Source organism: Gallinula chloropus (genome assembly GCF_964237585.1).
Source record: "Gallinula chloropus genome assembly, chromosome: 5".
In the NCBI taxonomy this organism is placed as follows: Eukaryota; Metazoa; Chordata; class Aves; order Gruiformes; family Rallidae; genus Gallinula; species Gallinula chloropus.
In genome coordinates this window covers 76,819,793-76,941,688 of record NC_140090.1, presented here as the reverse complement: position 1 = coordinate 76,941,688, position 121,896 = coordinate 76,819,793, and the positions used below count along the sequence as shown (strand labels likewise).

General features: G+C 42.0%; 2 protein-coding genes across 3 annotated transcripts; both read left to right on the top strand.

The window, feature by feature from the left end:
• The first annotated feature begins 399 nt into the window (after positions 1-399).
• NSMCE4A (NSE4 homolog A, SMC5-SMC6 complex component) lies at positions 400-9,610 on the top strand. Its single transcript, XM_084265371.1, has 11 exons — positions 400-693; positions 2,048-2,128; positions 2,646-2,776; positions 3,474-3,619; positions 4,915-5,014; positions 6,264-6,354; positions 6,799-6,893; positions 7,568-7,616; positions 8,242-8,333; positions 8,921-9,012; positions 9,523-9,610. The coding sequence occupies exons 1-10, from the start codon at positions 447-449 to the stop codon at positions 9,002-9,004; spliced, it is 1,116 nt and encodes a 371-aa protein (XP_084121497.1). The 5' UTR covers positions 400-446; the 3' UTR covers positions 9,005-9,012; positions 9,523-9,610.
• A 2,286-nt stretch (positions 9,611-11,896) lies between these two features.
• Positions 11,897-82,297, top strand: ATE1 (arginyltransferase 1). 2 transcript variants are annotated; one of them, XM_084265583.1, is made up of 11 exons: positions 11,897-11,981; positions 12,372-12,434; positions 13,122-13,225; positions 14,592-14,864; positions 20,125-20,357; positions 23,190-23,318; positions 33,318-33,350; positions 39,648-39,829; positions 43,629-43,728; positions 65,745-65,865; positions 81,304-82,297. In XM_084265583.1, the coding sequence occupies exons 1-11, from the start codon at positions 11,920-11,922 to the stop codon at positions 81,480-81,482; spliced, it is 1,479 nt and encodes a 492-aa protein (XP_084121709.1). In that variant the 5' UTR covers positions 11,897-11,919; the 3' UTR covers positions 81,483-82,297. The 2 variants fall into 2 exon arrangements, with proteins under 2 accessions (XP_084121709.1, XP_084121708.1); XM_084265582.1 differs by lacking the exon at positions 23,190-23,318 and adding an exon at positions 22,068-22,196.
• Positions 82,298-121,896: the final 39,599 nt, after the last annotated feature.

Sequence of the window (121,896 nt, the reverse complement as noted above, 5' to 3'; positions counted from 1 at the left end):
GAGGCGCGGATCAGTGTGGAGCGAGGGCAGGGCAGCCCCGCCACACCGCCCCGGGGGGCTCCGCCCGCCCGTCACCTCAGAGCGGGGCGTCCCGCGGGCAGGAGCGGCTGCTTCCCCCCGCAACCCCACGCGGCCCCGCCTGCTTATGAACTTCGCTCGTCTCCCACCCCGCAGCCACTTCCCCGGAAGGCCGGGCGCAGGGAGGGAGCCATCCCGCCCCGCCAGCGACCTCACGGGGGCGGTGGCGGTAACAGCGCCCGGCCTGCACCCGCCTCGCCTCGCGGCTCCGCCCCTTCCCTGCGGGTTTGGCCCTCTCGGGCCGCCGTCGCGACCGGCGACGGCGTCTCCGCGGGGTTAGTGCGTTCCGCCGGGCCGGGCTGCCCGGGGCGGCGGCTTCCCGCGCTTCTTCCGCGGCCGTCCCTGAAGGGCCGGGGCGCTGACCAGCCATGTCGAGAACGAGCGGGAGCGGCGACCTGTCCTCCTCATGGAGCTCGGACGGGGAGCTGCCGTCCACCTCTCGCAACGGCGCCGTGCCCCAGCACAAGCAGCCGCGGCGCTCGGGCCTCTCGCCGGCTTCCGAGGACGAGGAGGAGCTGGAGGACGAGAGGCTCAGCCAGCCGGAGGGCGCCGGCAACGAGCAGCGGAGGAGGCTCATCCGAAACCAGTACCGGGAGCTCATCAACAACGTACAGCGTAAGCCCGGCGTGCGGTTCCTCTCCCGGGGGAGGGGGTGGGGGCGGCCTGAGCGCAGCCCCGGGGCCGGCATGGCGTTCCTCTGGCGGGGATGCCGCTTGGTGCTGGGGAAATGGAGGCTGCGAGCAGGTTCCGGGCGGGCAGCTCGCCCTTAGTGCCTGAGGAGCCCTTGAAGCTTTCGTAGGAACTCCCCAGCTCCTTGGACCGCTGTCTGTTTCGGCGCGGAGGTGGAGGGAAATGTGCCTCCCGGGGAGCCTTTGCGTGCCGGGGGAACGGGAGGATGCGAGGGATGTGCCTGCACATAACGCGCCTGAGCGCATTGCTGCGGGACAGCCGGCAGCTGCAGTCCCGGGGATGCACTTGAAAACCGGTAATCCTCGCTTTAAACTGCAGATACCGGCATCATAGGGGGTTGGAAGGGACCTGGAGAGATCATCGGGTCCAACCCCCTGCCAAAGCAGGGTCCCAAGGACAGGTAGCACAGGTCGGTGTCCAGACGGGGCTGGAGTCTCTCCAGAGAAGGAGACTCCACACCCCCTGGGCAGCCTGTCCCAGGGCTCCCTCACCCTCACTGTGTACCAGAGCGTTGTTCTGAGGCTTTCCAGAAAGTGCTGTGGGGTTTTTAGCATGGCTCTCCATGGGTACTTCTCTCTCCCCTGCCTGGAGCAGACTGCTTTCCTCAGAAAATCGCAGAGATGGGTGTTTGACTGTCCCACTGCCTGGTTCAGTAGCGCACAGCAACATGCTGTTGGGTGTTTTCTGCCTGTTGGCTAATTTTTCTAGAGTATTTTTACAAAAGAACATCATGTGGTTTATAGATGTTCTTGTGCTTGTGACAGTGCATGAGGACGGTGTCCTTAAAGCAGTGCTGTGAGTACCTGTTCAGAACTGGACACTCCAGAGCCTTGTTAAATCGTATCGATGCTGTTACATACAAGTAACTGTGTTTGACAGGGTGATCTTCAGGAAATCATGCATTTTGGGGGGTGGTTCTTTTCCTTTCATGAAGGCCCTTCATGATTTATGGGTGAGATGAATAACAGTTTTCTGTATGTTATCTACTCTCTGCTTTGGCACAGACATAGGTATTTGGAACCAAGAGCAATATGGGATCTGCTAATATAAATGCAGCCAGGTAAATCTTATTCCACTGAAGTAAATGGAAAATTGCTACTTCAAATGGAGTTAATACAAAAGCATTAATAAAAATGGAGCCTACATAATCTTGCCATTAACATACTCTAACTGTACTCTATATTTTTATGTTTGCTGGGCTGTGAACCATATTTATGGTTTGTATTTATTTCTCTATTTTTAAGTAATTTAGGGTTTCATTTGTGTTCGTTTTCCCCAGAAAACCGTGAGGATATGCTGAATTCAAAAAGCAGCAAACTGACAGAAGCCTTGGAAGAAGCCAATAAACTCTTCAGTGGAGGTAAAACAAATTCTGTGGTTCTTATTAGAGATGTTTACTTGTCGGTTAGTTGGACAAGTGTGAGGTGATGATGCCTTAAAAAAGAAAAAGGGCAAGAGAATGATGGTGAGGTCTGAGTAGCTTATCCTAATTACTAAAGTATAACTTGAAATGTTTAGTTGAAGAGGAATAGTTTGATTGATATGAGAAAATAAGTGCCATTAGTGTGTATTAGCACTTAAAAATACTGCTTGCTTTATCCCGACTCTGCAGAACAATATGTGTAAGTAGTACGTGCAACAGATATTAGCATAGGGGGGTTCATTTCACTTGGAGAGATGGAAAACATGTCAGTGAAAAATGCATTTTATTCTTTAAGATAATGCATATATATAATTATAAGGACTGTGTGAGGAAGTGTGTTAGAGGTCATCACAGTAAAATGATTTACAAAGCTCCATACATACACAGGATATGCCAAATTTTACTGTGTTTTCGACAACTTCATGTTATTAACGTAAAACATTTTCTGTAACAGTTTCCTGTGCACGAGAGGCCGTGCTGGATGCCCAGTTTCTTGTCTTAGCATCGAGTCTAGGGAAGGAGAAGGCCAGTGAGTTGCACTCTGACATGACAGCATTTGATTCGCTGGCGTTTGCAGAAGACTTGGTAAGTCCTGGACTCTGAATCTGCCACCCGTTTTGCTAGAGGTTTGCCCTGTTTGTTACAGAATCATAGAATGAAAGCCTCAGATTTTCAGGCAGTACGTGACAGTTCTGATGGAATTCAACCCTCTTCTTCTGGATTTCTTAACTTTCAGGTGAATGTTAGTTGTTTTAAGGTATGCATTAGGATTTTCCAGTACACCTAGGAGAAAATCTAACTTGAAATGCTGACAACTCCCCCCGATTGTTGCATTGCTTTGACTTATCACAGCTCAGTTGGTTCATCCTCTTAATGCAGCCTGGTGCAGTTTTTCTAAAGTTTCCCAGTAGTTAAGTAGTTTCTTTACCCTGTCCACTCCTTTATGTGCTTTGGATGGAGTTCTCAGGGCCTCATGTCACTAATGTGACATTGGATTATTTGCATGGTTTTAGACTTGACATGTTTCTCTCTCCATACTGTGACTGGGTGGAAAAATCAGCTCCAAATAGCATCTTCCCAGCCCCATGAAAGTTTTCTCTTGTGTTACAGCAAATTAATAAGGAGTTTGGTTACAGGGTTTGGCCAAAAGTCAAAGGTTCTTCTGCAGTGATACTAAATATTAACCTAGCAGGACAAACACTGTAATACAGCATTTAACCACTGATGTATCTGCTGATCTTCTCTAAGTGAATTTTCATTGCAGCTTTTTTCTCTCTTGTAGCTAACCTTCATGGGTATAAATCGCATAGAAGAGAATGACAGTGATTCTGAGGGCGCGTCAGGTGGCTATTTACCTAGTAATGCCTGGGATAAACTGGGAGAAGAAACAGAGAAGTACTTCAGAAGAGCACCTACTTTTCACTATATGTAAGTTTATACACTGCAGCATAAGCTAACAGCTTTATGTGATTCTTGCCTTTAGGGCCCTAGGCTTGAATAGAGTTTAATCTCAGGTCACAGAGCTTCAACAAGAACTCCTGTGTGGTCTCTGCTGATATGGCACAGTGAACACCTCTACAAAATAGTTTCTCCCTTTGATTTTGATGTGGCTTGGCTACAAAGTAAGATATTTTGTATCTAATAGAGATAGCAAGGTATTCTTGATTTACCTGTTTCGGACCAAAGTCAGTAGAAGTGATTCTCTTTCCTTTAAAAGTTGACTCACTTACCACTCTCCCTGCTACAAGCTGAAGCCAAATCATGGAGGAACCTTTTTTTTCTTTATCTTTTTTTCTTTTTTTTTCTTTTTTCTTTTTTAGTTTTGACATCTGAAAGTAAGGATGGGCTTCTTTTGATGGAGGATGTGTGAATACTTGCAAAGTTTTGATTTTAATTAATAAAATGCAGCTCTCAGTTTAGGAAAAAAAATGATTATTTCTGACTCTATCTATTCTTACCTGAAACTTGAGTTTGGGTTTTTTTTTTTATTGCAGTCAGTCCATGACTTCTGAAATTGAGCAGCCATGACTCACCCAAGCTAGGGAAAAAAGTGTACTGCAGAATTTTATGGTACCTGCTGAACTAACTTGAATTGAGTCTCAATTCACACTCTCTCCTTTAGGCATCTAACTTGGAGATTCAAGGCAACCAAAGTTAGGAGCTTAAGTTCCTTATACAGTCAATGGAGAGAGGTAAACACTTTAAGAAAGTGCCTAAATCTAGCATGTATATTATACTCATGTTGATTAATGAGAAACTTTTGATTTCCTCTTAGTGTACTGAAAGTCCTATTGGTTGATTGTATTTTACAAAAATAGTGTTGGGGTTTTCTTAAACAATAGATGAAAAAAGAAATATTGTATGGAGAGAGTTTTCAGGCAGGAAAGTTTGTAATAAATTCAAAGGGAGATACTGGAGGATATGAACTATATACTCTGCTTCACTTAACTAGTTTTAAGAAAAGTAGATTTAAGGTTTTCAGTGGGGGAAAAAAAAAATAATTGCATCAAATATTATACATTGGTTGATAATTGTGGTATGAGGCTGCCAACATAGGGGAAGCAGTTTTTGAGGATGGTGGTTTACAGACATCTCTAAATGTAACAAGACTTTATTTTTAGATACTGGTCATTACTTTGCACTCATCAGGAGATCGATTGTGCATTAAATAAATTGCTTAGCATACAGTTTCAAAGATATTTCCATATATATATTTCGTTTAGGTTGGGATCTTTCAAGTCAGATCCTCCTGTTCCGAGGCAACGAATTGAGAGGCAGAAGAAGGCTACAGAAGTACAGCAAAACCAGGCGATGCCCGCTCAGGTTTGTCAAGTATTATCTTTGTCATCAGTTTGATATGGTGCAGTTATTACAAGTGATTCTTAAATCTTGCTGTTCATGTTGGTTTGGGTTTACAGGATTCAGACTTCACTATTAGGCTGCTTGATTTGTCTTGTGTGGACTGCAGTGTTTTGCTGAGTGGAAGGAAATAGGATTTACAGACTAATTTTGGGGTTTTTTAAGTTCAAATTATCTTATTTGCTCTGGTGCTCATTGCTTTGAAAAGAAACAAAAAAACCCCACCTCATTTATTTAAGAAGTATCTAACAGTATGTGGCATTTGCACAGCAACGTGGGTAACAGCAGCAAACTAAATTAGCTCACTTATCCACTGTTTTCCCAGGTTTCTGTTTCCCTATTATTTCTGTCTGGCAAAAGTCTGAGATTGCTTATTGAGAAGTTTATATTTGAAACTGAAAAAATAAACCACGTTGTTATGGGGATTATCTGGCTGATAAGGCCATTACAGAGAGGGAAAATGTTGAGTCTGTCTTTTTAAATACAGCCTATGCCACGCTAATCCAAACAGTGATAGAAATAACTCTGATACAGTTTGTGCTGGGAAGAACTGGAGCTGGAGGGTTTGGGAGAGTTGCTTCGAGAAGTGAGTGGCTGCTCTTTGTGGTTTGTTTAGGCAAATGCTGCTGCTGATAATACACGTTAATCTGTGGTAGATACGTGCTTACGTGTGAAAGTTGCTGTAGCTCGGTTTGCTGCAAGGAGGACAAAGGGAAAACAGGGGTTAACAGCAACAGCAAACAGGTCACTGAAGGCTTTACCTGAAAAATGAATTTGGTACTTTGTGGATGGAATGATGATTTGGATAACCTGGTTTGCAGATAATGAACAGATGACAAGAATTGTGTCCTTTGACGTGTCAGCCTTCATGCCGTGAAGTTTCTTATGTGAAAACTTAGGTGCCTTTTCTGAAAGAAAAAAAAAAAAGGCAAAAACCTCTGAATTAACTACCCATCTGCACTTATAAATGAACTTCTTCAGTAAACTCTCAGACTCTGTGCTACTGGGGGTAACTCAGTTCCACAGAACTATCAGAAACTGACCATAGAACTGTAAATAGGCTCAAAATACACAAACTATGGCCTTCCAGTGTGATACTGTAAAATGGGAATTAACTCCCCTGAGTTGTCCCATGTTTGCCCAAGTGTGTCTGTACCTTGTCTTACAACAGTGATTGTTTGAGGTGAAACCATGGGGTGTTTTTTTTTTCCAGTTAAAAAAAATGGAAGAGTCTCATCAGGAAGCCACAGAGAAAGAAGTAGAGAGGATCTTGGGAATATTACAAACTCATTATAAAAATGATCGTAAGTATGATTCAACTAAGCTTTTAAAGCACTAATTTGAGAAAATGAATACTCTTCATCTTCTACCATTATGAGTGGTTAAACTATAGAAACAAAATTAGGTAGAAATCTTTACCTTGAAGGATATATACTGAAAATATGGTTTTTTATCACCACTAAGCAGTTGCTGTTTGATTACAAAGTCAATGTAGATCCTACCCTCTGTGTCTTACTAGACCATGCCAGTTCATTAGAAGGCAATCAAGTAGCCATTGAGTGTGTGTGTGTGTAGGGGGGAAAGATGGGAAGGAAAGAATATTCTGTGGAAACTGTTTCTTTTTGCAGGCAACTGTGAGTTCAGCACTTTAAATAGGAGAGTACTGAGTAACTTAACGTTTGTTATGTATATTAGCTCTGTGTATGCCACCTGTTTGTTGGTTTTTTAACCCATTTTTGCATCTCTAGCTGACACACCGATTTCGTTCTTTGATCTTGTGGTTGATCCAAACTCTTTTGCACGAACTGTGGAAAACATCTTTCATGTGTCCTTCATTATAAGGGTGAGCAAAATGTCCTTGACTTTTTATTTCTAGAGAGTTCCAATACCTAAAATATTCATCTGTTGGTTTTATGGCTGTAATATTGACAGAGTAGGATTTGAATATTAGGAATTGTAAGTTGTTTTTTACAATCAGTCTATGATATTTTCATAATTGACAGACTTTTTTTTTACTAGATTTTTCTACTGCAGTCAGTTTACCACCAAAAAAAGTGAATTTGCTGTTAATAAACTTTTCAAAAGGGGATTCCAGGTCATGTTATTTTAGATTATAGAAGAGTAGTCGTAGAGCATGGAAGAGGTACTGATGATGTAGGAAAGTATGGCAGTGCAGTGTTTTCCAATCTGTAGATTTGCACTTCAGGCTATACTTTGTCTAATAAATAAAAGGAATTTAGGGAAAGGTAAAAACATTTTGGCTAAGTTCAGGTTTATAGTGATGTGATTATGAAGGGTTAACTCAGATATGGTTAATGAATAATAATGATTTCTAATAAATGACATTTTTTATAATCCAACACTTACCAACTGTCCTATAATTGTATGTTTAAATAATTTTTATTTGGTTTGCCAATTAAGATTATTCATACATGTATCTACTATATTAATTAAAAACATGAAATCTCAGTGCATTGTCCTACTTCGATCTAAACTTTAAATCCTACTGTCTTTTAGGATGGCTTGGCAAGATTAAAGCTGGATGACGATAAATTGCCAATAATAGGTAAAATCTAGCTTTTAAAGACTAATTGGTTTTTATTATAGCATTGAAAACTAGGCACATCTTTTGTGTTTGCAAAGTTTTGGGTATATTTTTAGCTACATTGAGAGAGATTTGGGTATAGGCAGTGAATGTAATTGAAGACATAAAGTTTTATTGAAAGGATCGAGTCTCTTTAAATATCAAAATAGGGAAAAAGGCTGTTGTGCTGATCTGTGCAAGTTAATTACAGTAATAGAAGTAAAAGGTCCTTACCTTTCCTTTTAAGTGATATTTATGCCTCCTTTGACGTGGTTAGTGCAACTTCCCAACAGTTGCAAAAGAAATGCTGTCTTAAGCACAAGGTCTCTGGTTTTCATTCCCACAGGGTATGGATGGGATTAAGACTTCTGTGGGATTTCATAAAGGATTAAGTACTTCAGCCCTTCCAGGACTTTGAGAAAAGTTAGTCCCTAGATTTTTAGGGGGTAAAACTGAAGAAATTTCTTGAAGTGTATGTTCTAGGCTATCGATAGACTAGCTTAGAGGAGTATGGCTATTCCACTTACTTTTTGTGAAGCTTTTGTGTTCCTGGAGGAAACTTGACTGTGCAAGTGTAAAGACTGTGAAAACACTCTCTTTGGAACAGAGCCTTCAAAAGATACTGAAGTAAGGAAGGATGACCATAGTGCTGGAGCACGGAACCAGGTTGTCCTATCTCTGAATCGTCAAGAATGGAAGGTACAATAGATAGCACTTGCTGCTTTGATTAAATTGTTGTTATTTTAAGTGTAAGAATGCATCTGAGAGCTGTGCTGTTACATTGAGCCTAGGTGTTGCTGTATATGTTTTTGCTACATCTAATTTTATAGATTCTAGAGCAATCACAAATCTAATTAATGCTTTTAACTGCAAGAAGACTGAGAATTAGGATAGCAATTTTATCTTTGATCATTGAGGCCTGGTCAGTTAAATGCTTTTAAGTTGTGCAGTGATTTGCTTCCACTTTTACACAAGGGTTGGATAAGGATATAAGGGAGGAAACAGACTCCATGTGATACTTGCTTCTAAGGGGAAAGTTCTCCATACAGTTTCCTCAGTGTTTGCAATAAACCTTAAGACAAAAAGTAGTTTTCAGCACATACAACTTTCCTCTTTTGTGCCTTACTCAGAATGTGCAGAAGAAACGTAGTAATTTGAAATAGTGCTGTGGTGTGAGAAAATACGCTGTATGTGAGGAAATAGGCTGTAGTTACCTGGTAGTAACTGCACTTAAATTGATATAGTACCGCTCTTGTAACTTACGTACTCTTGCCATCTCTAACCAGGAGATTGTAGAAGCATATGAGATAACAGAGCCCATGATTAGCCCTCCTTGTGATAGAGATGAAGATGGAATGGAGAACACTTAATTCTTCAAGTAAGTTCTTTTAGTAATTCAAAGTAAATAAGGGTACAGTGTGTGAGTTTCTTATGCACATGGAACCACTTAAAGGCAGAAAAAATGTAAGCAGGGTAACTCCATAGCATCTGCAACATTTCTATATTCTTGGTCTCTTCATGGAACAAAATGACATCTAGTCTGAGAAATAGTTAATTTAAATAACCCCTTTGTTTTTACATGTGATAGTCAAGTGATAGACTTGTTATTTTTTGAACTTCATACTTGTACATGGAATGCAATGTTGTGAAGAGTTGTAGCTTAGTTTTGAAGTTTGGGTTTTTTTTTTAAACCTACTGATAGCTTATGAGGTAACAAAGCAGTCCTGAAAGGATTTAGGGAAATGGGGTAAGGGAAGACAAGACAGTCTGTTTTCATCTTATCCTTTAAATGACAGGATTGAATTATTTTATTGCTACTGTTATAAGTTCCAAATCTTAATGAATATTGTCTTACTGTCTTCTGTATTTTTTTCTTTTTTTTTCCCAGGTGCCTTTAAAGATTGTATTTTGTTTCCTTCAGAAAACACTTTATATGTATATATTGTAAGATTAAATTTATTTTTATTGGAACATCATGACATTTTATATCAGCTGTCTTGTTTACACTTATCAGGGGGGTTATTACCACATGCTTCCTGTTTATTATGGCTACGTTTACTGCTTTTATATATAAAGCTTACTGACACTTGCAAACTTCCCTTGAAAGGGAAATGCTGTCCCCTTCTTTCACCCTGGTCTGTTGCTAATAGCAGCCTGCAAGTGGAATTTACACAGTTACCACCTCAGAACCTTAGCTAGAGGATCTGGGGCGCTGCAGGAGACATTTAGTGGTGTCTATTCTGTTGTTGTTGTTCTGAAAATCAAGGTTTGGCTTTGGAAACTCGGTCTCCATTACAGACACGAATTCCTCCTTTCCTCCCGAGCCCGCCCTGTGCATTTGGCTTTGTAACCTGGGCCCGACGCCTCTCTTGGGTCGTGGGATTATTCTCCTCCCAACAAATAAAACCCGGTCCGCCTCTCCAGAGAACCCCCCCTTCCCAGGCCCGCTGTCTGTGGCGTGCTTGGGCTTTCTGCCTCCCTTTCCCCCTCGGGCAGGGCTTCTGAGCGCGCAGCGGGGGTGCCAGCACCCCTCCCGCAGCTCGGGCAGGCAGTAGCGCCGTTTAACCGTCCCCGCTCGCCCGTTTCGAGCCGCGGGTCGCGGAGCGGCGGCTTAACGGGGCAGGGCGGGCACGGCCCGCGCCGCCGCTTCGGCCGGGCGGGGCGCTGCGGGGGTAGGGCCGCTGCGGCCATCAGGGCCGCCGGCAGCCATGCCTGCCGCCGTGGTGGAGTACAAGGGCCGGAAGGAGGGCTACCGCTGCGGCTACTGCGCCTCGGAGCGGGGGAAGGTCTCGGCCGGTAAGCGAGAGGGGTTGGGATGGGGCTGCCCAGGCTCTCGTGGTGGGAGCCGCGCCTGGGGGCGGGGGGAGCGCTGCTGCCCTCACTAAAGATGGAGGGACTTGCCCGCGGTAGATATGGCGGGGCCGTCGTTTCCTGTGAGCGCTGCCTTTGCCCTGCCCGTAGCCAAGATGGCGGCGGCGGCTGTTTCCGGGCGGCCGGGAGTGCCGTGTGGGGCGGCGGGCGGGGAGCTGCCCTGAGCCGGGCGGCGGGGCGATGGCGGCGGCGGCAGGCAGCTCTCCGAGCATCGTCGAGTACTTCGGCGGAGAGGATGGCTACCGCTGCGGCTACTGCAAGAACGAGAGCGGCAACCTCTCCCATGGTGCGGCCCGGGGGTAGGGCGGGCCGCGAGGGGGGGGCTGTGAGCCGGCCGGGCCGCGCCGGTGCCGCCGGAGAAGGGGGCGGCTGGGGGCCGCGGGACCCCTGCTGCGGGCAGCCAGTGAAGGCGGCGGTTTGGCAGCCGCCTCCGCCCTTCCTGCGTGTGCCCTGCCGGGAGCGGGCAGCTGTCCTTCCCTCCGCGAGTCCCGGCACCCTGTTGCGGCGGGTTCCCGCGGCAGCTTGTGAGGAGACCCCAGCCGCGCCGCCCCCCGCGGGCCGGCCCGGGTGTCACCGCCCTGGCGAAGCGGCCGCTTAATGCAAGACGGGTTCGATGTGGGGCTGGGGCCGCCGGAGGCTGCGGGACCGCCGGGAAACCTTGTCTGGTGGCCCGGCCTTGCTGGGACCGTGTCCCCAATCTGGGGGCGGACAGCAGGAAAACTTTGTTAAAGGGCAGAACGCTTGAATTGCCGCGCTGGTAATATCCCTACCCTAAGGGTGTGGTTGGGGTCAGGCCCGCAGCGTTCCCTCGGGGCAGTTGTACCTCTCAGGTGTGACTGCCCAGCCCGACCCTCCGGCTCCACGGTAGATGAGAGCATGGCAGCCTGAAGCCTGTGGCTACACGATTTTGGCTTAGGCCAGCTCAGGGGTGTGTGTGGGGGACTGTGTGCTCTCGTCCCCTGGGAAGAGGTGCCTGACCCTGAGCCCCGCTCAGCTTGGTGGTGGCAGTCGCTGTCCACAGGCTCCCTGGGAACAGTCTCTGTTGGCTTTGCACCTCTGTGAAGAGTTCTGGTGGCCCCCTGTGTCCCCATCTGCTTAACAAAACTAAGGAGCAATGTGATGTTACTTTGTTTGTACCTCTGGGATAGGTAACAAGTGGAGAGGTAAGTGTTTTAACTTGTGCAGTCAAAGCAGTATAGCTGATTGCATCCCAAGGCTTGTGTTAGTTTTGGTGTTGTTACTCTTAATGTGGGTATTGAAATTGATAGTTTATGAGGTTTATGGATATGTCAAATCCTTGAAAATTACCTATTCAGAAGTCACTGCTAGCTGCTCAAATTGACAGTAAAACCTCTGTAGAACTTGCTGTATTTTGATGTTTTAAAGCATAACTGTGATCTTATTCATTTCAGGTATGTGGGCACACTCCATGACAGTTCAAGATTACCAGGATCTCATAGATAGAGGATGGCGCAGGTAACTGAGGAACCACAAAGCCATGTTGTCAGTTTAGATTCAATGTAGAATCCTGATGTAAAATTTAGATTGTGAAAACAGTTGCCAAGTTTCCTTAAGTAATTGAAATAGGAAGTGTTTGTCCAGTGCTCTGTGACTTTTTGTAGCATGATGCTGTTTAACAGGAAAATATTTGGTTATTTTAGAAGGATAAGATTTTTTTGGTAGGGCAGCAAAAAGCTGAAGAACTTGCTTGCCTTCTGTTACTTTTCATATATTTTTATGTTATTTTAAATATTTATACTATTTTAAATATTGTAAGTATTTGTATTATTTTTTAAAAGCATGATCTTCCATTAATTTTATACCAGAAGCAACAGAAGGCCAATACATGTTTATCATTATTTTTAGGAGTGGAAAATACGTCTACAAGCCTATCATGAATCAAACGTGCTGCCCTCAATACACAATAAGGTAAGAAGCTCAAAAACATACCAGTAGAAGTTGTCTGCTTCAAATACGCTCAGCCATTTGTCTTTACTGCCTTAAATACAGCATCCTTGGAGAGTTTTATCTCCTTTTTATGATACTTTGCATACTGAATGTGTGTTGTTGCGTTTGTGCACAGGCCCATCAGCAGCTCTGTGATGTGACTGATCTCTGAAGTGTGTACCCATGACTTTTGCTTCTGGGTTGCAGTCCAAAGGAAGAGTCCCAGGATTGTTCCCTTGCTTGCTGGTTGCACCCCACAAACACTGCTGTAGTAGCCCAAAGAAGAAAAGCTGTAGTTGAATAGATGTGAATTATTGCAGATACTAACTATTAAGACCAGAAAAGTGTATCAGTATTGTATTTGTAAGATGGATAAGTGAGAAACTCCAGTGTATTATAGGAAAGCTATTTTATGCAGTGCTTTGGGTCATGTTGCCATGCTTTAGTGATTATAGTGATACAAGCATAAAACATACCATGAAGAGTGATACTGTGCACCACAAGGCAATGTACTTTTACTAACTCAAAAGTGTTAATAAAATAGTTGACCACTTAATGTAAGGAAACTTAAGTAATTAGAAAGTGTTTGTGTGTGTGTATATATATGTATATATACACAGTGAAACTAATCTTTCACAAAATAAATGGTCTTTTTTTTCTCTCTTAAAGGTGCCAGGCTTTGCGTTTTCAGACCTCCAAATCTCACAAGAAGGTTCTGAAGAAAATGTTGAAGTTTATTTCCAAAGGAGATGTCTCGAAAGTAGCAGGTGAAGGTAAGAAATTTAGTCTTTGAAAACCAATTCTGAAGATTGAGAGGAGGATCAAGTACCTTCTGGAGTGATTGGTACCCTGGTTTCAGCTGGGGTAGAGTTAATTTTCTTCCTAGCAGCTTATACGGTGCTGGGTTTTGGATTTAGGATGAGGACAGTGTTGATGACATACTGATGGTTTGGGTGTTACTGGGTAATGTTTAGGGTTTTTCAGCTTCTCATCCTGCCCTGCCAGACAGGAGGCTGGGGATGCCCAAGGACCTGGGAGGGGGCACAGCCAGGACAGCTGACCCAGACAGCCCAAAGGGATATCCCATACCATAGGGATATTCCATATCAAGTGGCCATATAACTGGGGGGAAGCTGGCTGGGGATTGGGGACTGGAGCTCAGGAGCTGGTTTTGGATATCAGTGGTCTTTGGGGGGTGGGCAGTTGTGCTGTGCATCACTTGTTTTGTGTGCTCTGTTACTACTAATATTACTCTCTTCCTTTTCTGTCCTGTTAAACTGCTTTTATCTCAACCCACAAGTTTCAACTCTTTTTTTTCTTTCTTCTCTTTGATTTTCTCCCCCATCCCACGGGGGTTGGGAGGGGAGCGAGCGGCTGTGTGGCTGTTCTAGCTGCCTGCTGGCTTAAACCATGACAATGGCTCATACACTGATTTTGGCATATAGAGCCCTTTGTAAAGGTCTGGCTAGGATGTTTCTTTCCAGTTGGTTTTGAATGAAGATCCCAGTGACTGAACCCCATGGCTGACTTGCTCTATTAAAGAATATGTTTCTTTATTTGTGCATAGACTAGCTTATTTTCTTTTTCATCTGCTGGCTTTTTAGCTGGGTGCTGAAGAGAATTAGACCTCTGTTTTTACCTCTGTTGGGAAAGTGATAGTCTGGAGAGGACTAAGCAGGACAGTGGGTGGCAGAGGAAAGGAAGAGCAAGAGGTGAAAGGAGGAATTTCCCTTCCAGGTGATTGAACAGTCACACCCCACTTACCCAACACCAGAACCAGCTGTGGTGGAACCTTTTGTGGTTCTGAATGGTTATAATTTGCCTTGTGAGTGCATGTGTGTTATGTGTGTTAGATTTTTGTTGTTGTTGGTTGGTTTTTGAAGTTATGGCATGAGATCAGTCGATGGCCCTACTTTAGTGGAGAAAATAAAGCTGTGTTCACAAATGAGTTGGTGCCAGTAATTACACATGAGTTGGTGCAAGTGATTCAGGGTGATAAGGGAAAATGTCTGTCTTCTGACTATTGAAAACTTTATCTGTTGGGAAGCACTTGTGAAATTGGTAATGAGTTCATTTAATTGTGCAAAGTGTGAGCTGCAGTTAAGAAAAATCACTCCTGCAGTTTGTGTTGGTTTACAGAAGAGCCCATGGATTCCCACATAGACGATGTGGTGACGTGTGACTTCGCGTACAGAAGTGAATCTCATGTCAGTCAGTCTGAACTGACCCCCTTAAGTGTGGATCAGACAGAGAGGCTGGAAACTGAAGATAAGGACACAAGAGAAGCAAAAGAAGAGGTGAGCCTGCAGAAGGGGGGATCGAGTTCTCTTCAGACGCCTGCAGATGAAGCCACACCAGTCCCTGGGGAGCCATCACAGCCGCCTAGAAGCGTTCATGCACCACCCAAGCCAGGTAGTCATTGGAATGCACTGTCATTATCTCATGTGGTGTTGAAGTCTTTCATTTTATCTTGCCTAGTAAATAAAAGAATTGCTGCTTCTTACTGTGCTTTTCCCAATTTATGAAATTACAGTATGTACACTGAGAGGTGCTGTGTGCTACTTGGTGGTTTAGTTTTTTCCCTGAAAGTTGCATTTATTTTCTTCTATTTTTTTGGTTTGGTTTTGGTTGGTTTTTTTGCTTAGTTATTGCAGATATGTATCTACAGCTGACAGTTTTGTGTAAGGTGCTTAGATGGCAGTCAGTCAGGTAGGTCAAGGTGATCAAATCTCATCAGACACTGGGGCCAGTTTCCAGTTTGGGATACTTTTTGTGTGCAGAATAAATTGTACATCCAGCTCTCCCTTTCTGCTGTGGGATACAGTGACTCAGGCTTTATGTACTGTGAGCTATGGTTCACAGAGACATGATGTATCTCAAGTTGGGACTGTCGAGCTTAGCCCCCTGGCTGTGCAAGGCTAAGAGCCAGGCACAGCTCTGGCTGGTGCTGCAGGAGTGTTAGTTCCTGAGTTAGGCTAAGGCTTAACCTCTCCTGTGCAGCAGTGGGAAACCAGGTTAAGACCCAAGGAAACATCCCTAGGTATTACCTCTACATTTCTTTGTTTCTCAGGTTGGGTTGCTTACGTGCTCTAAGCACACCCCTGTGAACAACTTGTTTAAGGCTGTATTTCTTAAGCTTTCACAGCCTATTTGCTCACAGATGTAGCTGGCATTGGAAATACATTTCTTTATTACAGTAGGTTTTATTTTGTAGGCTGAAAGGCAATGATCTAGCTTTCTGCTGATTTAAAAAGAAACACCTACAGAGACTTCTTGTCCTCTATAAAGAATAATATTTTCTAGGTGAGCTTTTTCATCTGTTTAGGAGCTTTCCTAATTTTCAATTTTTGGCCAGCTTTAGATTGGAAAAGCAGTGTTGCTGAAGGATGTGACACTGTAGTAATTTCTCCTTTTTTTCCCTTTCTTGCTGTGAGCTTAATGTTACATTTCTGTCAGGAAGTGCAGTGAGTATGTACAAGAAGTGAGGTGATCACTCCCTCAATTTATTTCTGATGCATTTATACAATCCTACAGCTCTTGTGCAAAAAACTGAAGGTAAATGTTTATTCACATCTAGAATTTTGTGTGAAAATACATGGAGTATTGTTGGCATTTTTTAATATAGTATTAATAATTTTTAGTATAATACTAACTTTAATAGGGTGGTCACTTTCTTTAATGCTGAAGTTGCTGCTCAGGCTTTTTTATCATAAGTATAAAGATCTCTGAAATGCTGGCTTTGGACTGAATTCAAGCATGAAATCTTTAAGCTAAAAAAGGATATTTTCATTGTCAGGCCTGTGACTGTGATTTTCTCTGTGGGGTAGCTGTTGGGTGACTGCTGCAGCACAAGCACCTGGAATTGACACCTGCTTGCTATGCTTTTCACATAGCTTGTTGTGAGGGAAGACCTTATGTCACTGCTGGTGGGTGATCCTCTCTGTGTGGTGTCATCCAATCTATTGCACATGCAGAGGAGTCCTGGACTGTCCCTAAAGTGGGGGGAAAGTAGTGCTGGAAACCCCAGGACAATGCCTGTGAAGTGCTGTGGGTTGCCTCTTCAATAAAGGCTTTGCTTTGTGCTGATTATGTTGTGGGACATGGGTGATTTCTGGAAGGAAGAAGGTAAGGTGTGGATGGATTATGGCCAGAATAATTAATTTCACCACCAGCTTGCACTGGAAAACAAGGTAGAATTGCTGACAGACTCTGTGGCCTGGAGGTTGCAGATGAGGTATGGTGTTTCCAGTTTTGCACAGCCTCCCCAGTGGCCTGGCCAGAAAACTAATGGGTGTCTCCTCAATCTCAGTTAGCCAATACATAGCGAGTTAAATAAGTGGTTAATTATAATCTTAGTGGAGCCTGGATGCTTTGCAGTTTCTGCCTGTGATGGGGTGTCACAGTAATTCCTCATTTCCCTCACATTTTACACGTTGTGCAAGTATTTGAGAACTCTAAAATACCTTTTCCTGCAGAAAGATTTTTGTCTCCTCCTATAGGGTGGCTGATTTCAGGTAATGGGTTTTTTTTACTTAATAAACAGTCATTGCAATAGCATCAGGTTTTCACTAGCTTAAAAGCCATTTTTCATCTAACCAAAAAGGAAAGCTTTATCTGGCATGCTGTCTCAGAAAACCAGTTGTGCTGCATAGAAGCAGTACTGTTACCATTCCTGGAAAACTATTCCACAATTTTCAAGGCTGTATTTTATATCTTGATTTTATAAAATGCAGTCAGATCTTTTATAGCCTTTATATATTTTATAGTTTTTTATAGTATAAATTTTATTTGTTGTGCAAACTTCCAAAATCTTCTTGCTTTTATAATAATTGATGGCAAACTTTGGGTTCTTTAAATTTAGCAAGCCAAGTGAGTGTTGACAGCAGGTGGCAGTCTTGGGTAAATTATTGGTGTAAACCTGCCATTGTTTTGAAAAAGGTGAGGTACAGCCTTTCAGGGTAACATTGGGTAAAACTTGAAACACTGGAGATGCAGATAAAGAAACCCTGAAACATTGTTCATACTCTGTTTCAGAAAACAGGGATTTACTTTTATAGAGGATAAATATGCATTAGCATGCTTCTTTGTTTCTAAAGGTTTAAAATTAAATGTAAAAGTGAGCAATAAATGCATCAGGAAGCTTATTTAATGTGTCCTTCCTTTTTTTTTCTTAAGGCTAGGTGGTGTCACAGGTCAAATTCAGTTTAAAATTTTCCAGCTAGAAAGATGTTTGGTTTTCATCTTGGAAAATGTAGACTTATTCTGTAATAAGATTGTTTAATTGCACTTTTATTCTGTTATAAGCAAAACAGGTGATTGTCCTGTAGGAATAATGGGCTGTTTCTGCACAGTTTCAGATGGAAGGGTTGCTTATGTCTGTGTTCACATGGGTTGTTTTAAGAAGTTTTTCTTGCTAACTTACAGCTTATAGAAGATATGAGACATGAAACAGATCCCAGTGCAGGTGAAGTACTCATTCATCAAAAGTATCATGACTGTTTTAAATAAACTCTTCCACTGATTTGTTTGCCCACGGACAGGTCACATAGTATCTGATTTCCTCCTAATATTTTTCCTTTTCTGGTGAATAATTGTAGCTGTAGGGATGAAACACTCCAAAACCTTAGCTGAGAGGTTAAGAACACTTGATCACAAAACCTGCTAGTGCAACTGTAGGGTGTCTGAATAGTGCCAGCGTGGCATTAGGTCCTCTTCTCACTCCCTGAGGTGCTCTCAACATTCAGCTGTCTTGGAGTCTACGTGGCACAGCCAGGCTGGGATGTTTCTGGGTGAGCTGTGAAGAGCTTGCTCCAGACTTAAACAAGCTCTGTAAATTCAGTATGCTACACATGTTGAAAGGAAGAGTTTACAGCTTTACTGATACTTGAAAGCTTTTCCCTACAGAAAGCATTTTGCCAATTTCTGTCATGTATCTATTGGTAAAGAAAGATGTGGGCAGTGGCTCTGAGGGCTGTGATCCTTTGCAGGTGAAGAAACACATCAGTGAGCCCTTAAATTATCAGTGCTGCTCTTGTTTCCAGCTTGCACTGTTCTCATTTCCATGGGAAGGCTTAAAGTGTGGGGAGGACAAGAACAGTGTCGGTTTTGGCAAACAAGTTACTGGTGAGGAGCAGGAAAGAAAGCTCTAGCTATGTTTTCATAGGAGTTCTGGCAAGAATAACTTATGTGTAATTTCTAGGCCTTCAAGAGAGTAAAGTGGGATAAGCCATAGTTAAGTCTGGGTTTGGATTCTTCTTCACCTCTTATAAATATTACTAGAGTTGGAAATATGTCTTCTTCCTAATGCTTTAATGAAAGTACCTCACCATTCAGGGTACTTTCCTGTTTGAAAAGGTAAGTCTTTCAAAAGTTGCCAGTGGCTCTTTTGCAAACACATGGATTTCAGGAGGAAGGTAATGGCATAAAAGACTTGACTTCTGCAGTTTGTCATAAAACTTGTTACAGTTGTGGTTTGGTGCAAGATAGATGACAGTTTCCCTACATGGGAGTAGCTTTTTCCACTCTTCCTCTCTTTGAAATTTTTAGTATTATGTCTCTCTTTTGGCCTCCAACTCACCTACCACTCTGCTAAAAAGTAACAACAAATACAGAATTAGAGGTACTTTGTATTAGGTTTGCTGGCTGGTGATGCAGTTTCCAGTGCAGCTTTCCCTCTGTATGGAACTTGCAGCAGCTGCTACCCTGAGAGAGAGATTCCTTGAACATTGATTATTTCTTCCACCACTGTTCACAGAATGTTAGGGGTTGGAAGGGACCTCAAAAGATCATCTAGTTCCCAGCAGTGCAGCAGATTCATACATCTCTTGTGTGGCTTCTGGAGTGAGGGATAGCTTCCAGCTGCTTGTGTGTGCTACCTGGAATGTCTGCAAAATATATCTATCTTTTTCTGCAATTTTTACAAATTTGAATGTATGGATTTACAGTCAGTATCTATTGAAATCATGTTGTCTTGTTGGTGTTTCCAGGAAATAACTATTTGTGTTGTTGATGCTACTTGTAAGTAGATTCTGAATATAATTCTGAGCAAAGATGTAAGCTTATGTGGCTTTTCACCTTTTTTATGTGACACCAGTGGCATTGGTGGCATTTCTATATACTGCATAAGGTTTCTGGGTGACAGAAATGTTCTTATTTTGTAGCCACCATGGTTTCTACTGTGGCAGAACAATTCTCTGTGAATTTGGCTGTGAGGTTTTGTAGTTTCAGTGTTTTGGGTTTTTTCCCTTTCAGGATTTCAGGGTGATCCCATAGCTGCCTGGATACATACCACATCCTCATACATACATTAAATAGGAACTTTGTTTCTGAGAGGGGGATGTGGTATAGTGATTTATGGATGGACTTTTCAGACTCTTCTTTTTTTCCCAGCCAGGAAGTCTTTTTAACTTAACTATAACCTTGGCTCTGGGCTGGAATCGTGGTCAAGGTGTTTCCATACTGAAGTGCTGCATTAAACAGCTGTAGAGGAGAAAAATTGCAACTTAGCTCAGCATAGGGTGTTGGTGGTAGTCGTACACATGAAAGACCATGTCATGTTTGGACCACAGTCTGTAAGTAAAGATGATTTTAACCATTTCTTTTCAGGGATTATATAATAACTACTTGTTTGTTGCCATTTGTGGTATTTAACTCTTTGCCTGTGCTGTTGTAGGGAAAGGGGCTGACCTGAGCAAGCCACCGTGTCGGAAAGCAAAGGACATCAGGAAAGAAAGAAAGCTGCAGAAACTCCTTCAGAACCAGATGTGCACACTTGAAGGCTCTCAACTTCAAGCTGGAGATCAGGTTTTCCTCTTGCAAAACTCGAAATCTAAAGCAAACCAACCTAAAACCATTGAAGACTTTGTTTTTGTCTCTTTACCTGATGATGCACAACACAAATTAGAGGTAATATCTCGCTTTTGTTGGAGGTAAATTGAAGGAACAGTCTGGTTAAGGAGTTTTTGAAATGTTCAGGGGTTGAGTGTCTCTGACTCTGGAATAGTTATGGTTTAGAACTTGGAGCATGTGTGGTAATGCATGATGTGTATTTACACACACACCTACACAGGGTACAGCTGAGCTCTGTGTAGCCACAAGAGGGTACTCGTGCACTCGCAGTCAGTAGTAGCAGAGCCCTGTGCAGTTACCAAATGAACTTGTAAATTGATTTCCTACAGAGTGACTTGAAAAGGAAAGGCTTGGAATTAACTCAGTGGTGAACGATCAGAGAGATCCGATGTTCAGTTCTGTGGTGTACAGATACCTAAACTACTTTATGCTAATGAATCTTGACAGGAAAGCAGTGGCTGCTCATTAATTAAACAGATAAGAATTAAACAGATGATAAGCAGCTCTTTATAAATGTCATTGTTACATGTTGATGTCTTTTAGAAGCTGTAGAAGTGATAGTAGAACGTTTTGCTTTGTGTACTGGTTGCTGTTAGATCTATTAGTAAGTTGGAGACAGTTACCTGGAAGACTTTTGGACTTTTCCACCAATGAAATAATTTATTTTTCCTTTTTTTGTGGAAACTGGAAAACTCTCTGAATAGTGATAACTTCCAGGAGTTATTGTTATAAGTGATGATATTGGAAATTAACTTCTCAATGGTTATTTTGGTTATGAGTCAGAGAGGTAGCGATGGTGACTTCAAAGACTTGCTCTGAATAACTGACAAGAAGTCATGGAATTGATCCTTCTCACTAACTCCTCCAGGTTTTCTCATGAGCTTAATAACAGAGATGCAGGAGGATTAAAAGGAGGATGGTTCCAGCTGTATTTTCCCAGATTGTCTTTGCTCCTTACAGTGGCTGTCAAGTGTGGGACTTGGGGGCCTCCTTATGTAGTTCAGAACCGATTGTCTTTCAGAACACAGAAAATCTTCAGTGTAATTCTGGCTTATGAAATGAGCATGTCCTTAAGTACACTGGAAAAGAAATGCAGTGTCACTCATGTTGTAGCATCCTTTTGAACAGGGAGCAATTGTCTTTGCAAAGAACAATTTGTACAGAGTTTTTTGAAGAATGATTATTTTAATTTTGTATTACTAAGGGTGATGATGGGGAAGATGGATAACTTCCTATTATGATTCATTCATAATTTGATACAGAAACTGTTTTTTTTCTTTCTCTCTCAATTTGTAAAATATTAAGAAATCCCCTAGGGATCCTTGCAAAAAAACAACAGAAAAAAACTTTTTCTAAAGAGCACAGATGTGAGTCTTCCAAATATATGGGTCCTTCAAGTATTTTTCAGGGTAGTGTGGTAACTGCAAGAGAAGATTTAAAAACTTAGGGAAAATCTCTATAAAATGTCAATCTGCATACTGTCTTGTTGGTGTTATTTCCTGTAAACTATTTGTGTAGTTCTTCAGTAGGCATTTGAGTCACCTTTATTTGCAGTTTGAAAACCTTGTGTGTTATTCAGTGTAAATATAATAGTATTCAGTAGACTAAATTGAGCTGAAGAATTGGAAGGCTGTTGGCTAATAACTGAATTGTTAGAGCCCTTGTGCAGGGATTCCAAACTTCTCTCTGTTGTGATGTTTGTGCATGTACAAATTTACAGTTGTTGCATGATACTGTAATAATGAATGTGTTTAACTTCTTCTGAAGGTGAAGGTGGTGAGATCATCTCCACCAAGTTCACAGTTCAAAGCCACATTTCAGGAGTCTTACCAGGTCTATAAACGTTACCAGATGGTTATTCACAAGGACCCACCTGATAAGCCAACTATACATCAGGTCAGAAAGCCAAATGAATTTTATCACAGCTCAGCTTCTCCATTTCATGTGTCTTGTTTCTAGGAGAAACAAATGTGGATTTTACATCCATTGTGTACACAGGAGCATGTAGAATACTGTATGGAATAAAATCAACATCCTGAAAGTGCAAACTCTGATAGCTCTTTGAGAGTGCCACAGATATTTGGTCTTAATTGCAGGCAAAAAAGTTAATGAAGTCATGAGGGCATGCTTTGGGTAAGAGGTGGAGAGGATGAGGCTTTTGGAAATAAATATTGTGGGCCTTATGAATACAAATCACAGAAGAACTAAACCAAACTGGACACTTTACCCTGATAACTAGTCTCACTGGGTTTGGTTTGAATAGCTCCATAAGAAGGGACAAGCATGATCAGGGCCAACGTGCCAGTGAAAAATTTATCACACACAGATTGTTGGTTTAATGTTCACAGAAGTTTTATAAACATCTTGATTTTCAGTTTAGCCCTTTCAAGTAGTAATCAGTGCACTCCATCTAAATTACACATCGTTACCGCTTGTAACAATCAGGCGGTGTGCAGTAGTTAACTGTCAGGTGTATTACCTTTCTAACACTATAAAGAAAAGCTTTGGAGAAAAATTATATAATAATAAATAAAATAATATAATTTAAAAGTCCTTGAGACTGTACAATGAATATAAAACATTAATGATTTGTTAGATAACTTGGTAAAAAAAAAATAGTAGGCGGAACAAATTCATGCTGTGAAGTGTTCTAGTGTTACACAATTATTATTCCTTAGTGAAAGTACCATCAGTCAGCTTAGGCTTAGTACTAGTCCTCAGACTTCTCCCTGTAGGAGGATTTTCTTGCTCCTGTGTTTAAAGGAGAAAACTGACTTCGGAGGCTTTGAAGTGGATAGGAGGAGATCTTTCACTAGCCTTACCTTCAGAAGCATATTACCTGATTATATGCACTCAAAATAGTATCCTTGTATCTTCCTTGCTCTGAAGGTGAGGTTAGTACCTGTCTCCTTTGAGGACCCCCAGTTCAAATCATCCTTCAACCAGTCAGCCACTTTATTTGCCAAGTATCAGATGGCTATACACAAGGATACACCTTCTGACTGTGGCGAGACCGAGGTACAGTGCACTGCATGCGCCTTTCTGGAAACACGGGGTTGTGATGCACAGGGAAATGATGGGAAATGGTGTCTCTTTGAGGGATTGTAAACATGAAATACCAGAGTTTTCATTTGGGGAGGGGAAGTCTGGTGGTTTTTAGCAAGCTTCTGTTGCAGGCTTTAGCCCAGGGGAAACAGAGTTGAACAGAGAGGGGTTGTACAGCACCGTAACTAAACAACTAATGTTAGTAATGGGTTAAGTAGAGCTGCTGTTTGTATGTGGCTTGTAAAGAGGCCTGGGACTGAGATTTCAACTCCAAATGGGATAATGGTGTGGAAATGCTTTTTAAATGGCAAAAGCATCTTCTGCTTTAAAGCTGTTTAGTGTTTTTTTTCCGCATTTCTCCTTAACTTTTTGTTCTCTCACTTAACTGGTGAAGGTTTAAAAAAATCTCAGTTTTATTCACAGTTCATTGCTAAGCATACCTCTCAACTAGAAGAAGATGTTTATAAAATGCTAATCCTAATCTAAGAAGCAAATAAATTAAAAAAAAAAAGTACTGGTACAGTTCTAAACAAGCAGCAATTCTCCTTTTCTCTGGCAGGTGGCACAACATTTTCATTCAGAGAATTATTAAAACTTCTACCTCGATTCTGTCACTCCTATCTACTGTAAATATAAGACTTCAGTATTGATCAGCTATCGGGTCAGACTTTTCTTTTCTTGAGAGTGATGCTTGTGGAAGTGGTACCTAGCAAGCCATGGCTGCTTTCCAGGTAGAATAATCCAACCACGTAATCATTTCTGGCTTTAGCTCAAGAGAGCGTAAGAAGAGCTTTTTTGTGAGATCTCTGTAATGCTACTGTGGAAAGCCATAAAATGGGATTTCTCTTTGCTTTGTAAAAATAATAGGATTCATAACAATAAGTAGTAGTTTCTGCCCTTTTTACTGTTAGGGACATAAATTGGGTTAATTCTAATAAGGTGGAAAATTGGAAACATGCCAAGAAAGATTGATCTGTTTACTGGTTTGATACCAGGCATGACCTGGCCTGATGAGCAACTTCATTTGTCTGCTGCAATGAATGTATTGAAGCCTGAATTCTTAGGTACAGACTATATGCCACCATGCCTTTGCTCCAGAAATCTTGTTGCTGCAGAGAGGGTGGCAGGAACTTTGTAGACTGACCTATTTCTTTGTTGAAGATTATGGATTGTTTTAATTAGAGGCGTTTAATCATGAGGAGGCAAGTGCAAAATCACAATGGCCACTTGCAGTGTGGTTCTGAATAGCATTTAGCTTGCAGTTCAGCTAAGCTCTGTCTAGGCTTGGGTTTGCTGCCTGTCATCACCTGTGGGACTTCATTTTTTAACTGAGGGAGTCAAGGGGAGCAAAGTTTGTAAAGGTGCATTTAGGACAGTTCCAGTTTCCACCACCTCAAGGTGAGAAGCCTTTGGTAGGAGTTGCTGTGACATAGGAAGGGGATGGATTTCTGTTCACACTGCTAATCTTATCCTCCTCTCTTTCCTTGTTACTTGCCATAGGTGCTTCCCTGCTTGGCCTTTATCTTCTCTCTCTCACATTATGTTTGGTCAGGCTTAGTACAGTATTTCAGAGGGGACATAAGATCTTCTCTGAAGCTTCTGGTAAATGTTAAAACCCAGCCCATACTGATGGCTTTCAATTTAGGTCCTTCCTTAGCACTAGCAAATGATCTGGTGTGTTCATGTGACTATCTGGTCTTTCTATTCACAGTTATTAGGCAGTAAAGCTCTGTCACTTCAGTCAAAAGCTTTTTGTATTTGATCCCTGCAGGAAGCAAACCAAAGAATACTTTACACAAAATGTATTTTGATGTAGATTAGAACCTTTTTCTCTCTCTTTTTTTTTTTTTTTTTCCTTTTTAAATACTGAATTTGTGTGGGAGGAGAATTGTCTGAGTAATTTCTAAGAACAGAAGATACCAAGTAGGGTAAAGCTGATCTAAGTTATTGAGAGGAAGGATGAAAAATGCTGTTTGAAAGACCTCAAACTTTTTTCTTCTTCCTCTTTTTCAGACTTTTAATATCTCAAGCAGACATTATGGAGCCAAACAGTTCTAAGTAAGGGTAGAATGAAATTCTGAGCTACATGCAGGGCTTTTTATCAGGGTAGTAAGAAGTCTGCTTTGGGCTTTCAACTGGCAAACATCCAGGAATTTTTTTGCATGTAAAGATTAAATTTAGTTTTTAATCTGTGCAAGTGAATACAACTGTGTATGGTAGGTGAACCTCCCTTTCAGGGAGAGTTCTGCACACTTTCTGTTTGGAAAGTTTCTAGTTTAGGAAAAGTATTTAATTTTATACTTGGCTGAACACTTCATGTTCAGAAAACCTGCCTATATTTAAATTCAGAATCCAACAAATTGTTATGGGACATATTAACAACTTCTTTTTTGGAAGATATTCTTAGATTGTTTGCATTACAATATACTGACTGCCAGTATTAGCTGCTAGACTAGTTTAATATTAACCTTATTACATTAAAAGTCAATTTTAGAAATAGATTTAGAATTTTGGTGATTATTTGAAAATAACACCAATGTGGAAAGTTATTAAACAGTTCACAAGATTAACAAAAGGCATGTGAACCGTGAAGCTGATTATTACTGCAGAGGAAGGCCCAGTCATTGCACCTATGCAATGTCTGTACATCTTTTCATCAAGATTTTATGTGAGAAAGGGGAATAGGTAATTTCCAGGACACAGAATCCATTGAGTACTTGATACCAAAGATTGCTTTGAACTTCTGGGTCCTCTGGTTAGCACCAGTTTGAGACCAGTGATAACCAGTGTTTCAGTGCCCTTCAGGACAGTGGGTCTTGTTGAATTATGCATTTTCCTCCTTACTTTCTCCTCTCCTCCTGCATTTCTGACTGAGACTGCAGTAGTACTAATGGTAGTTGGTGCTCATGGAAAAGAACTTACTTGGAGATTCCGCTGGAGAAAAGTCTTGCGATACGTTTTGATGATGCAGCACTGATTCCTGATTGAGACAGTGACTTCTGCTTATCCTAATAAAGAACAAGATAGGAGATTCATAGTGGAATTAACATTTTTCAAGTTCTAAATCACCTTTTCTAAGGAAGCATCATTGTAATCTTCAGTGCCGCCCTCATTGGCAAGTAGAGGGTTTGGTAAGGTAGAAGTAGTATCTTCTTACTCCTGAAATTAAAACCCATGTAGGTTGCAAGTGAAACTTTTTCTAATCACTTCCTATCTTGACATAAAAGCTACAACTCTTTTTCTTCATAGGATCTTAAACTATTGATTATCCCCTTTTTGTCTGAGCTTTATCGAAATTGACCTTCCCTTGGAAATCTCCTCAACCCTCTCAAAAACCTTTGGTCAGTTGCTGTGGGATTTCAGGTTCAAAACTGACCCCCTTGGCAATAACTGATGTTATTACAAAGATGTTGGCACCTAAAAATACTCATGTCAGCAGGTTTTTTATTGAATTGAATTGGTGTCTAGGGGAAAAACAGTAAACTTTTCTAATTCAAGGTCACTTCATAATACTGGCTCTTAAACAGTACTGTGGAAGAACTGATTTTTAGTTTGTCTCTGTGGGGACATAAAACCTTACTATGGTGCTGTGTAAATGGTATAGTCATCCACTTTTTTAGTAATATATGTACCCTGATCTGAAAAAGAATTGTTGGAAAAAAATCAGAAGATTTAGGGGGAACCTCAACAGGCTGTTGTTACGTGGTAAAGTACCAGTGGCTTCTGAATGAGGTAAGGTGCAGTGATGGGAAATAGGTGTATCACTGCCTGTTGGACAAGTCTGTCCAAGGCTGCACCTGAATTAGCCAAGTCCCTGAACTACTCATTTATTTAAAGCTGTGAAAATGCATGAGGGAAGGATCTCTTCTAGTGTTTGTCACATTCTATATATTTCTTCTGGCCCTTACTGTCTGTATCTAGAGCTTTTTCCCAGGTCCAAGGCAGCAGTTTCCCTGTGTCTTTATATACATATAATTATCCTTTTTTTTGTTAAAGCAGCTAGGACTATAATTCTGTTTAGTATGTGGATCTGTGTCTGTAACACAAGAAGCCACTGGATGTAATCAGTGGCAAGGATTTATTTATGTGTCTACAACTTGTTGGGGTTTTTCCCTGCTTGGATGGTGGTTATATTTATTTTATGAAATGAATTGAGCTATAATGAAAGAACCCCAAAACTTTGAAAGGCTGGAGGAAGAACAGGGAAAGGGAGACTTTTGTAATGAACAGAGAGGAGATAGGCAGAGTATCCTTTCACTGAGCAAGCATCGTTTCCTTGCATTATCAGTTGAAGCACAAGTTATATACAAAACTACCATTAATTATGTCAACAGGTTGTATGGATGGCACTTTGTCCACCTTTTCCTCTTCATTGGTCATAAGCAATATAATAAATAACATCATTTTATCACAATAATTCACACACTTAATAAGGAACACACATGGTTTTAGAGTCTGTATTTTATTTTATTTTTTAAATAGTAAACTTTAATAGCATTTGGTTAAATTTCTGGGGCAAAATGTGTAGATGTAGGTATAGATTACTGATCAGAGAATTAGATAGAAGGGGAACTTGTGTCCTGTATAATCCCAAGCAGCAGAAATCCCATGATTAATCATGGAATCCAGTGCAGGTGCCACGCAGTGCCAGGAGAGGTGGCTTTTGCTACGGACATACTGCCAACTGTTACCCAGGTTTTACTTCAAGGAGCAGAGAAGAACATGAGTAATGACCAGGTAGCACTTCATGCTTAGTAGAATTAGGGTGCACAAACCTGAAAACAAGGTAGAAAACAGGATGGAAGCAGTAATGGGGTCTGGGGGCATAGGCTGGCTCTTCAGATGAGAACATTGGAGTGAAGGAAGCTTGATCTGCCTTGTCTTCTGCTTTGCTGAGAGCAATCCGTAGCTGCAGATGCTTTAACTCTTGTTCAACAGCAAAAGTAACTGTGTTTGTGTGTAAGAAATGTAGGGAGGATTTATCAAGATAAAAAATAATCTGGAAAATCAAACTCTACCCCAGCTGCAGAGTGATTAACAAAGGGTGTGGAATTATACAGGTAAAAGTTGGGGAGCATTTTGCCACCTGTGTGTCTTTTGTGTTTAATGTGAAACGGCAAAATATATTCCTTGGTATTTAAATGATAGGTACAGATATGGAAATTAATGCTGTGAAAACATTTCTTCCTGGCCCTTTCATCCCAAGAAGGAAGTCTTTTGATCCCAGTGATGTAATCAGGGGCTAATTTGGGTAGAATCAGGGATATCTCTAGCAGTTCTAGGTCACGAAGTATCATCTCACCAGAGGCATTGCTTTTCTGACCCAATGTTGTCTGTTTTAAAATGCTTTTTGAAGTCAGTTATGGAAGCTGTCAGCATATCACATACAGATATATCTAAAACTTCTCATCTTTATGCAGTTCTTGTGCTAAAATATCAGTGCCTGTCATTCCAAACTGAGTTTTACTTCTGTTGTCATGTAAAAGTTTAACCATCTTTTCTTCCTGCTTCTTCTCTGGTGAACTTAATGATTGATCTGGGCAGCTTAAAACACTGATACAACCCACCTGGCCTGTTAATGTGGTTTTTAGGCTTTATGTCTTTTTACACTACTCTTTGTCTTTAAGAAACACAACTGAAATGTAACAGAAACAAGTTCTGTGGCAGCTACACAAGTTAGAAAACATTTCCATAAAAGATCATAAAAATTCTACAGTAGTTTCCAGAAAGAGTGAGAGTGAACAGTTTATTGCTGTTTAGACCTTCTGAAGCAAATGTTTTATTTAACTTTTCATGAGTGTTTTATAATGACAAACTTGTAGAAAAACAGTGTGAGTGTGTGTCTGTTCCCTCTGCAAAGCGAGCTGGACCCTTGCTTTGCTTTGTGCTTAACTAAATATTTGTCTTGGAAGAAAAGAATTTCACAAAACACAAAAGATAGGCTGTTTGAAAAGGTGCAAAAAATTACCAGAATGGGTAGAGTGGTTTTGGGTGGGCAATTTTTTTTTTTTTTTAACTTTCCCAGCTTTTTTTTTTTTTAATTGCCTCCCAGAAATCTCCTCAAACTAACATAGAAAACTGAGTGAGTAGCCTGGGAAATGCCAAGGAGCACGTTTTGATCCATTGGAGAGCTGGTATCGGCAGCCAGCTGCAAACTTTGAGGTCTCTCTCTCTAACCCAGTTTCCTCTTTCTTTTTATTTTCTAGTGAGAGAACACTTAAAATCAATAGCCTTTGTGGTTATTTTTAACCTTGGGAGCTTACATTGTTCTTCCTGATTTTGATGCTGAGTTTTCAATGTAAATCCATATAAACTTTACTTTTAAGACTGTCAAATCTCCCTTATTTTGAGAGTTTCTTTTGAGCAGACAAAGCCCCAGTGACTTTTATCACTTCATAAGGGAATTGAAATTGTAATTCTGAAAGGTATGTGCTGTCCCATCAGCAGTTACTTCTGTTCCATTCCATTTGTGTGTACTGAACACTACATTTCAGGCATGCATTTAAAATTTAAATCCCCTTTCATTGTGCACTGTATATTGGAGCCTCTTTTCTTCACTTTCAGATCTCTGAATTATCTCTGAAACTGTGTTTTTTGTGAGCCACTGTTGAAAATGCTAAATTTTCAGCCAGGAATGAGTCTGATTCCTCTGCTAGCTTAGCTCTAGCACTTTGCCTGCTTTGAGGAGAGCAGGATCGCTTGGCACCATCTTTACTTGCAAACATGCCACAGTTTGTCCCATCTTCCTGATTTTTACAGAAATTTGTTCATTTTCCAGCTTAATTTCAAACTCTTTTCCTAGATAACTTATTTTTATTGGTTTTTTTCTTTTTTTTTTCCTCATTGAACTAATGCTTCTAGCCCTGCTGAAAGTATGACTCTTGAACTCTGATTTATTTTTTACTTTTCTAGCTGCACAACTGAGGGAGCTGGGGCCCTCTAGAAAGCATACCAGCTTTTTGTGGCTTGCAGGCTTGCTTGATAAACATTAAAGGTGTAAACTACAGCTCCAGTGCATAACTTGTATTCTGTATGGAAACCCTGTGTCCACTCCTCACCCCTCCTTTACTCACAGGAAAGGGGCAAATACTCAAGTTTCCTTGTGAATTACAAATGATGAGTAAACTCTAGTGTTGTTGGAAGGAAAATAAGTGAATGCCTTTGCACTGAAGGTCTTGGATAATTCCAGTTACCAGCAATGATGGGTCATAGCTGTTTTCTCCTGAGAAGGCTATGATGTCATTGTGTGACATCAGTAATCCTCACTTTCAGAAGGTTACTGAGCTCCTGCATCAAACCCATTCTGGTTTAGCATCCAAAGCATCCGAATATCTTCCTTCACTTGTGAAAGGAAGCTGGTGTGAGCACTCCAGTTTTAGCACAGCTTTAAAAAGCTTTTACTCCAGGGAGTAGCTTTGTGTAAAACCAAACTTTCCTTTTATCTTTTTCTCCCCCCCTCTTCTCCTGCCCTCTCTTTCTGCCCTCTCTTCTTTCCCCTCTTTGATTTAATTCTGAGATGCGTTCCTCTCTTAAGTTTAAACATAATTAATAAAACTATTTCCCATTGTTGTATTGGTGCCTCCTGGCAATTGCAATGGCTTTGCACCTACAAACATTTTGGATTTCATATATACTACACCTTTTTAAAAAGATTGCAGTCTGAGTAATTCAGTTTGAAATTAAAATTAGGAAAGAATGACTTTGTGAAAGGAATGTTAATTGTGCTTGTGTGGTGGGTTGAGTTGTTTTACATGCCACACCAGCTTTTGGCTGTGTTTTCATGGTCTGTTGAATCATTTTTGAGCTGTATTCATAATAATATTGCAGTACTACATGAGTCTGTTAATTTTGAAATTGAATCATATGTTTACTTCGGATTACATAAATGTTTCAAGTAGGTGTAGTCCTGGGTTATGATGAAAAGTGCTGTGGATTTGAGGGTGGGATGGAGGAGTGAGGGTTGAGAAGATAACAATGGAGGTCAGCAGACCCAAAATATTTATTAAAGTCTCCAGCTCTGTGTGCCAGTTAAATGCTTCCTTAATAAAAACCCCAACAAACCCACCACCAAAAAAAAGATGTCTTTTTGGGTAATTGTTTCTTAAGTGACTGATAGAACAGATTCAGTCTCCTGAAGTTTTCTAGGATTTAAGAAAATTGTCCAACTGGAGAACTTAAGCAAGTGAAACAATGTGTAACATGGGGTTTTATTCCCTGTAAGATTCTGATACAAACCCAAGTGCAGTTAAGAGGGGTTTTTTTTCTAGCCAGCAGCACAGTAACAGTATATACTCCTGAGCAAGCAGCAGTTCTGCTGGGATAGAGCAAGAAGTCCCCCCCTCACCCCCGGAGCCAAGGGATCCTACGGCAGAGCCTGGAGACTGGATAAAACTATTTGAAAAGTGTCCTTGGCTCAGTTTTCTCACCCGTAGGGTTTAACTTGCTCTATAAAGCTAAAGTTACAGATTAAGAACTACTGGGGGTCTTCTGACATGAAAATGAATAACACATGGTTTATTTTTTCTGCAGCACATACCCAAATCCCTGGCTGCAAGGACCAGTGCACTTGCAGTGTTGGAATTTGTAACTCTGTTCTTCTTTTTTATTCCATGGGAACAAATCTCAATAATTCAAATTTTGAATTTTTTTTTCCCTTTTTAAGTATTACCTGGTGGGTTCCCTCCCCTCACCCCTCCCAGTTCCTCTCTATATCCACCAAATAAAAATATTTTAGAGTTTAATTAAGATACACCAGTCATTTGCTTTTCCAAACCCTCCCAGTTCCTCTCCCTATCTACCAAATAAAAAAATATTCTAGGATTTAATTAAATACCCCAGTCATTTGCTTTTCTAAAGCCTAAGTACTGTAGAGTGGTGGTGACCAGCTCCAATACAGTGAATTATAGGAAATACACAATCCACTGTCTTCACCAGCACCTTATGGAAGTGACTGACAAGTAATCATCCTATTTTTTGTATTTCTCTTTAAAGAGAATAATCTTCTTTAATTAAAGCTCAGTAGTTCCAAGAATTCTTGACCAAAAAAATCTTGACAACAATCAGGTTTTTTGTAGATGTCTATATATTCTTTTTATTAACCTTCTATTTAGAAGTTCCTATTTACTTTGCAGCGTGTGAAGTGCTGACTTACTAAATCACCCAGCTGGTATGGGAGGGGGCATTAAACTCTGTAAGCTTTTTAACAAAGGAATGTTTTGGGGGGTAGATACGTACCAGAACTTTGTAATGTGTTTAATGTGGAGTCCACCATGAAGGAAGCATTTGTATCAAATAAATAGGTGATGGTAAATAAATAGCTGTTAGATTTTATTGCTCTCAACCTTGAACAAGCTCCACATCATTAACACCTTGCCTTTTTGATTGATTATCTGGAGCACATCGGTTTGTATCCAGTAAAGAACTGAGTTTTGAAAATGCTTGCACTTTCAGGAAGTTGATTTTTAGGGTCTTCTATCCCTTCTTCAGACTTAAACCAGGCTTGCTTATGATTCTGACTGTAAATAGACTCAATTTATGTTAAGAGATCTGGGGTCCTAACCCCTTTGCTTTAGTGATGGGGTGGGTACCCATGGAACAGAGAAGGGTGGTGTGTGATGTAGAATTGAAGACACCAGAAACAGACTTATATTGCACATTATTATTAATTCATAATTCTCTTGTGTCAGGCTTTTGAGAAGTTGTCTTCTATTTTGTAGAAAGGAAGTACTTTGGATGGGTAATTATTGTATCTGTTTGTACTTCTAAGCAAAGTAGACTGTGGGAAGATGGTTTATGGAAATATGGTTTTAACCCTCAAAATCTGAGGGTGTTTTTCAAATAGATGATTTTGTAAGAGTGTGATTGTCTAATTAATGTATCCTGAGCTATTGCTAATATTTCTCTTGTTTTTTGCTTTGTGTATTTGGACTGGCTTCCTGGGCACACCTTTCCAATGACCGTTCCTCGACGCAGTTCACACGGTTCCTCTGTGATTCCCCTCTGGAGGTACGTATTCCTTTGAGATGCAGAGTTTGAGATAGGTGTATTCTTGCCTCCTCACTCTCTGTAGACAGCAAACCATTAAGGTGTAGGTGGTATAGTTGAGTGTTGCAATATTTGTATTGGGAGGGTAGAAGTGTGATTTCCAAGGAGCCTGAGGACTCCGTGACCTGGTAATAAGCTCCCACTGAATTTTGTATTGGAAAGAAACAGAAGCAGAAAGTGCTGTGTCTCTTCTGCTCTTGAAGACAAAAACATATTACTGAATAACATTCTGAATTGATACTTGATTACAATCTGAGTTGAAAGTTAAGGAGAGATGCCATTGCTTCATTTAAAGCAAGGAAAACACCGATTTCTCTCTCTGCCTGTCTTGTTAGTCTTAAAGAGTTAAGTACTGCGTGACTGTAATGAAATTGTCAGGTTATAGTAATTACACCAGTAATTTGATATGTCGCAGTTTGAATGAATCCATGTGTGGAGAGTTTGTTGCTTTTCTGTGCTGAGTCCACTGGCCTTTACATTCCTGAAAGCTGAAGAGTAATAGAGCTCATTAGACTTTATAGGAAAAGGGCTTTTATCACCTCGTCAACTCAGGCAGCAGACTGCCATTATATTCTTAATTTTGTATGGCTGTGTAGATGTTGATGCACACTTCCCCGCCAGGTTTATACCAGTATTGTTTCTTACAGACACTTTTTATTGACATTTCGAAGCTTGAATTAAATTTTGTGTGGCACCACTGCAGATGTCTTCAATTAGATGAAGTTAAATAAAAGAGGTTGTATATCAGAGGCCAAGGGATTCTTCAAATTCCATATTCCACAACGGTTGCCACAAGAAAATCTAGTAGTATGTAGTCTGTTTGTTCTTTTGAACAAAAATAATTTAAAATCAGATTTAAACCTTACATGAGCTCAATTTGTAATTTTTGGGGGGTTTTAATATTGTTATTAGCTGTGAGTAGTATGAACACCCAAACTCTTCCTCCCTTTTGTTTTTTGTTTCCTCGTTTCATTATTCTGTTTTGTTTCAGTTTTGGCTATGGGCTCTGGCACCAAAAATGAATAGTTTAAAAAAATGCTATGGGCTGTAGTAGCAGATAAGTAGGCAGTTTCCTAGCAGTAAACAGGATAATATAGAGAGAACCATTTGTGTGGGGGTTAATTCATCCTATCATGTTAGAAGCTGCGTGTAACCGTTTGCCACTTCACCGCTTCCCGTGTGTGGATGCTGCTTGGTCAGGATAGGTGTGGTTATAGTCGCCTACTCAGTGCAGGAGAGCTGCATGGAGGAGTCTCACCCAAAGGCTAGTGTGCCCTGGTACCACCTTGCTGCTCAGTGTTTGTGGCAGGAGGTCCAGGGAAAATGGGAACCGCTTGGGATGGAGTCCTGGGCTTGGTGAGCTGGGGGTTGTTCTGGGTTGGTGTTGTTAATAGTCATCTTGGTGTTTGTCCTGCCTGAGTTAGAATCATTGAATATGGAATCACAGAATATCCTGAGTTGGAAGGGACCTGTAAAGGATCATTGAGTTATTCCGTGTTGTCTTGATACAGCAGTTAGGGAGCCTCAGTACTTGGAGGCACCATGGCATTATGCAGTCAAATGATGGCTGTTTCTGGGTGTTTTTTGTTTTGTTTTCAAATCCTTGTCCAATTGCTCTTTAGTCGTTTTCCATTCTGACTGCTGCTAAGCATGAAGTCAATGATTTCATCAAATTGCTCTCAAAAGCATCTTAATTGTGAATTTATACCCATTGTTTTAGATGTGTAAATAGCAACATTTTTTCCCCTTGGGCATTTATGAACATTTGATATTTCCTCTGCCTTCTTAATCACACAGTATTATGAGATCTTTCTGTAGTTTACAGTCAGCTCTTGTTTAACCATCCTGAATACTTTTAAATTATCAGCTCAGTGTGCTGCAACATTGTTTGGTCTTCAGTGATGCACATACCAGTATGGAGAATAGATCCAGCACGATGGAAAGTGAGCTGCTTTCCATTATGGAAATGATCATTTGTTCTCAATTTGTTTGCTTTTATCTGCATACTTCTGAATCCTAAAGAACTGAAAGGCATTTGTGAATTTAGATCTTTGCTCTTTGAAAAGCACATCAGCTTCTGCTTCACTTGGTTCTGTTTGTTGATACGTGTTGGTTTGTAGGAGATGTAATAGTGAATGGTGTGGTTGCAGGTCTGCAGTTCCCAGTACCACCTTCTGTAGGTGGTCACACTTTAGCCACATGCAGTGCACTGCTCAGGACTAAATCAAAATTCAATTCATTTGGAGATCTTGGAAAATAGCTTTTTTTTTTTCCTTACAGTGGTGTAGACATCACTGTCGTGTCTACATGGCAATACTCAAAGTCTCTTGCTATCAAGTCCATTGTACCTTCACAGCTTCACTGATCTCTAGCATTTTAAGCTTACTATCACTGTCCTGATGGGATAGTTGGCAGTGTAGCTCAAATACCATACTCTTCAGTACGGTACAGAAGTTAGCTCTGCACACAGTGCCCTACGCTTTGAGTTCATTTACTTCATCCTGATGCAGAACCACAGACTTGTTCAGGTTGGAAGGGTTCTCTTGAGATCACCCAGTCCAACCCCCCTGCTCAAGCACGGATGGCTGGAGCAGATTGTCCAGGACTGTGGGTTTTGAATATCTCCAAGGATGGAGACTCTAGAGGCTCTTTGGGCTGCATGTGCTATTTTTTGACCACCTTCTCACTTAAAACCCATTTCCTTCTGTTCAGAATGAATTTCCTGTGTTCTGGTCTGTCCACAATGCCTCTTGTCCCATTGCTGTCAGCTACGAAGAAGCTGGCTCCCTTACCTTCCTTCCCTGGTAAAACCTTCCCCCTGTGTCCTCTGTTCTCAAGGCTGAAGAGTCCCAGCTTTCTCAAGCTCTCCTTATACCTCAGAGACACCTTATACCTCACTCAGATATACCTTATACCTCTGCCTGGTGCAGCCCAGCATCTCTTTGGTCTCTTTCTTGCTGCTCATTGCTGCCTTTGTAAAGGGAAACATGCAGTGCTACCTCTCTTCTGCCACAGCCTGTGTTTGTAAGCTGCTTTCACAGCATCTCCACTAATCCCTATTGAAAGGAGAAGGTAGTAGTGAAAAGGAAATATGTTGCTAACTGAGAGATAGAAATCTGCCATATGGTAGGTTGTGTGTTTGTGTGCCTTTGGGAGAGGAACTGCTGGAATTAATCACTTCACTTATTTGGCAAATAATTTCCAGTGGCGTGTAGAAGTCAAGGGTTTCCTGGCTTTTGGTGTTGGGGTTTTTTTCTTTGGCTTTTGTGTAAAGGATAGCATGGATTTTTATATCTTCTTCCTCCCTCTGTCCGCAGCAGACTTCGAAATGAGAGATTTCTTGAAGCCTTCCAGAGACAAACATTTGTGCAGTTAGTATGGTCAGGACCCGATTTTGGAAGTGCCTTGCAGTTGCACACTGGTCTGCACTGGTGGGTTAACCAGTGCATTCTCCATCATAATAATAATGATGGTGATGTAGTAAAACATCTCCTAAAAGCAAAGTGAAAGTGCGTTGAAGCCCAATTACAAGCAGTCATTACACTGATGTGTGCTAATTGGGGCAACATGTAATATCCCCTGCTATTAAATATTTAAATTTTAATAATGTATTGTAAAATGTGAGCAATTGGATGTGGTCACACATTCCTGAGCAGTGTATGAAGACAGGTAGAATTAATGTGGTGGAATATATTGTCTTTTTCTCTATATTATAACTTAAACAATGGAGAGAGAATGACTTGTTTCTCACTTTTTTTATCTCCTGCATTCAGTTCTTATTTTTTGATTGTTTCAATATATTGTATTAGAATGATTCATTGTACCAAAGTTTGAATATAAATTGTTCATTTTAACTAAGTTGGTCCCTTTGGATTGATTCCAGGGGTAGTGTGTATTATTTTGGGTAGATAAGGTAAAGCCTCTCTGGTGGGACTTGCTCACCTGATGTCATGGGTATATTTTACATCACCTTTGACAAACACGGTCCCAGGTGGACATGGGAATAGTGTGAAATGGTATAAGCTGCTTCAGGAAAACGTTTCATATTCTAGACCTGTTTCATGTCAAATTGCCTGGATGGTGCATGAGAGAGCAAGTTAAAGGAGCCAAGTGTTCATTGAGAAATTGGAGAAAACATAATACTTAGGAGCATTACAAAGGATTACATTGTATGAAGAGTTTTTAAGGAGGAGGAAAACGTTGCTCTCCTTAAAAATATTATTTGCTTAATGTAATGGAGACCTCTGAACGTTGTGCCTGAAATTGGTTTGTTACAGAACACAGACTCTTTTGTGCTTGTGACTTTTCATTGTAATTGCATTAGAGAAATAACTAGTTAGTACTTTACTAGAAGTTCTTAACTGATGCTAATGGTTTGGTTTGTAGAGGTCTGGTGACTGAACCTGTGCAAAGCCACTTGAAGTTTTGGGGTGTCACATGGACACAGCATTTATTTAACTTCAGAAGACTTTGCTTTGAGGGAAGGCCTTTTGTGTGTTGGCTTGGACTATCTTTTATAGTGTTCATTAAATCCTATATGATGAGCTTTTGACAAAGAGAGAAAATCTGTTTTACCTGAAGCCTAACCAAGTCTGTATTATATTACAGGTCATCTTTCATCTTTTGGCTTGTAGGGGATGTTTCACTTGTAGTGTCACCAACTGCACTTTGGTAGCTGGGAGAAGAACTTTACCTGTGCTTAGAAATCCTTTAAGGAAAAAAAAAAAATCTTAGTTGACTGTGTCCCAGCTTAAAAGTTTTACTCCTGGCCATGTGATTTCATTCGGCTCTACTGAAAAGTTCAGGATATTGTATGAAACTGTAACTGCTGAATAAGTAGGCTTTATCTGAACGAGAGGAAAGCCAGTTTAATACACTAGTACCCGAGTCTAATATCCTTGGATACTGTAAAAGTGAAGCAATCAAACATTCAAGAGCTCAGTCTGCTGTATCTGTAGCTCCATAGCTAGTTTTATGCTATTTAACCATATAAAAATGCAAACATTTTAGTACATGGCCTTTATTTTGGGACTTGCCGGTTGGATAAGTCAGTTGAAATGGTTTTCACTCACGTGGTTGTTTTTCCTTTGACACATGTGGTACCTATTAGAATAACTTCTACTGCCCATCATCTCTTTGGTCTGCGCTACTGTATCAAAATACTTGATTAAACCCACCTTCTGTTGTTGTAATGCAAACCAGTTGGTAATAGTAGGCAATATTGTCAGATTTATTGAGTGAGAAGCAGCTTTCTGAAGATCTGGCAATGCACTGAAAAACATGACTAGATGGATAATTAAGTTGAGCACAGTGGAATTCAGGATTAAAGTAAACTTGATGTGGGAGAAAAAGGCATGCCAAAGTTGGTTGTGTAATACAGTTTGAATTAGGAGATCATTTTCTTCTTAATTTGAAGCATCGGTTTCTGGCTCTAGGTGCTTTACCCTGTCCAGAGACATACTTCACTGCACATCCAAACCCACAGTGAACAAGAATAGCCAGTTCCTTAGTGTTTTTGCAGAAGATGCTCTGATGTGGGCTGACAGAGGAGAATTGCTCCACAAATCCTCTTCCAACAGAGTTTCAAGTTCTTAGATAAAAGATGTTTCGTTGGTCATAAAGAGTAAACCTTATAAGGTCTCAACCTCACATGGGAAGTAAGCTCATCAGTTCTTCTTACAAATGCTCTTCTCAAGCAACATTAATGGCCACTCTGAGAAATTCAATTCTTTGTGGCCAAAGTCCTTCCAATCCTTGGGGACTTGAGGGAGAGAGCAGCAGGGTCCTTGCTGGGACAGAGAGTCTCAGAGGAGTGATGCAGTCACAGCTGGCTTTGGGAAGTGTCTGCATTTCACCTCTCAGCTGTTGGGCTTTGTCTCTTGTTGAAGAGTAGGTAGGTCAAATTAAAGAGTATCTGCAGAATTTGTTAGCCTGTGACAATTCATTGATCACTCTGTGAATCACATAGTTGTTTTGGCATTTCAGTGCTCTCAGTGCTAGATGGGGGATACTGTTTGCTGATCCATGTTTGAGCTACATCCAGTTTGCTGATCGTGAGGACAGCAAAGGTCACAGATGACACAGTGAACTAACATTGTTTTCCCTGTTTCTCAAGTTCCTTTTTTCCTAAACACAGAGATAAGCCATTATTATAAGAATAATTTCTCACAGTATTGCCTTTTGTGTTAAAATCTTTCTGAAATAGATTTTATCCTGTAACCTGTTGGACAGTTACATCCCTCTCTGGTTTTTCCTTAGGCAGAGAACACACCGAACGGACCTGAATGTGGCTATGGCTCTTTCCACCAGCAGTATTGGCTGGATGGGAAGATAATTGCTGTTGGTGTGATTGATATCCTGCCCTACTGTGTGTCCTCTGTCTACCTGTACTATGATCCAGACTATTCATTCTTATCTTTGGGAGTCTACTCTGCATTACGGTAAGAGGATGGTTTGGTTATCTGCCTAGATGTATAGTAAGAATTGATACTTTTGCCTACACTCAAGCTTTTATTTCCAGTCTAAATATGTACTGGTAACACTACCTCTAATAAAGTATCTGTGGGGTTTTTGAGTTGGTTGGTTGATTTTTGGTTTTGTTTTTTTAATTCCCTACTGTTGGTTGCATTCTAATTAATTTTTGTCATCCTGGAATAGGGCTGTATCTTTCTAGTTAGCTAAATACTTTCAAAGATTGAAAAAACTCAGAAACTAAATGCCAGGGTTTTATTGCCCCTGAAAATAATTCAGTATTGCTTGGTTTCAACAGGAAAAGCCCCTTTTTTGTTTGAATAGAAATAATTCTTCCTTTGACCTTTTTCTTAGCCCAGTCACCAAATGAAATTAATCACTTTTATAGTTTTATGCACATTCAGATCATAAATAATCGAGTACCTGAACATTGTTGTCTTCAGGATTAGTAGTCTCCTGCTGTACTAGCATGAAGTATATTTTTCAGGTATGTTAATCTTATTATCTTTGCCTTTAGAAAGGCTGATGGAAAGAACAATTCTATGAATTTTAAAGCCTTAAATTTACTGTCAACCTGGTTTGGCAAAATAGTACAGGAAAGCTGGAGGGGGAGGGAGCGATAGGACATGGGGGAGTGGCTTGAAACTAAAAGAGGGGAGATTTAGATGAGATACCAGGAAGACATATTTCCCTGTGAGCGTGGGGATGCCCTGGCACAGGGTGCCCAGAGAAGCTGGGGCTGTCCCTGGATCCCTGGCAGGGTTCAAGGCCAGGTTGGATGCGACTTTGGGCACCCTGGGCTGGTGGGGGTGTCCCTGCCCATGGCAGGGGGTTAGGACTAGGGGGGCTCTGAGGTCACTTCTAACTCAATCCAGTTTGGAATTCCATGATTCTATGACCTCTGGATGTCACCTAGTCTGGTTTCAGCACTAACTTCAAAGTTGTTATGCAAAGCAACGTAACTGTTGATGTAGCATCTCCAGCGGTCTTATGTCTGATAGAGTCTGAATTGTCATTTTCTGAGGCATTCAGTGGTACTGCTGAATATTATAAAATTAATCAGAATTTACAATGTAGAAAAAATGTTGGAACTCCTGTGATTTAGAAATGATTTTTTTCTGGCTATTAGAGGACTTGATTTTAGACATATTTCATTACACACGCTATGTGCTTGAAGATGCTTGAAGTTAGACTGAGTTTCATTGTTTATTTTTTCCATGTAAGGTGAGCATTTATCATAAAACACTAAATCCTCCGAAGGGTTGTTTTTTAGCATTTGTACATATCACATTACTTTATGTAATAACAGACTTACATCATCAATTTTTATGAATTCTTGAAATGATTTTCCATTTTTTAAGTAATAAATTTCAAACTTGGTCGGCACAACATGGGTTCGTGGCTCAACTAATGAAAAGCAGCTTATAAATTCTGTAGCATTTCAGGCAATAAAAATGAGTTCCCAACAGTTTTAGAGGGGGCCAATCTTCTGGTTCTTCCAAAAAGTGGAAAAAACCCCCAAACTTGAGAGATGGGGAGGATTTAGGAAGTTGCAAAGGAATTTGATACTTTCAAAGCTGTTGCCAGTTTGACTCTGAGGAGGTTAAACTGCATTGCAGTGCTGTCACTTCCACTTCATGCTACTTGGAGAAATTTTTGCTGCTGGGTTGTGGAAAGGATGGGATTTGAAGATCATTTGAAATATGTAGACATGTGAGGAAAGAATGAGGGGAGAAGCAGCTACTTGTGAAATACCACTCGTAACCAAAGGAGTAAAAATCATCAAGAAATACCAAGTGATTCTTCTGTGCAGGAAGAAGTTGGCTATTCCCCCACTACCTGAAATCATGAATACTTGACAAGGGTAGTTTTGATCATCTGTATTTAGTAGGACAAATGCTTGGACTTCTTTTGGAATCGGGTTATGTAGCACTGAAATGATAAGTCTGAATTTGGTATTGATGAAGTGAGTGTGGCTTCCTCACTAGTAGAGTGCTCTTGCCAAGCACTAACACCCATTGTAACACCATAGATAACTAATGTAACTGAGAACTCTACAGAAAGCAATTGTAAGTCTGTAGTACCTTTTTCATGGGAGTGATTTCAGCAGAAGGTGTGTGTTAGGCCATGCAGTGGCACCTCACTGCTGCTCCTGGTGTAAAACTGATGCAGTTGGAGCATTCTCTTGCCTCCTGGATGGAGGAAGGAGGTGGATGCTTTCTTTTCTGTCCCTCCAGTATGGATAGCTAAGTGAAACAAAGATCAAGAACTTGACTTCAGGGTCCTTACCCAGGGAGTTTGGGACTACAGCACATACAAAGACACTGGCAGTAGTTCTAAGCAAGCTAGCTTTGGTATTGCGTGCACTAGTTCACTTGCATGAAGCTTTGTTGCCCATGGTAAGGTTGCTGCAGCAGCCTGGGTTTTATCTCCTGGCATTATGGTCCATTTACTTTCTGTTCACTTTGAGTCGTTCTGTTTTATTAAATCAGACAGGGAAGTCTAATTGGACAGAGATTTTGAAATGCATAGATAATGGGCTTTCCCTGCAGTGTGCCAGGTTTTTGAACTGTAGATAAGGCATTTGTTTAATTAGGTCCAGAACAATGCACACAAAATGGTGAGGTTGGTGACTTTGTGCCATCTCTTAAAGGTTATGTATATGAAGTGCACATTTGTACATCTTTAGTAGTACACAGATCTCACTTCTGGACTTTGTTGTGTTTACTTAGATTTTCAGATATGGAATATCTTATTTCTTGACATTCCCTTTTAACAGATATACATATATATACACACACACACACACACACATATATATGTATATATATACACACACAGAGAGTTACAATAAACTCATGATGGTCTCAGCAAACGAACTTCATGTGACTCAAATGTTAGGTTTTCCATACACTCAAACATCCTCATTACTAACTTAATATGAAATGGTAGAAGAATACCAGTAGTTCTACATGCTTTCTATATGCACTTGCTCATGTCCTTGTATCTCTTGAACTCTGAAAGAGCCACCATCCCTGTTTTATCAAATCTGTTACAAAAGTGGACTGCAGAGTTACAGATGCTGTAAAAATGAGCGTTATAATGGAAATACCAGCTGAATCTTTGTAATGCTATTACTTTCTTTGTGCCAGTAAATAAAAACAAACTTATTTTGGAATCCATTGACACTTATCTTTCAGAATAAATGAGAAAAATCATACAAACAAGGATGGGGTGGGTGGAAAAATACCTTTTGCTGCATAAAGATGGATATTTTTACATGTAAATAGTTCGAATGCAAATAATACAACAAAGAAGTTGATCCTTGAAGCTTGTTTTTTAAAAATTCACTGCTGTTTTCATGAGCCACATTAGCCAGTCTGTGTACAAAGTCTGGGCCATGTTTCTGTAGAATTCCAGTGTATATGAATATGAAGAAACCTGTTAAATATAAGCTTTTAGTCACTTCTGTTTGAATTCCAAGTCAGTCACTTGGCCAGATAAATCACAAAAATGAAAGCCATTGGAAGCCTGACATGGTGTTTTGCATTTTGGTGATTTGTTTGGTTTTTTAAGCATTCATTTTCAGATTATTGTCTCTGGGTTTCTTTAAGCATTCATTTTATCATCTTCACATTTTATTTTCTAGAAGTTTAAACCTTTAAAATAGGTCAGGAGCCAGGTACCTGCAAAATATTTCTATATGGAGATGTAAAATGAATGTCAGGATTGTATTCAAAATAATGAGTCTCTTCTTTCCTTTCACAGGGAAATTGCTTTTACCAGGCAACTCCATGAAAAAGCTCCTGAGCTCTGTTTTTACTACATGGGTTTCTACATTCATTCGTGCCCCAAAATGAGATACAAGGTAAAGTGTGTTTTCACTTACTTCCTCAGTGTGCCATGATTCAAAGCACTTGACAGTCTCCTTAGTAATATAATATTTTGTAATTGTCATTTTGGATTTTAATGGAGACTTTATATGGTTAAATTTGAACATTGGCTGCTATTTAACTTGGCTTAGGGTTTTCTCTTTTTTTTATTTAAATTTAGCTGCATGTGGTATTTATTACAAGTTGGCTTAAAAGCAGCTCACATGCAGAGGTTTTCAAGGCTGTGAGATAATAGTTTGTCATTTAGTTACCTGGCTATCTCATGTTTACAGCCTATCTTCCAACAGACTGAGTTTCTCCCTTTTTTAGGTTTGCATAGCTGTGGAACTGTTGCTTGGTGACAGTGATAACGTGCCTTCGTAGTCTTGGCTGTACTTGGGTTTTTCCTCTTTGTTTTTTGTGAGAGATAGGGGTCTGGCTCTGGGAAGGAGCTAGGAGAAGCCACATTAGCTGCAGCTTTGAGCCCAGTAGCAGATTTTTGAGGAAAGGGTCAAGGAGAATCCACAGATTGGTTAAAAGAAGCGATCTGTCACCAACCCTCCTTTGTAACTCCTTTTAGCTTCTACTTGCTGAACGTTTACTCGTAACCAGATACATCTGTTAGTAGTTTGGAAAGTTTGAGGGAGACATATGGATGAGTTGAAAAACACTCTCTCTGTCATCAAAATCATGGTGAAGGTTATGGCATGACCACCTTGAACCAGAGCTGCTGATTACTTGCTCTACTCTTTGGAAATACTGAAGTTTGGGATGATTTGTTCATGGTGAGACACTGCTATTTAATGTCATCCCTTGTCTGTTCTGAACCTACATACTTGGAGGCTTGTAAAAAGAATGCCTTTAGCTTATTCTAGGGCACCTAAGAGAAGAAACCTACCTGTCTGTAATGGCAAACAGTGTGCTGGCTCTGAAAGACAGCATTGCTAACACACTTTGAGTTCAGCCATGGGTAGTAAGTTTTGATAACAACTTGAACCTTGTATCCATGGATTAAACAGAGCTCATATGTGAGTCAGTCTACTAAAGTAGCCAGCAAGCTATTTAAAAGTGAAGATTAAGTGCTGTAAAACTAGGAGGGAGCCTCAGTAGCCACCATACATTTGTGATTATCATGTGCTGTCTCTTCTGTTGGGCCTGTGCTGTTATTGGAAAATGATTGCATTGAGAATGAGAGTCTCACGATGCTGCTAGTTTTCATTCTCAAATAATGGGATTTGATTAAATTTTAGTGGTATTTTTAAATATAATTTTATTTTTTTCCCCTGCAAAAGCTCCTTTCCCCCTCCCCCCTTGCTTAGACTTAATGACTATCTGATATGAGCGTGATATGGTAGAATATATATTTTAGCCTTCCAGAAACCTATGTGTATCAACATGCTTAGGTAATTCAGTGTGGTCCAGTAGGAGAGCTCCTGGGGCAGGGAGTGGGGAGAAGAAGAAAGCCTATACATATATATTTACAACACATACAATAGTAGGTAAGTAGTGCTCAGTGTTGGGAGACTAACACTTCAATAAATGAATTGCAAGGGTTTTTATTTTATATTGTATTCCTCTTCCTGTGTATATTTGTTTTAGAAGTGGCCCAACATAATGCAATTGAAAATCAGGTTGACATTAATTCTGTGGTTCCACTTCACCCTCACTGAAACAGAATGCTGGAAACAGATTTTTAAAACAAAGCTCTGATAGGTGTCTGGATAATGCTACTGGTCTTGTGAAGTGATTGGTAGTGGCCAGGTAGGGTGGGTAAGCACTGCCTTTGGGGATTAAGCCATTTCAGTAATGGCTCACTGGCTTAGAGGTGTTACACGTTGAAGACTTTGCTTTATGCCAGTTCAACAGAGATGTTAGAGGCTCCCTTCTCTTAAAGATGGGTGTGGAAGAATGAGGTAACTGCAGGTAACTGCTGTTAAACTGATGTCAGCTAAGCAAAGGGAAGAGACGAAAGCTAAACACTGGGTTTAATCCTCTGCTTGTGATTTTCTTTGCAAATTATTTGTCCAAGGATATTTAGAAGTGAACGTCAGGCAGAGTATATAAGCAGTGTCTTGGATAAAGAAGAGCACGTGCAAGCTGTACTTATTTCCAGTAGAATCGTGGGATTTTCAAAATCTTTGACAATGTTCCTTCTGGGCACAGGTTGTGATCAGTGGAGATGCCAAAGCTGACATTTGTGTTTGATTTCTCACAGAAACACAGTACTCTTACTACTAGGCTTCTAGGAGAGATGCTTGAGCTTGACTACTGCTATGTACCAAACAGCTCTGTCTCTTCCCGCTGATGGAAGAGGGATAGCTGCTCAGTTGGGGTGTATAAGGAACAGCGACTTCATGATGTTGATTTAAGGAGTTTGACAGTGTTCCACTTCACATGGAGTAAAACTCAGTTTTTTGTACAAGACATGGTTGGGATATTTGGGGATCTGTGCACTGAACTGTTGTACTCATGTTACAGTCCAAGGCTGATGCGTTAATGTTGTGCACATGAGGACACAGCTGGATGGTTTGGATTTAAGTGCACATGGCTCCTAGATTGGAGGTATAGATACCCAACAGTAAGCATTAAAGTCTTGCTCTGCGTGGGTGTTGTCTTGGAATGCAAATTGTAGGCATTTCTTCTGGATTCTGCCCTTTTTGTGGATGTAAAGTAGTAGTCAAACGTTGGGGTTTTTAAAGCAGAGGTAACAGGTGATAGTATATGCCAATGACTGGGCCATATACAGTAACATCAGCTTGTGCATCAGATGATCTTGGTTATGGTGTGTGCTCTAATGAGTTCCTAAGGCATTGACAGAATAGTTTTTTGAAGGGTTTATGTTTTTTTAATAAGGCTGCTAAATATGCTTGTTCTGCTTTTTATGCAGTGCTTAAGGTGCTGACTATACCTTTATCTGCGAGCAGTCACCTCCGGTGTGGACAGAATGTCTGTGCAGCTGCAGGATATTCTTAGGCACTGAGCAGGTCAGGGGGCTGAAGTGGCAGAGAATATACTATTGGGGGTCTGTGTGTGTGACCTTTTCATCTGAAAGGTTCTGTTTCCACAAATGGTACAATGTTAGACATAAATAGTGTGTAATCCGGTGAACGATTGAAGGTCTGAGTGACCTGGAAGAGGATCCCCAAGTCAGGGTTCCTGTGACTTTGTAACAGTGTCAGGGAATTCTGGATTAACAGGTAGTAGGATAAATGATTAAAGAGTATCATCCACCCCATGGATCAGGTATAGCTACAGAAGTTTTTAAAGATAAAGCTTGATTTTTGGCTCGCTGTTCTCCCTTTTCCTTTTGTTCCAAAGCAGTTTGCATTTGACTGCAGTGTGGTTTTTTTAAAACAGTGGAGTAGCAGTGAAATCACATCAGATTATATAATTATATTATATATAATATCACAATATTAGGCTATTCTTTGTTCCCAACTTCACTTAGTTTGTTCCCGTGTATAGGTTAATACTTACGAACTGGTAAAATAAAATCTCCATTGTGACAAAAGGATTTCTGTAGTCCAATTAACTATGTTAATATGGAAAAATTCTACAAGAAACCTTAAGCAATGGCTTTGTTCCATTTTTTCCAGGTAGGTTAGGGTAATACGAGATTAAAATGGTTCTCTGAAGAAATTCACGACCTTGCAGTACAACACTTCAAGCTCTGTTAGATGTGGTAGTTCTTATGTTGGAAAATAGTCTCCTGGAAAACTTTCCAGGCCTCATAAGATACAAAGTCATTTTCCTAATGCATTTTTGGAGTCCAGGATAAAATTTTAGGTATAAGAAAGTACTTTACTTTAGGACAATGTTGGTCTCAGGCTTGCTTCTCATGTGTATGTACTCTAGCTATACTTGTTTAATGCTTTTAATTAAACACGTATGGAAGTACACAAATAAAAGGATTGCTGGTGGTGAATAGCCCTATCAGATTGATGAGTGAGAGAATAGAATCATAGAATGCTTTGGGTTGGAAGGGACCTGAAAGAGCATCTAGTTCCAACCCCCCTGCCATGGGATCTTGGATTTTTTTTCCAGTACTGATACTCTGTTTGTTTTATCCTGTATCTTTCCAAGTAATGAAAAACTTTACTCCCCAGCTCAGTGTTGCTAAATTCAAATTTTCTGGTCACTACTGGACTCTCTGGGATCCTTTCTGTTCTTTCCATTGCAGTTCTTTGATACTGATTTTCGAGTCTTATGGTGATTGACACTAAATAGATGTTGGATTTGTGCTTCTGGTGTAAAAAGCAGATTTGTTGCCTTGCATTTGCCATTCAGACCTCTGTTGACCTTAAATCAAGTTCTCTTCAAAGTTCTTCTATTGGGAAGGATTTTTTGGTGGCATTTTCTATGTAAATTTCCTTAGTTCTGGGTTTTCTGAGGTTTTTTTCAGCATCAACAGTTGCATGCAAATACTGCAATTGGAGCACGGATGGTTACTTGTTTTGATCGATCTGCTTTACCCAAAACCACTCTGCTAAGCTTGTAAATAACTATCAGGGTACTTTGAAGTGCACGAGAGGTTTAATGTCTTCTTGCTGTGTTATCTCTGTGTACCATTTCAAGACCATTCTATGATGTGAAGAGGTGTTTTGACTGAAATCTTTATCCAGACTTGTATGCAGGCCAAAGTAAATGGAATTATTTCAAACAGTCTCCTACAGTATCAAGGCATGGCCAGACTTCAGATAGATGGAATACTAGAAAGGGTTCTGAAATGTCAGAAAAGAAACAAAAGGCTGATTCATCTGTGATTAATCATTCTTAAACCAAATACCTCAGACTAACTGTGGTCGTAAGTGGTGCCCCTGGAATTTTATGGAGCTGGAGAGCACATTTCTTTGGCTGCTTCCAGGAATTTCAGCATCACTCCTCCTGCAGTGCTGAAATGCATCCCGTGGTAGCCTGGGCTTCCACGACCACGGGATCCACAAAGGTCTGGCTCATCCTCGCCTGTCCTGACTCTCTTGCTGTTTCTGACTGTGGGATTTAGTTAACCTTTTCAAGAACCTTGTGTTTGCTGTGGAAGCTGAAATGTGTGAGGGGAAGAGACAATGGGATTTTGGGGTTAAAACGCTTATGGTTCTGCCATGGAGCAGCAAACAGCTTTGGAACTAGTGCCACATTCTGCACACACTTTTATACCTCCTTGCTTTGGCATGTATCAAAGGTGCTGCCAGCCATCAGCCTGCTTTTCTTCCCTTGATAATGGGAAAAGATAAACATGGGGTGATTTGGAGGACTGGAGTTGCTCTGCTCCAGTCTGTTAGCACTTGTACTGGTGGCTTTTCCAGGATAAAATTTGTCAGCTTATAGGAATAAGTATGTATTCAAATTACTAAAAAATATAATTTTATTGGATTAAATGGGTCATGAATAGTCATTTAAGTATTCTGACAAGTCATTATAGAGTGCTGACTTGGTGTTTGCAATAGCATTTGTTAATAAAGAATGGAAATATCTGGGTTGACAAATCATTATCTAGAAAAGCAATGAATGTTTTGGCAACAGAGTGGTTTTGGTTTCTGGCAAGGCTTAAAACAAGCAACAAAACAATAAATAAAAGACAAAATGTTGCAATAATAACAATGAAACAAACAAAAAACCATCCTGAAAATGATGGTACAGAAGTATGGGGGGAAAATCCCTGTTTTCCTGTGTTGTTAATATCACTTATAACTACCTCTTGCTTCTTTTCCCTCTCACCTCTTTTTTTCTCCTCTCCCCCCAAGACTTCCTTCCCTGACCAGGACACTGCTCTGCATCAGCAGCACCACCTGAACGTTCATTGCTTGGGAGCTGTGACCTCACCCCATGTGTTTGTTCCTTCTAATGGCTTAGGGTGGTGCCTGAGGGAAAAAGACGACTCTGAATTATATCAGAGCGTTGCCATTAGAACCCAAGGAGTTTTGAGAAGGCTTTTAAAGTGGCTGGCCAAGATTCCCAAAAGTATTTTGGATGATTGACTCTGTGTATGTATGTTAAATGCTTCTAAAAAATGAAGTTGCTGTACTACTCCTTCAAGTTGTAGGTAGCACAGAAATTCCTTATCTCTTTACCTGTATCTTGTCAAATGTGTTTTGACTAGAAGGTTGGCTGGCTGTGTCTTGGATCTGATAAGTTGCATGCTATATTCAGACTTGCAGTCTCCCTCACAACTTGCTGCTCCCCTCCTTTCTTTTTCCTCTTTTTCTTTTCCTTGTTGTCTTTTTCTCCTCTTTCTCCTCTTGTTTTTCCCTCTCTTCTCCCCCCACCCCCTTCCTCTTTTAGTCCTCTCTTTTTCTCTTCCCTAAAAGCTTTCTCTTTCTACCTTTCCTCATCTTAAAGACTCTTACTACTTACAGCCTATACTGAGTAAATGGAACTGAGCATTGGAATATACAACAGTGGGAATGTGGGGCAGAATAAAAATACAATGGGTAAAAAACTACATTATTCACAGCATCAAAAGGCAGGAATGTGGTGATGCTCTGTTCTGGATAGCAAGAGTCATTAGTGAGTGCTGACAGTGGATACTTCCACTGAAAATATGATTATTAAAATCAGAAATGAATGCAATTACTTGCTTTTTTTTTTTCCCCTAAGCTGCTGGTTTATACTGTGTGTAATTGGTAAATTGTTATAGTTTATCCTTGGTGCAAGTGTTGAAGCTGTACTGAATTTCACCCAGCACTTGCCTGGTTAAAACCAGTTGGAATCCTATTTTTCTACTAGAAACAAACATGTCTTTTTCTTAACATTATTTTTCCTTTTAAAATATTTGCAATCAGGACTTTTTTTTTTCTTTTGTCAGACTCCCTGGGGAAGGATGTGAACATGTCCCTGGGGCTTTATTTTTCTAATTTTGGAAATATGGAATTCTTTTTCTACTTGTTTACTTGAAGTTTAAGATGATTGAAGTGTGACAGAACCAATGTAAAAATTATATGTATATTTATGCCTGATTGTATTATTTGTAGACTTTTATCAGGGCAGAAAGAAATGTCTGGTGTGTTAGTCCCAGCTGACCTCTGAAGTGAACAAATCTCTTTCTCATTACTCCAGTGTGCCCCTTGAGAAAATAAACATGTGTCCAAAAGCAGAAGTTTTGGGGTGTATGTTGTACAAGTGTGGAAAGAATTCTATCTCAAAGTAATTTTTAGATAGAGGATGCATTACATGTCCTTCCTACAGTTCCAGCTGTATACCTGGAACTTGTTATTTCATGGGTCTTTGATTACAAACCAAATTTCCTCAAATTCAGTAAACATTTTTTGTGCTTCACATCTCTATACTGGAGAAATAAATGTTATTAAATGGGAGTAGGTCCTCTTAATGTTATCCCTTCGTTATCTTCTGTACGAGGCTTGGATCAGGTTCTCTGTTTTTCATGTAAAACACATCCCAAGCTCATATCTCCCCTCAAAGCCAATCAACCAAAAGCATCAGTTTCCACAGAGGTTATTTCAGAGAAATATTCAGTCTCATACACAGTGACTTCTGAGTAGTTCCAAATATGAGGTGATTTAAATATCAGACTTGAATGTTGATGATTTGCTGATTTTTTTCTTATTATGATGATTTTGATGCCACTAATGAATTTAATATACATCAGGAACGATTCTTTGCTCTGTGTACAGCAGAGATGTGTTCATGCATAAGGAGGTTTATATTCAGGACTCACAGTTCAGACATTTGGAGAATAAAGGTAGAAATGTGGTAGAAATCTGTGAAGTACCTACGTATCCACCTCTGCAGGGATAAGTTCTACACCTTTTACTTGTTACAGGAATTTTATTAACCTGGGATGATCTCCCTATAGTGTTTCTGTAATAAAGATGATATGACTTGTGTGAGGATTAAGTAAACTGAAATCTCACTTTCTTTTCCTTGTACTTTTATTAAAATGATTCGTTAAACTGTAGACCAGATCTGTACTGGTGGATGTTTTCAGAGTTATTAGTGGTAACTTGCCTGTTTCTGTCAGAAGGAGCTGCTAAAAAGATTTATTCAGGATCAGGTTAAAAAACCTGAAGCAAACCTTCCTCTGAATGATAATCGCTGGTAGAAATTTATCATGCCTAATTCATGACTCTGCATAGCCATAAATTCACTGCTTATTGCTGACTTGTACTAAATATTACCTGCAGACTGATTTGGGGACTCCATAGCAACCATTGGCAATTAAAGTGACAACTAGAAGCTGAAATGTATAGACAAGAGATGTTTGGTTGGATTTTTTTTTTTGAGGTGGAATAATATACTTCACAATTCACGTGTCTTTAATCTTTCTCCATCTGAGGAATGAGGTCACAACTCCTGTTTCAGAATGTTCCAATTATGATTCTGTAAATCCATTAGCCCTTGCTAGTAAGTGTAAGAATGCATGGAATTGAGTCTCATTTTAAAGTTTCGAACAAGCACATTAATAGAATGCTGTGTTCTCAGCTTCATTTTTTTGTTGATAATTCCCAAAAGTGAGTGAATTTGCATATGCAGAGATGGATATCTTGCAGTGCCATGATGCAGAAGGTTAAATCACACTTACAAAGGCAATGCTTTTTGCTTTTTCTAATGTTGTCTCTGTGTGAAGTTGTTCATAGCCATGCCAGTATTCAGGTGTTGGGCAATATAACAAAGTTCTTGTGTCCTGGAGAAGAATCAGTCCTTTAAATCTGTCACCAAAGTGTAAGTCATCGAAACACGAGTTAGTTCTCTCTCTGCAGCACGATTACTGAATCTGGTAACACTTGAAGTATCAGATCTCTCATTTAACTTCAGATCGATTGCTCTTATTGTATTCTCTCTTATTTTTAGTATTTTGCTGATTGTATTAGCACTAACTAGGCAGTATTGTCAAGAAGAATTTACTTGGTCTAAAAACAAGGAGCTCCTGCTTTTCCTGGCTCTGCTGTATTTCACCTTGTGGTCTTTACAGTAGGAGCTGGCTGACACATCAGTTAATCTACACAAGAGATGTTTTTTCTCCAATTTTCCAGGAAAGATTTAATGGTAGATAGTTTAATGAGGTCTGGTTTTACTAAGACCTCATTAATTTTACAGAGGTATCACAGTACACTTCTCTGAAGTGTTACACTTAATCTAGATCACAGTTTGTTATTGTGAACGATTATTTTCTTTGTCTGAATTTGTTTAGCTGCTGACTGTACCACGTCTCAGAGTACAAATGTATTAATGAGGTTCTATTGTTTACCCTCAGTCCTGATATTAAACACAATTCTGCTAATAGTCTCCTTTGCTCAAAGTTCAACATCCATGTTTGACTGGGAACAGAAATCCCAGACCCCTGTAGAGGGGAATAATTTGGAGCCAGGAGGGAATTGCGCAGTCATGGAGAAGTAGACTTGTGAAGGGCCATGGGTTCATGTACTCCATCCCCTTACTCCAAGGCAGGGTCAACTACATTTGTGTTAACTTTTAAGACTCACTGGACATGTGTATTCCAGAAGTCTCCTTTGATAAACTTGTGTGTGTCTCCGTGTGTTGGTGGTTTTATCTGTGTATATTCCTGTGTCTTATTAATCTTCCCATTGAATATTTTTCCCTCTCACCTGAACTTCTTAATGAATATTACATTTTGTCCTACCTACCATGAAAATTTTAAAAAATGGGGGTTTTGTTTTGGTTTTTTTCTTGTACTACCCTTTTTTTTAAGCCTAAGTGCTACCATTATGTCTACAATTCTGTACTAGAGAATGATGTCTCAACTTAAGCATTCTCTCCAAGGTTCTCAAATACTGGCATCAAGTCCTACCATTTGTTTATATAACATGAGTTATTGCCTTCATTGTACTAAGGAAGATAGAAAGCTCTGGAGGTGAGGAGAAAGGGAGGAAAGCAGAAAAAAATAGGAATTGTATGAGTACAAAGTTTTCAGAATGGGCTAAATTGGGACTTGGGATGAGTTATTTTTAGTGTCAAGGTTTTTGACTAAGTGACTAGGAAAGCTCAATGCACTTGAATGTCCCTGCTGCTCGTTCAGGTTTTCCTAAGTCCCTGTTAAAAGTTACATTTTTCCTCCTTTCAGGAGAGAGTTTTGCATTAAATGAGGTGACAAGGCTTAGAGGGTTTAAGGTTGTTCCTTATGGAGATCTTCTGGATGAGTTTGATCTTCCTTAGCAATAGTAATTTACTATAGTAGTATTATGTTGCAGCTCAGGGAAAGTAACGAATTAAGAATAAGCAAAACCCAGGGCAAAGATCCATTAGCAAAAGATTGCAGATGATGGTAATTAATTGGTGTATTCACACCCTGAGCATATCACTAGCAGGGGAGGAGCTTACTTTGTGCTATTGTGCTGTAGCCACCAACGTTGTTCAGATGCAAATAATTTAAAACCAAATCTGTGCTCTCTTGCTTTGGCATTAGAGGCAGCAGTGGAGGTCTGTGGGGCCTGGCAGGCCCTTGGGTGGTGCTGTGCATTCATGAAGGCGATGGTGAGGGCACTGGATGGAGCTCTGAGACCACACAGAGCAGGGCCCTGAGAAGGCTCGATGGAGAAGTGAAATATTTGTATTACAGCCTCTTTAAAGCTTTTTCTTAATATAATAAAATCCAGTCCCAAAGGCTTTCAAAGGCTACCTTACTGGGGAGGCCTAGCGAGACCCGGGAGCTTGGGGAACTGTTATCTTTTGAGTGTGAAACAAGGAGAGAGAAAACCCTCACAAAACCCACTTGCTGTTTCCAGACACTGCCCTGAGGTTTCCACTTATCATGTGAGAGAGTTAACTGCTGCTGGAAACTTCACTTTGTCTCGTTGCTTTCAGGTGAACAACTGAGCTGTCCAAAAGGAATGACTGAAGCTATGAAGAGTGGTTATTTGCCATGGTAGATAATTTGGGGATTCTTAGTAGGAAGGTTTTTAGGGAGTAGACCATCTTTTTTGATAGAATATGATACTGTTTGCTTCCTTCCCCTTCCATGGTCAGAATAAAAATATTTTCACAAATAACACTGAGCTAGAATGACCAAAAAAAAGAGGGGGGGGGGGGGGGGGGGGGGGGATGAAAATGACCCCATTGTCAACTAATTAAAGAAGAATGGGTTCATGGAGCAAAAGTACACAGGAACCAAATTCTCTGTTCTCCCCAACACAAATGCACTGTTGTTTTGTGAATGGACAGAAGACAAGATGAGCATTTTGTTCCACTGATTTCATTTATTTATTTAAGGTGCTGCAGCTCGGGTTTGGATGGGCCGCTTAGTGCTGCTGTGGTCAGTAAAGTCAACCCATGATTTATTGTGTGAATTTTTTTAATACTCTTTCCACTTTAGTATCAGTTAGCTTTGTGTGCCTTACTATTAATTGTTTTTAATTATCTTCCATTTGAAGGAAGGGAGAAGAAAGCAGAGAGATATTAGAATATATTGGGGGGGCTTGCTACTCTTTTCATTCTCCATTTCAGTCTTACAGTGGCAGTGAAGGACACTGAGCAAAAACCTGTCATGCTGGTTGAGAGTTGGCAAGCTGGTCCCAAATTCTGCTCCTGCTTCTCAGTTTGAGCAACGTGAGGATACTGTGCTGGGAGATCAAGTGGGAAAGTCTCTGTAGGGAGCAGCTTTGGGGCTGTTCCACCATAATTCCTACTAAATTAGGTGTGGTGTTGAGAAAAGATCCAAAGGACAGCACCCGTGCAGTCTGAATTATTGCAAGATGGTGTTTTATGTGTTTCTCAGAAAACATTGAGAAACTATCAATGTTTCTCAATGTGCTTCTAATGAAACTATGTGCTTCTAATGGAGCTCATGTTGTAAGGCCTGACTGAAACTTTATTTTAGAAGATAAATTGACTTCTTTCTTGTATCTGTTTAGCTTGCTGTTGCTGCTTAATGGATTTATAAGTGCAAAATGATTCTCTCTCAGTGGGGGACGATAAGGAAATGTTAAATGTAGTGTTGATCATTTCAATGATAAAAATTGTTAGTCCTCAAATTCCTGTTCTAACAGCCCCACCTTTTGATGAAGTTTTAAATGATGGTACGTTTACCTCCTTCACTGTGATGTGAGAAGTTAGTGTGATGATCCAAGAAAAAAAAAAGTGATGTTCCTCAAGCCAATGCCCATTAAGTTGGAAAAGTTGCAAACTGCCACAGAAATACTTAAAATCTATAAACTCAGCTCTGCATGAGGTGGGCTTTCTTTAATCCTCCTGTCCCTGTGCTGGTTGTATGTCTCTAGAGGAACAACAAACCAGAATGAATGTGAACCTTCTCCTGAGAATCTCTTTGCAGTGTTAATGCCCTGAGATTTATGAACTCTGTGAGGGTTTATGGCCAAATCCTTGGCTCCTGGCTGCATTAGGTTGCTTGGAAAGTACAATTCCAAGAGAGAACTTCCCTGAAGGGGGGCAGCTGGAGATCATCTGCATGAGGTGGTGGTGCAGTTGGAATGTGCCACGCTTCATTATCAACTGGACTTGATGATCTTAAAGGTCCCCCCACCCTATATTTCAACATATGTTTAATATATCCTTGAATTACCAGGTTTTGGTATGGTCAGGGTTTAACATAGCATATGGTGCAGTTACTGATTCCAGCCCACTTGCCTTCAAACTTGTTTTCTTCTGTGAACGTGATTATGAAGAAAACAGTTTCCAAACATCATCATTAAGAGAATACCAACATGTTGATGTTTCAACTCAAAGACTTTGGAGATACGTAATGTTAAACAGTATGTTTTCCTAAACCTGCACGTACTTTTAATGGTAATAATTTGGGTGAAAGCATAATAGTGATTCTCTTCTAACCATGAGAATAGTTTTGGGGGGGTTTACGGAGGTACAGGCATGCACATGTGCATTTGCATTGCTAATAGATGCAAAATCTCCATGCTGAATTTCAGAATCACAGAATCCTAGGGGTTGGAAGGGACCTCGAGAGATCATCCGGTCCAACCCCCAAGTTGCTACTAAACTTCATTTTCTTGACTTCTGTGCACCAGAAATGGACTTACTTGACAAGAATTCCAATTCTGAAAGTTTGGGGTTTTGTTTGTAATCAAGGAGACATAATACATTAGCATAAGGGGGCGTTTGAAAACATGTCAATGTCAAAAGACCATGTTGAAAGACTAAACGTATTTGTACTGCAGTATGTCCTCAGGCCATTATCCTTCCCTGCGAGGTAGCTTGACAAAAATTCATCCCATCCCTCTAGCTGTATTTTCTGTGTCTTACTCCTACATTTGTTTAGTGTTCCCCTCTTTGGATTCTTTCCCCACTTTATATTTAGCATAGTCCCAGAGGGACTCCAGTGCATTGAAGAACAACAGCTCTGGGCCTCTCCCAGTCTAGTATTTCTTCTGGCAGCTAATATAGCTGCAGCCTGGTTTGTGGCTCTGAGTCTTCAGAAGATGAGCAGTGGCTGGTACAGGCTGTGGTGGCAGCCCAGATGCTGCCTTCTGTGGTGCTGGGGGTTTGGCTCTGTATAGTAGGCGTTGGCAGTGTAGGGGAGGGGTGATGCCCCTTTGCTTGGCACACTTCGGGTTTTGGAGCCCACAGATCATTTCTGCTGTGGTGGTGACAAAGCTTAACACTTTTTTTCTTTTCCTACTATACAGATTTTTGTCTCATTTGGAGACTTTTGCAGTGAGGTCACCCATGGCTTCAGTTCAGACGTGTGGCTTGTGAGCTCCACGTGCTGAGCTGGTCCCTGAGTGGAGTCGGATGCTCTCCTGCTGAGAACGGACTCCTCAGAGAGCACAGACAGGCTTTGTTTGCACATTCTCTGCTCCCACCAAACAAAGCCAGCTTGGTTTAACAAACAAAATGGACCTAAAATTAGAATGCTTATTTCATGAATGAAAATGTACTATGAAAATAAACATTTTTAGCAACAATAGAAGAAAATTCTTTTGATGGTTCAGAATTTTTTACAGATACTGGATGTTTTGTACAGATAGTTGATGCTCTACTTGCTGTTGCAGTTTAAGTGCTAACACGTGCTTGGTGTACTGTGGTAAAGCAAGACTTTTTATTTATTTATTCATTTTCTAATCTGCAGATGTAGAGGAGACAAGTAGGCTTAGATTTTTTTTTGTCCTGATAGTATAAATTGTAGACATATAAACACAGGGATTTATCATGGCCTTCTTTCTCCTTCAGATTTTCGGAGTGAATAACATTGTTGTGTGTGTTAAGGATGTCCTAACCTGAATTTTTGTGACATTCTTTAGTCAAAGTCCCACAGACATTTGTTGAAGTTGTTTCTTCAATTCTGTGTCAGAAAATTTTACTGGATTTTGTTTTATTGTTGGACTTGAAAAAGCATGTTGTCAAATGCATGATGTATCAATAGAAAGCCTTAAATATAAAAATCTTGTGCTGAATTATCGATCCAGAATATTATTTCTTGTTCTCAGATGGATGAAAGCAAATAGAAATGAAAAAAGCTGGAGTAGCACTTTTTAAAGTGATGTTTTTCAACATTGTTTGATTGCATAAACTCTCTAAATGCTTTCAAAAATCCCACATAACTTGTCATCATCTAAAGCCAGCATCTCCCATCTGAATGCTTAATTAGGAGTATATGTCAGCTCCTGAATATCAGTGTTTCCCAATTTGAGAAGCTGTCAATTAGCCTAGTATTTATTTTGTCTTCAAATATTCCACAGACAGAGTCAATAGCTGGGACTGAAGGTGATGTATAAAATTATTTATTCAGTATAGGGCTACCATCAGCTCAGACTTTCCTGGGCAGGTCTTATTTTCTTGCCCTCACAGTCCCGTCTGGATGGATTTTTGGCAAGTTCTGTGTGTTTCTGGCTGAGTTTTTGGAAACCCCATTAGAGGCAGAAGCAAAGCTTTGGGAATGCCCAGTACAGAGGTGGTATTTCCAGATGTGGTGCGATGGGAAGAGGTGGTGGTGCAGAGATAGATCTAACCTGTCAGGCTGAGCAGGGCATGGAGTAGCGAGTGTGTTAGTGTGTCCTCTGAGCAGCTTGGCGCTCATGGCTGAGCGAGTAGGATGGAGGGTTGAGTTTTGGAGCTGGAAAAAGAGAAGGTTTGGGGTTCCAGAGGAAAATTGGATTTGAAGATAGACGTCAAGGCAAGGGTTAAAAAGTACAGAGGGATTTGTTGATGGGATGAAGCACAAGTTTGTGTGTGGCCCATTGGTGCACAGTGCTGAACAGTTTTATCCAGAAGCCAAGAAGCTGCAGGTTGGGTTGAGTTGCAGAGCAATGCACGTGTTGTGCATGTATGGAAAGAGTAACTTGGAGAGTAACATAGGCACCTGAAAAGTCAATATTGTATCTTCATACAGAATATACTGGCTTTTCTCTTGTGTCGTCCCTTAGAATTATTCAGGGGTTTTATTGCTTTAAATAGATGATGAAAAAACCAGAATTGATTTGAAGTGAGTCCTCTGAGTAAGGGTAGCAGCTTTAGCTCCCATTTTCATTTTAACCATCATAAAGGATTCAAAACCTAATTTGCATTGGTTTACTTACTGGTATTTTTAAAGACACTGACCTTGATTATGATGTACCAAAATGAAATGATGGATATTGCTGTCAGACCCATTTCTATTGCACTGGTAGTTTATTTCTGGGGGAATGTTAATGCTCTGGTACTTGCTTTTGTTAAAGTTCTATCAAGTTAATTTTGTGTTTGACTAATTATTTTATTTTCCATTAAATAAACACGGTCTGTCGTGATTTTACTTTGATAACTAGCTAGTAGGAGCCTCTTTGACAGGGCATTAATTTAGCTTTCCTGTGCAGAATGTCTGTAAGCTCTCAGATGAATGCTGCTCTTTCAGGTATGACTCCAGCTAGCCAGGTATTAATGAATGTTTAAAGCTATTTGATACCAACGTGACAGTTTTGTGTATGTAAGTGTAAAATGTGAGTATGGTCTATTAGGGTGTGCATATTTTCCCTGTGATTATTGCACTTCATGTTAAATATAAGAAAATAAACTTTAATACTTAATTTCATACACTTAATTTAATGAACTAAAAAAATATTGCCAGCTTATGGCAGCTCTTCAAGAGAAAGATATAGGATCCACATGATTGAAACATTTGCTTTTTCTTCTTCTCACAGCTGCCAAAATAAACTCCTCCTGAGCTAGATCTAAGTCAACATAGTTGGTGTGTCTCTAATGAAGCATTCCTCTAGAGGCCCCAGCTTGGGTTTTATCTCTTTGTCATAGGGTTTTTTTAATCTCTCTTTTCCAAGTTGAATGCTAGGGTCTCCTTAAGAATTTCTGCACCAGATTTAAAGTAAACAAGTTCCATTTCAGTTATTTTGGTTATTCTTCATAGCATCTTTTAAGGATTACAGTGTGTTATTCTGTAAAGACAGAAAGGTGGCTGAGCTCTCAAGAGTGCAACTCTTGGGTCCCAAAAATAGTTGTCACATAATGCATTCAAAGTTTGCAGTTTGGGTGAAACTAGCTTGTTTGACACTGGTATGGGAGTATATCAGGCAGTTTGCATGTGCCACTGTTAAATTCAGATTGCTACTTACTCGTTGAGTTACCCACAAACTACATATTGGTTGATCTAACATCTTTCTGGTGTATACTTGTGTGCTGAATACATTTGCTGGTAAATCTGAAGCCTCCAACCATCCCTCATGGATAAATCCAGCTGCTAGATGTTTAGTTCATATCTAATAACCTTGGAGGTTTTCGGGGCTTGTTTAAAAAGACAAAACATACTGGTGACTTAGAGGTGGGAGTGAATTTCTGTAGGGTGTTTTGGGGTGAGGATTTTTCTTTTTTCCTGAAGTCTTTCAGGCCTTCCACAGATGAATCCCATGGGAACGACTGCGGATGGTTGGAAGCACAAACAGACTCAGATGTGTGCAGCGTGGCACGGTCCAACCTTAGTCTGTGAAAACACAGAGTTAGAGTTACTTGCAAAGGACTCTCCTGGGGATCCAGGAAGTCTATTTCTATTTATGTAATGAAATCAGGGAGCAAGGGTCTGCTGTAGCACTTCTGCTGATGGGATTCCAGTGGGGTTGTCTTTCAGTGAGGAGACTGAATGTAATAAACCCATAGCCTGGTGTGCTCCTTCTCGGGCGGCGCTGCCTCGCTCTAATGGATTGCTGTTGATAATTTGGGGTTGCTGTGTTTACGTGGTCCAAGAGCTTCTTTTTAAGCAGCTGGCTTGAAATGGAGAAAAAGGCAGTCTTAATTCGCTTTTAATAAGAGATCAATGGGTTTATTGTGAAAAAATAGAATACAGATGTAAACTGTACCTGATAAAAGAATTAAATGTGTGTTTAACCTTCCTATTCTGTTTTTTCAGTGCTACTGGTGTTTGACCTTCTTTGGTTTGGAGACTATTCTCTTTCTTGGTAGTTTTACATTTTAAATTTTACTTAGAGTACAAAAACAAACTCCGCTGGTGTTTTTCATCTCAAGTGCTTACCAAATCCCTCCGATTTTACAAAATATTTAAAAAGTAATCTCTAGGCTAAAGTCTCATTAAAACCTTTGCCCTTCCTGTGGAACAAAAGTTCAGAGAAGTTCTGCTTGATTCTGATTTGGAAACTGTAAAACAAAAAAAATATCGTGGTGTGAAGTATTAATTTAGACTTGGCGGCCTCGCTGTAAAATTTTTATTTCCAGAAGTTTCCAATTAAAATGCTGCATGTCTAACAGTATAAAGGAAAGCACCTGAAAGGCTCCTTCTTTTATATTATATGGGAGGAAAAATGCCCCAAACATTACTGAAACTAAGACGTCTTGGAGGTATTTTTTATTAAATAGTCAGGTTTCTATTACAGTATGTTGATTTAGTAGGAGAAACCACACGCTCAGGATTTTCTTAGCCATACTAATTTTCATTATTGATTTTTAATCAAGCCACTCGATAGATTTATAGAATCGTAGAGTGGTTAGGGTTGGAAGGGACCTTAAAGATCAAGTTCCAACCCCCTGTTTGAAAGGAAAGCAAGGTTGCAAAGAGGACGGGTTGGCTGGGGTGGTTAGAAGTTTGGAGTAGCCTATGTAAGAGGAATGAGTAAAGAATTTAGGTCCCTTCAGACCAGTGGAGATACCACATTTATCTTTAATGGCCCAGTGATAAGGCAGCGATTGCTTGCTGTGTTTCTGTAGTAGAGGTAGGAATGGCCAACAAGTGGAACTACAGTTTGTAGGTTGAAGTAAATTAAAGCAGTTGTTCAAGATTGAGTGGCAAAATGAGTTACTACTGGAGTTTGTCAGAGGTGGAGTGATCTCTATTGCAGACTGTTGGGGGTCAGGGTCAGTATCAGCAGAGTAACACTATGTGCTTTTATACTGTTCTTTTAGTCCTTGCTGAGCATTGGTGATTGACAGCCATCCCAGGCAGGATATTTGGCTATACCATGGGCATCTGGTACGACGTGCAGGGCTTGTTCTCATGTCAGAGCAGCTCAAAATTGTCTCAAGAAGGGTGTTTCTGGATGTCCGTGAAAATATTAAACAGCATCAAAAATAATGATGTTTTAGGCAAATGTGATTTTTGTTTTGTTTCCCAAACCATTTCAGAACAGCCCATTTTACATCATCTTGGATATTTCGTGACAAAATGTAGGTGCTCAGAGGGAAATATGTGCAGTTGTTGTGTACTGACAGTGCATTTCATCAGCCCGTGCTATTGGATTTAAGAAGCTGAAACATAAGACAAGTGCTTAGTGATGTTCTGTAAGATGAGCCTTTTTGTTGAAAGTCTTGTAGTTAAGTATTCCCAGGATGGTCTGGACGGCATAAACAGTTGTACTGAGCAAGAGCTTTTATAGTAGGAGATAAAAGAAAGCAAAATGTTTTCGGTTGTGGGGTTTTACCATAGACTGAGTTACTTCTGGAATGTGTGCTAATTTAATTTCCAGTCAAAGAGAAATGATTTTCAAAAATAGTTTTGCAAACGTGATGAAGTGCTTGGGCTGTGATTAAATAGCTCTGCAGCAGTTGCCTTCAGGAGATCCCCTCTCTATTTTGGATTTATGTTGGGTGTATACTGCAAATCAGCGATATTAAGAATAAGGAGGAATATAAATAGTATGCTTAGAGGCAAATTTTTTTAGATGATGTAATAATTTTAGAGTGAATAATGAAATATGAGCATTTTTCTTGACTTGCAGGTGGCAGAATCTGGCTGGGTTCTCAGGTTCAGATTTTTAACAGCCCAGGAGTAAGGGGGAGGAGGGAGGGGGAAATGAGGTGGATTCATTGTTTACTTTCATGTGGAGTTGTTTTTAGCATTTTTAAGTAAGTAAATTGAGAGCAAGTAGTTAGGGGAGGAAAAAAGGCGACAGAAGCCCTCAGAAATTACTGCATTTGATTTAAGAGGTTCTGTGGATTCTCTTTTTAATTCTATCAATATAGAGACAGTGCTGATGCTCTTTGCGGGGAAAGTTGTCTCTGTGTTTCTCCACATTCCCACTTCCTCCACAGAATGAGTCATGGGATGCGGGTTTAACCAGTAAATTAAATGCCTTTAGAAGAGACTCATCCTACTTCTTCTATGTTTGGAAATACTTTTAAAAAGGGAGGATATTAAAGAGCATCAATGGCTTGTTTAATTTTTGCTTCTAATTATATTGTGCGTCACTGGTCAGGGATGTGTCATCAGCTCAGCCTCACCTGTCTTCAGGGAAGTTAACAAGATTCTAAATTTTGGAGGATAAAAACATCTAAAGGAAGTTACCTCAGCACTGTTTCTTCCTTTTTCCCTCCTAGGTTGGGTATTTTGATGCCTGAATAACTACCAAAGCCACAGCGATGAATTGGATAATCAATTTTTCCCAGTACTGTTTTGCTCAGTGCTAAAGAAACTCTTTTGTATTGTAACCAAGCCAGTACTGCTGCAATGCAGTTAACTTTATACATCCCATTTTATGACAGAATATGACATGATGGAAGTAGTTGGGAAATTTAGAATAAGGCTGTGCAGTGCTGTGATTTTCCTGTGTGGGATTCACAAATGTGAAGTACTTCAGGATGTCGGGGCAGTATCATCTAGAACACCTCTAAGTGGCTGGTCCTTACACCCATGAGTATACCCATGCTACTAGGAAAGACTAAATTGCCACCTTGTACTTTCTGTGTTTAAGTGACAGCTCTGAAAGGTCGTTGCTTGGCTGTTTCTGCCTTCTTGGGCATTGAGAAAATGGCCATAAATCAGCAAGTAATAATGTCCTGATTATTTGATTTAATTTTTTTAGGTGTGACTGAAAAGGCAGATTTCCCTTGGCCCCCCCAAGTCCTGATATTGTTTCATCTGAGTCATGGTGACTAAAATTGTGTTCTTAAAGCATTACCTTATATACCTTTCAACCATTTCTGTTTAGATAGCATAACATTTCAAAGTGGTTTATTTAATAATGTCATTTCCATTCTCTGGCTTTAGAGGATTTTCTAAGGCCTTGAGGTTTAAGCTCCTCCGTGGAATCAGAGGAATATTGTTTTAAATTTATATGGAAATTTGCATTGAATTAAAAAAAAACCTCAGAAAATCAACAAATGTAGTTATGAGTCAACCCTGAATTTATTCAAATGAGATGATCAGAGACATGCAGACTCATTTGCAACAGGTACTTGACAAGGTTCAGCATGAAGCTTGATTGGTTTGTTGTTTATTTTTTCCTATGTGGACAGTTAATGACTTTTTGTTAGAGATAATTTCTGTATTTCTTACTCAAGATTTTAGAGTTGGTGGGAAATAGGTCATGAAAAATAGTTTAATTCTGTAACTGTTGTTGTGGACAGTAAGAGAATAAAAGGAGTTGGGGGTGTCTGAACATTGAAAGAATAGCTCTTCTGATTTTCAGAACTTGGGTTTTAAAGGTAGTGTCTAAAAGAGGGATAGCAGAGCTTGTGAATGCAGCTTTAAAACCCATCTTCATCACCAGTAGTCACAATAATTATTCCTTCCCAAACATCCATCAGCTTCATTCAGGACTAACTTTGCCTTTTTCACATGATGTTAAGGGGGAAAAAATATCAACTTCATACCAGGATGGTCATTATCTATTTGAAGTAATTAATATGAAGAACTCTTAGTTGCAGTGTGACTTCTTGTAACTCCCAGTCTTCTAACTGGTGCCCCACAACCTGTTTAATTGTAATTCCTAAACTTTTTCACTTACTGCATGCCTGTGTTTTCCAAGCTGTTACATGTCATGAGTTTTCAGTTGAAAAGTTAATTTGATATTGCCACCATATGGCTCTGAGTGTTGAGAGGGTATGGATTAAGTGAGCAATGGCTCAAAGATAGATTTTTGACTTAAGTTATAGGCCGATGAATAATTTTATTTGAAATCAGATGAAGATCTGATTAGAGGAGGTTGTTACTGCTGAGGTGGTGATTTTCTGTGTAGCTGAAGGGAAAGTAATTATGGCTGTGTAGTTTCTGGGAACGTCTGCAAAGAATATCTTGTTAATAAATCAACAAAACGTGGTAGAGTTCCACTAATCACTACCTGTAAGCCATTCCAGGAAGAGCTGCATGAAGTAAAAAGGAAAAGTTACTATTTAAGTAGCGATGAACAAAGTGCTCCATCGGTAATGCAGTAAAAACCCCAGCATCCTGCTTACTGTGGGGAGTGAGTTGGGGTTTTTTTCTATTAGATTTGGGGTGAGGAGGGGAATCTCTATTATTTGCTTGAGTGAAAAACACTTAAGACAAGCTGCTTTTGGAGGTGCTGAGTTTTTAGTGTCGGCACTAGCTCAGCAGAGCTCTAGAGGATAACTGAAATACAGAGTTGCAGTAAGCAAAGCCAAAACTTTTATAGTTCATCTTGGATACTGTAAAACTGGGTTATATTAATTTTACATTTTCTTAAGTGCCAAGGTTAAGTTTGTATTCCTGAGCTGGTGCTGAAATTACTAAAGGAGTAAGCCTTTCAGTGAGGCTGTTTGACTCACTTGGTGTAGATTAGATTAAAACTATTCCTTGTTCATAGGAAAATCTGGAAAGCCATAGCTGGAGTTTTCTTCTGCAACTGATATGCCTGCTCACTTTTATTTTTGTTCTTTTTTTCCCTCCTCCTTTTCTCCTTCCTAGGGTCAGTACAGGCCCTCTGACCTGTTGTGCCCGGAGACGTACGTCTGGACACCTATCGAGCAATGTCTGCCCCTGCTCGAGCACTCGAAATACTGTCGATTGAACCAGGATGTGAAAGCAGGTAAGGTTACAAGGAGTGATAGGACTGTGAATTGTCTGCCTGCCTTTTCTGATGTATTGGTATCTGCTGCTGAAGCACTGTTTGATTTTTACCACTAATCTTACCTGCAAAGGATAAAAAGTGTAAAATTCAGCAAGCATTAGCAAATAGAGAGTTTTATCTTTCAATGTAAAATAAGCAATAAAAATTTAAATTACATTTTGTTTTACAGATTATATGTACTTCAATATTAGCACATACTGCTGCCTTTCAGATAATTCTTTCTGTTACTCTGTGCATGAACAAACCCAGTCAAATGATTATTTCTCCCTTAGATTCCAGTGGGATGAATGCATAAAGCAAGGAAATAATCGATATAGGAAAGTGAAAGGGAGGAATAGAAGCTTAAATACATCAAGTGCTTCTGCTAAGAAATGAACTGGCAGATTCAGTTTAACAATCTGTCAGAGAATTTGATGAATACAATGACCAGCAGAAACACCTTAAACATCCTGAAGCAGATGGGGCGTAGATTTTTATATTCTCTGAAATACTTGGTGATTTGCCAGTGTAGAATGGTCAAAACTGTGACTCACCAGAATGTAATACAGTAATGATACTGTAAACCAGTGCAGTCAAGTGGAAAAAAAGACATGTTCTTGCTTTAGCTACTGCCTCTGTGGGCTGATTGCAGGCCCCAAGGGAGGTGTGTGAGACGATGCTTGGTGTGGTGCTTGGGTGGAAAGCGAAAACCTGATTATCTTTATTTATTAATTGCAAATTGCTGGCTATCTTCTTGAAAGTTTCTCTTTTCCCCACTGAATAGCAGTTGAGCAAGGAAGGCTGTGGAGTTATTCAGATGTTGGTGTTTAAGATCAAGAGCACGTATCCCCATGGTGTTTCCAACCATCCAATTTACCTGTCTCTAAGTTTGAGCAGTCTTCAACAGCTGCTGCTTCCTTTTTATTTTTCATGGCTGTAGTTTAATCACATTTGCATTTGCTAGCTGCTTAATTGTTGGAAAGGCAGGATGTAGGCAAATTAAAGGAATTTGAAGAGAGATGACCACTTAAGCAGGATTGTGAACTTGTGGATAGGCTGTTTCAGGTGCTTTTCCTCATCCTGTGCATGTTAGGATTTGTGCTGCGACGTGGGTGTTCAACTGGAGTGCTAAGATAATACTGCTTCCTAATTGTACAAGTTCAGCAAGGGTGATACTCAAAATACTACAATATTTTTCAGTAATCTCATGAGACAAAATCTATTTCTAGCTACAGATACTGATTTACAAGTTTTAGTAGTGGAATTATGCTCTATGTAAATAGAGAATGTTCCTTCGAGATGGTGCAGACAGCCATGCGATGCGATGGGGAATAGACTGGGGAGCCTGCTTGGATGCCCTTTTAAAAAAGTATCTGTTACCTGGGAAAGCTCATTACACTGAGGACTTAAATGGGTGGCATGGCATGTCTTGATCAACTAAAATCATCATTAGATTGGTCAGAGGAAGTCGGAAGAAAAATTATGAAGGAGGAAGAGGGGAAATGGTTTTGGAGGCCAGCAGTGTTCAAAACACTCCTTATTCAGAAAGGGAAAGTGCATTCATTTAAGCTCTTGAACGACAACTAAACTGCTGCCTTTGAAGGTGTTAACCCTGCACAAGCAAAGGGGCATCATCTCTGCTCTGTGAAATTCCAGTGGCATACCACGCATTGGGAAACTGCAGGATATGCAGCTTGGCATCATTATCAGCACTGAATATCACGCTCCAGCCACTACTGGAACTGTGACTTATGTCCTGTGGCTTAAGGAAATTAAAACATAGCTACACGTTGCAATGTGCTAGACCTGCTGTGAGTTTATAGTCATTTGAGGTTTAAATAGTTCCTACCTCTAAGGAAGCCATTTCTCAACAGGAAAATGGTTTTCCTTCTTCCTTCTTCAGTCTCTACAATAGTCAGTAATACGAGTTTAATGAAGTTACAGCGAATTTAAGAGAGAGCAGTAGAAATGATGGTGTGCTTTATTGCTCATGAATCAGCTTTCTATAATGCTGCCTGTAATTATGTCAGATAAGTAGGTCGTGATTTATCAGGAGTGGGACTTCTGGTGTAGAAACCAAGGGCATTAACCAGACCCTGTAAACTGCTGGGAGAAATAGCTCTGCTGCCCAGGGCAGGGAAAGAGTCACTGGGAATGGTCATCTTTGAGTACTAGTAGTCAGAAAATTCCTGATACATTACCTCACACTGCTCACTTCATCAGGTTTGGCAATTTGTGAACTCCTTTTCCCTTCCTTAAAGTAAAACATAGACCTAATCAATTTACCAGTTTCAGATTATGAAAATGCATTGTAGAACATTATAGGCAAGTGCTGCTTCAGGAGAGGGTGCTGTGCACTCAGGCCTTCTACATCCCTGAAAAGGTTTCCTGAGTATCCCTGCACATTACAATGCAGAGCTCCTTCCTATAATCAGATTTTTTTTTTTCCTCTGTGACAAAAGAAACAGATGCTCACAGACAGTAGCAATTTTTTTTCTAAGGTATCAGAAAATATTAATTGATATTCACAGAGGATTTCTACCTGTTTTGCATTATGTGGCTGAGCATTTTCAAATGGTTTTGAAGTGTATTGTGTTTCATCCCTTCCTCCTCTGACTTCTAATACTTTTGTTAACACTTGGAGAATGAAGAGAAGAGAGGGCAGACAAAGTAAACAAAGTTCTTAACTCTTTGCAAGACAGGTCTAAAAAGGGTCTAACAGTTAATAACTTCAAAGAGCAATCACAGAAACTAATAACTTTTTGTTGTTTAGGGTGGCAGATTGAATTCTGATCTAGTTAAAGGTGTCCCTGCTCACTGCAGGGGGGTTGGACTAGGTGGCATTTAAAGGTCCCAACTGACCTAACACAGTCTATAATTCTGTTCTATGAAGTAAACATGGAATGGAATATGTTAATTAAAATGTAAGTAATTTCTACAGCATTGGAAAATACACCTGATGAAGGCATACACAGACACCTCTGTGTTGGCTTTGTGTGGTCTTGGAGACCAGACACTGAAGTCTGACCCAAACCACGATGGATGGAAAGGAGGGTAATAAAGAGTGGAGAAGCACATCTGGTCAGCTATAGGAATAGACTAAATTATAATCTGTTAATAGGCTGAATAGGAATAGACTGAACTGGCTGAACTCTATGAAATAGTTTGTAAACAATGCAGTGAAGGAGCCTTTTGAATAGGGATCTAAGGTCATTGTCTTTGAGAGTTTATGGAGACATCTTTCGCAGCATGAGAGGTGTAGAAGAAAGGAAGACACTGGGGAAACACAAAGGAGTTTCCTTCAAAACCAGATGTAGCAGTCTGGGATATCAGATCTCACAGTCAGTCGGGGGTAGAACTTGCATTACTTGCTAGGAATGCCAGTGAGGGTGAAGCAGACATTGGGAAGCTTTCAAAGTGGGGTCGGTGTGATGTGGTCAGGGTGTAGGGAGCTGCTGGAAACCTGTGTGGAAAGACTGGGAAGTAAATTGTGCAGTGGTTCATGTTGGTAGAATGATGACAAGAGGGACTTGAGCAGAAGAAATCTGCTGAAGTGTGCAACAGTAGAGTTAAAACTTGGAAATCTGCAGAGATGAGTGAGAGGCTGGTTTGTAGATACACAATGGAGAAAGAAACTGGATGTCAAAACCTGAAGAGATTGTGAAGCTGAAGTCATATGCCAGCAGATGTTGGGCAGTGCCTAACAATTCAGCCTAACAAAACCATCCTCTCATCATTCTTGAAGCAGACCAGGCTTTGCCCCGCCTTCTCCATGCAGCAATAAACATCTTGCTTCTTCCAGCAGAGGAGCAGAGAGGGCCTTACAAGAATTTAGCCTTTAGACTAATTCCAGCTGGTCTGAGCCAAAACAATGATAGGAATTGGGATGTAGAGAAGATAATTGGTCTTTGCTGTGCTATTCAGTGATGTGCCTGCAGCCACCAAGGAGCTGGTATGGTTATGTCTACACAGAATGACACTAAAATCTGTGCCTGAGCTGTCCTTTCCAAGAGTTTTACTCAAGTGATGAGTGCCACAGTCCTGGGACTCCACGTGTACCTGGGTAGAGATCTGAATTTGGAGTGAGAGATCTCACTTCAGACTCAAGTTGATTTCACAAGAATCACCCTATAAAAAACCCCACGTGATGTAGGACTTGAGGAACAGAGTTGGTGCCACATCACTAGTTTTTGAGTTACTGAAGAACATATCTTAAGATTTCCAGTCTTTTTCTGTCTTGTAAGTTTTATTCTAAGTTCTTACCAGATTTTTAAAGCTCCTACGAATACAAACTGAAAAAACCCTTTTTTTTTTCATTTGAAACTACATCTTTCTCATGTTTTACAGAACTAATTCTACTTTGCTGAAAATTTTCACAGCTTTTCAGCATTGTTATTCTGCTGCACATAATAAGCTAGAATAGTGAAAGGTAAACAACGTTCCCAGTATTTAATGACTTCTGAATCCTCTTATTAGTGACTTGATCATGTATCTTGCAAGAAACCAAGGGTTTATTAGTTCTAGTAAATAAAATTTAGAAATCTTACCCAGAAATCTGCTGGCTTGGGCAGTTACACAGAGCTGTATTTATTTTAAAAATACATTTGTGTGTGCAGTGCTTTCACAAGCAAAAAGATTTCTCAGAGCTGTTCCAGTAACCTTGATTTCTGGTGCTGTGTTTTATAAAACAATTCCTTTTACGTAGCATTTAGGTGCTGTTCTTTGTTAATAAAAAAGGTGGATTTCAAACACCTTTTACATTTGTTCCCTGTGTAAAGGCAACTATTTTGTTGATTATTTTTTTAGCTGATTTTTTTTTCACCCATCAAGTACTGAGGTTGATTTATTTTGAAGTTATAGTGTATTAGCACAATTCAGGTCTTGTCCCTCCTCCTTTGCTTAACAGAGAAGCCATGGTCACACATTGATGTCCATCAAGTGAACCACGGTTGCCATTATTTGGTCTCATCTGATGGTTTCAATCCCTGGCACAGGGATGTGGACACGTAGTGTGCCATCATTGAATCCAGTCAGATTACTGCAAAAGAGGGTGTACATTCATAAACCTGGTGTGATGCAGATTAATGTTTATTAGGATAAACGCTCTGAGGTTCTTCAGACGATGAAAATGTTGTCCCAAAACCATCACAGATGGAAAACATTAAACAAATTGTTTAGAACTCTGCAATCATCTGATTAGGGGGAGATTGCTGGTCTGCTGTAAAACAACCACTGGGTGTAATTTTTTTAACAGATAGTGTTTTGTGCTTCAGAGAGTTAGGAAACAGTCCAAGTAAATTCTGATAGATCATGAACTGAAGAACTAACTTTCCACTCTCACCAGAGCTGTAGGTAATTATTTTGAATTCTGTAACCAAGAAAAAGGCAGACATGTCAGTTATTTCTAGCAGCTTCTCTAGAAGAGACACGTCTTAGAAGTTTGTATCTGTGTCTGATTAAGTTTATAAACACTTGGAAACATTATAATGTCTGTTTCTAAATCTAGTGTGATCCTTGAGCACACAAGATACTTAAACAGTGAGGACAGGGCCAGTAAGGTGTAGCCAGGCAATTTTTTTATCTTGCTTTTTAGTATGCTTGGTTTAAATTGAAATGACTGGTTTGCGGGTTTAGCCAAAAAATATGCTCAAATATTCCAGTGCTTCTCTAATTAAAAGGTACTGACTTAATTCATGGGTCCTAAGTGCTGTCACTGCATAAGTTGGCTTCTTAGAAACTACACTGAACATTGGCCCTGAAGTGGTATCCCCCAGAAGAATGGGTTGCAAAGCCAGAAAGGTTTTTAAGGTGTGATGTGAAGTATGGTCGTGACACAAGCTCAGTTTTGTGTTGTGCTACCAAATCTCAAACTTGGCAGAATAGTTGTGATGTAAAAGTTTGTAGATCTGCTTCTGACACACACGTAACACAGTGAACCAACACCCCTCAAGTAGGACCATCATCTGACTCCCAATTTAGTTCATGAAACATTTGGCTTGGACTGAAAAATTCCCAAAACTGTTTTAATCCAAAATGACTGTCATAGAGGTTGTGTAAGAAACAGATGTCTTTTGAAATGGCTTTTTTTTTTTCTTGAGGATTTTGCTTAAAAAAATAAAGATATCTTGGCATGTTTTACTTCTCACGTTGAAGAGATTAATTGTGGATGATTGTGTGCTCAAGATACTCCTTTGCCATTTGAATGTTGGGGCGTTTGATTCTCTAGTAGAATAATTTTGGGGTTTTTTAGGTGACTGGATCAGAAGTGAGCTCATTAGGTGGTGAAGATTCAGAAAGACAAAGCCAAATCTCATGGGGATCATTTTCCATCCTCAGAAGGTGTTAGGAAGTCAAGAGGAGAAATTAAAAAATAATTATGTGGGATAAGTGGAGTGATCATGCCCATTTCCTTTGTGCTAAGGATAACCAGCAGATGGGATTACTTTTAAAATGTGATAGAAACTAAAAGCTGGAACTGGGTGCAGCTACAGAGCAGCTGGGGCAGCGGCACCGCAGGCTCAGCCACACGCTACCAGCCACCACGCAGGCTTTTTCCAGGGTCAGACCTTTTGTAACGAGCCTTGGAGCCTCAGGACATGTTTACTCTCCGCTCTGATGACATCACCCTGACTTTTCACGTGCAGCTTAATCGGTTCCATGCTTTAATTAATTTAGCCAGTAAATTGATTGCTGTAATCTGATTTATTTACCTGATAAGCTACTGCCAGTTGCTTCGGTTTTGCCTGTTGAATGGAAATGAATGCACTTGTAATTCTCCTCTATTTGGGTCTTTTCCCTTCATTTTCCTGTATCAAGTGGAGAAACATAGAATGGTCATCTTAATGAGGACTTTGGCCTTTTTGAAAGAACCTTTTAGTGCTTATTTTCACATAAACACAGTTCAGATACTTAAATCAGGAGGATTTAAATCTCAGATTTTTTTCCTGCTTCCATTCCATTCTTTGGACCTGTAAGTCCCTGAATCATAACCTTCTAACTTTTGTACCATTTTTTATTCCATTGCTTTTACTGTCATTGTTTAATACCACCTTTTGCTGTCAGATTGACATGTCATTAAAATCTCTGATTAGAAGTCCTGGAAATGTGGTCAAAAGTGGAACTAACATCTAGGAAGCCTTCTTGTGAAAGTCTGAAGTCATCTTAGAATCCTAGGACAGTTTGAGTTGGAAGGGACCTCAAAACCCCTTCAGTCCCATCCCCTGCCATGGGTAGGGACACCCCTCCACCAGCCTAGGGTGCCCAAAACCACATCCAACCTGGCCTTGAACCCTCCCAGGGATCCAGAAGCAGCCACAGCTTCCCTGGGCACCCTGTACCAGGGTCTCACTGCCCTCACAGGGAAGGATTGGATATGGGAGGAAACAAAGCAAAACAGAAAAGCCTCCTATGTATGCAGGTAATACTCTTCATTGGCAATTCACTGTCTTGTACCTGAAGTCATGGGGAATAGTGTCCAGAGATACATCTTCAGAAGAACTGACCAGTGCATTTGTCTTCTGGAGGAACATCTAAAATTGAAATAGTTGTCTTGGTCAACATGTTGTGTACTAGATTACACTCTTTAATTTAACTTCTTTTTATTAAGTGCCTTTACTTTGGAAGCAAACTGGATACTGTTGTCAGGTAGGAAGTTGTTCCATCTCATTTAAGTAACATTTTCCCAAGCACTGCTAGCCTTTTTTTGGTAGTACATCCCTGAAAAGCAAGTCCTTGGAGAAATACCCTTGTCATTTAAATCTAGCCCTTTTTAGCCATTTCTCAGTCACCCTGTTTCAGGGTAATAAATTGAGGTAGGTTAGAATAATTGTATTATGTGAGAGCTCCTCATGAATAACCCAGGAATTTTATACTTACTGTTTTCTCTTTCAAATGTTTCCAAAACAGTGGGCCATATACTCAGGGTTTAGCGTTGATAATATGGGCCATCTATTCAAAGGATTGTATGTGTGGGTCAGCAGAAGCCTTTGCTGGAACCGCTATGAATTTGCTGTATTCACAGGAAATGTTTTCCATTGGCCCCTATTCATGTTTACTACTAGAATAATAAGAGTCAAAACACAATGAGTTATTGTTTCCCTGCGGCACAGCGGGGTTAGGGTATTTTGAATGCGTTTCTCCTGTGATTAGCCTGCTTGCCTCTCAAGATTGAATTGCAAATCCTAGAGCAGTGGTATGATTTTGGGCACTGAGGCCAAACGTTTTGTTTGGAAGATGTCTTGAGGATTTACCCATGTTGCAGCTTTCTGTCTTTACCCATTTTAAGGTTCCCCACCTTACACTCGTGAAACTGTAATTCTTCTGTCTTCCTGGTTTAAGGATCATTGATAACGCTTTGAGAAGATGCATTTTTCTCCCAAAAAAACATTCTCTTTTTCGAACAACAGTCTCAAAAGAGCCTATTTTGCTCTTGTTAGAGTCACTGCAGCGAGTTGGCTGGTTGAGAATATCCTGAGCATTTTGCTGTGCTTCCTTTGTGACTTGTGCTTTCTGGTTTTCATTAAGAATTCTTTTCACTGCAATTATTTGTTGTTCTTGTTTATGCTTCGTTTTAACTGTGCTCTTATTTTGGTTCAAGTTCCTATTTTTATACCCCGGGGCATGCTGCTCTTTAATATTTCTCAATGTCTGACTCTGGTATGAAAGAAGCAACATGGGGAAAAAATCATTCCAGCTCACTGTTTTATATTAAAAATGGCTGTTAATGGGTGTCGCTTATCTTGTCGCTGTGTATTGTCAGGTTTGTGTTTGAGGATGACTTTCTGTGCTTTGCTGGTGAAGGAAAAGAAATAGCACTTTAACTTGAGTAAGAAACGAGCTTAAATTCAGAGGTGAGATACATTGATCTTCTGATCGAGGTGGAAACGTTCTCTACTTCCACTAATTAATATCTCATTTATTTTGGTCATAGAATTCAAAAAGCCAATGTGTTTTTTCCTGCTGAAGCTTCCTTGTTTTAAAATCATTGATCATGAATGGTGACAAGGTCATGTAAGCCAGATGTAGTAGCTTTCCTTAAAAAACAATTTGACAAGGCTGTAGTGTTTCTCAAATAAATGAACATTGCCCTAATGTGACCAGCAAATGATGGGTGCTTCTTTTCATCATTTTTATACTTAGTTTGAAAGCTCAGTTATCATGAATCTTTTTAACTCCCTGTAAATTTAATTTTAAAACTATTATTTTCCTTTGATGTGAAAAATGTGAACGTTGTCTTCCTCTTAAAAAATGATGCAAGTCCTAATTGCTACAAAATTGAAAAATAAAACCCAAGAACAACTTGAAACATACCCAAAAAGCAAGCATACCCTTTGGACTGTCAGTCTGAAAATACTGCAGTTGTTAAGCATTAATCCTCATACTTTTCTTACTGTGGATTGAATGTTTATGGGTAAAACTAATTTTTCTGAGATTCCACTGGGGTTTATTTACCTGACAGTTTCCTTCAAAGATTTTTGATGTAAATTCTGTCAATGGCAAAGTTTAAAGTATTTAAAAATTTTAATTAGGACTGGGTTTTTTTGCCTGTTTCCTTTCTTTTTTTCCACTGCTTTATCCTGCTATGGGGAACATAAAATCCAGTTTCTCCATGTAGCGTGGATGCAGGAGTACAAAGTGAAGATGACCAAATACTTTGTTTCAGGGGGCTTAAGAAACGTTTAGGGAAATTGAAAGCCATGATCAGAAACAGTGTCATTCCAGAGTTTAGCAGGAATATCTTTTTGAATTACAAGAACTCAGTACAGGTACTTAATAATTTTTAATTCATTCTGTATAGAAAATGTAAGAAATATTTTTCTGTGACTAATGTGGGCTTTTTTAAATCAGCAGTTGTCCTTATTCCTATTTGAAAAACACAAAAGTCCATAAACTTCTCTCTATATTTCTTTATTTCTCTGTAAATAGCAAAATGTATTCAACAAAAAGTCAGCTTGCTTGCACCTCTAGCTCATTTATACCTCTGATGAGGGTATAATGAGGGAGAAGGTTCCATTGACTCAGCACCCCTCGTGCATTGCCCTGAAGAAGAGCTGTACAGCAACGCTGCCACTGCCTCTCCAACTCGGTATTGATCAAAACCAGCTTGACTCAAGTGAGCCACCACCAAAAACCCTGGTTCAGTAATACTTTGCTACAAAACAACCTTTGAAACACCACACATTTTTCAGTGTGGGGTTGATTCTCAGCCTGTGTGGTGTTGCAGCAGGGTGTTGCAGCTCACTCTTCGTTCTTTGATTCTCAGTCGGATGGCTTTGCACATCCTCACCCAGCTTGCTGACCAGACATAGCTGGGTTTTGCTATAGCTTGTGTTAGGTAGCAATAATAAAACTTAATGCATGCAGAGAATAAACATATTTGGATGTGGGCTTCTCAAAATAATTAATAAAAAAATGCTGATTGAAGACCAAACAGAACATGAAACTTTGAATGTCTGTTCAGATGCACACAGATGCCTATTGTGCTGTTGTGGTGAATAAAAATGGTTAAGGAATTCCTCCTCCTCCTTATTTTGTGTTGGTATTTCAGCCAGAACATGTATCAGCATACGAAACTCGTGTTTGGGTTTCGGGAGAGACCTTACAGTTTTGGGGTTGTGCAAAGAAATAAAACCTGACTTGTCCAGGAGTTTGTCAGACTTCCTGCTCTTCACATTCCTCCCGTCCCTTGAGTATACAAGTATTTCTGGGGCTGATGGCTGGGTGAGGCTGCCTTTGAAGACCACTGCTGTTGCTTTGAGTGTATTTCTCCTTGTTGCTCTGCGATGTGGACTGTGCTTTTGCTGAAAGCATGTACATGTGTGTAGCTGGGCCAAGAAATCAAACCCATATCTGCCTGACATCTGCCAAGACAAATTACACAGAGGGTCTTTAGATCTCTTCTACTTCTTGCTTTGTTTTTTTGCTGGTACTTAGCAATGTATCTAATATGCTTCTGTGGGATTTTTTGTTGCTTTAGCTTTTTTTTTTTGTTGGGTTTTTCAGAAGATAAATCCTCCATGTATGAATGGCATTTAATGGGGATACGGGGCTGGGAACAACCTGTTTGCAGTCTTTTTTGTTGGATCATGATGGCAAGATTGGATTATATATGAAATCTCTCCCATATTCAAATCTTACTTTTCACTGTGAGGGTGACAGAGCCTTGGGACAGGCTGCCCAGAGAGGTTGTGGAGTCTGCTTCTCTGAAGACATTGAAACCCTGCCTGTTTGTGTTCCTGTGTGACCTAATCTAGGTGATCCTGCTCTGCCAGGGGGGATGGACTGGATGATCTTTCGAGGTCCCTTCCAAATCCTAATGTTCTATGATGTGAGGAAGAAAAATAGGCTTTTCTAACTTGTTACTGGTAACAATGCTGCAGTCAGTGATGACAGCAATGATTGAAGTTGCCCTATCGTAGGTTTTCACTACCTGATCAGTCTGGGTCCTATCAGAAATGGAAGTCAGTAACAGAAATTTCTTTAATAAAGTCTGGCAACAATAACTTACAGATTGAGATATTTTGTTTCTTGATTTCAACAAGCAGTTTTACTTAATATAGCATATTATCTTACTTCAAATTGGGATCCCTCCTCATAAGTCACTCAGAGAAACCACGTTACAATTCAGTTGGTGGCATCCTAAATATAAAGCAAATTTTATCATAGGCCACTCAGCAGGAGCAGATACTTATTTTTTCTTTTGGGGGGAATAATTTCTTCTTTTTAAGCAGTGCCAGAGCCCAGTCAGCTTTTATTTTCTGTTAAATTCTCTTAAATCTATTCAGTTTAGGGGGTGGGTGTGAATAAAGGGAGTACTTTCCTGACTTTGTATGGTGATGCCTCCAGTGCACTGCAGTAGCAATTACAAAGTGGCTGAATTTTAATTTACAGATGTGTTGTCATGGTGGCACAAGTTCCCATTCACCCCCTCTAAAACCTTACCTATGTACATGCAATTATTTTACTGCTATTTAACTTTTCAGTAAAAGGTTTCTTTTTCAGATAGAGTTTAAATTATCTGTATTTAAGTACTTTGGCAGAAGGTTATTTTTATTGATAAAGTTCTTATTTTGGGGGCAAAAACATTTACTAAAGCAGGTAATCTGTGTAGACATTCAGATGATTATTTCTCTACCTTTTGAACCTTGTTTGAAGAATCTGGAATCAACCTTAATGTATAGAACAAATTTAAATATACCATCAGTCAGATGTACATTTGTAAGAGCAAACATAACTGGCCTTAAACTTTTTTTGATGATAAATTCATTACAAAGTCTTTCTAGATGTAGTTTATTCTGTCTGTGACAAGCTTAAAACAACTCTGAAGTTGGGTTTTTTTCAAGCTATTGGTATTTTCTTGGTTGCTCTGGGAGAGCCTTCTCCTGCCTGAGAGTCACATTATGAGTATGTGCCACACTCCAAGAAAGGACTGGCCTGGCAAGGATGGACTGGCCTGGCAAGGACTGGCCTGGAAAGGATTGGACTGCAGCATAGCCTGGCCTGGCAAGGATGGACTGGCCTGGCAAGGACTGGCCTGGAAAGGACTGGACTGCAGCATAGCCTGGCCTGGCAAGGATGGACTGGCCTGGCAAGGACTGGGCTGCAGCATGGCCTGACCTGGCAAAGACAGACTGGGCTGCAGTATGGTCTGGCCTGGCAAAGACAGACTGGCCTTGCAGCATGGTCTGGCCTGGTAAGATGGTCTGGTCTGGCAGGGGTGGACTGGTCTGCAGTATGGTCTGGCAAGCCTTGCTGCTCACCAGAAAACATTTGTCTGCAGTGCTTAACAAATTTGCTAGAACCCTCAGCAAAATAGCTGTCTCCTATAGCTGCTATATGTAGAGCTATCATGGGCAGGACAGATAATGCATCAGCTGTGCTTGATGTAGGGAGTAAAAGTGGAGCAAGATAAAAATGCTGAGCAGCAAGAATGTTGAGCTAAGCCAGGGAGGCTACAGTGAAACTGAAGGTGCAGTAGCTTTAGTTCCTGTAAGAAATGAAATCTGGGGCCAGGAACGCTACAAGCCAGAAGATGAACTAATCCAGGGTATCAGGCTTCAGTATTATTTGTGAGCAATGAGTATCAACAGTGAGTAGTGAACAGCTTTGAAATTGCTTTTGGCACGATGCTGTGAAGGCTAGGCTTGGCATAAATCCATTTCAGGACACAAACTTAGAGTCAGCCTAGAGGTGCAGTAAATATAAACGTTCCAATTTAAGAAGTTAAAATAACTTTACACTTGTGTCACCTCCAGAAGTTAAACTTGCAAATTTTTCCTTGGTGAACTTGAAGAACGGGAGGAGGATGTAAGAGAAGCAGTAGTAGGGCTGGCAGTGAAACCAACCTGTTGGGATATCAGAAAGGTGTTGGCTGCACATCAAAAACCTAACGGATTTCAAAGAGGGAGAGAAAGCCATAAAGTGTTTTTTGACTTCAGTGTTTATCTAAAGCAATTGCCAACAATAATTAGCAGAGAATGCAACCGTAGCAAGTACTATTCAGATTTTCTTCCTTCAAACCACATTTTCCTGGTTAAGTCTTGAAAAATACATTGTGCTTTCATGTTGGGAATCAAAACACAGATAAAAGTAATGAAGTCATTCTGGACTTTGTAAAGCAGGCTTTGTTAAGTTTCACGTACTAAATTCGGGCAATCAGCAGCAAAAAGTTTATGAGGCATTTCAGTGGATGAATAGGGGCAGGTCCTTAAGAATGTCCTGCAAAGAAAAACGCTTAATGACCTTCTTTGTCTTTATTAAAGCCTAAAGAGTATTAAGCTTTTCCATAGCAAGGGCCACATTTGAATAGAGATTTGTCTTAGAGATTCTTTTTCAAATTCTTCTAGACAAGTTGTTCAGTGTACCTGTGGCAAGCCCAAAGGTTACTTATGTACACAAATAGATGAAATAGATTTTTTTTTTTTCAGTCTCTAGTGGGCTTCAGGTATGTGAAACAAGGCAAGATGGAACTTGGTGACTAATTTGCTTCCCTGAGCTGGTGTTGTATTCTCTGCACTTCAGATCTGTTGCCTTGCTGAGAAGGTCCTACTTCTGTTTATTCTCTTATAAATTAAACCTGGTTTTGCTCATGAGGTAGCTATTTTATATCTGGTTGTCCACAGCAGGTTGGAGTTGACCGATGATCAGCAGAAGGCTTAACTGGGGAAGGTGCAGAGTGGGTACCATTCAGATCCTGCTCAAGGAGCCTTAAAAGTTCTAATCTAAAGGAATTGAGTACATGCACACTGAAAAATGTTTTAATTTGATGCAGTACCTAAAGCTAAGTAATTATACTTAACCTGTGCTGTCCATTCAGTCAGAGTAATGGCATCAGTCCTGGTGCCAAAAACCGATTGAGTCTCTGCATAGTTTATGTCCCCAAATGCTGACCACCTAGTGTTTGAATGTATATGGTTGAATTTAGATGGTTCTATTCTCAAACTCCTATTTCAGCTTCTGTGTTCCAGTTAACTCTTAAATTGATGGCTTTTTAAACCCTGAGCTCAGAAAAGCCCAACATTTCTTTTACCAGCATTTTGTAATAATTCCATTAATTTATCCTGCAATGGCCTCAGGCGTGTGGCATGTTCTCTCACTTTCTTTAAAGAATTTTCTAGCACTGTAGAGCCAATTTTTCTGACACGCAGCAGCTATATAACATTACTATTCAGCAACAGCAGCAGTAATTGGATTCACAGAAAATAAGGAAGTTTTAACTAGCTCGACGATGTACATGATTCTGGTTAAATTAAGTCACAAGGGGTCTGTACGTGAGGTTAGTAAGATTGAACTATGGCTTGAGTATCTCTGAAAGCCTGAGGAGTTTTATGTTGTGCCCAAGCAGCTAGTGCTTGCAGTGCTAAGTCTGTCAGTCTGCAGATCAGCCTTGAAGTGAGGGCTTGTGCTTAACTTTGTTCTACCCAAGAAACCCAGAAACCACTGTAAATGAGGAAGAAAAGATGGGGGCTTGAAGGGTCAGGGAGTTCCATATGGGAAGGTGGCTTATTTGCCTGGTGCTTACCAAAAGCAGTGTGGAGGCTTCGTGCTGGTTCTAACATGCTTTTGACAGCTGGGGAATGGGAGTGCTCTGTGCTGGTGGGTTTTGCAAGTGGTGTAGGTTTAAAAATACAGCCGGAGAGGTACTTTCAGAAATGCTGTGTATCACCACTAGAAATGTGTGACGCACGATTGTGTGGGGTTTTTCCCCCCCATACCACAAATACAGTTACTTTCCAAGCTAGGTTTTGTCTTCAAGAATGACTCAAGAGGACAGCTCAGCGGATCAGCTCTGCTTTCATCTCCAGATTGGGTTTATGACTCCATACAGTTTTCACGCTGCGTATTGAAGTTAGCTGTGTCAGTTAAGATCATGCAGGCGATACACCTAACTACCTTTGGGTTCTCTGACTCTCTTTGCAGTTGATGAAGGTCGTATCAAGGAGCTGGGCCGCGTGCGAATCCTCCACAAGAGAACCATGATGCCTTACAGCATCTATAAGAAGAGAAGGAAGGGGCCAAGCGACGAAGCCAGCGTTCAGCAGTACGCGAGTTTGGTTGGACAGGCCTGTTCAGAAAGAATGCTGCTGTTTAGAAGTTGAAAAAAAACCCATTAAACAGCATTTTGATGGCGCTACATCTTCTTGCACTGCCACTGGATAACATGTACTACAGCTGTGTGTTGGTTTGCCTGCTCAAATAGCAGTATCAAATACCAGTATCTAGGCTTGTGTGAATACGTGGTACCGTGTTTAAAAGCCAACTCCAATACCACTTACAATACAGCAAGGCTTTAGCAATATAAGTTTAGGAAAACATGCTTGCAATATATTTTAATTAAGCAGTTCTAGCCTTTCTGTGCATTTTGGATAATTCTGAGTATCTGAGCAAAATGAAGAACAGGTGTCTTTTTTTTTTTGTTGTTGTTGTAGGGACAAAGGTTGACTAAGTCTAAATTAACATTAATTAAAATACAAATCTTTCCAAACAGCACCTTGCATACCTGTCGTTTTAAAAACTGCCATGAAATTTATGCTTGTGTTTGTGTGCTCCTAAACTCTTGCAAGAGAATTGAAACGTGCTGTTACTTTCTATGGTGAAATCTGGCATGGTTTAATTTTATTCCAATATTGTATTCAAAACCAAGAAGAAATTAATTTCATTGTGCATTCTTCATTTGTTTAGAGCTGTAGGTTGGTGTCTGAGGTCCCACTGTGAAGGTAGGAGTTTGTGGGAGATTCTCAGCAGCAGGGGATGCAGTGCTTTGGAAAACTTCTTCCCCTTTGGAGATGAAACTGAATAGTTGCACTATAAACATACCAAAGATACGCAGCCAGGTGGCATGGTGGTTTCTTGGTATCAGCCTTACCCTTTGTCTAAAAAGAGTGGATATTTTAATGGATGTCATTAATGGGAATTAGAGCTTGGGAGGCTTATCCTGTAGCTCTTCAGTGCACGTTTCAGATTGATGCTGAAAAACAGACTTGAGGTCCCATCACTGGGTTTTGGTGTGGTTTTTTTCCTGCACAATAGTGTGGGAACACTTAAAACACCAATATTCCTGTGGTTTTACTGACCCTTTGTTTATGGTGCAGCAGCTCACAGGTTAACATCTTTAATAACTTTTTACTAAATAACTTCATCTGGAAACAGAGGAAGTTCTGATGCTTTATGGAAGCACTTTATTATCTGATATTTGAACGTTGTTGTTAGCAGTCTGCATCCCTATGAAGTCGTACCAGTTACAGGAATTTGGGGAGACAGCAGTGTTGTGTAATTCAGTAATGCAGTACAGCTTTGTGACACAACCAACACATCCATGTTCCTTCTTGGATAACAGGAGCCAGTATTTACCTTGAATCAGCTTGAAGCTTCTGCTTAAACTTCTCTTGAAAGACACTTATTCAAGATTTTACATGTTGATGTTTTTCCCCAGAAAGGAACCAAATTGAGTTTTACCCTCATGAGGGTTCCATCTCCTGTTACTCATTTGAAACATTTGACCCCTATTAGTAATTGTTGATTTTGATGTGGAACAACCGTAACAGTTTTTAGATTCAAGTGCATTGTAGGTTTTTTCCACCTATTTGATCATTTGAATATTACTTAAAGTACAGCTTCAACAGTGATTTTAAAAAATTACATTGCATTTTATTAATTGGGATGCATTGTGTTGATGTACTGATGGTCTGCAAGGATTTCTGTCATCTGTTGCCAGGTACCAAGAAGTACAGTCCAGATTTGTCTATCTAAACCTATTCCATGGGAGAACCACTAAATACTACTTATGGACACTTATTATAAAGAGTTCCCTTCTGTGTAGAAAATACTCTTGCCACTCAGTGAATGTCAGATAGTGTAACATTTCCTGCCTGCACAACATGTTGAAAAGCAGTGATGCCCATATGGCTTCAGACCAAAATAAATGAGAAAACCTTTTTATGTGATATAAAAATCAGCTAATGGGCACAGAGGAATTCCAGTGTGATATGCAAAATCTTAAAAGATTATCAAAACCACCTAATTATGGTCTTGCCATGCTCTGGAGAAGTAAAATTTCTGTTAAATTGCAAGGGAGTGGGCTTGATGTCAGCACTGAAGGTTCTGGAGGAGCTCCATCTTTTCATGCCCACTGTTTGTTACTGATATGCCTTCTAGAGATGTATTAGACTTTTATCTATGCTCGCTTTCCCTTGGGGAGCCTTTAAGTATTGCAGCTAAAGCAAAGCAAGATAAGCATAGAATGGAAGATCAAGGTGTAACCACTAAAGGTAAATGACCATTTCCTGTGAATTCTGAAACGGTGCTTTCAATTTCTGACCTCCACTGGAGCTGCAGCACCATGGCACGCTGGGCTTCTGAACTCAAGGGTAGAGATACTTTGGAAAAAAAAAAAGTCAAAATCAAGGTTCTCTAGTGGTAACTTGAAGGGAAAATAGTGTAGTGCTTTTCAGGGTTGATAACTCTATCCCTCTTTGAGAAGTGGAGTAGAGTCTGGGGATGGAGTAGAGTCTGGGGATGGACTTCATGAGTTTTGCCATTGACTGCAGTGGAGCTGAAATTTCACCACTATTATAATTTTATTTAATACGTTGTTGTCATTGAGAATTACTGAATTTAGAGATATTTAATTTAGTAAGAAATATTTTATAAGGTTTGGTTTTTTTTTTTTTTAGTGTAGTTTGTGATAGTTTATCCCTAAAGTAAGGTTGCTTTGCTTTATCATCTGTTGATAAATGAGCATAAAATGGGGGTGGTAAGAAAATGCAGAGCTGTGACCAGTGATTTAATTGGAAGTAAGTGGGGAGCTTGCTCATTTCCAGCATCAACACATTTCAGTAAATGCAAAAGAACCCGCATGTTGAGTTTGTAATTGCTTTTCAGCAAGCCTGTTTGACTTCTGAGTATAGAAAATAAAAGTTATTTCTAGTCTCTGTGAGTCATTATAAATAATTAATAGCTCCAGGTGTGGCTTCTGTCTTACTTTATAGGAGCTCATTATTTTGGAGGTTAACTAAGTGTCCAGTGAGCAGCAAACCCAGGGAAGTCAAAGAGCAGTGATGAGTAGAAGGGGATACCTGCCAGTTCAAAACACATGGCTGTGTTTTACAGCTAAATTTTAGTTCTAGCTAGAGAAATTAACGAAGATTTGATGCTTTGAAACGGAATTTAGAATTCTTTTGTGCCTAGAACAGTACAAAGAGATAGGCTTTTCAAAATGGAGAGCAGATGGGCCTGGCTGGTTGGTGATCTGGTGCCTAAGGCTCTGTCCTCCAAGTGATTCCTCCTGGGAATAGTGATTTTTACTGTTTCATTGCTCCTCTGGAGTATGCCCCCATCACTGTTAGTGTGTTTGCCAGGTGATTGTTCTGAGGCTTCCAGCCTTGTATTTCTGAATTCACTCCCATTCTGGTCAGCCCAGATGATCCCTCAGACATCAGTCATGTGCTCTCCTCAGACTTTCATTCTCCACCAACCCACCCTGAGCTGTTATGATTCTTCTTGCTCATTCCATCCCAATGCTGCTGCAGGAAGAGTCTGCATTTGGAAGGGTGCAGACAATATTTTGGACAGAAATCATCACCACCTTGCAGAGGAATGGTCAGCCATTCTAGTAGCCACGTATTGTACCTGATACAGGTGTAAAACTGCATCTTCAGAGCCTTTGTTTTCCTGTATTAGTCAAAATGATGGAGAGTTCCCAAGCCCTGCCAGTGTGTCTGTCCTCAGGAGGCCAGGGCAGGGAGCTGTGTCCTTCGCTCAGCCTTGAGCATCACCTGAGGAAGGAGCTGCAGAGAAACCACTGAGGAGGGGCTGGCAGTGACCCTGCGTGATGGAGAGATGATCTGAGGTTGGTTGCTGCTCAGGGGAGCAGGTAAGTAGCAGGTAAGTGATATGCTTGTAGTTATGAGACACGTAGTAGTCTCACTGGGGGAATAAAAATGCACTGAGGAAAGCAGATGGTGTAAACATCACCGTTGATACGTGATGCTAAGTGTAGCTGCTAACAAAATGAGTACACCAGCTATGCAGGTTGTCACAGGCTCACTTCAGGGGAGTATTGGTGAGAAGCCCAGTGACAAAGTCACCAAGTCTACAAGCACTTCCTGAAGGCAACTGTGCTGTGAATGAAACTGCTGGAGTACAAAGACAATGGAGGGGGCTAAAATAAGGCTGTGGGAGCCAAAGCTTCTGTGGTCAGCAGATTCTTAAATGAAATGGTATTCTGTAAATGAACCGACCTTATGCAATTCCTAGCACAGCTGAAGCTTGTCTTCCAAGAGCTTTGTTTTCTAATAGTCATTAATAGGACTGGAAATAACATCTAAATGCAAACATTAGCATATTTACAGCTATCTATGTTAATACAAAACAATCTTAACTCTCAAAAGAGGGACTCTTGCTGATCATCTTGGACAATTAACAGCTCAGAAGCTTTCTGCCTGTATCTCTTTCGATCGCATTTTACTGTCTTGATGTTTATTCATTACCTCATAATAACTATTCCCATCAGATTCTTGTGCTTCCCATCAGTTATTTCCACTTTGGTTTTGACACATAAGACGTGTGTCTGCCAAAAGTCCTGCTGAGAGGCTGCTCTCAGGACAAAAGGAAGTGTTAGAAAGTTTGTTAAGCAGTGAGAAGCGAGGGGAGTCCCTGGGGACAGTCAGTCTGCAACCTCTGTGCTACAGAAAGAGCAGGATTTATTTACAATTTAGTCTGCTGCAGGCTTTAAAATAAATGTGTCGGATTTCATTCATTTCCCTTTGTCTGTGACATCTGATTGTCATTGTGCAGGAGGAATCAATGGAGCATTGTAGAATAAAACTACGTTAAGGTCAGCCTGCTGCCTTCATGGAAGAAGCTTGAGTTAAGGAATGAAACTGCATGGTTTCTGTTGAAATTCTCACTCCATGTCTGCACAGGAGCAGAAAAGTTTAGGCTGGATGGCCTTTGTCTTCTTCAGGCTGATGCAGAGCATCACCATCCCTCACAGGGGTGAACCTCTTTGCATTTATCTCTAACAAAGGAAGTTCCATTAGTTCCTTAGAGTGACTTTTTTATTTCCTGTAGGGAATAGTACCCTTGTTACTGAGAGATTTTAATACCTGTTATCCAATTATTGTACCATTGGTCACAGTTGATACTGGTTTGGTTTGTCCAACCCAAAAATGGAGAGTAATCACCGAGGTTCCTCTTTGAAATAGCTCTAGGCATTTCCTAGGACTGTTGCCAAGTCAACTGGGTTGGCTTTTTTCCCCCAAAAACTAACTATCTTTCCAAACAGCCATGTTTTTTAAGATACTTTATTGAGCTTCCTGAAGTATCCCCCCTTTTGGGTGTCCTAGTGCCAGCTGCTCCAGTAATCAAAGTCAACATTGTTTCATTCAGCATTTCGCATCCACACGTAAGTGTTGCTTTTTCAAAATAATAATAATTGTCACTCTCCTGACCGATTTTTCTGTTTACCTACCACACTTTAGTAAAATATGGTGAGGAGCCAACCCTTATTATCCCAGCAAACATCATTTGTATCTCCTAAATGCTCTGACGCTGCTGCCACCAGATGGCATGTTCTGGCTTGTGAAGGTCATCGTACCACTGATCTTCCTTCTTGTCTGAGCATCCACGTTTTTCTGGCTCTCTTTTGTTAATATCACATCCTGAGTTTCATTTTTACTCTCCTCTTCATTGTGGTATATTAAAAAAAAATCTCTTAGGTGGGGTTGGCAAAGTTTTGCACTTAGTTGAATGAAGCACAAAGTTGTTACAGATCAGGACTGAAAGGTATTTCAAGACAAATGTTCTAGATTTTAAACCACCAGATTTATTAGCTAAGTTATGCAACTAATATATGGCTGAAATTAAGTTTTGTAGAATGCTTGAGGTACCAGCACCTATCTCAAGGTGCTTTAGATGCTATTTGAAATTAAGTAATTCTTGTTACTCCTTTCCATGCTGCAGTTACATTGATCAATCCCTATCAAACTGTGCAGAAGGAGCATTATAGAAGGTCTGACATACTGTGTATTGCATGTGGTTTGACAGCTGTTCTCTGTTTCTTGATGCAACCAAATCAGTGCATCTCTGGAAAAATGCCATCTCCAAAACTTTCTGCTTACATCTTCTGGTGCAGGAGGCGTGTGTTGTGCTCACTGACAGTTGGCAATTGTGCTTTCACTTACTAACCACGTGTCTTTTCCCTTGCTAGGGCCCTCTCTTTCCAGAAGCTGACTGATTTTTAACGTCAAACACAAAATTCTATTTAAAAAAAAAATATCAATGCTCAGCTCACACCCAAACTTTTAAAAGTTCCCCCCCCCCCCCCCAATTAAACAAATAAATAAATCTCTTTGTCATCAGTAGATGTCCTTAGAAAGGGTTCTAGTGCATCAGTTGTGGAAGCCAAAAAGGAAGAAAATTAAGCATTATTTTTCTTCTCTCTCCTTATTCCTTTCTGGTATTTAACCTCAGTTGCTTTGATGTCAGGATTTCCCTCTCACCTGTGCAGGGAATAAGATGCAAAATGAGGTTTCTAACAAGGGAGTTAGAGGTTAGGAGAGTGCAGCACTGTATTGCAGAGGGCATTGCAAGGTGTTCGATTCATGAAGAAATTCATCCCTGTTGCTCAAGATGAAAGTGGCCAAAGATCAGTTGGAAAAAGCCCAAAGTTCACAATTTTAAGTTATTTATTAGTTTTCATACGACTGCATCATCACAGAGCCCAGAAACCTGGAAGAGGCTTTGCTGTGACAGCTGCTGCGTGTGTCCTCAAGCTGAGATGGTCCTCAAATGGAGATCAGCTGCATCCCTGAGGTTTTCACAATCCGTAAAATCCCAGGTGTCTTGTAGAGACTCCTTTCTAAGCTGACTTCAGTGAAGGGAGGGAATAACTGTCCCCTGGACACAGGTAGAGGGCTCAGAGGAATGTCCTGCTCCAGTTACCGCATCACTTCTCAAGAGACCCTGGTGCCCTAAGTCCAGGGAGAGAGGGGACGTCTCCCTCTGGCCTTTCAAACCAGCACTTTGAAGTCCCTGGTTACTCTATGACATTCTTATCATTGTATACTGTATCTTCATACCCTTCTCACTATGTTAATGTCCTTGAGAGCTGGTAGATGTTATGACAGCTCTTACAGCTTGTTCCCCATCTCCTAAAGATACTTCTATGGCAGGAGTTTTGGTTCCTACATCCATGGCACTACAAGACAACAGTATTTCTGTTCCTTCCTCCTTTAATTTGGAGGGTGTCAGCGTGTTACAGCCAGGAATAAACAGCATGTTCTTACCAAGTTGTAATTAGGGGATAGGTGAGACACTGCCCTCTCAGCAGTGGGACAAAAAGAACCTTCAACAGTTTAAGTATTCAGGTGGGATGAGGAGGGACTTTGCTGGGACCTGGCACCAAAGGAATAATGCTACACCTTGACTTTTAGACCCACCAGCTTCAGGTTCTGAGATGGTGAAGCCTCCCCATCTCATCACTGACACTCGTCACCCCAAAGCAATGCCTGTTTCAGGTGGTGACCCTCAGAACCCTCCTGGATCCACAGGTCGTTGAACAGGATACAGGTATTCTGGGAATTCCAGTGCAGCATAAAGATGCTGGAGCTTATGTATCTATTTTTTTTTGTTGTTGTTGTTTGCTTTAAAGTCATTAAATCTGTTACTTTTATTGCCCTGTGATGCAAAATAATAGTAGTTAGTTGCACAATAGCAAAAGCAAAACACCAAAACAGACAAATAAGACTTGCTAAAATGAGAAAAGGACCTTCCTGAGGAGGCAGAGCTCTCCCAACAGAAGCCCACTCAATCCACACGAGTGGCAAAATATACTTACCCTTTACAAAGAGGAACAAAGTTTCTATGCCTGCAGGTTTTGATGGGTTTTTAACAGCTGATTTTCCATCCCTGTTTCTTTTGGTGTTATTTTCTCGGGTCCTTGGTCTTTCTTTTGTACATAGGAGCATCTTTCAGTTCTTTAGACTCTTCAGAAATTGAGACATTTGTATTTAGTCAAGTGCTGTTTGTTCTTCAGTATTACCTTGCAGAGTGACCTCCTGGGAAAGGAGGAACACATTGACGTTTGCAGTTTATAATCTATTGATCAGTGGTAGAAAACAAAGGCAATCAACAGGAGGGCTGTAATTGTTTCATTAAGTCTGATGAACAGCACGTTGTGCATTGATCCACACTGCCTTTAGGAGCTACAGCTTCACAATGTCATGACTCTCCCTGTAGGCACCTTATTTCTCAATCTGCTGGTACTTGGAAATGCTCTGATAGCCCTGCAGCATCCCATCACTCGGACCAACTCGTGCTGAGCATGACCATGGGACAGGTAATCCACTCTCAGATCTGAACAGGTGAGTGCTGAATGGTTTTCTGCCTGTACAGAGGTGTTGAGGCCTGTTGGATTGACTCTGTCTCAGAAGTAAGGTCAGGGAGATCAGATGCATCGGTATCTGGTCTTAAGAGCCTGAGCTCTCTTTTGAACCCACTCCAGGGAGTGTGAATTTACTTAACTTTCTGTACTGAGCAGAAATTATGTGGTGGTTTTAGAAGCTAGCAGTCAGTCCTCAGTAATTCCTCAATCACCAGTGAGGTGTAGTGATAGTTGGGTGTTGAACGAAGAGCTTGGTTCTGACATAAGAACGAGGTTTCCCAGCTCTTGTTCCAGCTGGGAGCCTTTTCAAACCTCTTTGTACCATTGTTCATGAGTGTAATTTATGGTAAGGAAAAGGAAATGCAGGGTGGCTGCAATCTCCTGGTGCTACACATGCAACAAGTAACTGTCTATGTATCTTGTTTTTACTGGAGGCAAAAATCATCTGGATCAAGAAATAATCACGTACCATAGCAAAGCTGTGAACACTTGTCCTTCTGAAAGCATTGATGCTGGGGTGTGACATGAATTTAGAGGCTCAATAGTTTGTCTTTAATTGTGTCACCTCTGATTCGAGGAGCTCAGTAGAGAAGCCACGGATCCTGTGATGTCATCCCTTTTCTCCAGGTCATCCCACATGGCCTTGTCCCTTGTCCCTGCTGCACTCCCCTCAGGAGTAACGCTGGTCTGGTTTGCCTGTCTGGATCACAGCAGTTTTACCTGTAGAAGCATGTGTGGAAGGCTGGTACCTGGCTGTTGGATGCAGGGTCTGAAATTGCTTGGTGTTGTGCTGAGGTGATCCTCCTAGTTTCCCAGGATCGTATGAGAAAGACCATAAATTACCTGCAGTATTTCTTCTGCTGTTAGCTTGAACCAAGAGAAAAAGGAGGGCTTTTGATGCACCAACTATTTGCCTAGTTAATTTTATGTCAGGCTCTTCTGTTTGGGGCAACGGGGCTTTTCAGAGGTCATATTTGGAATAGGAAAGCCTTCCTGAAACCCTTCAGCAAGACAGCCAGAGCAGTTCCAGCTCTTCTCGTGGTGGTACAAACCTTCACCAAACTTCTAATGACTCTTCTATGAAACTTCTATGTTTATAGCTTGGAATATTTTGCACACATGTTCCGACTTTGCATTCACAACATTTGTTAAGCCAACAAGCCTGTAGCAGACATGATAGCTACCATCAGGAAACTTGTTTGACAGTTTAAACAGACAGCATCTGTGTTTCCTACACTTCGTAGTACACAAAGAGAGCCAGGATTGCCCGTAGCTCGATTAATTCAAGATGTTGTCGCATGATGGAACTGGGGTTTTGGAGATGTTCAAAACATCTAATTGAAAAAAGGGATTTTGCTCTTGTGCTTGGCTGAGTTTCATCAGTATCACCTCCTCAGAGGGATGTTACCCAGAGCAGTTGGCGTGAGCTTGGGGAATTCAGATAAGTCGCTGTACATCGGGGCTGTCCTCCCGTGCTTCCAGCCGTGTCACTGTTGAGAGTGAATTTAGGATTTTCAAATTCCAAAGTGGTGCAAGGGACTTGGATTGGATACTGCTTAGGCATCTTTTAAAATAGCACCACTGCCAGTGGGAGCAATGGACTGAGACCAGCGGGATGAGGTTTAACAACACCAAGTGCAGAGTCCTGCACATGGGACATAACAACCCCATGCAGTGCTACAGGTTTGGGGGAGACTGGCTGGAGAGCTGTCAGGCAGAGAAGAACCTGGGGGTGTTGGTTAACTGCAGGCTGAATATGAGCCAGCAGTGTGCCCAGGAAAGCCAAATGGCATCCTGGCTTGTATCAAAAATAGTGTGGCCAGTAGGTCTGGGGAGGTGATTTTGCCCCTGTACTCAGCATTGGTGAGGGTGCATCTCAAGTGCTGTGTCCAGTTCTGGGCTCTTCACCGTAAGAAGGACATTGAGGTCCTGGAGCGTGTCCAGAGAAGGGCAACCAGGCTGGGGAAGGGACTGGAGGGCAAATCCTATGAGGAGCGGCTGAGGGAGCTGGGGGTGTTCAGCCTGGAGAAGAGGAGGCTGAGGAGAGACCTTATCACCACCTACACTGACCTGCCAGGAGGGTGCAGAGAGGTGGGCGATGGTCTCTTCAGCCAGGGGACAGGAGATGGGACAAGGGGCAATGGGCTCAAGCTGCACCAGGGCAGGGTCAGATCAGATGTGAGGGAAAAGTTCTTCCCTGAAAGAGTTGTGGGGCTGTGGAACAGGCTGCCCAGGGAGGGGGCTGAGTCCCCACCCCTGGGTGTGTTTAACAGAGGGGAGATGAGGTGCTCAGGGATCTGGTTTAGCACAGGACAGGAACAGTTGGACTCGATGATCTTAAAGCTCTTTTCCAACCTTGTGATTCTATGAAAAAGGCAAGTGAAAAAGGAAAAGAAACCCCAAACACAGCAAAGGCAGAATGCTGGGGGTGTTAGTGCTGTGAAATCATGGGAGCAGAAGGAGGTGGGGAGCGAGTTCTCCAGTTGTGTGAGTGTGAGGGGAGGCGTCCTGCGTTCACATCCCAGTGACAGCCACGGGCTCAGCATTGCAGGGCTTGGGCTCAGCCCGCCTCGTAAACAGCTGCTCAGGGCTGAGCCCCCGAGGAGTGTTTTGATGAGGTGGACTTCACCAGAGCCAGGATACTGCCGTGCAGTCCAGCCTTGCAGTTTCCTAAGCTTTTTTTGCTCATCTATGACAAAAATCCCTTCAAACCTGGGTGAGGGGGAAAAAGAAGCTGTAATTGTGGTTCAAATTGTGATAGCCACATGGAATGGTCTCTGAGCCCATGATTTCATCCTTTGGCTTCAGCGAGCCCCTTTACAGGGTAAGATGTTACTCAGTGTTATGTCTGAGCCTCTGGTGACATGAGGCACTTGGGACTACAGAAGCAAGGTTTTCTATGGGCTTGATCTGCTCCGTGGCATGTGCTGGTACACTGGCTGGCCTCTCTGGGGAAACAGTCCACAACTATGCCAGTTTTGTGTCATCTTTGCTGGCTGGCTGCTCAGAAACCCTTCCCCACACAACTTTCTGGCTATTTTTCTTTTCAAACAACCGACATGCAGTGAAAACCACGCACACTTAACTTGAAAATTTACGGGCTGACCTGAGTGTTATCTCTGGGGAGGACTCCTTGGGTCGGTCAAAGTGAATTAAAACCAAATGTGTCTGTTTTTCATGTTTACTCTTTCCATAAACATAGCACATATGCAGTGTGCAGCTGCTATCCTGAAAGGATTCCGACCCTTTCCCCCCTCGTTTTTGGGCGAGCTGAGCTTTAAGAGCCTATTCTATTGATAGCCCTATAGAAAGAACAAGTGGTGCTGGACCACTTCACCATTCATTCATCAAACTGTCTGGAAGAATTTCAAGTAAAGTAAGACAACAGTGAAGCTGGAGCTCAGGCAGACAGCATCCAGTGCACTTGAGTAAATAAAAAGGAACAAAAAGTCGGTGCCTTTCCCCTCTGCTTCTATCAGCTCCAGAAGAAATGAGATTAAAAGGTACAGAATATTTCCTAGGGGGAAGATTACCGTTTATTTTTATTGATTAGGACCCTCAGGCTGTGACCTCAGGTGCTCCTGACGGTTTCTTCCCGCTCCTTTAGTCACTCCTCACTGCTGGTTTTTGCTTTCATGAAGTGGTTTGCAGTCCCCTTTGGCAGCAAAGGCTCCTCTGAGCCAGAGCTGCTGTGATGCTCCCTTCCTCTGCACTGTGGCTGCCTGGGCATGTCACCAACGCCTGATGAAGCCTGATGAGAGGAGTTTGCTGAGCCACTTCATCTTGTGAAGGCACCACTCTTCCTTCTGTGAAACAAGGGGTAATATTTAACCAGATGCACTGGGAACTCTTGACATCCTCAGGGAAAGGACTGGAAGTGCAAAGAACTGCTACGGGCACTGTGGGAGGGTGAAAGCCCACCAAGCAGTTGCTGTATCAAGAAGATGGTGTAAGGTGAAGGTCAGGGACAGAGAGCAAGAGAATTTTTATGAATTAGAGAAAAAAAACAGCTGAATGGAAATGTTTTGGTAGGGGTGAGCTGAACAAGCTGCCCTCTAAAGGTCACCCCCTTCCCACCTAAATTATTCTCCAAGTCCACAATTGAGAGGAAACCCACATTAGATCCCTGTAAGGGCTGTAGGAGCAGATGGGGAGCACAGGAGTGTGTGACTCAATGATCTTCAAGGTCTTTTCCAACCTAGTGATTCTGCGACTCATGCGATCCAGAGTTGGATCACAAACCAACAGGCTGGATCAGGCTCTCCAGAGGATGGCTGAAGTACCTGAAGGGCTCAGACAAGACATCAAGACTCCTGTTACTGTGACAAGCTGATGGCATTTTTGAACCCAAAGTGGAGAAAGACTGTGTCTTGCTGCAAGGTTCTCTGGTGAAGACAAAAGCGTGGTGTGGGAATCTGCCCCAGCAACGTGACATTTAGCAGCCTAAATGCTCCATCTCCTGTGGTTTGTTCCTGTTTACTCCCTCTGGAGTGTAAACAAGCATGCCCTTTCTTCTAGGTATTTTTGATACTGTTAACCAAGTCTCTGGGTAGTGAGATCTATAGAAGATGACAGAAATCAATGGGAAAGAGCCTTAACTTTTAAGGGAAAGACATCCTACAGTCCATCCACTGAGAGACCAGCCCCAGCAGCTGTAAGACCCAGGTGGTGCACATGCCTTTCGGCTGGCAGATAGTGTAACTCCCATTGTTAAGCTGCAGTCAGCCCCCACGCTGGGTTATCTTGTAGCTCCAGGTATGCCATTCTCTCAATCAGCTGATGAAGCAGCACTTAATCTTTGCCTGGGCTGGTGGGAAACCTTGAGCTGGCTTTGACCTGGTGTTTTTCTTCCCCTGTTAGAGTTTTTTCCTTGCCCAGCTGTTTCAGCAGGTAGCACTTAGCCATGTCCTTCTTCCTCCTTGTTTAGCAGGATTGTTTTGCAGCATTTTAGGGATCTGAATGAGATCTCTTTTTTCCCCCACTCTCTTCTTGTCCCATCCCTGGCAGTGGGCTGGGGGGGGGGGGAAGAACTCATGATGGGACCCATCAACCTGGGGGAAGTGCACATAATGAAACCCTTTCCTGGTTGAATAGGCTTGCAGAATGTCAACCAATTTCCCCAGCCAGCCAGGACCTTTCAGAGTCATTCTGTATCCTTCTGTTGCCGTTGCCATAGCGAAAGACACTAATTCACCTTTGTGTGAAACTTAATAAAAATCAGCCCATCTTTGGCTTGCCTGTAGACCATTAGAAATGCTTCTGCTAAGTTTTAGAGACAGGCTTTTCACAATCTATTAAGCCCCTCGCTAAAGAGTTGGTTATCACGTTCTCTTGGGTGGGAGCTTGACAGAGAACCGAGGAGTCACAGTACTTGCTTGGACTACAGTCATCTGGAAAGTTACCCTGATTTAATTTAAATGCCCAAATTACCTTTGGGCTGGGTGTTCTTTGGTCTTTGGAGGGGAACGGAGCTCTCTGAGAAACCCCTTGCAAATTGCTAAGATGACTAAATTGACCTGACACTAAGCAGAAATAGTCTTTTATGAGCTAAATCAAAGGGGCTATTTTCCAGATAGCAGGGCTTGCTGGTAGGTGAGTTATCAGGGCAGGATGTTATGCAGAGCCAATCTGCAAGTGGCAGTGTGCTGTGGGTCAGTCGGTCTATCTGGGTTGCCTGTTATTGGAGGACAAAATGCACTAACCTACCCTTAGGGCAGCATGAGATGCTTCTGGTTTGAAGGTGTACAGACACTGCGGCTCCTCAGAAGCCACTGATGGTAGAGCTTTGTTTCATGGTGTTCTCTAAAACTAGCCTGAAATGGCAGAGGGAGGCAAACAGACAGGAAGAAACTGGTATGAGTGCTGTGATGTGGATTGAGTAGGGGTTTGGGTGTTTCATTTTGTTGTGGTAGTGTAGTTACACTTACTGGAGTGCCCGAACAGTCACAGAACCATAGGGGTTAGAAGGGACCTCCAGAGATCATTGAGTCCACCCCCCCTGCCAAAGCAGGGTCCCTAGGACAGGTCGCACAGGTCCGTGTCCAGATGGGTCTTGAATCAGAGAAGGAGACTCCACAACCCCCTGGGCAGCCTGTCCCAGGGCTCTGTCACCCTCACTGTGAAAAAGTTCTTCTGCATGTTGGTGCAGAACTTCCTGTGCTCCAACTTGAAGCCATCACTCCTTGTTCTGCCTCCACAGATCACTAAGAAGAGGCTGGCCATTTCCAACTGTGTCCCTCACTTCAGATATTGATAAACGTTAATAAGGTCCCCCCTTAGTCTTCTTTCCTCCCAGCTCACTCAGCCTTTCCTCATAGAGGAGATGCTCCAGTCCTTTAATCATCTTTGTAGCCTCCTCTGGACTCTTCCAGGAGATCCCTGTCTTTTTTTATCCCCATAAGCCCAGAACTGGATACAGTACTCCAGGTGGGGTTGTGCAGTTTATGGATACTTTTCACACTCAAGCTAACACAGCAGCTCCATCACCTACAGCCAGACATCCATCCTACCCACCCCACCCCCCCCTCAAAAAATAAAATCAACCCCCAAACACACCCACAACCCCAGATCCAAGCTGTGGCAAGGGCATCCCCCTGGCACAGGGGCTGCTGAGCTGTGGCCAGTCCCCAGGCCCTCGGCAGGGATCCCTGCATTGTGCTCTGGGTATAAATGCTCTCAATGGGATTAGCCTGGAGAAGGGGTGAAAGGCTGTGGGAAAACCTGCGTGTGTCATATTTCTCTGGGCTGCCTTGTGGCAGCCCAGCATCGCCCCTCGGGCCACAATAGAGGTTGGAGAAGTTAAGAGCAACTGTTGTGGTAGCTTGATTTTTTTTTTTTTTGGAATTATGTATTCATGAATCTGCATAATAGCCTTTCAGCTGAGGCATTGTTGGGTAAAGCACAGTCTGGGAATTGGGAGAGAGGGCGGGGGGGGGTGGGAGGGAAGAGGGATGGAGAAGCACAGGGGGTGAAAAATGTGGAAAACTTAAGGAGAGTGGCAAACTGTAAGAAATGGGATTTTATTCCCTCTTTACACCGTGCCTACAGAACAAGTTTTCACTTGGAAATGCTGCCTCCTCTCCCTGCCTACCAGTGCTTGTGCTTTCCCTCCTGGCTAAGCACATAGACCCGTGAGAGGGAACGGAGCAGAGCTGTAAAGGCAGACAGCTGCTCAGCCAGTCCTCACTCACCCAGCTACCACTGGATTTTCCTGTCTCTTATGCAGGTAAGATGAGCAATGAGCTACCCCAGTTTGCTTAAGGCAAGGCTGTGGCTGTTAGGCATCCAGGAGAGGAAGAGCCATCTTTGTAAAGGGATGAAGATGGGAAGTGGCCCACGGGGCCAGAGTCTTCAGCCAGTTTTAAGGAGGGCACAGATACATGGCTCGTGATGCAGTCTTGTTGATGTAATGGCCCTTTATCCTGTGTTTGAGGACTTACCTCCTACAGCAGGGAGGGTGTAGGTGGTGATGGGCAGGAGTGGTAGGAGGCAGCTGGGTGTCTGTCAGCCCTGCCTGCATCCCGCAGCACCCAGGAGCCAGGCCAGTACTCAGCCTGAGACACAGCACACCAGAAACCCTCCCTCTCCTGCTTGCTTAACTGACACACCACAACATTGGGCTCCAAATAGATTTTCTGGTGAGCAAAACTGATTTGCTGTTACTTACCCTCTTTGTTCCTCCCCACCCCCCGGATTATATAGGAAATAGGGGGAAAACATTTTCTCTCCCCCTACAAATCCATTCCAAAATGCAAGAGCTGTGGTAGACCCTCCCCAAAGCCTTCAAGACCCTTGTTCAGTGTGCCAAAAGTGCTCCCCAACTCGCAGAACACATCCCCTTTATTCCACGGTGCTGGAAAGTTGAAGAGTTTCCTTTCTGCTCCAAGTCAATGTATAATTTGCGTGAATGTGCCCAAATAAACTAGCTGATTTGGCACAGCTAACATAAAATTCATTAGTAAAACATACATTATAAAGTCCCCCAATCAGAGAGATGTGGCCTGTGTTGGTGCTTAACAAACGTGTGCATTGTCAGTTGTGACAGCCTCTGGAATCTGGCCCAAAGCTGGGAGAGCTTCAAGCACAGGGATTTTCCACAGCATCTATTTTTAGTAATTATATAGACTCTGCTTAGAGGAATACCTGGACTCCTCGTGATGTTCAATGTGTTTACTCTCCCTGTGAGGTCGGAAGGAACGCACACAAGCCAGGCTAGCTGTGTTGCAGTTCTTTTGCTGCTGAATAGCTGGAAAGGTGAGGGTTGGGATTCTTCTCTGGAAGTGAAGGCACAGCCATGATCCTCAGCGCGTTAGCGGCCTTTCCAGCGCATCACGTGCAATTAAACGTCTTTCCAGACATGTACAGTGGAGTCCAGACAACGTGCTGTGGCTTTCTCACCACTTCATGTTTTTCTTGACATTTTCTATGTAAAACATGGTGCTGATCTGGATTTAAACATGGGCTGTTTTGCATAATGACACCGTTTTCATCTTCAGGAACTTCGGAGCCAGGGAGGAGATGCACTTGCTTCAACTGAGTTGCAAAGTGATTTTCTGGAAGTGGATCAGAAGTGACTTTTTTTGGTTTAATTCCTTTATCCTCTGACCGCACCACCAGCCCCTGAGCCTGTCCCACTCGGGCTGTCCTGGTTTTTGGGTCTGGCTCCCATAGCCTTACCCCACTCTCCTTGTGAGCCCAACTGTGGATCTCCTCCATGGGGCTGCAGCTGACTCTGGGTCTTCTACCTTCCTCCTTTCATGCCGTTTGGGCTGAGTTTTTCCCTGCTGCCACTCATGTTATCTCTAGCTTGGCCTTGACTGGCTTTTCTCAGCTAATACCTGTCTCCTGTGACTCCTGTTTTGCTGCCATTTGGCTTCTTACCCCGTGCCAGCGCCTGGGGTTGCCAATGAATGAATCGGCTCCATCCAAAATGAGCAGGTTTTGACCTAGGCTGAGTTTCATAAAACTGCTCAGCCTCATCCTCCTGTCAGTCATGGTACCCTTTGCACATCTACTTTCAGCTCCCAGTCCTCTTGACCAGCAGATGAAGCCTCCTGCTTCCCTCAGATTCGAGCGGTGTCCCTGCACCGTGATGTCAGCTACCGAGATGACTGTAAAATTCCTTCAAATAAAACTCTGGGCTTGTATGTACAGCTGCTCTCTCACCTTGCCTCCTGATGAATTTTGGCCAGTCCCAGAAAAATGAATGGTTTTACTGTTTCATTCGCTTGGTGTGAAGCTCTGTGGGTTGCCTGGCACCTCCCTCTGCGATGTGGAGATCCTGGAAGCGGGCGGCCAGGCTCTGGCTCTGGGAAGGCTGTTCCACAGCACACAGCTCCCTGCAGCACATGGCTTTCCTAGGCACGACCACATCTTCCTCCTCTGCTGCTGTGGCCTTGGAGATCTGTCTCCTGTTTATTTTGGCTGCATCCCGCGTGTTTGCTGCGCGATGCTCTGAACCGCGTGGGACCAGCCTGTCTTTCCTCACTGGTGCTTCCCCCTCTCCTCCTCCCCCTCCAGCACAAGCCTGTGGTTGCTTTTGCTCCGCTGTGTAACCGCTGTGTAGTGTTGTTCACCTGGAATGGGATCTCTCTTTCAGAGTACGCCAGTGAATTGGCTGTTAGTCATCTTCAGGGCGCGCAGGTAAAGGCTCTTTGTGTCTGTTCAAGCTCTGCCACTGCAGTTATCCTCTGCAGAGTTATCTGACTCTCTGGTGCTGCTTTTACCACGTAACAGCCCCAGAAGTTCTTCACTGGAGCTTTGGCCACTGGATATTCTTTTCTCTGACTTTTAAAGTGCTTTTTTTTTAATCAGAATACGATATTCCCTCTCCATCCTTCTCCATCCCACAAAGCCTCTATCTCCAGTCACCATACCCAGTGTTCCATCAGTGGCTTCGGTCATTCACTCCTCCTGCGTTGTCCAGATGCTGCTGAACATTTCTCTAAGCCTGGAACAGTCTCTCTTAAAAATGTCTTTTCTTACAGAGAGCTTATTCTTGTCCTACAAATGATCCCACCCCTCTCTGGCAAGGCGTTTTGTCTTCCAAACGAAGCACAGAGCCCCAGAGTGTTTGGCTCTGCAGTGCAAGTGCTCCCCTTCTTTTCCTTCAGGATTTTTTCTGTGGGATATGTGTGAAAAGTGTGATATCTCTCTACAGCCCCTTTATGTTTGAGATCACAGGGCTCCCTCAACATTTTTATTGGGTGTTCCAGAGTTCACTATTCCTGGCAGTAGCACATCATCCACTTCTTGCCTCTTTTTCCCTTGTGAGATAGAAAGAAACTTTCCTTTTCTTCTCTTTATTTCCCTCATGGTAAGCTCTGAAATCAGACTCAGCTCTTGCTTGCACTGCTTGCACAAGTGTTTTTACTCTGCAGACTCAAGCTCCTTGTCAGTCTGAGTCCATGTGTCTGAGTCCAAACTTGTTTTCTTGTTAACTCTATGTGAGATTCAACAGCTAGAGCCTTTGTTATCCTTGTTTGTCTATCATAGAATCATAGAAGAGTCTGGGTTGGAAGGGACCCCAAGGATCAGAGAGTTCCAACCCCCCCCCCCCAGCCACAGGCAGGGACACCAATCTCCAGGCCTGGAGCTACACAAGGTTGCCCAGGGCCCCATCCAACCTGGCCTTGAACACCCCCAGGGATAGGGCATCCACCCCCTCTCTGGGCAGCCTGTTCCAGCAATCTACCTGCCACCCCTCAGATATGTGACAGATGTGTATGAGAGACATCCACCTCCAAAAACCATACAGGTTCACATGAGCTCTAGGGCTCTGCAGTCAAATTTCCCTGGTGTCAGCAGAGATCTGGGAACAAACCTCACTGGTGCTCCTGACCTCCACTAAAAGTGGTGTGATTCCTCTTAATGTAACTTGCAGTGAGAGGGTGTTTTGCTTTCCCTTTGTTGTGGGCTAGAAGTGTGCACAGGGTGAGCTGTAACACCTCCACTGGTGGGTACCAGTTCATCATCCACCAAAGTTCATGGGGTCTTTGTGGAAGTCCTTGGGGGGTGTCATCCTGGAGAAGCCCTGTGGGATGTTCTACCTCAGATGGGGCTGACCAGAAGCAGCAGTAGAGGAGCCACCTTGCTTATAGCAGCCGAGTAGCTGTACCAGGAGGTGATTCACCTCCCTAAAGGGCAGGGAATATCCATTAGTAGAGGTTTGTGCAGCTCCTTGTGGGTTGCAGGCTCAGTTGCAGCCCTGGGGTGATCCTTGGAGTCCATAACAGTGATACCTGTATTCAGGTAAAGCAAATCACAGCCTTGACAAACCTTGCTATGGATTCCCACTCGAGCCCAGTGATTTTCAAAGACCAGTTTGAATTACTCTCTCTCTCTTGCCTTTCTTTGGACAGACCACCTAATCCCCTGGAGATCCCAATCAGCGTGAACAAAGAGTTCTGGGCTTCATGGAAAACACTTGGCATCCAGGGGATTTGCTGCTGGGAGATGATTAACATTCCTGAGGTAATTTTAAATTAAATGAAGGAAACCATAGCATCAAACTGAAGCATTTCCAAGTAACTTCTGTAATGGAAGATCATGTCTAGATGTCTGTGATGTGTTTAATTTCTTCTAGGCTGGATTTCTAATTTTATTTAACCAGTGCATGAAACCTTACAACCAGAGGCCCAAGATGTGCTTTTTTGGAAGAGTATGAATACCTCCTTGGCAATACTTGAGAGGAAAAATTTAGGTAGGTTGTAGGACACAGACCAACAAGCTTGTCACTTTGGATGTAGAAAGTGAGGTCACCATGATTTTTTTTTCCCTGCTGTTTTTAAACAGATGGATGGATAAAATAATATGCAGAATGGCAGGTCGGTTGTGTAATCTGTATTTTCTGTTTATTGAATATCGATCCCCTTCTGATGTAAGGGAAGGAAGGAAATATGAAATGGGGATGATTTGTCACAAAATACTGGGTTTCCAGGGCTTTTTTTTCTAGAGCCATTATCTGCTCTTTTAAAAAGTTGATCCCCCTCCTCTTTCTCTGCTCCCTTCAGGGACTGGCAGGCTGCAGTGAGGTCCCCCCACAGCCTTCTCTTCTCCAGGCTGAACAAGCCCAGCTCCCTCAGCCTCTCTTTGTAGGGCAGGTGCTCCAGCCCTCTGATCATCTTCATGGCCTCCTCTGAACCCTCTCCAACAGTCCCTCATCTTTCTTGTACTGGGGCCCCAGCTCTGGACACAGGACTCCAGCTGGGGTCTCCTGAGGGCAGGGCAGAGAGGGACAATCCCCTCCCTGTCTCTGCTGCCACCCCTCTTCTGATGGAGCCCAGGATACCATTGCCCTTCCAAGCTGCAAGAGCCACTGCTGGCTCATGTTAAGTTTCACATTCACCAGAACCCCCAGGTCCTTCTCAGCAGGGCTGCTCTCCAGGAGCATCTCTCCCAGTCTATATATATGTCTATATTCATATAAGTATATGAATAAAGTGATCAGATTTTAATTTAGGTCATATTTCTCCAGAATGGCAGGCAAAACAAAGAGTTTGCAACTGCCTTGGAAAATCCTAGTTGGTTGCACCCAGGCTGCACTGGAAAAGTGGCCCTGCAAAGAAAATGGTCCCTTTCCCAACCAGTTCTTAAAAAGTTGTGATTTATTGTAGCAAAACACAATGAGGGATTTTATTCCAATTCATATGTAAGAAAACAGTAATAAAGTTGTATTTCTGAAGTGATGTTTTCCCTGCAGAGATGGACTTGCATTAATTCATGGCCTTGGGTCAGGTGTTTAAGTGGTGAAGAGCAGGAGAGGCTTCTTAAAACTCTTTTAAAATGCTTTGTTGAGAGTTAAAGTATGAACCTGCCCAGTTTTAGATAAGGCCCTGAGGACCTTCAATAATGAAGAAATGAGCTGGACAGGAAAAGTAAACACTTGCTCACATAAGAGTGCTAATGTATGTTTAAAAGCCCAAACTCCAAAATCCTTCTAGAACTGAACAAATACCTTCTCTTTTTCTTTGTTTTCCTAAGTAAATGGCCTCTTTCTATATTAGCAGTTTTTCTTTGTGTTGACTTGAAGCCATCTCTCATGTTCAGCACCCTTGACTCTCCCTTGGTGCCACTCCAGCCAGTGACAGATCTCCCATGGGTCCCATAGACCAGCATCAGCCCTTCAATCAAACCCAGGGCTCTACCTGCAGCATTCCCTGTCTTTCCTTGCATCTCCCACCTCACAGCTCAGCTTTCTGAACCCTTCACACCTATCCTGTCCCAGAGTTGTCCCTTCAAACTGACCCTAATGAGTTTCCTAACGGTAATTGTGCTGTGAAGCCCATTCCTGGAGGTATTTCCTATGTAACTAATTGACTGTTCTCTGTTCCTGCCTAACAGTTGGCCACGCATATGTTTCCAGTGTAATGAGATGAGAGAGGTTCTCTGATGTGACTTGTAAACAGATTCTGAGGCTTTTTTAACTCCAACAACTACAGATAGAAGCAGCTTTTTAAAAAAAAATTAAGCAAGCTAGACACCATAAAAGCTGTTCAGTGAGAACTGTCTGTGTCAGAGGAGAAGCACTTCAGAAAGGGTAGCTACACCACCATGCATTCCATGGCATCCTGCTACACAGGCAAATTCTGCATGTCTGGGTACCTGGAACTGTGTGTATCTGGGTTTGCATCTGATGTACTCATTGAGTCTTGATTGAGGGGAGGATCTGTGAAAGCACATGGTGGCTGGGAATTAAAGGGAGTTACACTCCTAGTCCAGCCAGACACTTCAAATAATCTTTCTTAACTTTTTTTTTTTCCACTTTTTTTTTTTCCCCCTTCCCATTGAACTCAACTCAGGAAAGCCAAAATCAGGTCTCCTCAACAGTCATATTTTTCCTTCCAAAGACTGTGCTTGCTCTAAGCCTGAAGTTGGCCTCATGTCTTTGCAGGAGGCATAATGCTGACTTTCATACTTAAAATTTCTCACATCGGGCCTCATCTGGGCCATGTTGCCATACTAGATATGGCTTGAGAAGCAACTTTAAAAAACACATTGTAGAAACTGGCTAACGATCTTACGTTTGGGGTTTATTTACCCTCAGTTTCCTTGCTGTTTAATAAGGAATTTGCCTCTACACATTCCTTAAACTCTATTTTGTAAACCTCTGTGGCATTTAAGAAAGTATCAGGATTTGCTGATGTTCCTCTAATCTTTTGTCTTCTCTCTTTTGATGGTGGAATGAATCCCATGAGCAGGTCTCTTTCTTCTTGAAACTATTTGTAAGATTGGATGCAAAAAAGTGAGTATTAGAACAAATGTCTTCTTTCAGTTACGTGCAGAGATTGTTTCAGGGTGTGTTACTAATGGTTAGAGCTACTTTAAGCAAGAAAAAATGTTAAAAATAAGTGAGTAATTTATACAAAGGGGTAAAAGAAAGCTGCTGGGTGAATGCTACTTTAATCAGACCTGTTTGCGTTGTGGAATTGCCTCTCATCCTGATCCCGGTTGGGACCTTTCATCTGGCCCGGGCCTGGGCTCTGAATCCCTGTGGAATACAGTATTTGCAAACTTAAGCCAGGAGCAACAGGTTTTTCTCATGACCTATTGTACAGCCTCCCTCCTGAATGGGCCGTTGTGCCGTTGCATCTGCAGGCGGCTCTGGCTGCAACATAAAGGGCTTTGCTCTGCCCTTATGCCCCTCTGTATTTCACACTGGTGCGTAGAAATGGCACTACACATCCCTGCTTTCAAGTGACACCGAATGGGTCATTTTCTCCTCTATTCATTGAGGATTTAATTGCCCTGCACATCAAAAGCGAAATATCCCCCCAATTACCATCCTCCTTCCAAGAAAATAGCTAACTGCCTATCTCAGGAAATTTGCCAAGAGATCCAGGCGCCCAGAGGAGAATGGAGGTGTCCAAACACAGGCCAGAGGAGTGGGGAATAAAGACCTTGGCACAGACAAGCAGGTGTTAAAGCACTCCTCTTTTTCTTTTAATGTGCACCTCCATCCGTGAATGTCTGCAGACTGTTTCATCTCCAGCAGCAGCAGAGGGAAATAAACACACAACAGCCTTCTGACAACACCCAGGGCCTACACCCTTCCATCCCAAAGGGAGATACAAGGTATAACTTACAGCTTTAATGGTGTCTTGGTGGTGGGTTTGCAAGGTGCTAGGTGCCCTTGCCCTAAAAATACTTCATCTCTCCACCTCCTGCAGCGTAAGCTGTTTGCCAGTTATAAAGAATCATGTGATGAAAAAATCAGGTCAGATCCAAACTGTGTCAAGAACTAGGATTGCTTTGTGAAAAACCAGCTTTCAGGTTGTTGTGGGGTTGTTGAGTACAGTCTTGCAGGCAATTAAAATTGATTATCTTTTTATCAGAAGGCGGTAATCCCCTCACAAAGTTCCCACCAACCCTGGGCATTCAAACTCCTAAAATTTCAACTCTCAAAATGCCAAGAGACCATTTCTATGTTCCTTTTTTTCTCTTCACCCCCTTTTCTGCCTGGATTTCTTCTGTGCCTGTTTTACACACCCACCAGACGACAAAGCATCTCACAGATAGGGTTGTTCTAATAGAGTAAAACCAGGTGATTGCATTTCTACTGTATGGGAAGCTTGCTGGATGTTGGTAGATTTTCCCTTCCATCTTTGCTGCAGTGTGGATCTCAGCCAGAAATGTTGGCTTAAAAAGTTTGCCATCTCATACAGGAGTTAGGAAACTTTCTAGGCTGATTACAGAGAGATGTCTTCAAAGGAAACTGGGAATTTAGAGAAGACTTCACTGGAGCTGCTTTGAATTGGTAAGTGATGAGGAAATTATTCCAGCTCCCTCGAGGTTGCCCAGAGAGGACAGTATGAGAAAAAAAAAACCTGTTAGTGACTTGAAACCTTTCCAGAGAGATTTCTAGACATGAAAACTGACTTCTGCTCATGTCCTGCATCCAAACCTGCTCTGGGATGCCTAGGACATGTTTTGCCACTAACTCTCCGGGGAATTAGCAAAGCGCAGGGGTAGCTGAGTAGTTGCAATAGTGATAATTTGCACCGTGGTGCAAAGTAAGAGTCAGTTTTGACCCGTGTCCCTTCTTCCTCTCACCCTGCCTTGATAAGCTGTGACATTGCTCCCTTTACTGCCCCTCTGAAATGCCTTTTGTGCCTGTGCATTGAAGCCTGTGCCCAAGGTGAACCTTCGGGCCCTGGTCCTGTGAATAAATCATGTTCTTAAACAGTTGGATCGTGTCCTTCAGGGGAATAGGACCACAAAGATGATTAAGGATCTGAAGCATCTCCCCTATGAGGAAAGGCTGAGTGAGCTGGGGCTGTTCAGCCTTGAGAAAAGAAGACTGAGGGGGGATCTGATCAATGTTTATCAATATCTGAAGTGTGGGACACAGGGGGAGATGGGCAGCCTCTTCTCAGTGGTCTGTGGGGACAGGACAAGGGGTAATGGCCACAGGTTGGATCACAGGAGGTTCTGCACCAATACGTGGGAGAACTTCTTCACGGTGAGGGTGACAGAGCCCTGGCACAGGTTGCCCAGGGGGTCTGGAGTCTCCTTCTCTGGAGATATTCAAGACCCATCTGGATGCCAACCTGTGTGCCCCATCCTAGGGACCCTGCTTTGGCAGAGGGGTTGGATCCAATGATCTCTGGAGGTCCTTTCCAACCCCTACAGCTCTGTGAATCTGTGAGTAGTGCTGTTTATGTGCCTCAGGTGAAGCGCAGGCCCAAAAGGACTCAATATTAGAGCATTTGATGGTTTTCCTGTACGTGAGTCTGGCAGTTCCAGGTGTCTGTCTGCAAATGAAGAGGTTACATAGTGCAGAAAATGTAGAGGGACAGAAGCGTTTTCAAGTTTCTTGTGCATGGAGGCAGGCAGGAGGAGACTGCTTCTGTGGAGACGGTTTAAGCAGCTGGAAATAATGCCATTTGTCAGAGAATTATGATAGCCTAGTCTAGACAAGGCTAGTGCCTGAATCAGTTTCCAAATCCTGACAAATTCATGTGTGCTGCAACTAGGGAGTATAATTCCCATTTTCACAGAGATTTCTGCTGCATCAGTGTGGGTGCACACACACACACATGTGTTAGCATGTGCACACACAGGGGGAAAATTCCATTTAGTTTACCTTGTGGGTTTTATTCCTGTGGTTTGTAAGGTGACTTACCAGTCAGGAGGACCACAAACGTTGCAGGATGTTTGCAAACACCCACTAACACCCAATTCAGGCCAATATAAAGCTTTTTTTTTCCCCTTAGCACTAGCTAAAAGAACCCTACTAGCTGTCACTGAGACCCAGATCATGACAAGCAGGTGGTAAACAGAGACATCTCCTCACTGGGCTGCGTGAACAGGCAAGTGTAGCTGGAGCTCTCCATAAATAGGATGATCCGAGTCAAATTTAAATCACCTTCCAGCTTTCTGGATATTTTTCCCCTTGCTACTTTTGCGTGTTGCCCCCCCCTGCCCTTCTTCAACCTCCTCCTCCTGAGGAGGAGATTGATGGGTGGTGCTTCCCACTGCAGCAGGCGGTACTTCGTTGGGGTAGCACCCTGGCCGGCTGAACGCTCGCACCAGTATCTATTGGCATATCGGCAGCGTCTAGCATCTGCGCTGAGTAGTCTGTTCCCACCGGCTTCTGAGCACAAGACCACCATCTGTTTGTCATCTCAGCAAAAAGCTGCGTGCATTTATAGGTGCAATAAAACACAATTTCATTGTCTGCGAGCGCTTATGGCTCTTATTTTTAACCAAGACCGAGAAGACTCGGAGACGTCAGCTCCAGCCTGCCCCGTCGTTTACGGCTTCTTTCAACCAGTCGCTCCCTGTTTCATTAAAGGCTCTTCTCCCTCTGTGCTCCCCAAGCCTTGTGGTTTAATGACAGACTTTCCCTGCTAGCCTTGGTTCTCCTTATTGGTCTTTGAGTTTCTAGCATCTGGGAGCAGCGCATGGAGCATATGTTCCTATAATTTATTTATATTCAGGGAAAGTGGGGCGGTGTAGGTTGGGCAACGTTCAGTTCCCCTTTGGGTGGCTGTTTTCTTGATGTGTTAGCATGGTGTTTTCAGAGCATTAGAGCTGCCTGTAGTAAAGGCTTGATGCACTGTGTGTCACACCATGAGTCCTCCCGGTACCCCTGCAATGATATTTTTACCTTTGGATAAAGGTTCTGATACTGTGCAAAGCGCTATGGTCAAAAAAACCCCCCAACAAAACCCCTTTATTTCTCTTTCCCTAAACAACTCTTCGTATCTTTGTCTTTTGAATCTTGCCTGCTGGTAGAGACTGAGGTCAACACTCTTCAAAATAAAATTGGATGGCATAATTATTGTTCCAGCTCAGTTAAAAGCTTGACTGTTTCCATATTAATGTCTGTCATTCTCTTATTTTGAATGACAGTGCTTCTGACTGGGAGCTGCCAGGAACAAGTCTGAACATTAAAGATGCATGAGTAAAAAGACAGTATTTATTTAAGCTGGTCCATTTGAATGTGTTTTAGAAATATGCCTCCATATCACATCAAAACTGCCAGCAATGGCAGGGTTTTGCCTTTGCAGAATGGGGCCCTTGTAAATAGTTGTATTCATTGGAGTTAAAATTAGGTTTCTGTGGTGTTGACTTGCAGCCAGCTTTTCCCACAGGGCAATTTATTTAAAAAAAAAACCAAAACAACCTCAAAAAACCCCACCCTAAAATAGTAATGTGCATATGACACAGTCTGTGAACTTGAGAGTCCATTTGGACTGAAGGTTTCTTTGTGTTTCTTTCCTCTGTGGTGCCTCGAACGCAAAGTGTGGCAGTAAGCTAACTTCCCTTCCTTCTGCAGGGAGCATGCTGCATTCCTTGCTAATTTGAGATGTTATAGGTGTATCCTATGAGATTACAGTCAGAGGAAAGGAAAAAAGAAAATTCTTCCTAGAGCCATTGATCTGGGAGCTTGCCCAGGATTTGGTCCATGGACATACCCTTGGTTCTCTCCCTCATTGTGATGCTTGGATTTAAGAAAAGGAAAAAAACTCAAAGGATTTGGATGGATGTCAGTGTATGTTTTTTTTTAAGAGAGAATAGTAAATTTTGTGAGCTGGCCAGTACTTCTGTGCATCACTGAAGAAGTAAACTGGAGTTTGTATTGCACATAGGGGTTTCCTTATTTTGGTGCACTCAGGTAGCAGAAGTCCTCTCTTTCCCCACAGACCTGCCCACTTGGGTAATGGCAAGTTTTCTTCCTGCTTTTTGGCCAGGGTCAGAAATAAATCTTGGACTTTCTCCCAGACTGACATTGTTCATTTTACCTCTCTCTCTTGCTTTCCCCTGGCACAGCTCCACAATGTCTTGGAGCATGGGCTGCCAGCACACCACCCGAGTCCTCAGGAACAAGAATCATAGAATCATAGAATGTGTTAGGCTGGAAGGGACCTTTAGAGCCCATCTAGTCCCACCCCTGCAGTGAGAAGGGACACCTTCACTAGATTAGGTCACTCAGAGCCCCATCGAGCCTGACCTTGAATGTCTCCAGGGATGGGGCCTCCACCACCTCTCTGGGGAATCTGTGCCAGTGATCCACCACCCTAATATTCATGATTTTTTTCCTAATATACAGCCTAGTCCAACAAGAACCATCCCTCAGCAAGTTTGTCAGTATGAAACTTCTGAAAGAAAAAGCTTTCCCTGATTCAACTACGTATTGGGATGGAGATGTGGTGTCATTGACTTTCACAGGGAATTTGGATCCACTTTCAGAGTTCTCTACTCACCTCTGCTTTAGGTCTTGCCGAGTGATCTCTTGGATGAATCATAGGTGGATGATTAGTTTGATTTCTTTGGTGAAAGATCCTGTGGGTATCAATGGAAAAAGTGACTTAAGGTTCAGTTATTATTGTTGTGTGGTTTGTTAGGCACTGGAACGGACTGCCCAGGGAGGTGGTGGAGTCTTCATCCCTGGAGGTAGGTGTGGTGCTGTGGGACATGGTTTAGTGGTGTTTGGCAGGTTAGGGTGATGGTTGGACTTGATGATCTAAAGGGTCCTTTCCAACCAAGACAATTCTATGATTTTATGATTCTACCTGTCCACTCCACTGAGTGTTTCCAGGGGATGAAATACCAATACTTGTGTCTCTACTTGCTATCAGTCCCAGATGGTGCTGCTGTACCTGCAAATCATTTACAAGTAAAATGAGCTGCCATGTATGCAGGTTACATCATTTGATTTTGTAGGGAGAAAAATGTACTAAATGAGGTTTGGTTTCAACCCTCATTTTTTTTTTTTGGTTTCCACTAAAATCCTTGTCTTAATTCATGGCTACAGCTGAACATTGCAGGTTTCCCTGAGCAAAGTGCAGCCAAGGTGGAGCCTTAAAAATCGTCATAAATCAGCCAAGATACAATAGCTCTCTTTTGACACCTCCTGTAAGCCCCTTGTGTGTTCCACTGGGTTAATTTGCAACATACTGTAGCTTAAAACTCAAAATCCGCGTTCTGAGGGCGATGTTATTGAAGAGTTATTCACAAAGATCAGTCACCCAGAAAAAAACACACATCAAAGGAAAAATCTTTAACCAGGACCTATTACTAAAGATTATAAACTAAATGCATGATGCTTTAGTATCAATAAAACTTCATAAACTTTATGATGGTATAGCAGGTCGGTATATCTAACTGTGGTGATTAAATCTCCTTCCAGTAGTGGTCTAAATAAGGGGATTATAGATGTAGCTATACATGTCTTCTGTCCTCTGCTCACTCTTTGGCTCAGAAGAAACACCTTATGCTCTCTACCTCCCACCTATTTATTTTTATTAGCATCCTATTGAAGGGAGCCAAAGAAGAATGAGAAACAGCGTGTCTTGTTCCTTAGCATGCAACCCCCAGCTTATCTAAGAGATTTCTGTTTTCCTTGTGGGCTGCACCTACGCTTTGCTCATTTTCATTTGGGGTGTCAGTAGACCTAGAACCTCCAAAGCCAAGCAGCCCTACTTGTCTGTAAGAAGAGGATTGATACACTGAAGTGAAGATACACTGAGAGCCCCTTACAAAGCTACAGAGTTCTGTGAATTTTTTGTCCCGTTGGACTTTGCCTGGGTTTTGGAGGGTTTGTTCTAAAATAATGAACTTCTCTACTTTTCATTGAATTTAACTAATGGCAGTGAATACATGTGAGTAAGTGAATAAAGCATTCTCCACTCCTTTATTTTTAAAGCTTTGTCTAAGGCAAGGTCTCTCTGCATCTTGAGGGGAGAAAACAAACCATTCTGCCTCCCCCCCCCCCCCTTTATTTTTTAAGGGTATGACAGCTAAACCAACATTCGTGCCTGCCAGCTTGCCTCGGAGTGTGAAATTGAATCAGGGGCAAGAAAGAATAGTGTAGAGCCTGAAAAGCGAGGTTTTGGGGGGGGGGGGGGGGGGGGGGGTGTTTTTGAAGTGGTAGGTGTGTAGAAAGACCTGCTTCTGTTTGAGTTACACAAAACTTGTAGGGAGGGCTCTGCAAGCTCCCCCCTGCTTGTTTGCACTGGCACGTACGGGAGTAAAGCTATTGAGCATCTGCCATCAGGCTTGTGTTTCTTCTGAACAGGGGGGGCTAGAGGAAGGAGATTTGAAGGGGCTGGGTGTGGGGATGAGGGAGGGGGAAACTTGGATTTAGCCAGCTGGTTGACTTTTTTCTTGATTGATTCATTTGTTTCTGAAAGCAAATGGAGTTTGATCAGGTTCTTGGGCCAAGCCTGTGTTTTAATCTGGCTTGGTAGAAGCGGGGACTGGAGTCTGCGTGGTGGGTCGTCTCCTCTCTCCGGCTGAGCTGGAGTGCTGGCATTCCTAGTGGAGGCAGGGAAGCCGTTCCCTTCCACACTCAACCTTGTGCTTCTCCAGTGCCAGTAAAAATAAGAAAGCGGCATGGCTTAAATAGCAGACCTCCCTCAAAATAACTCTGTGGCCACGAGCTGAGGGCAGAAATTGTTCCTGCTCCGCAGCATACGTGAGATAAATGATTTGTGTGATTATTTCTTTCCTGTGCCCCTTTTCTAAAAAGAAGGTTCAGCTTTTTGAATGGTTTCCTTCAAGGAAACGTATGAGAGCTATTAAACACATATTTCTCTTGGAAATACCACTGGAGCCTTCTTTCCCTTGCACTGAAGAAAAGGAGTGTATTAAAATCCTTTCACCAAATGGAACTTGCTCGTACTATTTTATTGGGCCGGTCTGTTCAGTCTTATCTATTCTTTGTCAATTTTAGTTGAAGCGGTTCCTCTGGCAACGAATCAGTTTTCCTAACCAGAGGATGCAGCTTGGGAATTTCTCTTAATTTACTCCACAACATCCTTTGGCAGGTGGAGGAACAAGGAAAGCCGCGGAATGCTGAAGCGCCCCTGCACACCCCCACTTGCTGGCATCCTGAGATCGAAGCTCTCCTTTTTCCCACCGCAAACCCCTGACCCCGGCCGCTTTCTTACAACCCAGCATCCTCTAGATGGCCCTTAGGCACAGCTTCCCTGCGCGGTATGTGCAGATAGCTTAATAATAGAGTTTCCTGCTGTGAAGGGTCTTATGGATTCTGTGAAATCCCGGAGGGATTCGAGGAAATCTGCATTATAATGCAGTGTTTGGTACAGGTCTGTGCGCTGAGCGGGTACACAAAAGGTAACGGAAACTAAATGTGTCAGGCATCATCTTTCTAATCCAATGTGGGGTCTGTTTAATCTCTTTCAAAAGATGTCTTAAGAACTCCCAGCGTCTTCATTGAGCGCTGGGGCTTTCGCTGCTGCCTGGATGGGGGCTGGGGATGTTGCGCGGTGGGGCTCTGCCGGCTGCTCCTCCAGTCTCTGTGAGCTGCCATAGACGGACTTTCGCTTAATTAACACATAGAGGCACGTCTGCTGCTAGCCCTTCCTTGCCACTTGCTTCAGCCTGGGCAGGAGGCTGTGATACTGGGCTGGAGGAAGTGTCTGTAATCCCAATAAACAGCTCGTTCAGGTGCAGGAGGAGAGAGATGGGAATCCCTTTGCTTTCTGTCTCAACTAGGAGAAATAGAAATGCCCTTAGACCTGATACGGGGCAGAAAGCCTCAGACCATCCTGGCTGCAGCGATGCTAGCACTAAACTCCAACACCTTGATACAACTCTGCTTTCACGGGCACCTGCTCGGTGTACAAAACACTTCACAAGATGTTAGGAGTTGGAAGGGACCTTGAAAGATGATCTAGTCCAACCCCTCTGCCAGAGCAGGACCACCTAGACTAAATCACCCACGAATGCAGCCAGGGGGCTTTGAATGTCTCCAGAGAAGGAGACTCCACAATCTGAGTAGTCTGTCCCAGTGCTCTGTCACCCTCACTGAGAATTAAGGCCTCCTTAAAGTCCTCTGGCTCAGACCCTGAGCTCCAGGCTCAAGGTTCAGTCTGTCAGTTGCCTAAGCCAGCTATGGGAAGCTGAGTGCCATGGGAAAGTGGAACGGGGTTTGGAACTGGGGGTGATGGTAAATGTGTGTTGAAGAATAATAAAGTCTTACGGCCCTGAAAGTTCTAGCAAGCCTGCAACTCGTGTTGGCTTCTGGAGGAGTATTGCCATTGTAGCCTTAGCCCCTCTGCTCCATGGAGTTGAATATGATGTGTTATGTTACGATATGTTATTGAGGAATCTGGGAGGAAAAAATGCTGGGTTCTTAGAGAACTTAATGTGGCATTAACCAGTAGTAAAGTCAGAGTAGTACACCAGGAAGAAAACGGATACGTTGAGCAAGCAAAAATGGATGAAAAAACTAAAGAAATGATGAAGGCATGCCAAACTTTTATCAGTGCTCATCTATGCCTGTTTGGGTTGTTTTGCCATAGGAACTTTTGGCCAGTTTGGGAAACGTAATGCTTGTAGAGCAAAAAAGAAAAGATAAGCACAACAGGGGCAGATAATGAGAGCAATTAATAAATCAAGCAATCTTTTCTTTCCTTGGTACTCAGAGATCATCTTTGTTGTAAAATTCTGGGTGAGCCTAGGAAGAAAATTTGAATAAATAGCAAAAACCAGCAAAGGATACGCAGTTCAGAGAAGCATCTGGGTGACGAAGAGCTGGCTGTACTCCCTGTGATTCAGTGGAGCTACGATCTGGCTGTGTATAAAAAGCTACAGACTTTGCAAAAACACAAAAGAAGGGGAGAGGTAAGAGAAAAATGCAGAATGCCATTCTTCTAATCCACCTTCCAATGTTTGGCTTAGCTACAGTGTCAGCAATAACAAAAGGACCCTGGGAATTTATTAACTGTAAGCTAAAACTGGCATAGGGATGTCTGTAGAGAGAAGAAAACAGTAACACCTGAGGAACCGGTCAAGTTTGGTCTCTCCTTGTTGCCGGATTTGTTGGACAAATTCTGGCCTTTATGCCAAGATGTTGGCACCGGTTTTCAGGACTCAAGAGCAGAGGCCCCAAGGTTTACTAGCAGGTTTTTAATTACCTTAATGCCTTTTCAGTTGGCAGGGGCAACTGGAGCACACAACATACTGCCCCTTCTCTATCTCTTCTGGCCTTTTCTGATGGTGGCGTGTACTTGGAGCTGGTGGGAGAGATTCGATTGTGAAATGTGAGAATACATTGAATTTTATTTTATATTATTCCAGACTTCAGTAAAAACGTAGCTATCTCTTGGTATTTGTTTTAAATAGCTCTTTTATGTGTGGGGACAAAGGGGCATTGTATTAATTGTGAAGTGTGAAATGTTTTTCTTGTTTGCTTGGGACAACAACTGGGAATACATGGATTTGCCTATTCACGCTTTATTGTTATGACAACATATTTTTTTTCTTTCCACAAAGCCTTTGAAAGCCAGGGCTGTGAAAGGAATGGAGCTGGCTGTAAATCTGGGGGAGTTCTCATGCTTTTGTTTTAGTATGAGCTTTGTCAAAATTGCGTGTCTTTCATCCGCGGTGTCTGCCTGATTCAAGGGTTCTTTTCTTGTTCAAATATCCTTTGGTAAAACCCATTTGACTGAAAGGCTGTGCAAACACGAGCTGGCTACGATAAGAGTTCTACATGAAATCTTTAACATGCTTTGTCAGCACCAGGGTGGGTTTTTTCCAGCTGTGTGCCCTACTACATGTGTTTTTTCCCCCCTCTGCAGTAAGCTCGTTTCCTTGAAGTGCATTTTTTTTTATTTCTAATTGCTGTAATTTCGTGATGGATTGATGACAACGAGCCATTTTGCTTTAGGTGATACGTTAATCCACTGTGGATTAGTGTTACTTGTAAAATAGTGCCCCAGTCCAAGCTGTGTTACCAAACCAGGCTGCATCCACGCTCAGGTCCCGGCCACCATGGGGTTTGTGATGGGTCTCCTGTCCGTTTCTCCCTCCTGCAAGCAAGCTGCCTGCCAAGCTTTCTTTAGCCCCAAAACGCTAAAAGGCATGGTGAGGGGTCTAATCATGTAACAGGGCTAAGCACAGGGAAGGTGCTAGAGGGGGAACACAGTAATCAGCTTAATCAAACCCGAAAGACACGCTTTCCCTTTCAAACGTGGCTGTCGGACGCGAGCGCATCATTGCACCGGCAGGAACTGGGAACAGAAGGGTTCGTTCAAACCCTGCCTGTAACACCCAAGGATGCTTGTTGGAAAAAATAGCTGTTTGTCCTGTGACAAGCCATTTGTACCATGCAATGCACAACCTGTTTTCTCTAGCTGGTTCGGTTTTGCAACTGGTTTGTAGGAAGAACAAGAAGCAAAACTTTTCTTTGGAATAAACCTCATTTTTTTCTGCTTTTCATTCCCCTATTTCTATAAAGTCTGAGCTTTTCCAGCTCCTATTCATCTCCCCTCACCTTATCTTTTCTTGGTAGATGTCTACATTGGCATACAGCTTGAAGACAGGGGGAAAAAAAAAGGAGAAGGAGAGGTTTTACCACATGCCTCTGCTAAACTCTACCTAATACCGTGCTGGATACTTTCCACTCCACCCAAGCTGCATAATTGTTCATCATATGAAATGCAGTTAATTTGTGTAATGTTCTGATGAGTAATTTTAATCAGGCTTGTGGAGAAACAACTTGCTCTCAAGTCTGGAAATGTAAGTGCTTCCTGTAGTAAACAAATCTTGTGGTTTTAGCATTTCATTTAATTTGATTTTTCAGATGACAGGACGTGTTCTTCGTGGCTTAGGAGCACTTTTGCAGCCCGATTTAATCTCTTTCTCCTTTAAACCAGTTAAAGAGGAGAGAGGAAAAGGTAGCTTTCTTTCCCTGGTAAGTCAGGTGAAGTCTTGACTGTGACTCCTTTGGTTTTACCCGTCCTTCACACAGCAAGTGCATGAATCTGCTGAAAATTAGTAGCTCCTTTGCAAAGCCCACACCTGATCAGCCTCTTGTTGGGGCAATACATGGGAAAAGCCAGTGAGTGTGAGCTGATGGGATGTTTTTCAGCACACAGGGACCTGGATCCACATGGATCTCCCGAGTAAAACTCTTTTCTCAGGGTTACCAGGATGAATTTGGTCCTTAGGTCTGAAGGAATCTTTGTCGTGTGTCCTAAGCTCCCTGGTGCTTTCAAGGCTCCTAAATACGCAAGCTCTATCCCAATCTATTTGAAACATTGGAAAGCACGAAGAAGTTGCAAAATGAGTGGCTGGTAAAAGTAGTTCTGTTGTGGAGTGATTAACAAGACCTTTAGGACTTGATGATCTTAAAGGTCTTCTCCAACCTGGTGATTCTGTGTTTCTGTGAAGAAATTGCTTTCTTATTGGGCTGTCCCAGACACTCTATGGCTAAAAAAAGGTGAGGTACTTAGTTGTTCAGAGAACTTATAAAACAGAAACTTGAAAATTAAGATTTTAATTTGCTAGGCATGTTATCAAGGTTTGAAACTTTGATATTAGGTGAATGAAAGAGGTTTGAAGTGCTGTAAGAACTACAAGAATACATTAAGGGGGAAAAAAATTGCCCAGACTGTCTGGCCATTCATTTATTACAGTGACATTACAGTTTCAGGCTCCCTACCCCCATAGGCTCTGGTGTGTGCTGCCAGGCAGCGTGTCAAAGCGGAAAGGCAGCAGGGAAGAAGGGACCATGGATCTCAGTGGATGTAGCACATGTATTTGTGTGAACATGCCGCACCGGTCACAAACACAACCCTTGGAAGCAGATTTCCTGAGAAAGTGAGAATTGGTTGCAAATGAGGAATTCACGTTTTCAAAAAGTACTCTGATATTTCCATGCAATTCTTTGTTTTTACGAATTTTTCCAAAAAAGAATCTAATTTCCCAGAATGTTTCCAGAGAGGAAACACAAACAGGATGGTCACGGTCATTTCAATATATATGTAAATAGGAAGACAGTGGTGTGATGCAGGGGTTATTAACATTTAGCAGCGCTCCTCTGTCTGCAATTGGTAAGCACTACTTCAAGTTTAAAGTACCAGTCCCATGAGCCATCCTGTCTCCCTCTTTTATTAAATTCTTTGTCATAGATGTGCCCTTTGCCAAACACATTACCTGCTATTTTAATACTGAGATACTCCAGATGTTAATTTTTTTTTGCTAAGGCAGATTTAATATCCCCCCTGAAAAATACCACGGCAAACAAAAGATGCATGCTGTTACAGAAATGACAGGTTTCTCTTTTTTTGGCAGGTATTCAATAGGTTGGGAGTGCAGGGAGTGTCTGTTGGAGTTCATGCTTCCCAAACTGTAAGAAATGTCTTTTCATTCCACACGGCAGCAAATATTGGTGCTCGGCATCCACGATGCAGGCTCTACCCTGGTGAAGGCAACAGGGGAGAAACTGACCTTACAAACAGCTCTAGAAAACATTTCTTTAAATCTCTTTGAGTTTATTTCAGCCTTCATTTGCTAAGACAAACCATCTGTGAGTGTTTGACTTGATGCATCGTGCTGTGACCTCCGGCCGTAGCATAGCCCCAAGCTGTGGGACTGCCCCACCTGCATCGTGTGGCAGGTCAGCTACAAGCTAGTGAGGAAAAATGCTGCAAAAGCTTTAAAGGGCTTGAACTTTTAGTCATTGGGCTTTATACCTTAAAGCCTTTCTCTGTAGTAATCGTTGTCCCCATTTTTGCAGTATTTGCTACTTGGTGATGTTCTCGCTTTTGCATCTCCCTCCATTTGGGAGGGAGAATCTCACTGCTCCCATTTTACAGAGAGGACCTCAAAAGCAGAATTAAATGGCTTTGGTCTGCCAAGACCATTGACAGAATCACAATTCCTTTCCCTTGATCTAAAGGGTTTTGCTAAATAAGCCTGAAGGGACGAACATCATCATGGGGTTGGATCTGCTTGGCCTGGAAAATGCTGCTGGCTGCCTGGGTGAGTTTTGGGAAGGTTCCCCAAATGATTGCTGTCCATGCAGTGCTGGGTAGGGATTTATGTCACATCTGAGGTGTCTGTCAAACACTCGACACAATACCGTGGGATGTGGAGACTGCAAACAAATCACTGGGCTGAAAGGGAGTCCAAGGCACGCACACTGCTGAGGTAAGTTGTGTGTGAAACATGAATTCAACAGAAGAAATAGAGATTTTTCTATGAACCTGGATGATTTCCCAAATTATTTTTGCGCTACATTTTCTGGTTGAAGCTGTTTATCCATTAAAAACCCTCCATAGCTCAGCCTTCCCTTGTCCTCCTTTGCATAACATATCCGATCCGCATGGGTTTCTTCTCAGAAGCACTGTCCCTTACTGCCCTTCCCTCTGTGCCAACCTAATCCACCTCTTACTGCACAAAACACCAATTTCTTCATTCAGCTTATTTCTTTTCTCGCTGGCGTGTTCTTTGGTTCTGATCACAGAATGACAGAATCACAAGGTTGGAAAAAACCTTTAAGATCATCGAGTCCAACCGTTCCCGTCCTGTGCTAAACCAGATCCCTGAGCACCTCATCTCCCCTCTGTTAACACACCCAGGGGTGGTGACTCACCCCCCTCCCTGGGCAGCCTGTTCCACAGCCCCACAACTCTGCCAGGGAAGAACTTTTCCCTCACATCTGATCTGACCCTGCCCTGGGGCAGCTTGAGGCCATTTCCCCTTGTCCCATCTCCTGTCCCCTGGCTGAAGAGACCATCGCCCACCTCTCTGCACCCTCCTGTCAGGTCATTGTAGGTGGTGATAAGGTCTCTCCTCAGCCTCCTCTTCTCCAGGCTGAACACCCCCAGCTCCCTCAGCCGCTCCTCATAGGATTTGTACAGGGGCACAATCACCTCCTCAGACCTACCGGCCACACTATTTCTGATACAGGCCACAGTGCCATTGGCCTTCCTGGCCACATGAGCACACTGCTGGCTCACATCAGCAGCTGATGACTGCATTGATGATAATGCAGTTACAGCAAAACAGAGGATTTGACAATCTGCCGATACACTGGGGTTGTTAAACATTAAAAGCTTCAACCTGCACTTCCCACAGGTGAAGCAGGTTCTGATTCTGCCTGGGATTTGGGTTTAACTGCACCCTTTGATCTTCTTCCTCTCCCTTCGTAGGTGACCTTCAGAGCCAGTCCGCTGGCAGAGGAGCTTGGCTAGAAGTCTGGCCGCCTCATTTGTGTGCGAAGACGCTGGATCAACACCTGCAAGACACAGCTGGGTAGGAAGACTGTGTGTTGTAACATTCACATCCCAGAGCTCTCCTGCCTATGTGGGGACACGGAGCAGGTTGTCAGCTTCTGTTCCAGCCACCTAATAGCCCACCATCTGCTTCTCATTTTTAATTTAGGCACGAGCGGCAGACCTGAGTCAAAACGGTGGTTCCAGATCCCCATGGAGGTTGCTGGAAATTCTTCTGAGTTTAATAATCAGATAAATAAAATAATAATATTGAATCTCTCAGAAGAAATCCACCGAGCTGGGCACGTGCCTGTCATGAGCAACCGCGTGCTCATTACCTCATTCATTCCAGCCCCCGCGCTGTTCGGACTTGTTGCTTGTCACATCTCGAGTCTGCACCACGATTTCTTTGGGGTGAGGACTGTGTGTGTGTTTGCCTGGCAGTGTATCTATGGGAATGACATAAACTGCTAATGGTATTAACAGCGAGTGTGAAAGGTAATTTGGAGACTGGAATTAATTTTGAAGTTTGGCTCCTTGGTTCTTCTTGCGCAATCGGGCAGAAATCGGGGAGAGGAAAGAAACATCCTGCTCCAGTGTACTTGAAATTAGGATTTAGTGCCACCACCAAAGCCATATTTGCTGTCAAGGAAAAGGCCAGTAAAATCAGTAGCCATGCTTGCACTGCTCACAAGCCCAGCTCAATGCCAGCCCAACACAGGCACCAGGATACGTGCTTCACCTGTGTGTCTCAGGGCCACAGGTGATGTGACTGGGTGGGAATAGTGCAGAACCAACAAGGATGTGGCAAACAGCCTGGGTGTGTTGTACAAAGGGAGAAGGGGTTGTGTTGGACTGCAGCATTGTCTTTGGGTCCTGGTTTTGGGATAAATTGGTCCTGCCAGGTGGAAGTGATGACTCTCAGAGGGACTTTTCCTGATCCCTCTCCCATCTAGACATGGTTCTTTCCCCACAGCCTCTGTCATCACCTTCTCCTCTCCAGCCCTGTTGATGCCTTCCCAGCCTACCTGCTGGCAGCCCAGGAGAGGTGTCTACCCTGAGAACTGGAGGAGTGCTGGTGTAAGAGAATATTGTTACCATAATACAGGATTTGAGGGGGAGGATTTGAGCTACTGAGGGCTGAAGAGTCACGGAGGTCAAGCTTTAAAAAGCAGCTCGATCCTAAAAGGCCTTTCCTGTTGCATGAAGTGGTGATGCTCACAGGAGAAAGAGAAGAGAGGAAAATCTGTTCTCCTGTGCATGTCACTTGGAGATAAAAGAAAGCTGAATGAGCATCATGATGCTTTATGACAGCTAAAAACAACTGCCACAGGTACTGCTTGTGTGATAAATGCCAGACTTCAGCTTCCATATCGCTACCAGTGAAACCCTTTCAGATTGCTGGTTCTGATTCTAGAATTAATTGTGTTGTAACTAATAGCACCTAACCAAAGGGCTAGGGGCTCTTCCCTCAACTTCTGTGTTTCCACAAGTCTGACGTTTCCAGCAGCTCAAAGCTGTGTAGAAATGAGTGAGGAGTTCCTCAGTGGAGTCAGAGGGTTGCAGAGCATTTATGGGGAGGCAGGTGAATGTCTCCACAGGAGATAGAGCGGTCCAGTCCTTCACTCCCCAAGCACAGTGCATCCACTGACAGTTGTGGGTCTGCAGTACCCATGTTTTGTTGTCCTGTCCAGTTTGGGGAGCCCAATGCTACCATGGGATTCCTGGCAGCATGTCTGGCAGCTGCCAGCCCTCAGTAAAGATATGGATGTCAACAAGTGAGGCAGACCATCCAAAGGACAGGGTCCCTGACATGGCTGCAGGGACTTCTGCTGTGTGCTCCCCTACTCCTTGGGGCAGGGAACAGTGCAGAAGCCAAACATCCATGGACTGGAGCAAGGGTACAGGGATGAAGCAGAGCTGGATCTGCTGCAGTGCTGCATCACAGCAAGGCCCTCACCTTCAAACTGCTGATGGGAGAAGTCAGCTGGAACTGCATGGCTGGACACTGGCAGAGCAAGGAGAGGCATCTCGCTCCTTTTGGTGTCATGAATCATTTTACTTCTCCCCTGACATGCCAGCATGGTGAACAAGCTAACAGCTTTTCTAGCATGAGTGCCAGCAGAGGAGAAGGGGAGCAGAGCAGCAGAACTTCTGAGAGTCATGAGGAAATTATGTGGGGCTGGGCCAGACTTCCCTCTGGGTCTTGCTTATGTTTTAAAACCTGGAATGGAGTCTCAGAGTTGATTAGAGAGAACTTCTGCCTTCCTCCAGCTCCAGCCCTACCCGTGAATGGTATCTGAGCTGATGAGCTGGAGGGACTACTGTCATCCTGGTGCCTCTGCTGTTATTTCCCCCCTAGGAAAACAAACATGTGGCTCTGTGCGTGGTGAGAGAGGGTTTGAGCATTGCGTTCAAGCCTGGATCTCTGAATGGAAAGACTGAGCTCTGCAAAGCTCCTTGCAACTTTCTGCCCAGAAGCTGTGTCTCCTGTGCCAACTCCCAGCCGTGCCCAGCTTTCCCACAACACTGCGCAAAACCATCCGACTTTCTGTTCCCAATTGCAAGGGAGGGGTTCAAAATCAGGGTTAGGAGGTGTAGGTATTGTCATGGTCCAGCTTTGGAAAAGCTGGTGGATAGGAGGAAAACCACTGA

Coding starts and splice junctions, on each gene's coding strand:
- NSMCE4A (XM_084265371.1), top strand. CDS start 447: ATGTCGAGAACGAGCGGGAGCGGCGACCTGTCCTCCTCATGGAGCTCG. Junction 2,777..3,473: donor TGGCGTTTGCAGAAGACTTG/GTAAGTCCTGGA, acceptor TCTCTCTTGTAG/CTAACCTTCATGGGTATAAA. Junction 6,355..6,798: donor AACTCATTATAAAAATGATC/GTAAGTATGATT, acceptor TTGCATCTCTAG/CTGACACACCGATTTCGTTC.
- ATE1 (XM_084265583.1), top strand. CDS start 11,920: ATGTGGGCACACTCCATGACAGTTCAAGATTACCAGGATCTCATAGAT. Junction 12,435..13,121: donor TGCCCTCAATACACAATAAG/GTAAGAAGCTCA, acceptor TCTCTCTTAAAG/GTGCCAGGCTTTGCGTTTTC. Junction 33,351..39,647: donor TCTGTGATTCCCCTCTGGAG/GTACGTATTCCT, acceptor GTTTTTCCTTAG/GCAGAGAACACACCGAACGG.